The 144,179-nt window shown below is 36.0% G+C and overlaps 7 protein-coding genes and 2 long non-coding RNA genes across 24 annotated transcripts; 8 read left to right on the top strand and 1 right to left on the bottom strand.

Moving 5' to 3' along the window:
• The first annotated feature begins 2,025 nt into the window (after nucleotides 1-2,025).
• Nucleotides 2,026-5,027, top strand: LOC113289351. 13 transcript variants are annotated; one of them, XR_003330963.1, is made up of 5 exons: nucleotides 2,026-2,276; nucleotides 2,454-2,496; nucleotides 2,925-3,019; nucleotides 3,782-3,890; nucleotides 4,801-5,027. XR_003330963.1 is itself a non-coding variant. In XM_026538590.1 (4 exons), exons 1-4 carry the CDS (start codon nucleotides 2,177-2,179, stop codon nucleotides 4,838-4,840), a joined length of 306 nt encoding a protein of 101 aa, XP_026394375.1. In that variant the 5' UTR covers nucleotides 2,026-2,176; the 3' UTR covers nucleotides 4,841-5,027. The 13 variants fall into 13 exon arrangements, 1 of the variants encoding a protein (XP_026394375.1); XR_003330960.1 differs by having other exon boundaries at nucleotides 3,782-3,909; XR_003330961.1 differs by having other exon boundaries at nucleotides 3,768-3,909.
• Nucleotides 5,028-34,318: 29,291 nt separating this feature from the next.
• On the bottom strand, nucleotides 34,319-35,924 carry LOC113289348. Of its 3 annotated transcripts, XM_026538587.1 has the most exons (5): nucleotides 35,723-35,924; nucleotides 35,601-35,642; nucleotides 35,206-35,518; nucleotides 34,954-35,061; nucleotides 34,319-34,839 (listed from the first exon to the last, which is right to left on the bottom strand). In XM_026538587.1, exons 3-5 carry the CDS (start codon nucleotides 35,497-35,499, stop codon nucleotides 34,537-34,539), a joined length of 705 nt encoding a protein of 234 aa, XP_026394372.1. In that variant the 5' UTR covers nucleotides 35,500-35,518; nucleotides 35,601-35,642; nucleotides 35,723-35,924; the 3' UTR covers nucleotides 34,319-34,536. The 3 variants fall into 3 exon arrangements, with proteins under 3 accessions (XP_026394372.1, XP_026394370.1, XP_026394371.1); XM_026538585.1 differs by lacking the exon at nucleotides 35,601-35,642 and having other exon boundaries at nucleotides 35,206-35,581; XM_026538586.1 differs by lacking the exon at nucleotides 35,601-35,642.
• A 36,587-nt stretch (nucleotides 35,925-72,511) lies between these two features.
• LOC113289349 lies at nucleotides 72,512-73,535 on the top strand. Of its 2 annotated transcripts, XR_003330955.1 has the most exons (3): nucleotides 72,512-72,653; nucleotides 72,760-73,202; nucleotides 73,311-73,535. XR_003330955.1 is itself a non-coding variant. In XM_026538588.1 (2 exons), exons 1-2 carry the CDS (start codon nucleotides 72,984-72,986, stop codon nucleotides 73,431-73,433), a joined length of 342 nt encoding a protein of 113 aa, XP_026394373.1. In that variant the 5' UTR covers nucleotides 72,699-72,983; the 3' UTR covers nucleotides 73,434-73,535. The 2 variants fall into 2 exon arrangements, 1 of the variants encoding a protein (XP_026394373.1); XM_026538588.1 differs by lacking the exon at nucleotides 72,512-72,653 and having other exon boundaries at nucleotides 72,699-73,202.
• Nucleotides 73,536-80,890: 7,355 nt separating this feature from the next.
• Nucleotides 80,891-81,453, top strand: LOC113289350 (B3 domain-containing protein REM19-like). The gene is made up of 2 exons (XM_026538589.1): nucleotides 80,891-80,960; nucleotides 81,055-81,453. The coding sequence occupies exons 1-2, from the start codon at nucleotides 80,919-80,921 to the stop codon at nucleotides 81,304-81,306; spliced, it is 294 nt and encodes a 97-aa protein (XP_026394374.1). The 5' UTR covers nucleotides 80,891-80,918; the 3' UTR covers nucleotides 81,307-81,453.
• A 704-nt stretch (nucleotides 81,454-82,157) lies between these two features.
• Nucleotides 82,158-83,894, top strand: LOC113291506 (putative B3 domain-containing protein Os03g0621600). Its single transcript, XM_026541032.1, has 5 exons — nucleotides 82,158-82,253; nucleotides 82,633-82,933; nucleotides 83,033-83,169; nucleotides 83,320-83,744; nucleotides 83,864-83,894. The coding sequence occupies exons 1-5, from the start codon at nucleotides 82,158-82,160 to the stop codon at nucleotides 83,892-83,894; spliced, it is 990 nt and encodes a 329-aa protein (XP_026396817.1).
• Nucleotides 83,895-93,956: 10,062 nt separating this feature from the next.
• On the top strand, nucleotides 93,957-94,690 carry LOC113291505 (B3 domain-containing protein REM19-like). The gene is made up of 2 exons (XM_026541031.1): nucleotides 93,957-94,337; nucleotides 94,427-94,690. Exons 1-2 carry the CDS (start codon nucleotides 93,957-93,959, stop codon nucleotides 94,688-94,690), a joined length of 645 nt encoding a protein of 214 aa, XP_026396816.1.
• Nucleotides 94,691-95,174: 484 nt separating this feature from the next.
• Nucleotides 95,175-97,309, top strand: LOC113286199. The gene is made up of 3 exons (XR_003329160.1): nucleotides 95,175-95,517; nucleotides 96,183-96,711; nucleotides 96,813-97,309. It is a non-coding gene; the product is annotated as an uncharacterized LOC113286199 (long non-coding RNA).
• Nucleotides 97,310-102,703: 5,394 nt separating this feature from the next.
• On the top strand, nucleotides 102,704-103,105 carry LOC113286599. Its single transcript, XR_003329372.1, has 3 exons — nucleotides 102,704-102,772; nucleotides 102,872-102,974; nucleotides 103,064-103,105. It is a non-coding gene; the product is annotated as an uncharacterized LOC113286599 (long non-coding RNA).
• Nucleotides 103,106-118,808: 15,703 nt separating this feature from the next.
• On the top strand, nucleotides 118,809-119,963 carry LOC113291504. The gene is made up of 2 exons (XM_026541030.1): nucleotides 118,809-119,220; nucleotides 119,323-119,963. Exons 1-2 carry the CDS (start codon nucleotides 118,809-118,811, stop codon nucleotides 119,961-119,963), a joined length of 1,053 nt encoding a protein of 350 aa, XP_026396815.1.
• Nucleotides 119,964-144,179: the final 24,216 nt, after the last annotated feature.

The raw sequence follows: 144,179 nt of genomic DNA, 5'->3' as shown, positions 1-144,179 counted from the left end.
GTGGCCTTATTGCGCAACAAAAGAAAATCTATGTCATTTACTTTAGAGTGTTAGTGTTCATGAAGATGATATACTTTTCATCATAATGTATGGATGATCCCTGTAACTCAAGTACTTTTGAGTATATCTCAAGTTCTTTAGAGTATTTTAATCTCATGCAAATGATATACTATTCATTCCATAAGAGCATACAATGGATATAATTCTTCGCAAAAAAATCTTTATTTTATCTAATATGATATCGGTCAAATATCATGTAGACAATAGTTTAGGATCAAATCGTGCAAAATATATAATCTAACCATACGAATTCAATTGAATAAAGATAAACAATAAGAAAAGTTGGCAAAGTTCTTGTTGCCATTAATGTTGACATCTAGCTATGATATGACCTTCACCAAGAATACAGTGAGTTTGTTTTCCTTTAAACTCCCTATATCTCTTGTAGTTGACTACTAATATATGATACTTGCATTACAACGCTTGTACCATTCTCAGTAAAATGCTTATACCAAGATTTTCAACTCTCATTGATATGAGTCAGAATTACATCTTTGTCCCATTATAGATAGATACATTTACTTTGTATCATTAGTACTGGAGCCAGAATTACATCTCTGACTTATGAAAACTTTTGTGAGTTTCTTTCCACAAAAAGTGAGGTGTGCTTTTAATTTCAACATATCATTATCGAAGTTATTGTCTCATTATAGTCTAACAAGTGGATTACATCCCACTGAACACTCAAGTTTGGGAGAAAAATGAATGTTTCGAAAAACTTCCTTCAAATCATTATATCGTCTGAAGTCAATATGTTGCCTTGGAAATGTTGAAGGCATGGCTTCCTTTTTGAAGATTTTTATGACGAAAGTATTTTAATTGTGCACACATACTTCCACATCATAGACTCTTTAATGGTGCTCAAGTACTTCTGAGTTCAAAATGTCAAATTAGAGCAGAATTGATTTAGTCAAAGTCTGGTCAACTATTTGGTCAAGACCCGATCCATTGGGTTGACAAGGTCTTGGTTAATGAATATAAACATATATGGTCCATCATATATGAGATATTCAGACCCAATGATAATAAGTTTGAAACTATGAGCACATGAGCCCAAACCATATCGTTAACCCTAAAAATTGACACAATTCTTCTTTCAACTTTTCTGATCGAAAGACAAATGCATCATCGTCCGATCATGATGCAAATTTTAAAGTAGATTAATCACAATGTTTCGACAAACATATTAAAATTTCAAAGACATCCAACAGCTATATAAAAAGATATTTATGATGTTGTATAACTGTTCCAATTCACGTTTCTGTGGACACAGCAGGAAATATCACGTACTTTGGAATACTTTCCACGGTTGGATCTTTATAAAATTTTTACAGTATCTCCACAAAGATAACATATACCACATATACAAATTACAGAATAATCCAACGGTAAAAATTATACGAAACTTAGGGTTTTCGACGCTGTTATAATTATGATTTTCTAAATGAAGACAGTTCTACTAAAATCAGAATTTGGAGATTGCATCATATTCCGATTTGATTGAAATTTTAAAAAAGTAAACAACGGAAATTTAGGTTGAACATACTAAAGTTTCATGAAAATCTAACGGTGAAATCTGTACGTTTGGTAATCATGCTTTCATGGAACCCTAATATATACTATGAAACGAAATTTCTTTGTTAAAAAAAGACAACTGGTAACGCATCCATGCAAAATAATAAATAAAAATCAACCGATCCAATATAGCTCTACGGTATAGCTTCGTGCGTGATAACGTGCTATAGTAGAATAATAAGAGAAAAAGGAAGAGGCGGAGAAGAGAAGGATTTCTATTGATTAGCCTATCACATTTATCCATCTTACAAAAACGAATGTGTTTTTGATGATCTGACGGTTCTAGATGGGTCATTTTTTATCATCCACGGCCACCATTTGTTCTTAAAGTGCAAAACATAAATGGTGGCTGAGCATTCACCCATCCTCTACGCCCTAATCCGACGGCTAAATCACTTCTTTCGCTTATCCTCCTCTTCGGTTACATAACTTATTAACACCACCATGATTCATACGTTACAAAACCATGACTTGGGACATTTAATCAATTTATACCCGATAATCAATTTCATACGTTATAATAGAACAACAACCCCTTGAAATGTTCAATCTCGAGAGAGGTTATCATTATCTGCCCAGGTTTCTCCGTTTCTTTCTTCAGCAATTTCTTTTTCCTTCTTCTGCATATTCTCTCATACCAGGTAATTACTGTCTTAGTTTGAGTTAAATTTACTTTAACTTTGTATTTCATTGCTATATTTTGAAAACAACTCAGAGACCAACTATCTTCGATTGGTAGATTTGATTGGTATATTTAGATTTGGGTTTATTCACCATCTTCAATTGGAGTTTCTTAATGTTTAGATTTATTCTTGCAGATTTTTGTTGCTATATTAAGAAAAGACATATTATCTATCTCAGGTAAATAATATTGAATGATATTCTTGCTCAATTTTCATTGATATAGACTTGGGTGATGCATATACCATTTATCTGTTTCTATAGTCAATTGCTTGATTTATACCATTTGTAATTGATTCCTGCCTCTACTAGGGTTACTTTTGAAAGTTTCCCATGTTCTAAGAAAGTTTTCCATCCTGATCTGTATGACTTTGTACGCTTTTCCAATTGGTTCCCAGATCCTCACCAACCTTTCCAAACGTCCCGCAACAACCACCTTTAAAACGTTCTCCCATATGGCCGAGGCCGAAGTAGGCAGACCCCGGATAACGCGCGTTCAAAACACCACAAAATGGATTTTTTTTTTTTTTTTATCGGTAGAAAATGGATAGTTGTTATTTGGTTTTTGTAGCTATTTTTCCTGATTTTCGCTGTTGTTCCTGATGCAGTGATTCAACAATGGCACTCAAATCCATTATAGCTCTCCCCAGATTAACCCAGTTACCGCGTATCAGTGTCCTGTTTTTTGTTGCTTGACGAAAACGTAAGCAGCCTACACAATGACCCGTTTATTTTGCGCCCGAGTTAGTATTCTGTGCTGATCATTAAACTTTATGGTTTGCGTTCCTGCTAAAGATTATTAGCACCAAAGGCCGAAAAGTAGTTAGATGTTAGAGCTGTAGCCCACATCATTCATGGTGTGAAATTATTGATTTGGTTTGAAAATTATTTGTGAAAATATCTTTGCACTAACAGAGACTCACCTTGAAGTCATAAACATATGATACTTAGTTTTTGTAGAAGAAAGATGGATCCATAAAGCAACTTATACCATGTCCCGTTTAATTTGCCCACGAATAATTATTGGGTACTTCAACAAATAATAACTGATTGCGGATTGATGAGTTGCATGGGGTCATTCCTAAAAACCTTATTCAGGGGATTTGCACCCTTCGTCCTTGAGGGTTGTTCCATTTTCATTGATCATTTCAAATTGTTGGCCGAAAAACCACGTTTTCGTCCTGCAAAAAATCTGGACCGTGTGCTTTTCAAGTGGTACACCGTGTGAAAATTTGAGCAATAAACTGTGTAAGTATTATCTCCACCGTTTTGCTCTTTTATATTTAGTCTTCCTGCATGTTGCTAGAATTAACTTAGATTTGAGACTGAAAGGCTTAGCATGGGAAACATGTACTACTTGAGATGTCACTATAGTTTTTAAGTGTGTTGAGAATGGTGCTCATTGACTACTTAATATTTCTTTGCCTATCAATTTTTATAAGTTGGTTTAGTTACCTCTCCCCAGCGCGCGATGCTTATATTTTGAGAAATGAAGGAACAAAGATACGGGTATTCCTAAAGTTTCTGAAACCATGGACAAGTTATAATGGGCTGATGGTACTTGGAGATATCAGGTGCTTAATCTTGTAGAAGGTATCAGTCTATAGTTTTTCTCATTCAGTCTCTTTTGTGTGCATTTGCTCAAATACTGAACTCGCCGACATGGCTCATTTTCTTCAATGTGTGACATATTCGTAAAGTTTCTGAAACCATGGAAAAACTATAGAAGGTATCAATCTATAGTTTTTCTCTTCAGTCTTTTTTGTGTGCATTTGCTCAAATACTGAACTCGCCGACATGGCTCATTTTCTTCAACGTCTGACATATTTGCATATAATTTTCATGTGGCTAACTGTTAGGTGTCTTTACCAAGCTTAATGATGTGTAATTGTCTAAACTGTAGTAGGCATAAATTATCCACCTCCATCACAATCACATAACTGAAGTTAACTTCAAATATTTATGACTCTGTCAATATCATAAAAAACACCAAAGGAGGCGTTTGTACTATATATTCCTGTTGATTACATAAGTAGAGAAGTAATTAGAAGAAGAAAAAAAATGAGTGAAATGCAACACAAAGAATTGGGTATATGTGACAGGTTAATTGAAATGCCTATGAAGCCGGGGATTATGTGGGAGGTTACAAAATTCTGATTTCTGATTTGTATCAGATAAATAACCATGACCAGATGATACTGTTGTTTTCCTTTTTAAAGAGAACTAAGAAATGCACTTTCCTTGATTTATAATGTTTTCTACGTTAACCTTTATGTCCACCTAATTTTGGTGGTGACTCTATGCGCAAAAAAAAAAATCTATGTGGTCGGGTGGTCGCAAGTGTTTGAATACGATGGATAAATTTGTCACACTCTAAACATCTCTAACTTCGAACAAGGCCAGAAACATTATAGTTTGCTTAGTAGCGGGGTTTATGATTCTTAAGTTTGTTGGAGTTTTCATCTGATCATTTTGTTCATCCAGGTGTGACAAAAAGAGCCTACAGTTACATGCAGGAGCTTAATTTTGGATTCACCGACTTTAGCTCAGTTTGCAGGTGGGAATGAAAGGGAGACTACGTTGGCTGTTCTTAGTTATTATTTTTAATTTGTATGTGGAAAACCACTTTATTTTGCACATTTGACATTATACTGCCAGGATTCTTTCTTACTGCACTTCGAGGTTTATATTTTCACCCTTAGTATGCGATACCCAGTACTTTTATTAAGGTGTGAAGTTTCAGCTTCCTGACTATGTGCTATTAGTGATGCCACTTCATTTGGTCCTACTTAAGCTTGAATTGGTTGTTGTCACCACCAAATAGGCGATTGTGGGTTCACCAAATAATATTGCATAATTTTAATTGTCCGTCTCAGGTGCATTCTCCCTTTAGATTTAAAATGGTTGCGAGGAAAATTGATTTAAAATGGAGGAGTCCAACACGTCAAGGGAAGATTGATTAAACACGTGGGCTTGGATGGATTTTTAAAAATTAATTAGATTTAAAGAGATTATTATATTATTATTATTATTATTATTATTATTATTATTTCACAAGGACTGAATAGGCTAGCAACCACATAATAGGCCTGGGTAGGTTGTGATTTTAATTGGGTAACTTATGCAAGAACCTGATAAAGCGGCACAAGCATGCAAATTGGCCCTTGTGGAAACTTATCAAGGGTGAATTAGTGAATATATGTATGGTTTTTGTTTTATTAATAACCAGTCAAGTAGTCGGATTCCTGGGTAGAAAAACACTTCTAGACAGCACATGATAGAAGCTTAATCGGGAGTACCACAATCATTTCAAGGTAGCACCGAGAACACTAAATACTAACAAAAAAACAGAAACAAAAAAAATTCTACAAAATATTCTCATTTTTCTCATTATTATTATTATTATTATTTATTTTTTTCCTTCCGACAAAAAACTTAGATAAAGAACCAATACGACCAAACACTATGATCAAGTACTGTGGTGACCCTTTTCCCTTAGTTATAGTTATTAAAGCTTAGGGGTAAAGGGGGCAACCTCATCATGGTGTTGTGCTATCCTTTAGCTATATCAAGTCTTCGTTTTTTTTTCTCCAATTTTTTTTCTGCTGGAGTAACTGTATATGTTAAAAGATAATTAAGATGAAAGAAGGAAATACAATAGGCAAAAATAAAAAAACTTTAGTGAAGAAAAAGTGAAAAGGAGAGGTTTTAGAGTAAAACTGTGAAACCAACAACGAATACTTTTTTTTTGATGCAAACCAGAATCGAATACTCAATTTCCGTGTAAAATCCCATAGATACCCAGTAACCTTTTCAATTAACAAATAGATATTCAGTCTTCGTAAAAAAAATTTGCACCCTATGTCTAACTGGAAATGCTGAAGATGGTAAAGAAATCAACATAAAGTGAAAGAACACGGAACAACAAGTTAACAATCACATATATGTTAGCCCATTATGTAGATTTTGTTTGTTATTTTTCTTAAATTTGAATGTATCTCAATGAGACAAGTGTGGATAGCTGGATGCCAAAACTTTAGTGATATCTCCCTCTATCTATCACCATCACAAAATTATGAGTGAGAAAAGAGGGAACTATACCCAAACACTTATTTTTTACAGAACACAACGACACGTTTTGTTTGATGATTTTCTTTTTGTAGGGAAATATCTCAAAGGGGTAATTTTATTGATGTCCATGAAGGTTTGAAAATTGGAGGTGTATGTCAGTTGAGGTTTTTAGATTTTTGAAAAGATATTGCTTTAGTTTTTTTTGTTCTTTTTTCTTTGTCATATGTTGTTCTGATTTGGTTGAGACTTTCGTATGAAATACATTTTTTAACCACAAACCATGTTTGGTATAAGAGGATGCAAATTAGATGATGTCATTAATTGGGTTTAGTGGAAATGAATAATGCATACAATTGTTATTGTTGTATCCTCTTTCTATGCAAGTTGTTCGAGTTACAAATCTAACTTTCACAGTTCTCCCACGCCTAGATATGTATATTTTTTGTTATAGGATAAATGGAGCCTATATTAGTTGCAAGAGTTATTGATACTTTTTGTTTTCTGATAAGGTAGAACAACGATCTCCAGACTACATCCAAACTCTTTCAAAAAGTTGATTTGGCAATTACGGATTCAAATCCCTGGCTCCGTGGGGGAAGGAGCATGAGAACCATCACAGGTTGTATTTGTCATTAGAAAATTGTTAAATTTGTTATTGAAACAAAATATCTTGCAAAACGTTGTTAATTATCTTATATTATCTATTTCTAATGTAAACCATCTTAATGATGAGTTTTTAGAGAGCCTAGCCTCTCCTACATATTATCCGGAAAAGATCACTAAAATAATGTTAAATTTGTTAACAAAATATCTTGCAAAACGTTGTTAATTATCTTATGCTATCTGTTTCTAATGTAAACCATCTTAATGATGAGTTCTTAGAGAGCCTAGCCTCTCCTACATATCATGCGGAAAAGATCCCTAAAATAAGTAACTTGGTCTAGAAATTTAAAAGGTGACATTGTCTGATACCAACAACAGCACTTCCCGGGCCGTTACGACACGTGTCATATACTAGTCTATCTTACAAAAACAAATGTGTTTTTGCCAATCCGACAGTCTTGAATTGGACTTTTTAAGCGATCAACGGTTCATATTTCTTTCAAAACCTCTCAAAGTGCAAAAGATAAATCACCTCTCAAAGTGCAAAAGATAAATCTCGGCTGAAAATGCACCCATATTTCAAGCCCTCATCCAACATACCTAAATCTCCCGATTAAATTGTATTAATGTCACTGTTATTTCTCATTAATAGGTATTAACACCGGATAATTAATGCTTTACGTTTTCAGTCTTCTTTCTATTAATTTCCTATAATTGATTAGTAGATGCACGCATTCTTCTGGATATAAGGTGAACCAACCAGAAGACAAATCTGTCCTTATCACTATAAGGATGCAAAACGTAAGGTCATTTTTCTAAATCGCTTTCTCTCATTGTTTAATTTCATTTATCTTTTTCTTTGTTTTTGATTGAAGTTAGGTGGCTATGTAGCTTATGATGGTGTTATGGTGGTGGCGGGTGTTATTGGGGTGCTCACTGTTAGTATTTCAGTTTGATTGCTCCTAGGGTTCGTTATTCAGTTTGAAATTCTTAATTAGTCTCTGTGTAATGCTTAATTTATTCCACAATTTTTAAGTAGTCTTTATATCGTTAATCTGAGAATCAGCTTCATATATTAGCAAGGTATATATATATGTCACATCACACATTCACTTAATGATTTGATTGATGATCGTTTTTAGTATTTTTGTTTGATTTGAATGTTATTTTTGGTTTTTTGGTATCAGAAAAAGAAAGAATGGGAATGATGGAGATTTTTAGAGCAGGAATGATGGTGATACAAATGCGACCATGAAGATTGCACCATTATGGATTTTCCAGTTTTTTCGAGGTTTCTTTCTGATTATTTAGTCTTTTATTTGAATTATTTTGTTATTACTGTTGGTATACTTACAATTTTACAACTGAAATCTTACGTTTTTGTTAAAATTTGTAGAGTTTGATGGTTGATCTTTGGTTGCAGTTTGCAAAGCATGTAGATGAAATTCGTCCATAAGGTAATTGTAGTGATTTTTTCATCAACTGTGAATAATGTGACTACAACTACAGTTGAGGCGGTTGAAGCATATATAGGGTTTAAGATACAAGTTTAAAACTTCTTTTTTAATTAGTCTCTGTGTAATGCTTAATTTATTCCACAATTTTTAATTAGTCTTTATATCATTAATCCGGGAATAAGCTTCATGGATTTTTTTTTTCATAAAAAATAGAGGAAGAAACCCTCTAAACATTACATTTCATAGACTTATTAAAATTTTCAATTATCAATTCTTTGGTGATCCTATTCATTGGTCGATCCCCATCCCAAAATCAGCTTCATGGATTAGCAAGGTATATATGTAGCTTCACGAATTCACTTACTGATTTGATTGATGATCGCTTTAAGTATTTTTGTTTGATTTGAATGTTCTTTTTGGTTTTCTGTATGGTATCAGAAAAACATAGAATGGGAATGATGGAGATCTTTATAGCAGGAATGACGATGATACAAATGCAACCATAAAGATTGCAGTATTATGGCACTTCCAGTTTTTTTTTTTTGAGGTTTCTTTCTGATATTTAGTATTTCATTTGAATTATTTTGTTACTACTGTTAGTATACTCTCAATGCGTGGATTGGTTATATCTTTTATTTGATTTGTATATCTGTTCTATTCATCGTATAATAGACATAAGGGACGCAATACTGTTAGCATCCCTTAGTAGTGCGTTTATGAAAACAATAATTGGGTAATATGCATGTCTACAGATTATAAAGGTAGACGATCACTCATTGGTATAATGGGATTTTTGATGCAGCGTCATGTAACTTGTGGCTCAGATTTTGTAGAAGGCCTGTAAAATTTGCTTAACGAAGATGACTTAGTGGTCATGCTTGATGCACCACATAGACCTCGCTGCATCATCGAGTTCATCTATCAATGCCTTCAATTGTTATAATCGGAGGAGTCAAAGCAGACTGTCTTGGTAACTCCTCCTTTCATGTTGAAAAACAAGCATTGTTGTTTGTTTGTTTTTTGCATTTCAATCTATGTTTTTTTTGATGGATCATTTCAATCTATGTGTTTATAAGCTTTTTAATTATAGATTTTGGATCAAATAATCAACATAGAATTTTTTTTTTCCTTCTGAAGGAGATAAAAAGACAACGGTTTTGGTTTCTAAAGGTTTACGCTTAGTTTAACAACAAAAGAAATCGCCCTGAAACCTTTACTACCATCAATTTCTATATGTATTAGAAAGAAATCACTATTTTTTTTAGCATAGCATGTTGAGTTTGTGCTAGGAGATTATTTATTCCTTTACCATACTATACAAGCTTACTGCCCTGCACGCACGAGGGTAATAAGGAGTAAAAATATCGAACATGTTTCAATTTTTTGGATTCCATATTGCTATATTTCAATTTTTTGTAATAATGATTAAATTTTTTAGTTTCGTTTGTACTTCTTCAGTTGCTGCATTCTTTTACATTGTTGGGTTTAGGTTTTCTAAATATAGAGTCTGTCCATAAAATTTTATGGACTGTTTTTTCAGTACACTGTGTTGACAACAGGTGTTGCCATTAGAAATGATTGAGATCTGACTTTAACCAACACCTCAAATAAAATCAAGTAAGGTACCTAAGGAGATGTTTCTGTATCGAAGTGCACCCTTATGAAAATTGATCCATCTATTTCAGATCGTGTTCGAGATGGAGTATTGAAAAAGCTAGAGTTGAATGCAATTCAGTGGGTACCATAGTTGGTTTATTGCTTACTATCCATCCTTATTTTCTATCTTTGAAAATTAACATGTTAACATGGCTTTGTTGTTGTTAGTTATGCATATATAATTAGTGGATATATTTGTTGCTTGCTCACATGCAGGAATATACGACTAAGATATTGATACTAACATAAAGAGGCACCTGGGATTATCACCTCATTGAAGGTCCCTGAATCCTGATTATAGGTAAAATTTATGACAAACGCTATTACTATACATAAGAGCTTTCTTAATGCCTATCTTTCCACCCGTCTTAGATTTAAAGTGCACGACAAACTACAAATTAACCATACTTTGAAAGTTTTGTTAGATTACATATACGCCACTGGACGGAGGAGGCGACGAGAGCGAGAATACATGGAACTAATTGTGCATGCAACTATGGAAGTTGCAAATCCTATAAGTAATGTGACTATAGTAGAACAATTCCCATTATTGCATTGAACTAAAATGTTCACTGCAGATTAGATAAACCGCAGAAAATATTTAAACGTGAAAATTAAGTATCTTGAAGAAAAACAATGATAGAGACAATAATGAAAAAGGTTGAAAAACATGACCGTACAGGGCAACTCACGAACTACAAATGATTACAACTGAGGATCCGACAAGCCCATAATACGACGATGGGCATGACAAAATCAATTACAGAGGTTAGCAATTGGGGATAATATGGACATAATGGCCAAAAAGGGTTCAAATGGTGTTGCCAATACAGACTCCAGTGGTGAACACCTTTATGGTCAATCTCTAATTTTCTACATGTCGATTTAGTTGGGAGTTTTCATGGTTTTCTCGGCATCTCACTTTTAGATTTTTATCAATCACAGTATCTAACAAATTATATCTCGGCCATCCATAATTGTGAGGTGTGATCATGGATAATATCTCGGCTACTGATAGAGCTAATGGTATTTGAGTATGTTGCGTTGTTGGAAGTAACTTAGAAACAAAACAACTCAAATACATTGCCCGTAAATTCTGAATAGGCATTACCCGTAAAGGATGCCGAATAATTAATCTTTAAAGAAGTAATGTCTAAATAAATTAGCAACGATAGGTCTTATTTTGTGATTCTACAGACTTGGTACTTGACTAACTGTTACTTCATTCTCAGGTCCGGGCTATAGTTCTTAGCTTTGGGGGACATCAGATAGTGCCTAAGTTTACTGAAGATTATTCTTTCCGTAGAATAATGGAGGCATATTATGCTGGACTTCCTGATTTTCCTTGCTAGATTACGGGTATATCAAGTGATCGATTCTCTGAGTACTGTCTTTAAGTGATTACTTCATTAAGCTAAACTACAAATCACTTAAGAACCGAGTTACTGCAGTTCCAACCTTCATTCATTTGAAGGGATGAGGATACCGACATTTGAAGGTCTGATTGAGAAGTTAAATCATCAAAAGGAACAATTACCAATCCGGATGCAAAAGCCTGCTCTAGCAGCAGATTCTATCATTACTTAGTATCACTTCCGCAACCTTAAGTTAGTATCACTTCTGCAACCTTAATATCATTACTTAGTATCACTTCTGCAACCTTTACAGTAGTTGTTTGTTTGTTTAGAATAATATATACTTACCATACATGGATTTATTTGGCTTCATAAATTAGTTTTATCAATTTTTTTGTATCCACTTTTTCATCGGACATGTAATGGATATTATTAAAAAAGAAAAGAAAAAAAAAGAACTGATTTTACTGTGTTAGCCGTGCTTTGCCGAGAAACTCTCTTAGCTTCTGGAGTAGAAATAATGTCGTTTGACAATTCTTAGTTCAATAAGCAACGGATGCCTATAGCCTGGAAGATGCTACAGGTTAGGTAAGAGATGATCATGTCGTGGGTGAATGAAATCAAAATTTTTGTGGTGGTAGCCGATGTCTTACCGTAGTACTTTGAAGGTAGAGTCCTCAACTCAATTTCAAAATAAATTTTATTATAAAAATATTATTTAATGCGGAGAAGAACTTTTGATGGGTTGAAATAAGTCTTACCATAGTTTGATTATAAAAATATTAGTATAAGAATTTTCATGGATGTTCAATTACTAGGATAATGAACGGATTCCAATTTTTGATGCCCATCTAAGCAAGCACAATCTGCTACAACGAAAAAATTGTAGGTGTGTTATCTATGCAAACACAGGAAAAAATTCCAACCATCACTTATTACCAAAAACATTTAAAATCACGGGCCGTTACGGCACGTGTCATATGCTAGTATACATGTAAAGAGAAACCCTTAGGCTTCTAGTTGGGCCACATACCCATGGGTCGTAGGCCTTACAACAAGAAAAGAGTTCTACTTGGATTTTTGAAAGGGTCATGTTTTAGGGAATACGTGAATCTTTTAGGGCATACTGAATAAAGACAAAATAGGGATGTAAATATCAGATAAAATAACCCCTTAGCAAAATATTTTTTGTAATGACAAATCTGCCCTTTTAGGATTAGTGTTAATTAATGATTAGTTATAATAATCCTGATTAGTGATTAGTGATTAAGATAATTTAGTTATATATGTTTGAGTAGATGAAAACTTCTGAGGAAAAAAAAAGTTAGGTTTTTTGGAGGGAGAAGGGGAAAGTGAGAAAAAAACTTGTACTTTCAATAAATGGATGAGGAGGGTCAATCTTCACCAAAAAACCCTAGGAAAATACACATCAACTACAACAATGATTCCCAAATGGTTGATTTCTTAGATTATGAGAATGATTTTACACAAACTCAAATTCAAACACAAACTCAAACTCAAGATGATGATTATTATGAGCCAAATCTAGATGATGAATACTTATATGAGGAACCCAATGCTTCTAATACACAGATACACTTCTATCTTATGTTTAATCTCACTTTTGTAGGTTAAAATCATCAAAAGTTAGTGTGTTTTCAGTAAGGTTCGGTGAGTCTGGATGAACGGTTCAACTAGCTGAAAGTGTTATGCTTATGCGCCGAACCTACGTTCTAGACCAGAGTTTGGCTTGTTTTGAATTGTCCTAATAAGACGAACCCTACACTGAACTGGCTGGAAGAAAAACTGTTTAAGGTTCGGCTTATATTGAGAAATTTGTAAGCGCCAAACCTGTATGAAATACATTGTTCGGCTATTTGAATAAGTAGAATATAAGCCGAACCTGATCATGTATATTCCTGGGTAAATAATTTTGTATTGGTTCGGCACATAATGTGAATATCGTAATAGCCGAACCTCGTAAATGTGCTAGGTTCAGCCTGTATGTGGATTATCGTAATAGCCGAACCTCACCATTTATTTTTCATTGTAGTATCTTACCTTATGTTATTCTTTGTAGATCGTGCTCGATGGACCTGTACCGATGGAAAATCAACCTGATCCCGTAGACATAATTCACGAAGATACTAAGGATCACTTTCAAAATGATTTCGTATGTAAGAAATTATTGTTTACCTTAATGTTGTCGGAATATTTCGAAGTTTTTCGTACTAATGATATGTGTGTTTGAATGAACGTAGAGATGGAAAACTAAAGCCTAAGCACTGGCTTGGGCTGAGGAACACGCGATGAAGATAAATTGTGTACTAGTTAAAGGACGACAAAGCCGAAGGGATCAGTTTGAATTTATCTGTGAGCAAAGTGGAAACGACGATAACAAGACTAAAAAGGGTTCTGTATATGTTGGAAAGACCGGGAGAAAGAATAGGACAAAGACGAAGAAAAGAAACTGCCCTTTCAAGATCGTTTTCAACCTCAAGAACAAGAATAAGTCCTTGAACAAAGATGATGCATATTGGGTTATGAATAAAAACATGGATTGTCGTCATAAACACGAACGCCCACGTGACCTTCATGGACATGCGAAAGTAGCGCGACTCATACCCAACGAGATGCTAGAAGTGGATAAAATGACACGAGCACGTATGCCACCGTCTAGGATTCTTAGTAAATTGAAGGAGGACGACAAGAATAACAAGTTGACTATGCAAACTAACTACAACGCAAGAAATAATATTAGAAGACTCAATTTGCAAGGTAGGATGGTGATGCAACAAGTGATGTGGTTAGGGGTGAAGCATAACTACGCTTTCCAAAAGAACTTGGATGAATTTGGTCAAGTGACACACATTTTTCTTCCCCTTCGAATTTTGAAGATGATGGTCGCCTTTTGCTTCCCCTTCGAATTATCAACTATCTTCTGACTTTCCTTATTGATAATAAAAGGATGAGAAACTTGGTTGTACCAATCCATGTACCCCGGATCAGCTTCACGAGGATCATTAGACACGGGTGCTATGGAACTCATATCTAATATGTTGGCATCCAAATTATTCCAATGCTCAATGCTAGGCTCGGGATTATACTTTGGAGCCCATGTAGAGGTAGTGATTTTAGTTCCGGTAGAACTCTTTGGCATCAATGTGAATTTCTCGTCAAACAATGAGACCTTTTGGACAGCTCCTTCTTGACATAGTACTCGCCGAGGATCAAAAATTACACAACCACCGGGATAAAACAATGGTCCATAGTACATACCCATCGGGATGTATCCATCACGATCAACGTCATCACGTTTAATTTCCAACAGCTTGGCATATGGATCAAAATCGACGTCATTGAGCTCCAAAGAGTCTAAACTCTCTCTCAAGTTTGCCACCAACTGCTCTTTATTCCTTGCCATCTCCTCCTCAAACTTGTACCGTGCCGCTGTTGGAACTGTATCAACCCAATCGACATCCTTTTTAAGTGTTTTGCACAACTTTAAAGTCGAGAAATGGTCATATACCCACACCTACATCCAAAATTAAAATAAGAAAGTTCATAAGAAATGATATGCAAACATTTAATTCTGTAACATACAGTGTAAGGTTTGGCTTGTATTGTAATTTAAATATATTCCGAACCAAAATAACTTATAGTTTAGCTTGAAATTTATTTCCCAAACTAGCCGAACCTAATTTTTTTAGTAAGGTTCGAATTATAATGGCTATCCCATATGTGCCGAACCATACACTGAATAAAGAAACAATTGCATTGTTGAAATAAATAAATAATGGAATTTAGTCGAGAATTACCTGAAACAAAGTGAAGTTCCCCTCAATGTTTGTACTTGTCAACCTAGAGGCGGTGGCAATTTGATCGAGAAGGTAAGCTAGAGTGGAGGTACCCCAAGCGTATTTGTTAATGGTTTCAAGATCCTTTAACAATATAAGATAATTGGCATTCACCTTGTTTCCAGATAGGTCTGGGAAGAAATCTCTTCCAAGAGTATAAAGCAAATAGGCGGTTGCGGTTTGATTCACTTTGATCTCGTCCATTACCAACTGCCCATTCTTTACTTTCTCGGCTGTATTCTCAAATTCCTTTTTCAAATTAGTAAGTTTCACCTTCTTGAGCTTCTTATTTGAACCACCTTCAAAGTGAACAGAATTTACATCTTTAACGGAACGACAAAACTCGAGTTCGGTCTTATAATTATCCCAACCAAACATTCCCTGTACAAATTATATAGCTCCTCCCAACTCATATCATAGTAGTCAGCATCCACGCTTTTACCCCGCACTTTAAGCCATGTAATCTTGTTTGCGTCATCAAGAGTGATTGTCATCTCCCCAAAGGGTAGATGAAATGTATAAGTCTCTGGACAAAATCTCTCGGAGAAAGCGGAGGACGTCACACTATCATATTCTTTATGTCCATATTGAATGAAAGGCCATAAATCAGAGGATTGGACGTAAGCAATTACCTCGGTAACCTCTTTAGACAACTTCCATTCCGCCGCCTTCTGGTGTCTCAACACTCGGACTGCATCATTGTGATCGGGAGTCTCATATATTCTCTTTGCCCAAGATTCGGCATAACCAATCAATACCCTTCATACATCTTACGGAAGTCCATGGGGCAAACCATCATATCGAGCTTTGATTACGTTATTCTCATCAGGAATGTGCAAACCTTTAACCCGACGTTCATCAACATGATTCTCTTTCGGTTGATGTTGAGGTTCTTCATTAACATGACCATAATCAACTTCTTGATCTTCTCTTCGTATCTCTGGATGTGGTTCACGAATTACTAATGTTGCGGCTTTGTCAACTCCTCTACCTTCAGCTCCCAATTTTTTGTTACCTCCTCCTCGAGGAACGTGTGTTTTAGAAGTATAAGGTGTAACCTCCATCCTCCTCCTCTTTTTAGCTTCATTATTCCTAAAACAAGTTTAAAACTTTCTATTACAATTTAAGTCTAGGATTGTGTAAGAAACCCAATCAAACGTATTATCAAACAGGGAAATGTTCGGCTTGTTACGCAATAATCCAAACAAGCCGAACCCAGTAACTCTAGGGTTCGGCTAACCCGATAAATGTAATACAAGCCGAACCTATATATAATCTATGTTCAAAGCAAATTAGACGAACATGGTTCGGCTCAAATTTAAAACTATCGAATTAGCCGAACCTTGTGTGTACTCCTACGATATAATAGGTTCGGCGTATATTTCCTATTCTATTTCACGCCGAACTGTTCTTCTACACTTTCAGGCTGCAATTTTGAAGAACAATTCAGCACAAAAAATGACAAAAATATGCGCCGAACATGACACTGCTACCGACGAAAACCCTATTTTTTTTGAATTTGCCCCATTGAATCGATTAAAAATAGCAAATAAAAGACTGGGTTTGTAGAACTTACCTTCTAATCCTCATTTGAGTTGTTGGTGCTTCTATTGGTTCATTTGGTGGTTGAATTTCAGTTCTTTCAGTGGGCTCCTCTTCTTGTTCTTCAATGGCTTCTTCTTGCTCAATTGAGGGATTTGAAGACGATTTAGAACGCCTCCCAGTTGCCTTTTTCTTCGTTCGAACCATTATGTAGTCTAGTTTAATCGTCGATTAAATTTTGGCAAATCATCGATTAATCACGACGATGAAAAAAGAAATTCTCGCGAGGGAGATGAAGGTTCGGTTAGAGTAGAAGATGATGAAATATAAACTTATTTTTTTATTTTCTTAAAACTGATTTTAGGTTTTTATATTAGGGGTGAGGGAAGATTAGTAATTAAGACGGTTAGAGGGTATATAGGTAATTGACCTACCCAAGAGTTACCCCTTATAAGGGCACCCTATATGGTGTTATTGATTTGTATGCCCTAAAAGATTCATGTATGCCCTAAAACAGGGATCTTTTGAAATCAGACTTGATAAATGAAAAAAGAAAAACTCTATTTGATGAGCCCGGTGGATTGGAAAATGGGCTTCTCCACTATGGTAAAATGAACGAAACGGCAGAGAGTTTGTCGAATGGGAGAGACTATACCGGGAGGCAAAGAGTTTGCGACCTAACGACACAATCTCTACCACTAAGGGCTGCCCTTTTATACCCATTGTCCAATAACAATACAAATTCTATGTAACTCACTTCATCACACCCTTAACTAACTTACAAACTAATTTTACATGGTTTTTACCTCTTTTTAAAATAAAATTTCCAACTCTCTCAATTCAATTTCTGGTAGTTAAATGGATCACAATTTTGATTCTTCTGACGAGGATATGATAGCGAAAAGCAATTAAAGTGTTTGCAATTATTGCAGCATTTGGGTAATGAGTTAGATGGGGATAAACAAGAGAGAAACAACATGTTGCTATTGCAACATTCATGATAATACCTGCTCCTCCAAAGCTCAAACAAGTATTCTAATGAAAATGGATGTTTCAAGGGAAGAAAATTTACCACCGGAGCTGATGCACGATATTTTCATCCCAGATGCTTGTATTCCGATCAAGATTTTCAGCGCCTGTTCCATAATGCCCCAACACCTGGTTCGAAATATTATTGCAGAGACTCGAAGGTACACACATGACATATTCGAGAACATAGTCCTAAACAAAAAATGATTGCAATCCTCAAGTGTCCAATGGATGCCATTGATGAGTACATTCATATGGGTAAAGGAATATCGTATTCAAATCTCTTAATGTTTCTCAAAAAAATAATTATTTTGGTGCAAGTTATTTAGGAAAGCTACTAAAGAAAATGTTGAAAACATTCTAATGTAAAACATTGAAAGGAGATTGTAAAAAATGCTAGATAGTCTTGATTGCATGAATAGGGATTGTGGCCTGGATGTCTTACCGTTTCAGATAGTCAGTATAAGGGTCATTACCCAAAACTAACTTATTTGGAAGCTGTTGTTTATGATTGATAAACACATATTTGTGTCTTTATTAATCCCATTAATGTATATTTTTAGTGTTTAATTTTATACTCTCACCGTCTTTTTTATTAGTCTGGTTTGACAAAGTCAAAATATTAAGGAGACTGGAAGAATATCTAAAACTACTCTTATTAAATGCTAGATTATTACTAAAATAAAATATAAACATGTGAAGTATATAAAAAAACACGAGTATTTTCTTTAATTTTTGTAAATATTTAAAAGAAGATAAAATAATAAAAATATTCCCACTGATAATGTTTAAAAGAAGATAAAAAAAAAACATATTCCCGCTAATTTTGGTTATACTATCGATCTTCATTAGATTATAATATCAAATGATGTACTCCTTCTAACTTATGGTGGAAAAGAATTTCCCTCTAACATTTGTAGGGGATCTAACATTATAAAAAAACTTTATAAATAATCTAACATTTAGAACCATAAATATGTTTTTTTTCCAGAAGAAACGAAGATTAATAGGAAAGATATTAAATTAAATTGTATCTTTATATTCGGAGATAGTGTTTAAGATTTTGGATTCGTACGCCTCTTGAACTTCACACAAACTTCGATACAACCACATATGCAAAACCAATTAAGCTTAAAGGAAGATCATAACTAATACCAAAACCCTGGTTCCTACGTAAAACCAAATATTGTAACCCAAAAATGCACTTTGAAAACTTTAAAGTTATGCCACTTTCACAACATTTGAAATATTGTTTTTTTTTGTTTTTTTTCATTTGACATAACCTGTGAGGCATGATGTGTTCTGTATATGTATCTGAATGCTATAACTTGTTTGTTCACTGAAAATCTTGTTACTTTTGATTATTTGAATCATATAGCTACAACATATTCCTCGTAAAAACATAAGCTTCTTCCCACGACTTAAACATCATTCCCACACTAGGCTTGTTGTCGGTATTGTTAGTTGGAGTGGACGACTCTATACCAGCACCAAAATTCAAAACATGATAATTATATAGTAAAACTCTCCCCTTATTCCTAAGTTTTAATCTTACACCATCTTAACAACACTTGAACTGATGTTTCTGCCTTTTCTCAATCAACCTAATGATGAAATCCCCACGTGTTATATATGTGCATTTGAGTTCTAAACAACTGAATTTTTTACCTCCATTAATTCGAAGCCCATGGCTACAACATATGCCTTGCAACATCCTTGAGCTTCTTCCCATGAATTGAACAACATATCCACACTTGGCTTATTGCTGGGATAATTTATTGGGAGTGTTTATTCTACTTGGATCCTCTCATGCCTCCTACATGATCTCACTCTTATGTGTATGTTAAAGAAAAGGTTATCTTGTACATTCACAATATGTAACTAGGTTATGATATATATCATTCTTGATTAAAAAGTTATCATACAACCATAATTTATTTACATTGTACAAGGCAAGAGTGAGAAAAAGAGTATATTGCTTACTCTAGGAAAGTGAAGAGTAGTGATAGCTTCTTGAAGAAGTGAATTCAAAATACCAAATATTGAAACAACATTATCGAAACAATATCAGATAGTGAAAAAAATCACAAAACAATCTTTACAATTCTAAGTTTCGAACACCAAAAGTTCTAATGCATAGATTCTAAGCGTAGAACAAAACTCAAGTCATGATTTCATAATAAAAAAATACGAGGAATATAAGACAAATTATTGCAATTTCCTTTGATCTTTCATTGTTATTCCTATGTCATAATATAAGGGCTCTAGATCCAGGGTTGAGCTAAAATATTACCTCGAAATTCGAAAGTAATGAAGCCGGATCAGTTAGTTATAAAGAGCGCTAACAAGCTATTCCTTTTAAGATTAACAAAATATTATATCCCAGGTTAAGACCATGAGCACATATGTAGTTAAAATATATAGATCCTAATGGATAAGATGTGATTATGTAGTTTTGTAGTTGCACTACTCTTATAGGCAAACTCTTTGAATCAGTCACAAATCCAATTTTTCTTTCATTATTTACTTACAAAAAAAAAAAAAAAGATAAGAACAACAAATCAAGAAAATGATTTATAAAGAAACTTTATAAATCATCTAACACTTATAGCTGTAAATATATATATAATATTTTAAAGAAACGGAGATTAAAATGAAAGAATTAAATAGATTTGATTCTTTACATATGGTGACCTTTAATCTCAACGTCCGTACATGGATAGGGAAGATATAATTCTTATGTTGAGTCATATCACATAAATTGTCCTCTTTGTTCGTAACTGACCTAGAGAAGTATGGATTCTTAACCACCTCTCAAGAACAACTTGAATTAATCAATTAAGAATAGTTTTCATATTTCTATCTTGAGGAATCACAAAGTTTGAGACGAAGAGAACTTTGTGTTTTATATCTATATTTCCTGAAAAATATTACAAGAACCTCGATAACAAAAAAGAAAGATCAGGATACATGAACTATTAAGGTAAAGATAGTCGGATTTGGCTTCACGAATCCCCAAGTGAAGTTTTTCAGTCATAGACCTAAATATGCTTCTCAGAGGAAACCTAAGGCAATAGAGGACTACTCTAGCTATAAACTAGGATACATAAGTGTAAGTGATTGAATTTTCCAGTTGAAAGAGTCTTTACTTATAGATGTTCAAGACTGAGGGTCGCATAAAAATCAAGCAAATATAACTTGAGATTCAAGAAAATACTTTCCCTCTTTATATGGAACTCTAATTAGCATTTGAAGTAAGCATGTGGGAAGTATGTCTTTAAATCACATAAAACAATATACACAGTGGTCCGAGTACGTGAACCGTATATAATAATAATTCTTGAAAAATATGCCTTATGAACTAGTAAGCAATATGATGTTCATTTATACACTTAAGACTTCAATCATGATGCACATATGCAAGCGTTTTAGTGATCAATGATGTCTTAGAGGTGTTTATGAGAATCACAGCAATGCTAAGCATATTTTTTTAAAAAAATAAGTTTTTAAGCATCTGCCAATGTTTTACCAGGACCGACAGTTCGTGAACCATTAGGAAGTTCACGAGTCAGGGCGCTATGGTTCATGAACAAGGTTCGCCAACCGTCCAGCGGCTCGTGAACAGGGTTCAACAACCTTTAGCCTTTCACCAATTTCAGATCACCACGGTTCGTGAACTATCACATTTTGAACTTTAAGTTTGCGAACTGGTTCGCCAACCTTCCTACATTCCAGAAACTCAAATATTTATTATTTGCGAGATGGTTCGCCAACCTACCCTAAGTCGAAATTACAAAAGTTCTGAATTTCTCTCTTTGATGTTTGAAACCTTCCCAAATAATAAAATTGTTGCTTGGGCAATTTTTAAATGATATACAAAATTGATATTGAACAATAAATTGTTTCGAACTAATATATCTAAGCACCAATGGACATACAATGCTTGAATCATATTCGAGATGTTTAACAAGACAAGCTTGACTCGAAGTTTTTTTTTTTATTTTGCAATAATCCTACTATAAATCATACAACATAGTCTCGTAAAGATAGAATGGTAAAGATTGTGAATAAAATAGAATGTTTAAGTCTTCACATACCTTGTTGATGAAGTTCTCCAAATGTCTTCGCCGATCTTCAGTCTTCGAGGGTGATGTCTAATACTCAACTACCAACTTCTATACCTAGCCCAAGTAGTGTAGCACATAACATGATTGATAGAGGTGAAAGAAAACTAGTTGCTGGTGATGAGAAGAGACTTTAAGTTCCGTCAGAAACTTAACAAATCTGATTGAGAAATCAAGACTTGAGTTTTAATGATTGATAATAATAATTCAATGATAAGATGTCTTTTCTAAATAAGAAGGCATAGCCTTTCACAAGAACCGTAAAACAGAAAAAGAAAACGAAACCTGTCTAAATTAGGAAAGCGAAAGACTTGCAAAGCAAGTAAACTAAACAAAGTTGATTACAAAATGGAATCAACTTGTCAGAGTTGCTTCAATATCAAATGGAGCAACTTGTCATAGTTGCTACTGTCTTTAAGTAAAGGATGTCCTACATCACCAAGACTTGACTTAATAGACTAGAAATCAATATATAGATTTGTTCATATAACATTCCCAACAAGCTTGAGATAAAAAAAAACTTGTGAGTTCGACCGAGCACTGCTCTAATAAGTAGGACACTAGAGTTCTATGTAGTGGGAAATCCAATTACAAGATTCTTTGTATTTATTGATATTCAAGGCTCTAGGTAACTTTGAATTCAAGCTAAGATAATTTGATGTCCAAGCAAACACTTTCCTTGTTTATATAAACTTTTTATTAAAAATTCACATAAACATGTGAGAAGTCCGTCTTGAAATTACACAGAAGAATATGCAATATGGTCCAAGGTTCTAGAACCATGCACAATAATGGTTCATAGCGGCTAAGTAATAACCTTTAAACTTACAGGCACTAGCGGTGTGCAATAACACTCAAGACTACTGAATGATCCACAAGCACTAGTGATTTTGGGAACAAAGTTGTCTTAGAAGGGTCTATGAGAATTTTAGAAAAACTGAACATAAACATATAGAGTAGTTCATGAGGTTTTCTAATACTGGAACGAGACAGGTTTGCAAACCTTTGACAATTCATGAAGTCAGAACCCAAGGGTTTGTAAACCTTGGCAGTTCATGATAGTCAAGCCACAAGGTTTTGCAAACCTTGGCAGTTCGTGAAAGTCAGATGGTAGGGTTTGCAAACCTACCTAATTCCAGAACTTAGATGTAAAGGGTCCCCAAACCGGGTTTGCAAACCTATACAGTTTATGGAATTGAAACTGAGTTTGGTAAAACATACAAGTTTGTATACCTACCTCGAAGTAGTTTTTTTTTCTCGCATAATTTATTTGAAACATTCCCAATAGCCATAAAAAGTACGCACCGTTTCTTGGGAAATTTCGAAATGATCAACTTGAAACAAAAATATTTTGTGAACAGTAAATTGTTCTAACTAAGGTTGCTAGGGATCTAGGAATATCCATTGCTTGAATCATATTCTAAGAGTTTAACCAAGACAAGCTTGAACTCTAATTTTCTTTACTAAAATCACACGACATAGTCTCATAATATAGGATGGTAAATGCCGTGAGTAAATAGTTACGCCAGTCACGAATGTCTTCATTTGTTCTCCAATCTTCGAGAATCGAGGGTTATTTAGTGATGACCGATACTCAACTACCATACTATAATCCTAGTATAAGACTTGACTTTTGTAGACTAGATATCAAGATATAAGTTTGTACATCTAAAATGGACAACAAACTTGAGATAACAAAACTTTCGAGTTCAACCGAGCGACTATTATATTTGAAGCGCATGAAATAATTAAACAAGAAAGTCACTCTCTATAGAGAAACGATTGCCCTAACCTTTCAATCTTCTTACTCCCTGATAGCTGATGCTCTAACAGTTTCCTCTTCAACAAAATCTTGGTGTGTTTGATTTAATTTTATTTCCTCATTGTAATTTATTTTATAATTAAATCGAAAGCAAGTAAGTATGTTAATCAACCTTGTCGAATTCGTTTATTCAAAAACATAACAAACAAGGTTTTCTCTTGTTGGAATTCAGATCTTGAAAAATCTCAGTCTAAGTTTTTCTTGGATATTGAATTTTGAGATCGTCCAAGAAATTTGTCCACATAGGTTCATAACGAAAGTTGATGGTGTACTAGGTACCCTCTAATTTTTAGGCACCTTAGGGTTTATGCTCGTAAATCCCAATATTCATTCCGTAGAATGTGGAAAAGTTGGTTGTTGAGAAAAAATTGGATATTGTCAATTGTGTGATCTTCTAACTTATAGGTATACTTCCAAATGGAAAATTTTCAATGTACTTTTGTATATACCGACTTTAAGTCTTAGAATTAGAGGATGGTGCTTATGAAGTTCAAAGGATGGGTTAGATGAAGTTTTAGTAGATGATTCAAATTTTTTTAATTTTTTTTTTAAGAAAAAGATGGTTCATCAATTAGAAGATCACTTTTAAGTCGGAGATAAAAAAAGAAGTGCTTAGTTGAACAAGATCGATAATGACTAGAAAAGTTTTGATTATTGTTACATTAACCTCGTAGTAATAACAAAACATGTCTTCATGTTCCAGTATATTTGCACCAATGTATGTAATGTAAGTGCTAAACTCACTTTAAAAGCGACAATCGAGAAAGCAATATGAAAAGTCAAAAAAAGGTTCTAATTTCGTATTCCAATTTTCCTTCCTTATGGACCCGTATTAAGTACTCTCCTATTGCAAAGCTTTATGATATGTTGGGTTGCTAAAGTATGCATACCACAAGATGCACTTGTTTTTCTAAAATAAAATGTTATCGATATAAAAACAGCCTTGGTCAAACAACTTGTTTTGTCCTTCTTTTTTAAAAGCCTATACTCGTTAAGTTTGGAAGAAAACATCTTCCTACTAACGTGATAAATCCAAAGAGTTTCAATGAAGAAATGATGAACCTGCAAAAAAGTTTTACCACTGATAACATGCTGAATGTTGGTAACTATATATGATCTTTGAATTCCTTGGTAGACTTTAAGAAGGAAATCTTTTAGTGAAGTTCCATAACCGCCGAGTTCCAGTGTCAGATGATAAAGATTTAAATTCCTGAGTATCAAATACTTTTAGTTGAACTAGTTATCAGATGCTATGAACTTCCAGCAGATTGTTTTACTTGTAGCAATAATCTGCATTTAGCTTCACTCTTATTTTTCAGTTGATTATCACTTATGATAACTTGTAGGATGCTCGGTTTGAGATTGTTTATATATTTTTATGATGTTTGGATACATCTTTAGAAATAAGATTTTGACCTGTAAAAGTGGAAAACTGTAAGTTGGGAACACAATTTCAAAATCACACCTAGAAATAAAAAAAATACTCTCTTCGTCCCACTATTAATTGACCTAGTAGTACAATTTAGAAATGATTTATCTCTCAAACTTACCACAGATATTCGTAAATTTTATATCATTGAAAAGCATTTTAAAGCACCTACGTAATGAATATAAACATGAATATCAAATAATATAAAATCAAATATTAATGGGACAAAATTTAAAAATAATGTCATATCACTGGCACTGGAGAGGATGATACCCCATATCCTATATCAGTATGTCGTTAACCATAGCGTTAATTATAATTAATAGTAAGTAAATCTAGTTTAATTAGCGGTAATCATTTTAATTAGTAGTTGTGACTGGTGTGTCGGATGTGACCACCTGTGCTCTTCGTAGCAGTTAGATTATAAGGTTTGATTGCGTAAAGCTTTATAAGCCAAACAGCCCCGTAGAGAGAGGTAATCGAAAATATTATCAAAGAAATCGTTTGAATGATTTTAGACCGTGTTTTTCGTTGGACCAGATAATAGGCTTGATTCGTGAGAATTAAGAGAGGTTTAACCTCAAATCTATCCACCCTTTATTGTCATTGTATTCAGTTACATGACAAATAAATAGGTCAATTACTAGTGGGATGGAGGGAATATTTTTTTATATCTAGAAATAAAAAAAATAACATTTTTTTTTTTTTGAAGCGACTCCTGGTCCTGGCCCCTGGGTTGAATTCTGCTTCTTGTTTGGGTCCATGACTATTAACACATTGCATTATTTTCTCGCGCTTGTTTTACACATGTCATGAGGACCGGTCAGGTTAGTGCATTACTACAAATTTACAATATAGAGGTCTGGAGGACTCCAAGGAGTATCGAAAAGATATGTAAGCTTAGTTTTGATTTACTCACTACTCTCTACTTCTCTCTCTCTTGAAGTGATTTGGTGCGTGTTCTGTTCATTAATCAAGAAAAGAGCAATGGCGAGGAGTGCAAACAGTAGCCCATTTTGGAGTCCTCCTCAGTTCTTCAAGGTCGTGATCCCCAATGTTACCACACAGCATCTGGTTCTGATCTCTCACTCCCTCTTTTAGATGTATCCTTAATTTTGATTTAGAGAAATCTGAATCCTGATCCTGATTTCTATCTCAAATCGTCTAAAAAACTTGCTTTGCATGTTGCATTAACATGGTTTTTTAGGTTGATCTTAAGGTATGATTAGTTAATGTAGTATCTGTGCTATGGATTGAGCCTATACTGAAATGGTATTATTTCAAAATGCAGCATCATAGAGCATAAAGAGGATTTTTCATCATATGAGAACCATCTGCCTTGAACTTTATATAGCAGAAAAATGAAACAGATATACAGTCTTCCTATTTGAAATCTATTAGGAAGTTTGTATTTGATTCATTTTGAACTTTCTGGTTGTTCTATTTTAGTGCATGTGTGGTGTCACATTAGTCTTACAGACTTAAGGTCATAGGTTTGATGCCAGACATTAACATTTTTCCTTGGTCGAGCAAACAAGAAATCCAATCTTTATTTTAACACCTGTTTTTTCCTTTAAACTTTGTAGCGAATCCCATCCGACTTTATGAAGCATATTTCCAAAGAAGAATCCGACAGAGCGATCCTCGAGGGTCCTACTGGTAGTCAATGGCATGTTAAGTTATGCAAAACTGAAAAGGGCACATTTTTACAAGATGGTTGGCAGGACTTTGTAAGATATTATTCTCTAGGGAACAACGAGTTTCTAATTTTTCGATATGAGGGCAATCTGCATTTCAATGTGGTAATACTTCATAAGAGTGGATGCCAGAGAGAATATGCCTTTCCCATCGAAAGGGTGGGGAGATTGTCCAGAAAACATGATGGTTCCACCGAAATTTCAACAGCCAGAGCTTGCCAGAGGGACTCAGGTTTGAACAATTTGCTTTTATTGATAAGACATGGATTCTTTGCTTTTGCAGTTTAAGTTTTTATTGATATTCATAAAGGCTGTAATCATAGTGGTAAAAGAACACTCCGGGTAACGGAATGCGCGTTTCATTTTTATAAATCTGCACGTCGGTCTGTTCTTAAGACCGATGGAAGGCGAAAAATAGGCAATTTGATGCTATTGAATACTGTGAAAATTTTGTTCTTGTTCCATCAAAAGTATTCTTGGGGTTGTGTACAATGACAATTGAGGTGAATCTTTGGTAGAACTGTGAAACCAGTGTTTATATATGAGACAGGAATAGAGGCAGATGCTGAGAAAAGGATCAAAAGAGAAGACATTCCTATGCTTATTCCGAGTGGCAGTGAATCTCAAGAGAAAATGATAGCTGAAGAAAAAGATGCGGCGGAGTCCTTTTCATCCATTCATCCCTATTTTAAAATACAGATGGCACCTGTGCATGTGATCCGGAGTTTTGTCTTGGTGAGTTTCTTCAGCAACTTTCCTTTCCTTTTACTTTGATTATACGAAACAAATTGCATAAGCAAACATACTGATAAGATCTGGTCGACTTTTTATTTACTTAAGCGGCTATATTTTGAATTCTGCAGCATACCCCACGAGAATTTTCCAATAAATATCTTCCTTCAGCCGATGCAAAGATTACTCTCCGTAACCCAAGTGGCAACTATTTTACCGTGAATTTCATAAATAGGAAAGGGCGCCGTTACTTTGCTGGAGGATGGAGAGCCTTTGTACGCGAAGCCAAGCTTAAAAAAGGAGACATCTGCGTATTCGAAGTGGTTGGTAAACTTGAATTTTCTGTCCATATATTCCCAGTTGGTCACTGAAACAAGAGTTCAAATCTTCTGAATATTTGCAGTCACTAGTTAGAAGTTAGAACATAAAGTTGGAACCTTGTTCGACTTTTTTGTGGACTTGCCACCATTTTTTTTGCACAGGGTGGAAAAGATTTTCTGAATTCAGACTTGTATCTTGTATGTATGTTATAGGTTCTGGTGATAACAAATTCTTGATGTAAATTTCTACTTCGGTAACTGAACTTTGTTAATATATTTTTTGATTCTTGTTTTTCATCTCTGGAAGAGATAGCCAGCATCCTATCCATGTCTAGAAGATCATAAGCAAAACTAGGAAATTCAGACTTGAGGCACAGGTTGCATTTGCATAGCTGAAGGTTTTCATTTGCAAAATTGAAATTAAAAAACTATCTCTACTCCTCTCATAGAGATTCTGCTCGCCAGGTGATTCTTGTGTCCTTTCCAGTGTATAATCTGTGAGATTACTGCAGCTAGACTCAATTAAAGAACCTCATCGTTCTTGTCTGTGCCTGAGAAAGCCAACTGAATTCCATGGCTGCAATCGACAGAACCGGTACACTTGGATACACCAAGTGCAGAGTCTTGTATTGGTTAAGGCAAACAAAAAACTTCTTCCCTGAATATGACGCGCACCCACTTCTCTTCCAAAAAACTAAATTTTGCAGTGTGCCCGAATTCAAGTTCGTGTATTTGTTTGATACTTTGATATGTTTTTCATGGATGTCAGTAGGTGACATCTGAAAGCTTATAAAGAATGTCACAAGGACAGACGAACGAACATTGATGGGTTATCAAAACTGAGGGTGTACTTGCTGTGCATTTTCGTCCAGCAAATGCCACCATATAATCTCCATTTGTAGCTTAGGCATATCCAACAAATTACTCAGGTAATACTAGTTTTTATTAAGTTAGCCGTGTCTCAGTGGGTCCATTACCATGACACTTTGCATTGTATGCACTTGTCATGAGCTCAGGTTACTATACTATAAGATAAAATAAGAGTGTCCCCAAGCTTTGTTTTACCCAAGTCCCGATGATTCGGCTTCGTTTTGGTTTACTTCACTACTCTCTCTTTTTTGGCGTGTTCAGTTCATTCCATCAGAAAAGAGCAATGGTGAAGAGCGCAATTAGTAGCCCATTCCGGAGTCGTCCTCACTTCTTCAAGGTCGTGATCCCCAATGTTACCACACAGCATCTGGTTCTTTCTCACTCACTCTCTCTCAAATGTATCTTTAGTTTTGATTCGGAGCAATCTGATCTTATTGATTTCTGTATCATTAATGACAACTGTAAGATGAAACTTAGCTTATATAAAGACAACTCTTTTTTTTGATGTTTAGAAAATTTCTCAAAACTAAACACAAGCTCTAATCTTGCTCATATGATCAACCACAACTTTGGTGATCATATATATATAGAACTATGAATTCCTTTTCCTAGTCCTATTACCTTATTACATGTCTTTCCTTTTCTTAGAACTAGATGACTTCTAATTCCCTTAGGAAATAACTTTGTATTTCAGGCTCGAGGAGCTTGTCTTAGACCATATAGAGCTTTTGATAACTTATAAACCTTATGCTCTTGTCCTTTTACTTCAAAACCTTCTGGTTGTTCAACATACACATCTTCTCGCAATTCACCATGTAAGAATGTTGTCTTAACGTCTAAGTGGTGAATTTCCCATGAGTTTGATGCTGCTTCTTCTATTAAGAGAAGAATTGTCTCTAGTCTAGCAACTGGTGCGAAAACTTCATCAAAGTCTATGCCTGATTCTTGAACGTATCCCTTAGCTATAAGTCTTGCCTTATATTTGTTGACAGTACCATCAGCATTCCGTTTTATTTTGAAGATCCACTTAAGACCAATCACTTTTACCCCACCTGGCTTATCAACTAGAAACCAAGTCTTGTTTCTTTTGATTGAAATAATTTCTTCTCTACATGCTTGTGACCATTTAGTCGAGACCTTTGCTTCCTGAAAATTCCTTGGTTCATCATTAACAGAAAGTAGCATAATCTCACATTCTTCTGCAGCTTGAAGAACATAATCCTCCAGATACTGTGGCTTTTGTATCTGTCTTGTTGATTTTCGCAGTGAAATGGGTTGAGTTATTTCATCGATCTCCTCTTCTTCTTCTTCTTCTTCGTTATTCTCAGTGTTTTCATTATTAGTTTCTTTCCAGTTCCAGTTTGCTTGACCCCATCTCATGTGAAACATTCCTGGATCCCTACTTGGTCCATCATTAGTTTCTTTCCAGTTCCAGATTGCTTTTTCATCGAATACCACATCTCGACTCACTATTACTCTTTTCGTTGTTGGATTGAATAACCTGTAAGCTTTGGATCCAGGCTCAATTCCTAAATGCACAAGAGTCTGAGATCGATCATCCAGTTTCTTAATAGTTGCAGGATCAACTTTTGCGTATGCTTTGCAACCAAACACTCTTAAATGATCTATGTTTGGTTTTCTCTTTCGCAAACTTTCATATGGAGTCATGTTTTTCAGAGCTTTCGTAGGTATCCTGTTTATCAGGTATGTGGAGTGTCGTACATCTTCTCCCCATAGATAATTAGGTACCTGCATAGTCTTTAAAGAACTTCTTGTCATCTCCATTAGAGTCCTGTTTCTCCTCTCCACCACTCCGTTTTGTTGTGGTAGCCCTCGAACCATCTTGTTCTGAGACATAGTTTTTAAGGTTCTGAAACTTATGTGTCCTAACCTTGCGTGCCACTTCCATGTCTGATCTTCCAGTCTCATATTCAGATACAATGGCCTTCCAATCATGAGACTTATCTTGTAGAGTTTATTCTGTGAGCGTGAGACTCTAACTAAAAGTCTTCCACTTGGGTCATGAACTGTTAGATAATCTTGTCGCATTCTAACATCACATCCAACTTCTGTAGCTTGTCCTAAACTTAGAATGTAGCTTTGTAAGTTTGGGATGAAGTAGATGTTTGTGACAAGCTTCTGTTCTCCGGTCTTGCTCTGAAATAGAATTGATCCTTTCCCTTCAATTTCTACAGAAGATCCATCCCCAAACTTCACTTGTCCTTTGATTTTCTCATTGAGTTCAGAAAAGTAGTGTCTCTTACCAGTCATGTGATTGCTGGCTCCATTATCTAAATACCAGATTCCTTCTTCTCCATCCTTTGATTCGTAGTTCTTTGGTATTAGTTTCCCTTCGTTTAAGAATACAACTTCGTGCATGAAAAGAGTTGTATCTGCTTCCCTTGTTTCATTCTTGTTTGTTTCTTCCATCTTTTGTATTCTTTCAGGGCATACATAGGAGAAGTGTCCTGGTTTATCACATCTGTAACAAATAATGCTTGATCTATCCTTCTTTTCTTTCCCTTGGTTTTGATCATTCTGACTTGTTGTTCTATCTTGTGAGTTAAACCTTCCTCCCCTTCCTCGGCCTCTGTTTACTCTACCACCTCTTCCACGACCTCTTCGTCTTGTCGCAGAGTTTTGTTGGTAAGAGTTTGTGTACAAGAGTTTTCCTTGAGTTTCTCCATTGTTTTCTTCATCAAGGATTCTCTCTTCATATGCTTTCAATCTTCCAATTATATCTTCATAGCTAGTCTTCTTTAAATCTAAGACTTGTTCGAGAGAAGCTATAATATGAATATACTTGGATCTTGGTAAACTATTGAGAAACTTCTTGACTAGTTTATCTTCATCAATGGATTGTCCAAGTGACGCAGCTTTTGAGGCTATCTCTGATAGCTTTCCTGCAAAGCTATCAATAGTATCAGTGTCTTTCATCTTCATTCTTTCAAATTCAGACATTAAGGTTTGCAGACGGGGTTCTTTAACTCGATCAGCTCCGAGATTACGTGCCTTTATTGCATCCCAAATTTTCTTTGAAGTTTCCTGTTCACCAACTTGTAGAACAAGACATTCTCGTATTGCTTGAAAGAGTAATCCAATGGCAACATTGTTTTTGTCTGGGTCCAATGTACCAGGATCAATTGTTTCCCAAACTTTGTAGATTTTCATCAGTACCTTCATTCTCATGGCCCATACTGTGTAGTTTGTGGCGTTGAGGATTGTAACTTGTACTGATGGTGGCGTGAACTGTTTTGCACCCACAATGGTGGTTTCGTTTTCCATGGCTCAGAAAACAAGCTCTGATACCAATTAATGGCAACTGCAAGATGAAACTTAGCTTATATAAAGACAACTCTCTTTATTGATGTTTAGAAAATCTCTCAAAACTAAACACAAGCTCTAATCTTGCTCATATGATCAACCACAACTTTGGTGATCATATATATATAGAACTATGAATTCCTTTTCCTAGTCCTATTACCTTATTACATGTCTTTCCTTTTCTTAGAACTAGATGACTTCTGATTCCCTTAGGATTACATCAATTTCCTAATCTTGTCCTAACCAATTTGTTAGTGACTTCTATGTTGAAGTTAATCCAACAATCATTTCGTTTAAGAAACTTACTTTGCATGTTGCATTAACATGGGATTTTAGGTTGATCTTATGGTATGACTAGTTGATATAGTGTTTGGACAATGGATTCAGCATATAATTATGTATATTCTTTTTAATCTGATCGCTGATAGCCAAATGGTATTATTTTAAAATGTAGCATTACAAAGCATAAATGGGAATTGTTACCATATGAGAACTGTCAAGAACACAGTTTGGACTTCAAATTATCTTTTTTTTTTCCATTTTGAAATCTTGGATTCAGTTTGAACTTTCTGGTTGTTCTATTTTAGTGCATGTGTGGCGTCCCATTAGTCTTACATACTTAAGGTCGTTGGTTCGATGCTGGGCATCCGTTCTGTTTTCTGACACCTGCTTTTTCCTTTTTGACATTTGTAGCGAATCCCGACTGAGTTTATGAAGTACATTTCTAATGAAGAATCCGAAAGAGCGATCCTCAAGGGTCCTTCTGGTAGTCAATGGCATGTTGAGTTATGCAGAACTGAGAAGGGCACATATTTGCAAGATGGTTGGCAGGACTTTGTAAGATATTATTCTCTATGGAACAAGGAGTTTCTAGTTTTTCGGTATGATGGGAATATGCATTTCAATGTGGTAATACTTCATAAGAGTGGATGCGAGAGAGAATATGCCTTTCCCAGCGAAAAACGATGGGTGGGGAGATTGTCGAGAAAACGGGATGGTTCTGCTGAAATTTCAACAGCCAGAGCTTGCCAAAGGGACTCAGGTGAGAACCATTTTCCCTATGGATAGACATGGATTCTCTGCTTCTGTAGTTTAAGCTTTTATTGATACCCCCATAAGGCTGTAATCATAGTGGTGAAAGAGCAGCTTGGGGCATGGAATGCTTGTTTCATTTTTATAAAAGGGCACGCCCGGCTCTGCGTATTCCAGATTGATGGAAGGCGAAAATAGGCAATTTTATGCTATTGAAATATTGGATACTGTGAAACTTTGTTGTTGTTCCATCATATTTATTCTTTGGGTTGTATAAAATGACAATTCCGATGAATCTTTAGTAGATACATGAAACTAGTGTTTATATATGAGACAGGAATAGAGGCAGATGCTGAGAAAAGGATCAAAAGAGAAGATATTCCTATACTTATTCCAAGTGACGCTGAATCTCAAGAAAATATGATAGTTGAAGACAAAAATGCTAAGTTAAAGATGTCAGCTGAGTCTTTTACGTCCATTCATCCGTATTTTAAAACAGAGATAGCAAGAAACAAGATGACACGGATGAAAGTGTACAGGGGTTTTATGTTGGTGAGTTTCTTTAGCAAATTTCCTTTTACTTAGATTATATGAAAAGAATTGCATAAGCGAACTTACTGAAAGGATCAGGTCGACTTATATCATTATTTCTGCAGCATCTCCCACGAGAATTTTCCAAGAAATATCTTCCTTCGACCAATGCAGAGATTATTCTCCGTAACCCGAGCGGCAAGTGTTTTACCGTGAATTTCAGAAATAATAAAGGGAACCGGCATTACTTTTCTGGAGGATGGAGAGCCTTTGTACGCGAAAACAAGCTCAGCAAAGGAAGCATCTGCATATTCGAACTTGTTGGTAAATTTGAATTTTCTGTCCATATTTTCCCAATTGCTCACAGAAACTAGAGCTCAAATCTTACGAATGTTTGCAGTCACTAGTTAAAACAAAAAATTGGAACCTTGTTCTAATTTGTAGAGTTCCCGTTGTTTTTTGCACAGCAAGGAAACGATATTCTGATTTCAGACTAGTATCCTCCTGTACATATGTTGTAGGTTCTTGCGGTAAGAAATAACAGATGTAAATTTCCACTTCAAGGTACTAGCCTTGTCAATATATGATGATTTAGATTTTGACATTCAAAATCCGTCAATTTACAAGGAATCGTCAGGTGACTTATAGCATACAGCAAGCAAATCTATAAATATAGACTAGAATAAATCATGTAATTACAATGAGCAAAAAAGAGAAAGTAGACAGAGATAACTACTACGAGTCCCTTAAATGGATCACTTTTTGTTGCTTAGAAAAGACTGTCGAATTGGTTTAAAATCGAATCCTTGAGGTTAGAATAAAGTCCAAAGAGTGAATACTGGCGAAGATTTTTAACCTCATACCATGAGTTGAGAACCTCATTGTTCTTGTCTGTGCCTGAGAAAGCCAGCTGAATTCCAAGGCTGCAATCAACAGAGCCAGTGCACTTGGATACATCAATTGCACAGTCTTGTTGGTTGAGACAAACAAAAGACTTCTTCCCTGAACATGATCCACACCCACTTCTCTTCCAAAATAAATTTTGCAGTGTACCCTGCTGGAATTCAAGTATCTGTATTTGTTGTTCATGGATGTCAGTTCAGTGACATTTGACAGGATATAAAAAAATGTCAAAAGGACCGACAAACTAAAAGACAGAACAAACAAACATTCATGGGTTCATTACCAGAGTGAAACTTGTTATAACGTGGGATTTATCAGTAATCAAAGCCGGGGGTGATCTTGCTGCATATTTTCGTCCAGCGAATGCCACCATATGATCTCCATTTGTAGCCTAAACATATCCAGCAAAGTTTCGCCAACAATCAAAACAAGTCCAAATAGCAAACAACAACAGTTCATGAAACCATCCATGACCAGAATTTTCTTAAAATCTTTCTAATATGAGAACAAGAGAAGAGAAGGAAAAATTACTTACAGGGGAGTAAGAGCTACCGTTTATGGTAAGTAGAGAAATTTCATCGACCTTAGGCCTAAACACTGCAAGTTGAGCAGTGCTTGCAAGGCTAAGACGGGAATCACAAGGTGACAATTGTGTTTGGTTGAAAAAGAAAGACTCTTTTGAAGAAATTGCAATTCCGAAAGTAAATCCATCTAGTTTCGCAACTTTGGTGTCTGAGCAAGGATCGTAAACATCATTTGTGTCTGATGCATCTATAACCATCAGCTTCATAACCATGCTGATAACCATCATCTTTGTACTAACCATCATAGATTAATTCTTCACCCTTCTGAACAGCAAAAAGAGAAAAATTGCCCAAAATAATCCAATTTGCAGCAAAGTTTAACAGTTTCTGGAAAGGAAATATTCACCTTATAAATCTTGAGATCAAAGTCTCCTTGCCCAAATTTCAACTAATGGAAATAAAATTATAATTCAAAACTGAAAAGTTAAATAAACTTACGAATTTGTTGATTTTAAAAGTAACCCTTACCTTTAATTGCCAAGAAACAGTCAAAATCCACCAAGAGGATTGTAACCTTAATTACCTCTCTGCAGGATCAACGAATTAGGGTTTGGACAGAAAAGAGAAAGCGGATTCAGACTTAGAGATTAGGGTATTAATTAAGTTTCCGTGAAATACAACACAAAGGTTCTTTTGGTGGGAATGAAACAAACCGTAACGGCAAAGTCGGCAAGCCAGGTGGATCCTTAAAAAAACCGTTATGGAAGTTATGACTTTACTTACTAACAAAGTTCGGCTCTATTACCAAAATGCCCTGAGAAAACATTGAAGCTGAACCAACTCCAAATGTTGCATTTCAGTGTACATTTTTGAGCGTGTCTCTAGGCTCTAACTGATGCCACCGGAGAACGTATTGCTTTCGAGCTGATGGGTCTGAGATTTTGCTTAGCTCAGAGGCTATGCTGGAGCTTGCGTTTGCTAGAGAAAATAGTCCGTGTTACGAATTAAAGTAGAGCAAACCATCATTTTCATCTCACAAAATGTATACAAGCCATTTGTAGCAAACCCCGATTTAAAGTAGCGCAATAAATTAAGACAGACACCACCTGTTTGGCACTAAAGATGATGTAGGGAGTTAATATATTGTAGTGGTAGTACGTAAACCTTATTGTTTACAAATCTTAAATTCTTCACAAATTTCATTCATCTTCAGCTCAAGTTAGAGAAATGGCAACACCAAGATCACACAATCCTCATTTCTTCAAGGTGTTGATGCAAGGGTTCAAGCAAAATCTGGTAACTTTCTTTCTCCTTGGCTATAATTCTTCCTTTATGGCTACATCTAATGCATGTATTTTTCTGCTAAAGGTCGTACCACCAGCATTTGCTAATGAGCAAAAAGAGCTGATGATGAGCAAACATGAGAAGGAAATTGCTTTTCTGAGAACTAGGAAGATTAATGGAGATAATTTATGGAAAGTTGAAGTGAGTAGAAGAAGAGATGATGATGAATGGTGCTTTGCTGGAGATAATTGGAGTGAATTTGTTAAATATCATGACTTGAAACTTGGAGAATTTTTAGTATTTGAACACACTGGAGATCTGATTTTCAATGTTTTCATATACGACCATACTTTTTGCGAGAAAGGGCTTCCACGGACACATACTCATACTCGTCGTAAGTTGATGATTTCCTCACAGTTGAAATCTTCATGTCTTTTGTTCCTTTTTTACTGTCTCAAGAAGTTCTGATTGAATGTATTTAGGAAGCAGAGCTGTTTACGATGATCTCGAAAGCCGACCAAAACGTAACAAAAAGCCGTCGATGTCCACGTGTCTCCCCTGCTTCACCGCAACCATGACCGCGTCTAACCTAGTTTTTAGCATCCCTTATTTGGTTAGTAAAATTTGTTAGTAATTTTCATGTTAATATTAGATTAACATAAAATTGGTTAAAAATACTAAAATCAATAATTTCTGGGTGAAATGGACAGTTAGATTTTGATACTGTTTAAATGGACAAAAATGTAAAAATAGGCAGGATGTAACCAGTTTCATCGTGCCCATTTTCAAATATTTTTTCTTATTTTTAATTTACACAGGATGTATCCAGTTTCATTCTTGCTATTTTTTAAATTTAAGCTAGGATGAAACCAGTTTCATCCTTACTATTTTTTTTTGGCCATTTCATCCAAACTATCTTTTACTCGTCCATTTGAAACGTGATTTAAAAATATTTGGACAAATGACCCATTTTTCGTTAGATTAATTAGTGCTGTTAACGTGTTTACAATCTTTCTTTCTTTCTTTTTCTACTTGCATTTGTTTCTCGGCAGAATATCCCGACAGTATTTGCAAATAGTAACAATTTCAGAGAAACTGCTGGGAGTATAATTACTAAGGGTGCACACGGTACGGTTCGGTTCGGTTCTTGCCGAGACCGAGTACCTGTACCTCCCACCCTTCGGTTCCTAAAAATTGGACCGGTACCGGTACCGAGTACTTCGGTTCCGGTTCCATTCGGTACCGGTCGGTTCCGGTCGGTTACGGTACCGGTTCCGGTTCCATTTTCAGAAAAAAAAAAAAATCTACTACCTATAGCTACAAGACTGATATATCTAAACTAAGGATAAAATGTTCATTTATCTAACACAATACAGCTGCAGGACTAAGAGACAAATTCAATGTGAAGCAAAAATTTAACAAAAACAGGAACACATGTATAAATTATTAGATCAGTACCGGCAACTTGAATAGCAGTGGTATTTGAATTTGATAGCATTGTTGAAAAAACAAAAACTTCCACCAACAGAGAAACAACAAACTCATAAATGAATAACTCTTTGGTTATTTTACATATCAATTTCTATGATACAAAAAATCCTGCACTTAAACAATCCATTAAACCAAAAAATACTTAGGGTTTCACAGAAGAATTCTGTTCCATAAGAAAAAGGCATGTAAACTGCTATTTTGGTGTCAACTATAGACAATTGGGAAACACCCCTAACAGAAGGCATGTAAATCATATTTGTATGATATGATTTCATTGTTTTGAGAATAGGCATGCAAACTCACTTGATTTCACTTGAACAGAAGTGATATTTTTCTTGGAGAATTCTGTCATAAACTCACAATTGTACCAAATATTGGCGGAACCCTTGCAAGCCCTTGTATGAGGCCTTGGGTTCAAGAAGATTACTTTGGCACTGTTTATAGTGTAAGGCTGCAAAAACATAAACAGTATCATTAGTCAAACACGAGACGGTTCAAGTCATATTCACGGACTAATGAATTAAAGGACATCTCAAGATTCTCAAACCCTAAATAACCAGAAACACTGAATCGAACAGCTTTAGCAATAATAATCATTTTTGAGTAACACCCATATCTCAAAACAATAATTTTATATCAGACATAGTTAGAGATTTGAAAAAAACCCTAGAAATGAAAAATGAAACAAAAATGGTTTCAATCAAAAAAATAATAATTGAAAAGAAAAGAAAAAACACTTACCTAAATCTGGTTCCAGCAGGTTTGAGATCCACAAATTGAATAATGAGTTGCGGGATTTTAGAATCAGAACAAGAATCAATGGTAAATGTTTGGGGTTACTAATTTCTCCATTTCCATGGCTGGGTATATAATAGTTGGTAAGGAAATGAAATTGAACCTGTATGAGTGGATGAGAACGATGAGAAGAAACACAGTGAGGGAAAATACTACGAAGACAATCTCCAAGTTGTTTAGTCTTTTGAAGTGAAGGTTAACAGAGAAGATAGAAGAAGTTCTTCTCCTTCTCAGAACTCAGACACAGAAGAGGCGAAAAACAGAACTGAAACCCTAACCAAGTAACCAGTTAATGTTAGCTTATATACCCCCCTATAATCCAACGACTGACACGATCCCTTATCCCCTAAATCTAACGGTCATAATCATTCGGGAATTCGGTCCGGTACGGGACGGTTCTTGTATTGGACCGTGTACCTGTACCCCCAGAGCTCGGTTCCTATATTTTGGACCGATACCTGTACCCTGTACCTCGATTCGGTCCAAAATCAGGTACGGTTCCATCGGTTCCGGTTCGGTCCATCGGTCCGGCTCGGTTCCTGTGCACCCTTAATAATTACCCTCATAGTGAGAGATGTTAAGAAAGTAAAAGGGTGGCCAGTGAAACTTCAAACATTTTCTGGTGATCGAATGTGCCTTAGAGATGGTTGGAGTGAATTTGTAGTTTCAAATCAATTGAAGTTGGGAGATGTATGCTTAATGGAGTTGGATCAAACCGCAAGAATGGAGCAAGAACGTATTATCCTAAACGTTCGAATTTCACGAAATGCCACCAGCAGTTGGTGAAATTCTCATCTTCAGTATTCAAATGAATGATCATCATCAGCATGTCACTAGTTGAGTTTATATTAGCAGATCACATTCATATTACACATGTTATTTCTATTTCATTAAAATGTCTTAATTTCTATGTTATGATTTTATGTTTTTAATGATAGAAATATATAAATTTTCTATTAAATTAAACTCGCGTTTTTAGGGGCCACCCGAAAGGATTTAGGGGCCATCAATTTATACCCAGCCAAAGACTCTAGTTAAGGGATACCCTATATGATATTGAAGTTACATAAATGCCCTTCTGGTAAAACTGTATAAAAACCAAATTAAAAAAAATTCTACTCATTTCAACTCTTCTTCTTCCAGTTTCATATTATCTTCCGATTGTGGAAGAAAAAAAAACTTTCCCTCGTTCTTGTGTTCAACCGAAACATCGCCGCAAATCGTAAAATCAAAACATCGTCGATTCGTTTATAAAACAATGGATAAGGGAAATGAAACCCACAGACCTAGAACCAAAAACGTTGCTCGGGGTATCGATCCAAAGATTGGGATTTTAGCAAGAAATAAAGAAATTGTTGCTACAAATGAAGAAGAACGCGAAGAACGCGAAGAACGCGAAGAAGAAGTACCCGTCGATGTAGTCGGTGGTTGCGATTCTGATAGTCAAACACTTCGTCAACTTCAAATGGCCCCAATTAGGTAAGAATCTATCATTTTTGGGGTTTATTTCGCTTTAATTCGACGAATCGAGAAAAAAAATTTCTAGGGTTTTCGGTTATTTATCCAGATTCGGGAGATATTCATGCTTATTTACTTCCGAATGTAGTCGTGATCTTCATTTCTCAAGAACATCAACATTATTCGGGAGAAATATTTGATGGTTATAGGCCAAATATTGTTGGCCATATCTTCCTGGATACAAACTGGTAATAATCGGTAGTTTAATGAATTTTTTGGCTCCCGAATATATTTAAGTAGACACACAGTATTCGGAAGTACACTCACTACCGAATATATATATATATATATATATATATTGAAAAAATCTCAAAATTTTTGATATAGGAAAAATCCCATTTTGGGGCCAATATTTATTCGGAAGACAATATAATGTTTTATACCTCCGATTGTGTAGGATAAAATTTTAGAGTTTCTGAACTCCAGTTGATGAATATTCGGTTGTAAACATGTTTAGTTATATTCCGATTGTTTTTCATTCGGGAAAAATATGTGTCTTCTTACTTCCGAATTTGTTTATTCGGGTTATAGTTTTGTACTTTTTCTTCCGATTGTGTAGGATGAAAAATTTAGAGCTTCTGAACTCCAATTGATGCATATTCAGTTGTAAATATGTTTAGTTAGCTTTCGATTGTTTTGTATTCGGGACAATGATTTGTGTTGTACATTCGGAGGTTTGGGTAACTAAGTTTACTTCCGATTATTGCAAGTTCAAAATTTGAAAAGTATCAGTTTTTCCCAAATTCTGATTTTTGGGCCATTGTACATTCGGGACTTTACAAAAAAAAATTATCCTCCGAATATTACAAGTTCAAAACAAACCATGCAGGTTAGACAACCCATATTCGGAAGTTTGGGTAACTAAGTTTACTTCCGATTATTGCAAGTTCAAAATTTGAAAAGTATCAGTTTTTCCCAAATTCTGATTTTTGGGCCATCGTACATTCGGGACTTTACTAAAAAAAAATTATCCTCCGAAAAACAAACCATGCCATGGCTCTAGGTGGTTCCAAGGGCCAATATAGAAGGTTAGACAACCCATATTCGGAAGTTTGGGTAATTAAGTTTACTTCCAATTATTGCAAGTTCAAAATTTGAAAAGTATCAGTTTTTCCCAAATTCTGATTTTTGGGCCATCTTACATTCGGGACTTTACAAAAAAAAATTATCCTCCGAATATTAAAAGTTCAAAACAAACCATGCCATGGCTCTAGGTGGTTCCAAGGGCAAATATAGAAGGTTAGATAACCCATATTCGGAAGTTTGGGTAACTAAGTTTACTTCCGATTATTGCAAGTTCAAAATTTGAAAAGTATCAGTTTTTCCCAAATTCTGATTTTTGGGCCATCGTACATTCGGGACTTTACAAAAAAAAAATTATCCTCCGAATATTACAAGTTCAAAACAAACCATGCCATGGCTCTAGGTGGCTCCAAGGGCCAATATAGAAGGTTATACAACCCATATTCGGAAGTTTGGGTAACTAAGTTTACCATCCTTTTCTTCCCTTCTCAAGGTGTAGCCGTGTAACTCCGCTAACCACTCCGATTGTTGCATGACCGTTCTACCATCCCATTCAGTCCTTTTGATCGTATCTAGGGCCGACTTAATTGTAGACAAAGAAGACAAGTTATCGGGGTCGTCCGCCTTTATTTTACTTAAGATCGCACTCGCTTTTTGGATTCGCATAGACCCCACCGTCTGCATTTGATGTGGTTTTAACTTGGCAACCATTACATGTCCAATTAAATCCAACGGATCATCATGGTTGTGACAAACGTTATCAACTTTATACATTTTATACTCTTTACCTTTAATACCATCGGGCTTATAGAAGACAATCTTAAATGGGCATCCTATCTTCTTGGTATTGCTTCGGTATTTCCTATTCGTCTTCCGTACGTACTTACTATTCTTTCCCTCGTGACTCTTTCGCGTCCCACCTCGCTCACAAATCATTTCAAATCGAGTGTCACTAACATGATTATTTTGAACTACCACGCACATGTTATCTTTTGCCTTGTTCATAAGCCATTCCTTTGCCTCCTTCTTACTTCCAAATGTTTAAACGTGCATAAAACAAAACAAATCTAATAAGCATAACCATTTAACATATAAACTTTGAGAAAAAAGAAAAGTAGTAATGAGTATACCAAATCGTTTGCATAGTATAGGGAAGTGTCGGGCCTCAAATAGAAATCATCAACAAACTCTTCAACAGCCTGCATATGAAAGCAACAAATTATTATACAATAATCGGAGGTTATTAAATAAGTCAAACTGCCGAATATATTATATTCGGAATCCTATCGGTTACCCAAAACACCCGATTTATGCAAATAAATGTACACAGTTTACTGAGTGCAAAAAATGATATAATCGGAATCTAAAATATATAGTAAAACAGCCGAATATAAATAACCGGGAGATAACTTTAATCGATAAACATCTGATTTTCAATTTTTCGGAAATTTTATTTTGAGGCCACTGTTATATTCGGTAGTCAAATAATGTTAAACTATTACCGATTGTAAAGGATAAGAATACTGAGTTTTGAAATTTTTTGAGGAATTCGTTTTTGGGGCCATTCAGAGGTAAATAACTCTACATAACTACCGAATGTAGATTTTTTTGGAAAACCAGTTTGGGGTTTTTTCTCATATTCGGCAGTAAACTACTATCTTGGAACTACCGAATATACATATTTGGTACTGAGTGTGTTATATTCGTAAGTTTATTCGAGAAATTATCTGCCGAATCTGGGTAGTTCATGGCATTCAATGCATGCAATAATCGGTTTTTTTTGTTTACAAAAGCACACAAACGCATGCAAATCGAGTATTTGAGTTTCTTAACACAATACATGTGTTTTACATGCATCGTTAGCTTCAATATCAAGCGATTATCCATTTTCTTCCATGAAAGGGTCGTATAGGTTTTCCTCTCCACAAAAGTTTGGATCATTCAACATATACCCCAAATCGTCTTCGCCATGATTCTCACCTTCTTCTTCATATCCATCCATTTTTGTAGTGATAGAATGGGTTTTCCCTTTTTTCCTTCACCTTCTTCTCTATAACTCTAACAACTCAAAAATGAAAAAGAAATGGAAAAAATGAAACAGAAATCATTCTAATACTGCACCGACTACAATCGGAAGTCTGGGTAAATTTTTGTCTTCCGATTGAAATCGGAGGATAAAAAATGTTATCATATCCTCCGAATATGTAAGGGTAATTTTGCCATTACGAATTACGCGAGATAAGGGCTGGCTACATTTTCCCTTTGGGTGACCTTTTTTGTTTTATTGTTGGCCCCTAAATCCTTTTGAGTGGCCCCTAAAAACGCGAGGTAAATTAAAAAAGCTAATTATTTTATAATCCTATGATTTACATGTTGCCATGTTGGGTTGTTCTTGTTCATAATTAGTTCCTTCTATAATTCTTTCTCTCCTCAATTTTTTTAGGCCGGCCCTTTCAGTCTCCCATGCTCCTTCCTATACTGATTCTCACTCTCTGAACATTGGATTTAGCATCGAGGTCTGAATAATTAAGGTTTCATTGAATGAGAGAAGAGATTTCATTGAAGGAGAGAAGAGAGGAAAGATAAGGTTGAGAAAGCAGAAAAGCTTTTATTTTTCAACTTCCATTTCTAGTTATCTAGGATCTTCACATTTGTTAGGTAGTGATGTAATATCGGGAAGTCTTGCAGGAGTTAATTTGGCACTATATGAATTTCTTCAATGTTGATTTGAAAGTGATGGTCTTGAAGTGGCCTAAATTAGGTGGAGGTCCCTTGGAGATTCAGAAAGCAGAGGTGGATATTTTGTATTTGAGGATAAAACAAAGAAATAAATAATCAGAGTTAAGACCTGACATAACATCATACTCAGAAGTCAACCTTAAGAAATGCAAGTTGTACCTCTGAAACGAAGGTTGCCAAGCTCACCGACATTTTTTCCAGGCTTGATTTGGGTATACCAAGATTAATTGGGGTATACCCAATTTTAAAGGGATTTTTTTTAAGGATTTTAGGAGGAGTCCTAATGGGTAAGTTACAAAACTATCCTTACCTTTTAAAAACCTATTACCTTAAATCAGTTTTAATCTTTTCATTTCATCTTCTTCTCTTCTTCTTCTCCTCCACAACCATACCGGATCCATCACCCTCACCACAATCAAAACTCGTCGATTAATTCATTGAAATCGTCGACTCGAAAACTCCGATTAATCTTCATCAATGGATCCACCACGGCGGAAGGGAATTCGTATGAAAGACGCTAATTGAAAACCCAATGAGTATAACCCTGGAATTGCAAGTTTGGTTCAAAAGAAAGTGAATAAAAAACCGTCGAAGAAGGAGAATTCACAGCCGCTGAAACACGAGAAATGGTGCGCTTAAGAAAGTAAGGGCTTACTTAAACTCACTCTAGTACTTCTATTTGATGTTTGCATGTCAAATTAGGTCAGAAAAATCGATTCTTTGATTTTTCAATTATTATCGCCGGCACGGTATTATGTTATCGAACTTGCCGGCTTTTCATAGTTAGGGTTTGGCCGGCAGGCTCTTTGGTTGAAGATTTTGCCGGCTGTTGAATACCTGTAACTGGTACTTGCAGGGCCGGCAAGTTATTCAACCTCAGACCCTGCCGGCGATAGTTTTTTTTTTTAGCCGGGTTGGTTATAATTTTTTACCTTGTCGGCTGTATTTCAAGTTTTTTGTGTCTCCTGATGCCTTGAATTTTTAAAACCGGAATGGTATTTGGATAAAACCATGCCGGCTGTTTGTCAGCCGGCAATGTATGGGTAATGGACCTTGCCGACCTATAATGTGGAAAATCCTTGTATCTCCTGTGTTCATATTTGTTATGAGACGACAGGTTATTTGAATGATACCCTGCCGACTATAGTTTAGCCGGCATATATGTTTTATTCAACCCTTCCGGCCATTATTCTGCCGGATTGGTTATATTTGTGGACTCTGCCGACCTGTAATTTTTTTTCTCTTAATTGTTCTTTTTCAGGTTGGAAAAAGAAAAGAAGAAAGCTATGAAAGCTCTTAGTCTTCAAGACCTCCTCGTGTTGGTGATAAACTCTTGACTTTAACACATCGAGGGGCATACGTTGTGCTGGGAACGCTCAAGATCCGTGTACCGAATGATTCTCAACCACCATCGGAACCCAGTGATTCAGACGATACTCCAGATGAAGACCAATCAATTCCATCTGGTAGAAGAGGTGATGATGATGATGTTGATGAAGGAACTCCGTCTGATGGAGGAGGTAACAATGATGATGATGGTGATCAAGACATGCCTGATGTTGGAGGAGGTAATGATGATGATGATGATGATGATGATGGTAATGGAGATAAAGGTAAGAATATCCAAGATGAAATTGTTGAAGAGGAAGAGGAACAAGAAGAAGGAGAAGAAGAAGAAGAAGAATAAGGTGATGGAGAGCAAACTGAAGCTAATGTTGAACAAACCCAAGCTCCAACTGAAACCGGAAAGAAGAAGAGGGTGATCACTAAACCATCTAATTCCCATATGCCTTCCCTTCACTTGATGGTTACACTGAAAAAAGGTGAGCATCCAAGGGGGACCCTAAGAGATGGGGGAGAATTTCTTTTGGATACAAAGAATCTTGGGCATGTACGATCCATAATACTATCGTAAGTACTCTCAATCCGTCTTTCTTTTTTATTCAAGTGTGTATCTATCTTAAATTTGCTTCAAGTGTTTGTATTTCTTTTCATTTTGTTTTTTTTTGGTATTTAGGATCACAAGCATGTCGTCCGTCTCTTGAGGAGCCAAGCTTCGTGTTCAGTGACTAAGACTTGGGATCTTGATCTAGAATGTGAGAAGGTGAAAGTGATTGTTAAGAAATCCGGGTTGTGGCCTGCGGTGGAGATTTCTAATATTAAGCATGATAGAGTTACCGTATCTGCATTCTGTGAGAGGTTCTACGGAGAGACTGATACAATGTTATTCCCATTCGGTGAGATGGCGATAATTCTCGATGATGCTCATCAAATTCCAGGCCTCGAGTTGAGGGAAAAGCAGTGTGTGAGGGATTCAATTATGATTTTTCTTTCAAGGATATTTACAAATTGAGCCAGAAAATATTCGGTTGTGAGCATATTGAGACGAAGTCTATGCTTGAGAAGAAAGAAGGTCGTCTAACCAAGAAGTTTAATCTGAAGCTGTTGAAGGACACATTATCTAGGACCAAGAAAATCTTTGATGAGGAAGGAAGGGTGCACCCGGTGCGAATCAATGCTACCGCGTCAGCTTATTTTCTTTACGTCCTAGGCAAATGTATTTTCCACGATAGTTCTGGAAGCTTGGTCGACGCCAGTTATTTGCAACTAATGGATCCGTTAGATAAGGTGCATGAGTATTCTTGGGGTACTGTGGTGGTCGCCTTCTTGAACAATGAGTTGACAAAGATTTCTAGGGAACTCGCCAAGCAAGTTAACGGAAACATATGTCTCTTCCAGGTAATTGTATTGTCTAAATTATTTATATTTGCAAAATTCTTGTAAGATAAGATTCTTATCTTACTAATTTTTTTTTTGTTGCATAGGTTTGGATATATGAGCACTTCCCTTCTTTGTTCAAAACCAACTCCTACGTCAAAGCGGATGCAACTGTTGCGGTTGATAAGCCAAGAGGGCAAAGGTACAGTTTTAAGGGTACTCAGGATAAAGAAATGCGGCAACAACTTATCAAACTCCGAATGGCCATTGAAAAATTGACTGCGAATGATGTTATTTGATCCGTATCGAGATGCTAGACAACAAGGTTTAATCCAAAGGAGAGATGAAGTTTCATTATACTATGGACCCTTGATGTTATGCGATGGAGGATATTCAATGTACGATCCAATCGGGTAATGTGACAATTGGGTTACGTCCAAGAAGAACCTCAGATAAGCCGTTCTTTACTGTAAAAATGGCTGAATGCACCACGTCCCAAAAAACTATTCGTCTCTTACAATCCAGCATCATTTCAAGAACATTGGGACAATAGACGTGGTCGTAAAATCGATGTGAGTCTTTTGGACGAGGTGACCACTGATCGTGAAGCCAGTGAGAAATACATGGCGTGGTACTTGGGTTTGGCTCGTCCTACTGTGATTAGGGAAATGACTGCTGAAGAATTAACTCGTAATAGGAAGATGGCATCGAAAGACCCAGCAATAAATCTTAAGTTCTTTGTAAGTATTTTAGAGTTGCTCTTACTATTTTAAGATTACATTATCGAATAATTCTATTAATTGTTTGTTGTTTAATTGAAAATAGAAGGAGCAATTGATGACCTTTGTGAAGGTATTGTGTTGCGCGAAAGACATAGGAGAGCCTTTGTCGATTGAAGAGCAAAGCAAGCACATTGACTATGCTTGCAATATTTACAATGAGGAATCCCATGAATTGTTCAAGAAAGTTGATGCTGAAGTAAAGAGGGAAGAAAGAGCCAGGAGATAAGCACAAGCAAAGATGAATGCTGATAAAAAGAGGGCTCGTAGTGCTCGTGGTGGTGAAGATAATAGTAGTGGTCGTGGTGGTGAAGGTAGCAGTAGTGGTCATGTTCCTAAACGGGGCCGTGGTCGTGGTGGTGAATTAATGCTTTCTTAGTTTATTTCTTTATATTTTGTTGGACAAATGTTAAGGTTAAAGGTTGGACAAATGTTTTTTTAAGGTTTATGGGACATGTTTTCGTATTTTGGACAACAAGTGTTGGATTTCTAGTTGTTGAATGAATAGTTTTTTTAGCTATGTAAAGTTTAAATACTTATACCGGCATGCTGTTTTTAAGTTACGGTGACGATAACACCAGGGCCGGCAAGGTTTTGAACTGTCAGTCTGCCAGCCCTGACAGCAGAAAATGCTTGAATATCATGGTCGGCAAGGTCATCAGATCAATACCAAGCCGGCTTTTATACCGCATGCAGGATTTTATCTTATCGACCCTGCCGACTATTTGTTGCAGAAAAAACCTTCTCCTGATGCCTAAAATCATAATAAGGCCAGCATGGTTCTAAATTATGATCATTGCCGACCACATTACAGCCGACATGCTAGTGAACAAATACCGTTCTGACGGTTTAACAGAAAATTGCATGAACTCTTGATGCCTAAAAGTCATAAGGTCGACATGGTAACAAATTTTTACCTTTCCGGCCATAGCGCTGCCGGCATGCAAATCACCAAATACATTGTCGGCGGATACACAAAAGAAAATGTTCTCCTGATGCCTAAAAGTCATAAGGTCAGCATGGTAAGAAACTTTCCACCCTGCCGACCAGTTGTACTCGGCATATTAGGGAAAACAAACATCGCCGACGAATTCAAAATTCAAATTTTTGGCAAGTACAATTTCATTGATTGACTTGTACTTGGGCACTATAACGGCCAAATTTTGCCACCATCCTATAAATACACTACTTCTCTCTACAAACAGCATACAAATAGTTCCATATACTCTCCAAAGCTCATATCATCATCATACGCTTCATCTAACTCACCCAATAGCACTCTGATAGACGCATTTATGTGTCTAATATGACTCTATTGTATGTATTGTTAGTGCTCAATTTTGTATTTATTGTGTTATTTTGTGTTCTTGTAGGAAATTTTAGAGAAATAATCCCTTGCGGCGAAATGGGCTCAAAAAGCAGTGTTTTACACCCCGGAGAAATGTACCGTAGGCACCCCAGAAATGCACCGGAAGCGTCCAAGAAATGTCCCGGAGGAACCCAGAAAAATTACTATTTCCACCCAATTGATATTCGAACCCCAGCACTCTGGATAAGGGGCACCTTATTCAACAATTTGAATTTGTGTTTTTGGCGGGAAATGAAGTTTTCAACTGGCAGAATTTTGATTGTCAAAATGAATGGGTTAGAGTGCGATTCAATCGCTGAAAATTGGCAGAAAGATGTGATTTGGCATAAGGAACAAAGTTTGGGTGGTGGTTTCGATCAAATTTGGCTGGAATACGTGTTTTTATTCTCGAGTTCAAAACAAGGCAAGCATGCACTGGAGGATGATAATCACGCGTCATGGAGAGTTATAGACGTGTTCTGATGATTTGGAATGGCTCGAGCATCACTTTGGATCGTGAAGAATCGATTTGGAGCGTGGAGGGAGGAAGTTTACGCAATAAATTCCAAATTTGGTAAGAAAATATTCGGAAAATATTGTTATTCACTGCCCGCATAATGAAGAATTATATTGGAGTTATTGGCGAGATTTGGAGCTGTTGTTGGGTATAAACAACTCTTTGGGTCTACTAGAGAGGGTGTCGAGAGTTGGGAGGAGAAGAGAGGAAGCTGCAGAGGAAGAATCACGAATTCTCTCTGCTGCTGCTGCTGTTCGTGATGAAGATGAAGAACGGACCTGCACCAGCAGTCGTTTATCAACAGTGAAACAGACTCACAGGCGTGGGTCGTAGGTGTGGGTCTTAGAGCCACAGTAGCCACTGTAACAATATCACTTCTTCTGTGTCGTTCATTTTGGACGCTTTCTGTGGGTCGCACATTCACTGTTTTATTATTTCATCTCCATTTTCATCCTTGTAAACACCCTTTGAGCAATAAATAAATATTTTGAGCGTGTTTTTATCATGATGAGCTAAACCCAACACTGGGACGACGGAGGAGGTCGAATTTCATCCATGTGGTAATTTCATTAATTCTTTTATTTACTTTTTGCACTAATTTTAATTGAATTAAGATTTTAAATTAATTACTTGTGATTTCATTTGATGGAGTATGCTTAGTCCTAGGGATTTTTGATATGCCATGCTTAATAAATACAGGTAATATTTTATAAAATCTATCTTGGCAATAAACTAGAGTTAATATTTGTTTGTTTTGAACTATAATCGCCTAGAATTAAATTCTGAACCACTTGAAAATGAAAAATGGCCGAATCTTTAGTCCCAGTTTCTCGCACCAGTGTTAATATTTTTATTGTATATATTATCTTTTTTATTAAGTTTAAAAAATTATCCTTCACAAGTCCGAGAGTTTGAACCTTCACTACTACAACCACGAAAAAACACTAATCATTTTGGCGCCGCCGACGCGGAATTGTGTTTAGGTAGAATTTTTTTTTTTAGATTTATTTTTCTTTGTTCTTTTTTACGTTCTTTGGGTATTTGTCTATGTGATACAGGTTTTGAGGCTTGGATCGAAAAGAAAAAGAAGAAGAAGAAGTTGTCAAAGATTTTTGGCGATTTCATAAAGACTAGGAGCAAAGCTTAAAGCAAAAAGAACGGAAAGAAGACGAAGGACTTTTTTTATTATTATTTTTTAGATATTTTTTTTTATTAATTTTTTTTTTAGAAACTGTAATTAAAGTTTTTATTTTTGTAATCTTTTATTTTTGGACATTATTTTTTTTTCCGGACATTGAACATTGGACATTATTTTTAAAACCCTACGGAAGGGTTATAAATTAAAAAAAAAAAATTAAATACAAACTGTTTGCAGGGAAGGACGACGATTACTATATCGTCTCGGCCCCTCGGGTTCACACACTGACACCGGAGTCAGTGGCCCGAGTCGACTACAGCGGTTCTTCGCCCGTCTGGTACGAGAGGTAAACTTCTAAACACCCGCGAATCTCCTGCAAGCGGGTTTACTGTTTGCCTTAAGGTGAATATATGCTGAGGACTTGAATACGGCTATTTTAAATTCCTAGTAAAGGGCAAGGCCTGGCCAATACAAGATAAGGGTTCGGATTTCATCACCGTTCTCTTCTTGCCCGCCTTAGGAAAACGAAACCAAACGCGATCCTAAGCCTAAAATTTTGACTAGAACGAGACCTATAGGGTAACGAGCTTAATAGGAAACTCGTTCGAAAAATATTGGTTGCTCTTTAAGCACACTTCAAAGTTCGTGATGGTTTTTGTGAGTTGAATGCGTGACTGCGCCGCCTTCTAATGCGGTGAGGCCTTGGGTATCAAAGCTCTACTAAGCTTCCCTCGTCTCTATTCAACTTACTTTGACTCGGATTGATTCCAGAGGGGTTTTCTCAAATTGCAACGAATTCCCTTTCGAAAGATAGAAGCTGGTCTAGAAACAATCTAAGTGGAGCCATCATGCTTTTTGTTTGCTAGAATTTATAGGTTTGATTTGGTCGAGTCAGCCTTGTTTGTGATTGTGTAGAATTCCTCTGTAGTTTGTGTTTCCTCGGTGATGAATCCTTTTCAGGAGACGCCACCTGAGATGACGTTACGAGAATATATGTCTAGAAATTCTCGTTATCAAGAGACGTCTTCAGAAATGACTCTTGGTGAATATGTGCGTGGGAAGCGATATATGGATACTCCAACTTTTATTGAGGAATCACCTCTAACGATCTATCAGAAATATTATAAACATAGACCATGTAGTTGGGAACAAAGCTTGAGAAGTCGTGAATATCAAAAATTATATTGTGATGATGATGATGATGATGAGGATGGTGATGATGATTATAATGATATTTCTAGTTCAAATACAAATAATTTTAATAATTATTTACCTATTCAAAAGGACGAGGATTTGACTAGAAATACCCCCGTTTTAGACGATGATTACGAAACCGATGATGGTTTAGAGGAACCAGTTTATCTTGAGAGTACTATTTTCGAGTCAAACGATTTAGAAACAATAGTCTTAGATGAACTCGTAGAGATTAGCGGGGATGAACCTGACTTAGAAAAATCAATCGCCCGCTTTCAGGAATCTGATGACCTGGAAATTAGGGAGATTATGACCAGTCTACCTAGAGACGCCGAAAACTCTAAGTTTGGGGGTGATTATCATTCTCCATGTTCTTTAACTCTTACAAAAATCCCTCACGTGGGACTTGACATCAATGCCTCAACCATCTTACAAGACTATCTTCGTACTCGTTTTCCCAAACTTAATAATATTCAACACGAGTCTCAACTGTTAGAAACCCATCCTCTGGTTGATGAGGTTATCCCAGGCAATAATACCAAGATTGACTTTGTTTTCCCACCAAAAACTTTTCTACCAATTGTGGGAACATATAAATTTCACATGTGTCAATTATTAAGTTTTGAGACTAAACCTAATTACTTTAGGAGATTAGGGTCGACACATCTGTTTAAGGAAGACCACCACTCTCTTTGTGGTCAGCTGTGTAAGTCAAATCTGATTGACTTTAAGGATCCCCAGTTATTCAGGTTGTTATTATTTTTAATTGAGTTTTTCCAGACTTTTAAACCTGAACTGTTGGATCTTAGCTATGAGGAAGTGCATCCAATGAAAATATTTTATCAAGATCCTTTCATAGAACCTGAACCACAATGAGACATAGGTATCTTAATCAGGAAACTATATAAGGGTATGCAGTACATGTTCATTTTCTTGGCTTGTTGCAGATTCCTTTTACTTGTGATAGCGCTATTTGGTTTCGATAACCCGCAATTATTTCGGATATTGCTATATGATTCGAGGTGATTAAACCTTTCTTAGTCTGGATGAAGACTATAAACTTAGCACTTCTTGGGAGGTAACCCAATCTCATGCAACCCGGTAATATCCTTCCTTCACTCTTTTGCTTCAAATAGTAACTGTCTATCCTTGTTCATGCTTTTAATTTCATCTTTAGAACATTGAGGACAATGTTAATTTTAAGTTTGGGGGTATGGGAGAAACTTTTTAGTTGCAATAAATAAACTCCAGAGCCTAGAAATTTACGCCTATTAAGGATAGCATTAACCAATCTAAGTGGATGGAAACATTTTTGTTTTAGGAGTTGAGGAACCAATCTGACTAGATGGAAACATTTATAGAGTCTATTCATAAAAGCACAGAGCTCAGGTGTTAGAATTAACATGATAGTTTCGCCATATCTCGTTGAGTCCTTTTCACTTTCTATTTTTAGTTTTCTTTTATTTCAAGTGATTTGGTGGGGCACACGATTCAAGTTGTTATCTTTTCTAGGGTGAAATAGAGTGACTGAGTTACCTTTCCAAAAAAAAAATAAAATAAAATTGACCAGACCAGTAGACCAATCGGAATAAATACTAACACTTGAATAGCAATATGTGTGTGTTCTCCCTGTCTCCATCGCCTAAACAAGCGTGCAATGCAGGATCCACGGGAATCACCATGTAATCTGCTGACAAGTAACATGCGCTTCGGTCCACAAGGTCCAATCATGTTGTTAGTTCTTAATAAATATGTGTTTAATAAAGTCGACCACTGGTACCCTTGTATATGCCAGTTGTGTTGACCTAGAGTTAGGATTATTAACCATTGGTTCCCTTGTATATGCCAGTGTGTTAATATTAGTCAGACCGGTATCTCAGTCATTTAGGTTAGGTTCATCTTGGCAGAGGCCTCCAGACAGATATGGGAAACACCGTTCGCTTTTCAACCATCTACATTTTTCTTTTTCCATCTTCTTAATCTTTTCATGTGATTAGTCTGACTCCGAGTATGATGTCCATCTTGAAACTATCTTAGTAGAGCTCTGTCACTTATATGAATTTTAGTATGCTTGAGTGCAAACTCGTGTACAACAATTGGAATTTCGCATCAGGGTTCTTCCTCTTAGAGTCAATAATTGTATGCCAACCAAGGAGGTTCTTTAGTGCTTTCCAAGGTTTTGCGTAGATAGCTAGGGTATGGAGTAAAGGTTTTGTGGGTACACCTCTGGTAAACCCTCCGGAGACAACACTCCGCCACTAGGGCCACCTAGGGGTTCAAATGATTTTCCTTTCTAGAATAAATTTGCTCGAGGACTAGCAAATAATAAGTTTAGGGGTGTTTATAGACGCATTTATGTGTCTAATATGTCTCTATTGTATGTATTGTTAGTGCTCAATTTTGTATTTATTGTGTTATTTTGTGTTCTTGTAGGAAATTTTAGAGAAATAAGCCCTTGCGGCGAAATGGGCTCAAAAAGCAGTGTTTTACACCCCGGAGAAATGTACCGTAGGCACCCCAGAAATGCACCGGAAGCGTCCAAGAAATGTCCCGGAGGAACCCAGAAAAATTACTATTTCCACCCAATTGATATTCGCACCCCAGCACTCTGGATAAGGGGCACCTTCTTCAACAATTTGGATTTGTGTTTTTGGCGGGAAATGAAGTTTTCAACTGGCAGAATTTTGATTGTCAAAATGAATGGGTTAGAGTGCGATTCAATCGCTGAAAATTGGCAGAAAGATGTGATTTGGCATAAGGAACAAAGTTTGGGTAGTGGTTTCGATCAAATTTGGCTGGAATACGTTTTTTGATTCTCGAGTTCAAAACAGGGCAAGCATGCACTGGAGGATGATAATCACGCGTCATGGAGAGTTATGGACGTGTTCTGATGATGTGGAATGGCTCGAGCATCACTTTGGGTCGTGAAGAATCGATTTGGAGCGTGGAGGGAGGAAGTTTACGCAATAAATTCCAAGTTTGGTAAGAAAATATTCGGAAAATATTGTTATTCACTGCCCGCAAAATGAAGAATTATATTGGAGTTATTGGCGAGATTTGAAGCTGTTGTTGGGTATAAATAGGCTCTTTGGGTCTAATAGAGAGGGTGTCGAGAGTTGGGAGGAGAAGAGAGGAAGATGCAGAGGAAGAATCACGAATTCTCTCTGCTGCTGCTATTCGTGATGAAGATGAAGAACATGAAGAACGGACCTGCACCAGCAGTCGTTTATCAACAGTGAAACAGACTCACAAGCGTGGGTCGTAGGTGTGGGTCTTAGAGCCACAGTAACAATAGCACTTCTTCTGTGTCGTTCATTTTGGACGCTTTCTGTGGGTCGCACATTCACTGTTTTATTATTTCATCTCCATTTTCATCCTTGTAAACACCCTTTGATCAATAAATAAATATTTTGAGCGTGTTTTTATCATGATGAGCTAAACCCAACACTGGGACGACGGAGGAGGTCGAATTTCATCCATGTGGTAATTTCATTAATTCTTGTATTTACTTTTTGCACTAATTTTAATTGAATTAAGATTTTAAATTAATTACTTGTGATTTCATTTGATGGAGTATGCTTAGTCCTAGGGATTTTTGATATGCCATGCTTAAGAAATACAAGTAATATTTTATAAAATCTATCTTGGCAATAAACTAGAGTTAATATTTGTTTTGTTTTGAACTATAATCGCCTAGAATTAAATTCTGAACCACTTGAAAATGAAAAATGGCCGAATCTTTAGTCCCATTTTCTCGCACCAGTGTTAATATTTTTATTGTATATATTTATCTTTTTTATTAAGTTTAAAAAATTATCCTTCACAAGTCCGAGAGTTTGAACCTTCACTACTACAACCACGAAAAAACACTAATCACTCTCCACATATAACAATGTCTTCATTTGATTATAATGAAGATTTGGCAATCACCAAAGCTTGGTATGCGGAAAAACGACTTAGAAGTCAATCATACGAAATGGTGGATTCCACAACCTTTTGGTCTAAGATACACAACAAATTTAGCCAAGAGTTTGGGAATCCAAATGCAAGAAGTGTTCAACAAGTGCACGATAGGCACCTTGTCATCGAAAACGCGATACTTGCTTTTTTAGCTCTCCAACCTCGAATTTTTAACACTCGCCCCTTCACCTTGTCCATTGCACAATTTGTGAGTATTTTTGTGGTTTGTTTTACGTAACCCATGTTGTTTTATCTTCCAATGAAACACCACTAACAAATGTAAGTTTGTTTCTGTAGCACGAAGTCGTGAAAGCGCGCTACTTGGAGGAAAAGGGAGAAGCATTCTCTTTCGATGCAAGCTATCACTTCTTGGCAGAAAGAATCCCATAGGATAACCCGGATTACTTGGATGATGTATCGTCTTCGTAGGAGGAAGATTGATGGCTTTAGAAATTTTCGTATAGGTTTTGTGGGTAGACCTCTATGTAAACCCTCACGAGACTATAACTCGTCCACTAGGGTCGCCTAGGGGTTCAAAGGCTTGATGCACATGCTAATTGCATTCGTTTTTATGTTTCAATCAATGTAGTAACCAAAATTAAATGAATAAAGTTAATTACATCTTCCCATATCTTGTTTTCTGTTTGGTATAAGTACATGACGACAAGGTTATAAATCCTTAACATGCCGGCTACAGGTCAGCCGGTAGTGTTATAAATTATGTGCATGTGGAGTATATGATAGTCGGCATTGTAGAAAATATTTACATGCCGGCCGTAAGATTGCTGCCCCAAGAAAGTAGGAATAATCTACATTCAAAAACCCTTCCGGCAAACAAAGGGTCGGCCTGTTCTTCATCCAAGGACCATGCCGGATAATCTTGTTCGGCATCTTATACAAACGTCGACCATGCCGGCGAGACATAGCCGACACATTGTTCAAACGTCGACCTTGCCGGCCTTTCACATTTTCAAAACCAAATTTTTTGATCGAAATCGAACTCATAAGACGGATTAAAGGTTTAATCTACTTAATTCATAATTTGAAAATTTTAATCTAAACTCAATTAATTAACCTAATCAGAATTTTTAGTGTTAGTTAAACAAGGGCATATTAACCATTTAGAAAATAAAAGGTTAAGGGGTGGCTTCTTTTACTTCAAAATGATATAGCTTTTGTCTCATTAGGTATATCCCAATTAATCTGGGTATACCCCAATCAAGCCAGGTATTTTTCCTCAATATAATTCCAATATAATCGTGAGAGAAAATCATGAGGAAGTTTTGTAATATTCGAAATGGTAAATGTTCAAACTAGCGTATCATATAGTATTTAATTCAACATAAATTTCGGAATATCCCCTCGATGAACATAGTGTTTGTAATTTTAATGTAAAAGAACTCAGTAAGCAAAATTAAATTTTTACTCCTAAGAGTAAAAATTAAATTTTTCGTGAAGAGAAACTAATCATCATTGGTGATAACGATTATCAAATTAGTTCTTGCTAATATGAAGCAACTATATTTCCGGAACAATAGAGCTAAAGATGATGATAAAAATACATATTATTTTCATACTAAGCTAATTACAGGAAGAAGAGAACCTAAATTGAAGGGATATAAGATTCTATAAGTATTTGGCTAACTAACAGGCTAATAACATCTTAAATCATTTTGTAGGTATATACAAGTCTTTTAATCCTTCTATTATACCCGATTTTTTTTAAGCACGCTCCTACATGCTTTAGTGACATAGATAGTGAGCACCTAATAAGAACTGCCGATGAAAATGAAATGTAAAAAGCTACCTTTATGATGTAATAATGGACCACATCATGTCCAGATGGTTTTCCTCGTGGTTTCTACCAAAAACTTTGGGATACCGATGGTTTTGACACTATAAAAATGTTCTTCTTTCACTCTAAAAATATACTAAAAGAAGCCAATCACAATTTCATTTCTCTGATACCCAAAATCATTTATCCTAAGCTGCAACTGACTTCAGACCAATAAGTCTTTGCAATACCTCTTTTATAATCATTTCAAATATCATGGCATCTAGGTTAAAACATATTCTCAGTAAACTTATATCTCTTTATCAAGCAACTTTTCTTCAATTTTTTTTGACCGACGAAATAGTGATCATTGCTCTTGAAGTGGCTGATACAATGAAGAAAATAAAATCCATGAACGGCTTCTTAGATCTTAAACTAGACATGTCAAAATAATTTGATAGAATATAATGGTCTTTTATTATTTGATGCCTAAACAACTAGGTTTTTTATTTATATTTTTATCATATGGTGGATAAATGCATATCTACTGTGTCCGTTTCTATAATGCTAAATGGATCTTCAGGTAAAGTGTTTTTGTCCCTCTAGAGGTTTGAGATAGGGATAAAAAGGCACAACAACAATATTAATATATGAAGAGCAAGCATCGTAGTGGGCTATTGATAAAAGGATACAAAAGATTCATTTGGAAACCGATAGTACGAATATTGTCCCAGTCATTCCTGGCTCCTCAAATAGTGTTAAATGGACCACTAATAATGTAATACAGGATTGCCTTATGAGACTAAGACTAGTTAATAATGAGGTATGTACATATGTCAAGAGAAATACAAAATCTTGTGCAGATACTATAGTTGTACAAAACCAAATTTCTGTTGAGCCAGGTGGATGGTCAAATGGGTTTTTGCACTACGGGAAAGAAATGGGCGGTTGACCGTCAAGCGCTAGGATGAAGTGCTTCCGCTGGCATTTAAAGTACAAATGCTGGAGCGCGAGGTACAATCGCCGGCGTGCATACGAGAGCCACTAGCGTTTGAACCAAGATCGCCAACGACTACTTTTAAACGGTCACCAGAACGGCTAGTTTCTACCTCCATAATACGGCTAGAGTTTGATCTCACAAATTCACAACATTCTTTCATCCGATCAATCTTTTCTTAGTTTCAATTTCTTTCTATTTTCAACCATGAATCATGATTTTGATTCTTGTGAGGAAGATATGGATATTGATGAAATGTTGCATGAAGAAGAGGAAGAAATGTGTATGGAGTTTTTGCGTCAAATGGATGAAGATGCAATTCAAGATAGAAGAAGGAGAAATTTTATGTTGCAATTCCAAACCGGGATCATACCAAAGCCTTTAGAGCCATATGAAGTTACGACTAGAAGATGGACGTGGTGAGATCGACATTTTTATAACGAAAAGATGATGTATGATTATTTTAATCATCATTGTGTCTATTCCGATGAGGAATTTCAACGACGCTTCCGCATGGGCCGCAACTTGACGCAAATGATTATTGTCGATCTTTGTCAGGTACAACCTTTATTTAATTATCAGTATGATACACGACATGTATGAGGCTTTAGTCCCGAACAATAGGTCACTACGGCCCTCCGTATACAATGTTATTGGGTACCAGCGGATTCCACGGATGCCTACATTCGTTTGGGAAACAACCGCCTTTAGGTATCTCAAATTGTTTTGCGAAACAATAGTCGAGCATTTCGGTCCAACATTTTTAATAAAGCCTACTCGGGAAGATGTTCAATCAATAACTGCAGAAAACACCGCGAGGGGTTTTCCAGGAATGCTAGGTAGTCTTGACTGTATGAACTGGACGTGGCATGCGTGTCCGGTTGAATGTGCAGGCCAATATAAGGGTCATTATCCTAACTGTAATTTTGGAAGCTTCAACTACTTATGATTGTTGGTTTTGGCATGCTTTTTTTGGACTCCCGGGTTCAAATAACAATCTCAACGTTTTATATAAGTCACCATTGTTTGAAGATCTTAAGAATGGGATCGTGCCGCACTGTAATTTCACCATCAACGGTCATCACTACAGTCAAGGTTATTATCTAGCAGACGCAATCTATCTAGAATGGTCAACTATGGTTCAAGCTTATAGTCAGGTAGGTGTTGGACTGGCGACTTCGAAGGATACGGAGTACTTTAACATCCAACAAATGAAATGCATAAAGAATGTTGAACGTGCTTTTGGCATACTGAAAAGGAATTTTTCCATCATAGCTGGGCCGACATGCTTTTTCGATCTTCAAGAAATGAACAAAATTATGCTGACTTGTATAATTATGCATAACATGGTCATTGAAGAAACCAGACGTGACCCAACCTGGACTAGTTTTCCAGATGAAGATTTGAAGCTTAATCTCGTGGTAGAGCATGAGCGTCCCGCAAGAGAATATGGACTTGGCACTGACAGACTTCAAAACTGGGAAATCTATGGGAAACTAAAACAAGATCTAACTAAGCGCCTTTGGGTTTTAAAAGGAGCAAGAGACGATGCGCGGGGAGAGGAATATGGAGAGGGAGATGGATGTTATTTTCAGTTTAGTGTTATTTATTTTAATTCATATGTTTTAATTTAAAGTTGTTTGTTTAAACTACTACACTTAAAATTAAAATTAAGGCAATTATATTAAAAGTAACTTTAAATAAATGAGTACAGTTAAATTAAGCTTAACTACTAAACAAAAATTAAAATCAGTTATCAAGACTGTATTCATCTTCGTTTTCTTTCGAGACATCATCTTCATCTTCTTCCATATTCTCATACAGGCCAGTTTATTGAGGGATTTGTTGTTGTTCGGACGCATCCATTTCCTTAGTCCATACAACAAGTTGTCGTTCATTCATTCTTGAAGTGTTCAAGGAGAGTAACTTGTTTAGCTTACAATCCTTATAGTATTGTTCTCGCGAAAGACGATTTTTTCGTTGTTGATTTATAGCAGTGCCACAGTCCCTGACTCTATCTGCTTCTATCTTCAACTCGAATTCCTTGTGCTCAACATAGTTGAACTCGTTTGAACCTCCTTATAATGCTCGTTGGGTTGCGTTTCTCGCCGCTTTTGCAGTTTTCTGACCCCCTCCTCTTCTTCTCTTGACGTTGGTGTTAACGTCTATATTAGAGTTATGTTTTTCCTAACTACTTGGAGACCCGAGATATGGAGATCCAGTTCCTTCAGGTGAGGAAGCAGGCCCACCATTCTGAAAATCCAGCGAGATTGAATCATATAGTGATCTTGGAGGCACTTGATTACATTCCAGCAAGTATGGATTAAACTTGTTAAGCACCCTCAAAATGGTGAAACAAGTTTCATGTTGGAAGCCTTTTTTTTGCTGAATCACCAATTTTTTTATTATTCAAAAAAGCAGAAATGTTTTTACAACCAAAAGAAACTGAAACAAAAAACTAAAAAGAGAAACAGAGCTTTAACAGAATCTGTAGTATCTTCTATCTGGCATTTCAACTTGGATCAGATGAGAAGGCCTTCCAGTATGATGTACAATCTCTCCTAGCTGCAATGTTGCTCCTTTTTTAGCTAAGCCATCAGCTGAGAAATTTACCTCTCTATAGCAATGTTCATAATGGATTTGAGATAAGAATTGTTTAGCTTTTAGCCATCTTGCTTCGAAAAACCAAGGCACTGCTTCCTTTTTGAAATTTTCAATCACTGATTTTGAATCTGATCTAATAATGATCTTATCACATTGAAGTCTCACTGCCCATTCTAATGCCCATATAACAGCCAGAGCCTCAGCTATATAATTCGTAGCAACCCCTAGACCACCTGATACAGTAACAAGGACTCTCCATTCATGGTCTCTTGCAATAACACCAAGACCATCCAAACCAGGATTTCCTACTGAAGCACCATCACAATAAAACAATACAAAACCCCTTGCAGGATTGAGCCATAAACATTCTTTAATAATTGTAAATTTAGTGCTTCTAGGATCTAAATGGAAGAATTTGAGGATAATTGTGTCATAGTCTTGATTCCATCTGGTCCCCTTCATTCTAAAACCTCCATAATAAACTAAGTTTAAAATTTTGCTCTTAAATGAAACTCATTTGGCTTTGCATTATAAAAAATTATTCTATTTTTCATAAACCACGGTTCCCTTATTGTGGCAAGAGCTGCTGTGATCCAGATTTCATTGACAATGGAATTTTGATGTTTTGCCAATTGAAAAATGTTATCAAAAGATGAAGGAATGGAGAAGTGAAAGATGTTACCTAGCCATTTCCAGATTTTAAGGCTAAAGCTGCAGAACCATAAAAAATGTGCCATACTATCTTGCTCTTGTTTGCAGACACAACACATGGAAACCATAGAATAACCTTGAGTCACTCTTTTTTGATCATCCACAAAAAACCCCTGCTGAATTTTCCAGATATTAATTGCTAGAAATTCCAGGGTGAAGAAAATGCTTCCAAATTTGAACAGACCAATGGAGTTTTGGTTGTTTGAATCTGATGACATTTACTGCTGATGCTGTGGAGAAGTTACCTTTTGTATCACCACACCAGGTAACTGAATATTGAGCACCACTTACAGTAGGTAATGGAGAATTGATATAGCTTTGTAATTCAATAGAAATCTGCCATCTACCATTATGTAACAAATCCTTCACTTTCATTTGAATATTGTTTCTGACATAATCAGTGAAACCAAAAGATTCAATTATAGGACTATCACCAACCCAAGTGTCAAACCAAACTGAGATATGATGACCGTTAACAATAATCCATGTGATATTTGTTTTAAGTGATTGCCAATCCCATTTTAAACCAGGCCACACTGAAGAAATTTTCCATTGAGATATCCATTGCCCATTCTTATCTTTGAATTTAGCTGCAAAAAACATTGCCCAATCTTCCTTAGAAGTTAAGAGTTTCCACATCATCTTCATTAATAATTCCTTGTTGAGATCAGAAAGTCTTCTAATACCCAAACATCCTTCATCAAAAGGAGTACAAACCCTTTTCCAAGAAATGATTGTAAACTTTCTAGTTTCCCCATCACCAGACCAAAGAAAATTCCTCATTATTTTTTCACATTCCTTAATTATAGAGCACGGCCATTTGTATACAGCCATGGTGTATATTTGAATACTACTCAGAACAAACTTGATTAGTACCAGTCTATCATGGAAAGAAAGGAGTTTACCTTTCCAAACTGCCAAATAGTCTTGCATCATTTCAACCATGGGTCATACAGTAGCTGTTTTAATTCTTCCTGAATGAATAATCACCCCCAAGTATTTATCTGGAAATGAAGTTAAATCCATCTACAAAGTATTTGAAATTTGATTTTTTTGCACTATGAGCAGACATCAACAAAACATTTGCTTTTAAGTCTGTTAAATACTTGACCAAAGCATCTTTGATAATCTTCAAGAAAAAATAACAGATTTTTTGCAAAAAAAAATTTGAACCATTACAAAAAATGAAAACATCATCAGCAAATAAGAGGTGAGTAGGAGCAATACCATTCCTTATTACCATTGGTTTTAATTTATTCTTATCCACCATATTTTGCAATCCTTTACTCAAAACTTCCTCCATCAAAAAAAAAAGAATGGGAGACAATGGGTCACCCTGCTTCAAACCCATGTGCATTGAGAAAAATCCATTTGGTCCTCCATTAACCATAATAGAGATTTTTGCAGAAGGTAACAGTTCTTTTAACCAGTCACACCAAGCTAAAGAAAATCCATATTGTTGAAGCACTTTGAATAAGAAAACCCAGCTTACTGAATCATAAGCTTGAGTGATATCAAGTTTTAGGATGTCATTTCCTCCCCTTTTTTTCTTTTTCATTTCATTCACTAATTCAGATGCTAAGAGTACCTGCTCATGAATGCTTCTGCCTTTGATATATGCCACTTGTTGTGGAGATACTAATTTGTTCATCAGGCTGGCCATTCTCATGGACATAATTTTGGTGAAAGCTTTAAAACTAAAGTTACTCAAACCAATTGGTCTAAACTGATTAGGATGTTTAGCACCTTGACGTTTAGGTAATAAGACCAGAAAATTGGAATCGAGACCCTTTAGAATATATTTTCTTCTCCAAAAATATTGTACAACATTGACAAAATCATCTTGAATAATGCGCCAGCATGCTTGATAAAACATACCTGAAAAACTATCAGGACCAGGAGCACTATCACCATCCATTTCAAATACTGCAGCTTTAATCTCATCTGCTTCTGGAATGACTTCTAGCATAAATTGATCATTTTCAGTTATTAATTTTGGAATTGACTCAAGAATAGAATCATTAACTTCAACTTCCTAATATTGATATCTTTTTTCAAAGAAGTCAACTAGAGTATCAACTATCTTCTTTTGATCTGAAATCAAGTTGCCATTATCATCTTCCAACTCCAAAATATAATTTCTTGTTTGCCTAATTTTGATATTAGTATGGAAGAAATTTGTATTAATTGAACCCTCTTTTACCCATTTAATTTTGGATTTTTTCTTGAGCATTGTATTATATTGTACTTCCCTTGAATTATATTCATTTTGAGCTGCAACTAAGTCTTCCAAAACTTGTTCATTATGAGGATGAGCATCAGAATGTATCATTTTTGCTTTAACATTGTCTTATACTTCTTGGCTTTTTAACTTCACATCACCAAAAACTTTCCAATTCCAGTCTTTAAGAATATGCTTGAGATGTTTTAACTTTGTCATGAAAATATAAGGAGAATCACCATGAATTTTCTCTGTCCAACTGTTTTCCACCACTTTCATAAAAGTAGGATGTTCTAGCCACATTTTCTGAAATCTTAAAGGAGAATTTTTTTGGCTTTGGCACACTTGCACAACCTCCCAGCAATGGTGCATGATCTGATGCAACTCTGAGTCCTACTTTATAACCCAGTCTCCAAACATTTGTAACCATTGCATATTAAACACATCTCTATCTAGATTACATAGTATTCTTTAACTGCCTTGCTGATAATTGGACCAAGAGAAATCTAGGCCAACCTTAGGAGCTTGAAGAAGTTCACATGAATTGATGCAGTCATTAAAATCAGTCATAGATATCCTTGAAGGTGATCTACCACCAACTTTTTCCTCAATTGATAAAACAGAATTGAAATCACCTAATATAGCCCAAGGTTTTTTAAGTTCACTGATAAGTTGCATTTCAGACCATAAATATCTTCTTTAAAAAACATTAACATCTGCATGAACCCCAGACACCAGCACATATCCTACAACCACAGTTATCATCTGACTAGAGATAGAAACAACAGAAGGAGTAACAATGGATCTACTCCAAAAAGGCCAAATATTACCCTTATGATTATTATGAATTATCATGGATTGCATACCTGGTAGATTCAGTTTACTACCAAAAGAAGGAGAGCACTTAATTTTTGGTTCTGCAACCCAAACTAGAGCTGGATTGAATTTATTAACTAAAGAATATAGCTTCTGCTGAGCCCTTAGTCTTCTAAGGCCTCTTAAATTCCCAAAAATAATCTTCATGTTTTGATTTGGAGGTTTTTTGGACCTCCCTTACCATCATTTCTTCTACAATTGTACTTCTTTGTTGCAGGATTAATGATTTTCTCACTAGAAGCATTTCCTTGAACCACATTTTTAACTACTTCATTGATACTTTTTTTCCCTGAAATTGTTAACTACTTCATTAAATACTCCATTAATACTTCATGTTGGAAGCCGGATTTGTGTGATCTTTGCCACTCTTCCTGATATCTTCGTTCCACTTCCGGTTCTCCTTCACCACTTTTTTTGTTGCACTACGTTTGAATGATCAAAGGTATATACTTAGTAACGGATGCTGAAATTGTGTGAAAATGATGAGACAACCCTTCAGCATCACATGTACTGATGTTACCGGTTTCTTCACAAAAAATTTGTAAAATATTTTTATAATAAGTTTTTTTCTCTTGATAAATACCATTGATTTCATCTAATGTATATAATACATAATTTCTACAAATTGACCCGTCTTCATCCATCGTATACTTGACATCAAGAATTCTTGTGTTTCTTGGTTGTGATTGTGGTGTATTTTGTTGTGTTTATTATTGTGATTGTTGTTGTGATTGTTGTGGTGATCGTTGTTGCGACTAGGGTCGATTCTCCTTTAACCTAGGTTTTTCCTAAAACCATTATGGGTTAATAACTTAAAGACTTCACTGGGATTCTGAAGCTATACCCAACTATTTTCTTTGTAGTTGCGTGTTCTGATTTTGTTGTTTTCTATCGTGATTGAGTACTATCTTCTCTAAGATTTGGTCGATATTTAATCTCCGATAGGAAAGATAAAAAGTAGTCACAAACATCTTCGTCTTATTCTTTTGTGATTCCACAATATCTTGTTTCGCTACCATACGATTAAGATTATTATGAGGTGATTGATATTTCTAGGATGTTCTTCGGGAATATAAGTCTGGTATATCAATTGGTTCCTGTTCACCTTGATTTATCAAAAGACGGAACAAAAACTCATAGGTTTATCTGTGAGAGACAAATTTATCTATTCAATAGACTTTTCTGTATGAGACAGATTGGTTTATCAAGTCTTCGACTTTGGATCGTAGCAACTCTTAGTTGTGGGTGAGGTCAGCTAAGGGAATCAAGTGCGTAGAGTCCTGCGGGGATTCAGAGACGTAAGGAGTGAAACTGTACCTTGATTAGTGTGAGATTTGTTAGGTCTCAACTGCATTCCAGTCCGAAACTAACTTGGAGTAGGCTAGTGTCTGTAACGGCTTAATACAGTGTGGTGTTCAAATATGGACTAAGTCCCGTTTTTTTTTTTGCATTGGCGGTTTCCTTGTTAACAAAACTTCTGGTGTCTGTGTTATTTCTTTTCCACATTATATTTGTTTATATAATTGAAATATCACAGGTTGTGCATAAGTTCAATCAATTGTGAATCCAATATTTGGTTGTTGATTAAATTGATTGACACTTGGATATTGGTTTCTGATACCTTCCAAGTTATTTCTTAAAATTCATTCGGGCTCGCAAATTCCTATTTGTTTGATTGCAGATTGAATTGAGAAATTGAGATATAACTCTTTGATATACTTTTCTTAAGATTGAATCTAACTATCTAGTTGATTCTCTTGAAAGTATATTGGAGTTAGTCCATACAGATTGCTAAGAGAAATATTGGGTGTGGTTGATAAACCCCCGCTTTTTCAGGTATGCATACTGTGACTGAACCAACTTACGAATGACAATGGTATTTGTACCTTGTACACCTACTAACCATGTCGATTATATTTTCAAGTGTGTTTAAATTATTTCTACGAGATAATTAGCATTTGATTAATTCTCTAAAAATACCAAACTTATTTGATCACATGTTTGTGACTTGGAGTTAATGTCTCATGTTTTCATGAAAATGAAGATTAAGCTTTTAAGTTCATATCGGCTGGTTTCGGCTAACCATGTTGAACATAGTTTTTGTACACGGTTTGGTTATGATTTCACCTAACCAGAGTGTATATATTGCTTATGTAAATTAGATTCAAAGATTCATCTAAACGTGGATATTGTTTGCTTGGTTCCAAATTATCTTAGCTTAAACCTATGCTTTAAATGTTTATAAAAAGGGAACTTCAAGAAATTGGGATCTTTCAATCCCGGTACTACCTTTTTGTGTGTCCTAGTTGTATCTAGAGTCGTCCTCTTCCTAACTCTTTTGGGATTTAGCGACTATAAAGTCTTCATAGGGAATCTTGAAGCTAGGTCCAGTTATCTTTCCTTGATAACTTGAGTATCCTGATCTTGATTGTTTATAGAGCTTGATCCATCGATCAAGATATATAGAAATCATCAAAGTTCTCTTCATCTCAAACTTTGTTGATTCCACAAGTTTTATACTTGTGAGGTGAATAATAAGCTAGACTGCACTTCAGGTTGCATAAGTCCGGATTTTGAGGTTAGCTAGACTTTGTTTATTGCTATCAATTTCCACACCTTTGATCAAGTTATTTGATTGTAAAAGGAAATCAACATATAAGCTTAATTTGTGGGAGGCATATTTGGTTTAAAGTCTTCAATTGAGTTGAAGCAACTCTTAGTTGGTGTGACGTCATATAAAGGAATCAATTGCACAGAGTCCTCTAGGGTGGGACACATTTTAGGGATCAACTACATTCCAGTCCGAAATTAATACGTAGTAGGATAGTGTCTGTAGCGGCTTAATACAGTTTGGTGTTCAATCTGGACTAGGTCCCGGGGTTTTTCTGCATTTGCGGTTTCCTCGTTAACAAAACTTCTGGTGTTGTGTTATTTCTTTTTTTGCATTATATTGTTTATCTTTATAATTGAAATATCATAGGTTGTACATTGATCTATCTTAATAGATACATCCGACCTAGTTTGTTGGATACGACTAGATTGATCCTTGGACAATTGGTCTTTGGTACCGTCCAAGTAATCTCTTTGTGATTAGGTTCACATACTTGTTTCTGTAAACGTTCTAATCGTAAGAGAGAGATATAAATCTATATAATTTTCATTGATTGAGTTTAACTCTCGGAGTTGTATTGAGATTGTCCACACAGATTGCCTAAGAAATAAGTGGTGGTGTATTTTGGTACCCCTCATTTTCAAAAAGAATCAATTCCTAAATTGCTTTCGCTGACACAACCTTGACTCATATGAGCAAAATATGACACAAAGGTCTAACCGAAAGTCTAATAAAACTTTCTCCAACACCTTCAGTTGCATATTTAATCAAGTTCCTTACTTGTCCGATTTGATTAAGGTAATTGAAATGGTTGTTGATAATTCAAGGTTGAGATTTTTGTATTTTTTATATATCAAAATATTTATATATGAATACCTAATTTGGTTCTCATCCTTCACTTCCACCTAAAATGCTAATAAGCTTGGGGATTCCATTTAATGATACGTAGTAGAAATAAATTAATTTTTAAACTAAATATTAAAAAATTAATTTTTAAACTTCTAAAGGTATTTTTTTTCTCCCTATAGATTAGGTGTTGCTATTCAGAAGAGTGTCGGTGCTCAGCTTGTTGCTAGGCTACCAACTAAAGTTATGTACAAGTCTTTTGATTAATAATGAGACAAGAGAAAAATTTAAGAGTAGGCTGGAAAAAAATAAGAATAAATAAATAAATCTTGTTATTATGATTTTGTTTTATGGTGTAACATTTCTATTTGGTTTAATTTTGGTTTTGTTGGATTTGTTAAAATACGTTGAAATTTTTTTTTATCACTTTAGGTTAATTTTTTATCATCTGATTTTGTTTCACCTTCTCGAATCCGTATCAACGATGCTGATTTTTGTTAGCAATACAAATACAAATCTTTATGCCTTGAAACAAGGTGTTTTTTGATCGTATTTTGTTTTGGCGACAAAATAGCTTTATATAGAAACTAGCTTCATGGTTGTGATGGTGGTTACAGAGGTGGCGGCGATGCTGATTGAGGAGGTGGTGGTGGTGTAAGTGGTGGTAGTGTAGGCGTTTTTTATAAGGTTGAGTGTATTTTGTTATATAAATTAGGTTGATTAGAGGATAAAAGCATTTTATTGGGTGTATTTTCACACTATCTCACAATTAAGACACTAGTTGTTATTTTTGGTTTTTACAAAAGCCAAATGGTTGCCTATTTGAAGCTAAGATTTTGGAGATATGCTTGTCATAAAAATATATCTACATACCTATAACAAATGAGCAGATTTTGAAACATATAACACCATCTACCACTTTAAAATCAACCGTCGAAAATTTAACAAATTTCAACCGTTAAAATCGAGTTTGGTGGATGGTGATGTTTGGTATTTTGGAATGTATTTATTTCTGTGGGTGTGTATGTAGATATCTGCATTACAAGCATATCTCCAAAATATTAGCTTCAAATACGCTACCATTTAGGTTTTGTTAATAAAAATATCTCTCAAAATGTGAAATAATGTGTTTTTAAAAGTGTGAGGGGATCCTCAAGAGGAATCCGATCAGATACGATGGAAATGACCTCAGCTGATTAAACTTTGAGAGTGTCAAAGAATTAAAGAAAAAAGAGAAATATTTTCCAGGATAATTAAATAGAAAATAATTAAAAATCGGTTTATATTTGAAAGGGTGCAGAATAGTCAATATTAGACTCCTTTATTCAAGGACAGGGGAGCTTATAAGAAAGAAAATGCCAACAAAAATTACTCATGAAAAGTGCCCCATAATCACACAAGTCTCGATCCCAACCCGAACTATTTTTATTTGAAGGCTGTTTTTGGGCATACATGAATCTTATTAGGCATACCTAATAAACACAAAAAGGAATGTGAAATAACAAAATCAGAAGCCCCCTTAACCAAATTTTTTCTAATGGCAAATCTGCCCTTTTAGGATTAGTGTTAATACTAATGATTAGTTAGAATAATTCTGATTAGTGATTAATGATTAATGATTAGTGATTAGTTTTAAGATTATTTAGTTATAAATTTGTGTAGATGAAAATTTCTGAGTAAGAAAAAAAAAGTTAGATTTTTTTGGAGAAGGAGAAGGGGAAAATGAGAAAAAAAAACTTGTATTTGATTCAATGGATGAGGAGGGTACACTTCTATCTTATGTTTAATCTCACTTTTGTAGCTTAAAATCATAAAAAATTTGTGTTTTTTCACTAAGGTTCGGCGAGTCTGGAATATGTTCGGCTTAATATATCAGCCGAACCCACCTGGATATTGACAACTAATGAACAGTTCGGCAAGCTAAAAGTGTTATTATTATGAGCCGAATCCACTTTGTAGCCCCTAATTCGGCTTGTTTAAAAATGTCATAATGAGCCGAACCTAACCCTGTGTGATCTGGAAGAAAAATTATGTGAGGTTCGGATTATATTGACAAAATCGTAAGCGTCGAACCTTTTGGTAGTACATGGTTCGGCTATTTACATAAGTATTATATAAGCCGAACCTGATCATTTATATTCCTGATAATTGTTGGGATAAGAATTTTGTATTGGTATCGGCACATAATGTGAATATCGTAATAGCCGAACCTCATAAATGTGCTAGGTTCGGCACATATTATGACTATCGAATACGCCGAACCCCTATGCATCTCTATCTGTGACTAGGTTCGGCTTGAAATTTCATGTCGAACTGTTCATATACACTTCCAGGAAGCTTTTATGAAGAACAGTTCGGCTAAAAACGCAACTCAATTTTGAGCTGAACCCAATAACGTAATCGTCATTTAATCGATGAAAAACAGCAAATAGGAGATTGGGTTTGTAAAACTTACTTTCTTATCCTCATTTCCGGAGTTGGAGATGCAGTTGGTTCAATTTCTGGTTCAATTGGTGGTTGATTTTCAGTTTCTACACCTTCATCTTCAATTGCTCTTCTTCTTCAATTGATGGATTAGAAAACAATTTGGTTTGCCTAGTCCCTGCTTTTCTTTGTACAAGTCATTATGTGGTTGAGTTTAATCGACGATCAAATTTTTACGAATCGACAATTAATCACGATGATGATTTTTCTTTTCGTGGGAGGGGAAGAGTTCGGCTAGATGAGAAGGAAGAAGAAGAGATGTTAAGGGAAACTGATTTTAATTTTTTAGAAAACTGATTTTAGATTTTTGTATTAAGGGTATATAGGTAATTGAACTATCCATAGGATACCCCTTATAAGATCACCCAAAATAGGACTATTGTTTTGTATGTCTAGAAAGATTTTAGGTATGCCTAAATCAGCCTTCTTCTATTTCTCAGGAAACATAATCCATTCGAGCCCACTTAACAAGCAAGACCATACAATCAAAATCACTTTACTCTGGCACATCCTGGTTGGATTTCAATTTACAAGTTTACAACTACTAAATGATTTGCTTGTTTGTTTGCTCTTTTCTTGGTTCACCCGTTTACTTTTGCGTCTCTTTTGTAAATTAATTTTTGGGTCCCTAGTCTATGCTTGTTGCACACAAATGTATATTTTTTAGAATAGGTTAGTCAGGATACAACTTCAGTGATTGCTTCATCCTATAGTTTGTAGATTTTGATTTACTAGGGTTTGTTTGGGTCACCAAAAAGATGAATTGACCAAAAGAAGTGAATGCAGCCTTTAATTACCATCACCAAACGGTTCAGGGTGTTGATTGAATTTGAACGTCTCACCCCCAATTTAATACCCTGCTTCGAAAAGAACAAAATGCATGCATTTACCATAATTATCATTTGGGATCTCTAATGACAAGTTTTTACTTCACCCACTGGACAAAGAAATGAAGAGTTGGCAACAGTTGTGGTTGTTGTGCATTCTATAAATCGCATTAAACAGAGAGATACTGCTAGACCATCAAACATTACTAGTTTACCCATTTGGAAACCAAAAATAGAACAAAATGAGGAGAAGACTGAGATCCATTACTACAACTAGTAGTAGTAGTAACACAGCATCATTCGTCACGGTCTTAAGTGGTGATTTTGATGAGAAACTGGTACAGGTTTTCTTTTAATTTCTATGCATGTTTGAAGGCATCAACTACTTACTTAAAAAACTGCAGTTGTTTCAATTATTTGTGCTAATTGAAGTACTTTTTTTTCTTCTTTTTGGCAGCAAGTACCAACCGATTTTCTGAAGCATTTCAATGGAAAATTACCGGGAAAGTCACTGTTCGGGGTCCTACTTGGAGAACTAGTACCATAAAAATGAAAATAGATGGCGATGATTTGTTCTTCTTTAATGGGTGGCCAGAGTTTGTAGATGAACATTCTTTGGAATTCGGGGATTTTTTAATTTTCCAATAGAAAGGTAGTTCAAAATTTAAAGTGAAGGTTTATGGCCAAACTGGCATCGAAAAGGATCTGCGTGCTTACAGTGTTGAACCAAGTCTGGAAGTGAAGGAAGAACATGGTAAATGACTGCCATAATTTTTTATTTTCTATTACTCTTAGCTATTAATTTCATTAATGTTGCTGGTTTGTGATTTCCTCTTGGACTTAGGTACTGATGAAGAAGCTGCATATGAAGGTGGTTACCATGTACAAAGAAAATTTGCTCTGGAAGTTGAAAGAATAGGCAGAGTTGGTAAACCAGCTTTACCTATCAACTCCAATCATCCATATTTCATTTCTACTTGCCAAAATCCACAACATGTTATCCGGTAACTACCTTGTTTTCGTCGCTATAGATCCTTTGAAATGCAACTCATCTTATTGGTTTTGGTTAATTTTTCAAATCTGATTTTAGAGTTTCGTTTTGAATTCTAGAGGATTCCGAAGGAGTTTGTGAGAAAGTATGGACTGAATACGGAGACAGGTATAAGTGCTCCGAGATCCCGATGGAAGGTCATGGCCAGTAAAATTTGCACACAATAAAGACGGTCGTATCAGTATGACCAAAGGGATGGACACAAACTTCAGCAGGAAATAAGTTAGCAAGAAGTGCTAAATGTTTGTTCGAACTTATTAGCCAAACAAAAGGTAATCAAATCATGAATGTTCGCATCTTGGGAGAGGCTGAAGTTGACAAACGGGATTGGGAGCTTAAGAGTAATAGGAAACGCGTACATCACTTGGGTTCTAAGTTGGAAGTTGGAAGTTTCAAGAGAGGGATTACGACGGTTATAAAAGAAGCTAACGGTTTTCAGTCTAAGTATCCTGTATGCAAAATTATCATGCATCCAACCTATGTGGGTAAATGGGGCGCCGTGGTATGGTTTCAATTCAAACTGAGCTGTGCTTTTTTTTTTTTAAGTTGAAGTAAATTTTGTCTATCTATAATGATGAATACTTTTAACATTTTTCCTGTGTGCATGCAGAATATACCTGCTGAATTTGCCAAGACATATTTGAGAGATCGAAATCAGATGGCTATTCTTAGGATTTCAGATGGAAGAGTGTGGCATGTCGGATATAGAACTAGTGGCTCTTCGTCAAGTTGAAGGAAGGTGATGTTTGCCTGTTTGAGCTAGTCGATAGGGACAATCTGGAGATGCATGTCACTATTTGTCGAGTCACTCCAAATGTTAACTAGCTAAAATACACAAATACCTCTTTCGTTTTGTCGGATTTACTTATTAGTGTAAGTGGATTTTATTGCAAATGTGATGGGTAAAGTTAAATTAAATATTCCATAATTTTCATTTGTACACTTGCGCACAAAATCAAATTTCTCTGCATTTTCTCTCTTTCCCTTACTCTGTCCAGCTGTTGTTATAAACGTTGTCAATTTCAATTTTCAAGATCTTGCATAAATATGGATCATATTATAATTTTCGACATGACTGGAAGGTTAGCTTGTGATGGTTAGTGTTGCGTACTATTGGCATACCTCAACCTTGGGCCATCATATCAAACTATTTGGCCCCTAAGTTAGAGAAAAGACTAGGAGCATCTTCGATAGCCGGTGTAAAAAATTTTATGTGTGAAAGTGTTATTAAGACTTTTATTTAGGAGAATTTACTCGTGCAGAAGTATAAGAGCACATACTTACTAAATTATCTTCAATGATATATGATTTAATCTTAGGAATATCTGAGTTAGAGTTCCTCTTGCGTCAGCATATCTCATTGATCTTTCAGGTATCTATGGTAACTTAAATCATGCTCCAATATAATATTTCTTTGATCTATATTGCTTGGATATTCTAGGGAAATTGAAGATATATTCTCTTTGCTCCTGCCCACTTCTTTTACCCTCATGTTTTTGCAATATTAGATTTATAGCCAATATTTTGTCTTCATATCTCCTGTTCATCCTCATCGTTAACTTTCAAAGATTTTTTTTTTAAAGGAAAAAGGCAATGCCTCATAATTTTATTAATACGAAATTTTGATTACATCATGATCAATTACATCCGAAAACAGAAAATAAGAATTAGTACTAAATTTACAAATTTCGAAACTTAAAGAAACGAAAAACGAAAATTGTACTAGGATTTTACATTCTGCTGAAGAAATTGACATCCTTATAATGGTTTCAAACCATTTTGTTTCTTGATCTTTTGAATCTTGATCATTGACATCATATATGTCAGATGCTTCCATAAAAAAGAAGTAATATGCCCAAATTGATATCAAAGCGATCAAAATCGGTCTTATTTTCCGAATTAGATCGTCTTCTTCCAAAACATACTTGATTATAATGCACCACCACCACCAGAGAACGTCGTTAAGGCTATAACAAATTTTGATAGCATAGATATGCCATCAGACCCATCAGAAAGATAAAAACCCAAAACCTAAAATCACAAAAATTGTGATTTTTTTTATTGAAAGCAATAAATACTATTTAGACAAACCCAAATCTACCCGGAAAATCTGACATCCCAGATTATATTCGAGCAAATCTAGGTTTGGAGATGAAGAAAGTTGAAGAACAGAAGTTTTAGATAATTATCTGGGAAAAACGGTTATGCAGAGAGAGAAGAGGGATTAGTTAACCTTCAAAGTTATTCTGTTAAGTTTAACCTTCTTGTTGCTTTGCAATCGGAAACCAAACATACAAAATTTATAACACTTCGGATGTTCACCTATGTTTTAGATTTCCTCATCTCCATTTAGTTATCTCTAATCCGAGCTTTCCCTCTCCGAAAAATCCTAATAAATGTTTTGGAATGTTAATATCCCAGAGTTATCATTTTTCTCATACGTTTTTAAACCCGAACTTTCTAAGGTAGTCCTTTATGTTTTCCATTTACCACCAGACACATTGATCAGCTCAACACATCTGAATTTTATTCTTGCTAGTGGTCTTAGTAATTCCTTTTGTGATGTTAAATGCCTTATTTTGATAAAGTTTGTTGAGATTTTCTTAGTGTTAATGGTAGAGTTCCCTGTAGTTGATTCTTTCTGTGTTAGGTCGTGATTGATTTAGGTTTAGAGGCAAGGAGCTATTTTTAGTTGGATATTTGTTTCCGATTATGCTTTAATTGAGATCCTCTTAAGTACTCATGGATTTTTCTTAGACTCTGAAGATTTTAGAGATATATCATTCAACATTCATATATTCATCTCTCATCCTTAACTGTCTGACATTGTGAATATCACTCATATGCTCCAAATATTCAAGGTCCGATAGTATTCAACAACCTATTCAACGATCTAATAGTTTACTATCAGCAAGGGAAGAATTATGAGAATTATGACTATTGTAAAGCAATCTCTCAAGATTACAATACTTAATGCTATTTAATTTTGAACATGAACAAGATTAAAGAGCCATATTGAAGATTTTTCTTCTTTTTTAAAACCACATTCTAACACCTTTAACTTAAAGTCTTAAGTAACTCCCTTGCGCTGGTGGATCTTCCACCCTATTTTAACTTATGGTCCTTCAGTTTATTTTAGCTATTACTACTTTGTAGTTTTATTTAATTATTATCCACTCATAATTGCAATTTAATGAAACTGTAATAATTAGCTTAATCAGTTTTATATCGCTTAATTTTGTAAGTGCTCCCTTATAAAGCATATTGTTTCATTTTCAGTTCAACCTTTCTTTTCAGTTACCAGTCCTTGTTTGTCTCCTCTTATTTTAAATGTAATATTGGTATTAAACCTGTTGTAACTACAACCTCAGTTATGTATCGGATGTTCGACCCTCGGTATACATGCGTGAAGAAGGATCCAAGGGATGACTTCCTAACATTTTCGCCATTACTAGCACACGTTGACGAAAAGTTATGGATCAAGCAGAAACAAAAAGAGGATAACCAAGTATTGTTCGAGCAATACACCACAACAGCTGGCTATGTTCCGCAATACACCAAAATAATTGGATACATTCGCGCGACTAAAACTTCAGATCAACTGCATCGAAAGTCTCTACCACAAGTTCCCTTGAGTAGTTCCACAATTTCTCTTGAGTAGTTCTTCGTCTTCATTCGATGAACATCGTGGAGTTCAGATCAACTGCATCGAAGTTCCACAAGTTCCCTTGAGTAGTTCTTCGTCTTTTTTCAATGAACGCAGTGGAGTTTAAAGCTAAACTACACTTACTATCCTAATCCCTTGACTACAACTTCAGATCAACTGCGTCGAAAGTCTCTACCACCATCAAAATTCTTATGGACACTACTGTGTCCATTAAAAATACATCTTTTTATGTGGAAAGCATTGACCTAGGGCCTTTTTACCATCGACACCAACTACAACATCACCCCCGGTGCAACTCTAATCCGAAGACCGATGTTCACTTTATGATTCAGTGTCTCTTTGTTATAGATTCATGGCATACCGATCCGAATATAATTGATGAATCTTTGGGTAACATATACCCTCGTGTAATAGCCCGTTAGTAGCTTAATTTATTTCATGCTTCAGAAAAAAAAATCAAAAGATTTATGAAAAAACCCTTAAATGACAGCTTACTAATATTTAGGGTAAAACCTAAAATATAATTTATTATTTATTTATTTATTATTTATTTATTTATTTTATAATTTTGAACGCCATTGTGTAATATGGGCTTTGGTTGTCCCTTCAAGCTTGATGCCCCCAAGTGGGTCGAACCCTGATTACTCTCCATGACCTACCCTGAGTTCTGATTTGGGGTTTGTCTTAAATTTAGTTTAATTCAATTGATGTGAATTATTATTAAACAATATTTTTTCAAGATAATTAATTAGAGGGAAGCATAAAAAGTGCACGGAAAAGAACTACCATTGGTAGTCAATTTTTTTTGTTGACTCTTTATTTTACACACTCTCTACAAGAGGGAATTCAAATATTTCACTGTGTCGGCATGTAAAAGTTGGGTTTTCACTATACTAAGTTGGAGATAAATCTAGTTTTCACCAGCCATATCACCACTGACAAAAAATTAAAAATGTGCAAATCCTTATTTCACAAATAATATATATCAATAACCAGAACAAAAACTGAACTTTAAGAAAAAAAATGATTAGAATAGAGAATGCTGAAAAAAATAACAAACTAAAAGGGAAAAAACAAATTAGAAACCAAAATCAAAACCAACTCCTAAATACATCTTGTTATTATTTGAATTAGTCATGCCTACGATGTGCCGTCTGTGTAAGAAGAGTTGCGAGACTATTAGTCATGTTACTTGGCATTGCAGAGTTGCTAAGAGAATTTGGGCTTGGGCGGAAAATATTTTTAATCTGCAACCTAATGAAGATTTGGTGACATTGTACAAGGCTGCAAAAGGACGTAGCAGGATGATAAAAGATCTGTGGCTGGTTGCTAATCTTGCAGTTGTCACAGAATTATGGAAGCTACGAAATAAAGCTTATTTTGAAGATATGGCGGTGCAATGTCTTGGTTTTAAAGGCAGAGTTTATCAGGTAATACATGATAACTCAACCAGAATGAAGGGACATATGTATAACAATATGGAGGAGTTACACATTTTGAACTATTTTAAGGTGCAACATAAATCGTGCAAAATTTCTACTCCAATAGAGGTTAGTTGGTCTCCTACTAACCAAGATGAAATCATGATTTGATGTGATGGCGCCTCACTTGGAAATCCAGGCCAGGTCGGTGCTGGTGTTAGTTTTCGTGATGCCAATGCAGTAATGCTTGGAGTTCTTTGTGTAGGCCTTAGTTGGCAAACCAATTATTATGCGGAAGTGTGTGTTGTAATTTATGGTGTGATGCCAGCCAAGAGGTGGAACGTGGAGAATATTTGTGTTCCGATTCGAAGAGTTTCATTCAATCTTTTCAAAAGGGTGAGCTGCCATGGCATCTAATGCAGAAGTGGAGACTTGCGAAGAATTTTTAAAATAATGTTCGTTATGTTCATAGCTATAGAGAAGCTAATTTTTCAGCTAATGCTTTGCCTAAGCAAGATTATTTGATGGCCGAAGATATTTTCGAGTTTTATGAGGGGAGGTCAGGTTTTATTCTATCTGTAGAATGGTCTGGCGAGGTTTGTTATCGTTTCAAATAGGATAGATTGGTGGGTGGCCTCACAGATAGCTTCTAGTCTGGCCTAGCCCATGTACATCTTTTGCTTTTTTGATAATTTTATCGAGTACAGATTCACCGCGGCATGCTGATCCGCGATTACTAGCGATTCCAACTTCATGTTCCCGAGTTGCAGAGAACAATCGGAACTGAGGCAATCTTTCTGGATTCGTCTTTGATTTTGTAACTCCTCTCTCGTTGAATGCTATTAATGAATTCCACGAGACTTATTCTACGATATTAGTTGTGTGTGATATTATTATACTTGGAGTCATTAGGTCCCGCTCTCGACCAACCAATCATCTTGCTCTCTGAACCATGTCTTGACCCTGCGTCGGATGCCATCACTGGCTTCGGCTTCGCTTAGAGATTTAGGATGGTGATGGCCCTTTATCGACCAAGTAAAAAAAATATTATTTGAATTGATTAAAAGATTAATTGTATTAAGTTTTGGTTGGTAACCTAGGAACAAGTTGGGAACCAACACCCTCCTGAATAGCAACTCCTAATATTTAAATTTTGGAATTACTTGAGAAATAATCACTAGATTTCTGAGTTTATTCATATATCATAAAGATTAATTGAGATGCATGAAAGGGTTCTAAAGTTCAAAAAAAAGCTTATATAACCTTTTCATAATTAAGATCATAACCCACATGTTATTGCTTACTTGACAATGTCGTAATTTTTCTATATGACTCAGGTCAAGAACAAGTTAAGAAAATATCTAAAGCTTCTTATCTATGACTATCAGGCCACTTCCGATTAATACTTTTATATAAGCTCAAGTAGAACGAAATTTTAATAGCATGTTTGGATACTAGAAGTAGAAATCAATCTCACAAACCAGAACAATTTGTTTCACAAAAAACTAGTATTTTTAGCTTTTAAAAATCATTCTGAAATTATATTCTTAAACTAACTTCTAATGTATTTGCTTCCAAAAGTCAAGAAATAATTTCTAATGTGTTTCCCAAAAATGTATACCCACATGCATCGCTTGTTAATTTTTATTTCTAAACATTTTAAACAATTTTTCCGTGTTGCCTCTAAGCACTAGTCTTCCTAATCTGACGAGGGTGCCTTCAATAAAAAAGGGGGGGTGCTATAAAATTAAAGGGCTATTTAATCTCTGGGTACAAATTTCTTCCACATGGTTAGGTCCGTCTAATTGATGACGAGACAAGATAGAAAGTCAGACATTTGGTGCATGCAAGTAAGAAAGCTATAATTAGGATGCAACTTGCAAGTAATTAAATTGATAGTTGATTTAACTTCTCGGGAATCAGAGAGGTGGAACTGGAAACCGAAAAGAAAAGAAAAGAAACCATTAATTAGAATGATAATTACAGAGAGAAAAGCTGAATTAATTGGGGTGTTGGTCACCGTTGCAAGCTTCATCTGTTTATCTACATTATATAAATCCTTAGTTATTTACCAAGATAAAACCTCGAGTAATTTTTGTACTAGAAGAAGATGAGTTCATATTTCTTCCAAGTAATCCACAATTACATGATTGAAGGCGAACGATTAGTAAGATTTCTCTGGTTACTTTTTCTCCTTTTACTTCTCATTGCGAAATTAGACATAATTAATTTGGGTTTGCATATTATCTTTCTTAATTTTCTTAGTACGATGTACTAAATATCATGCATCATCTGACAGGAGCTTCCAAAAAAGTTTGTTAGGAAGTACGGGGAAGAACTTTCTGAGGATGCAGTTATCAAAGACCCAAGTGGTAAAATCTGGCAGGTAAAAATGAGGAGAACACATGAAGGTGAGATCTTTCTTGAGAATGGTTGGCAAGGATTTATGGAGTATTTCTCGCTTCGTTCTGGACATTTTTTAATATTCAGATATGATGGAAGTTCACGTTTTCATGTTTATATATGTGACATGAGTGCTTGTGAGATAGAATATCCATGGCAAAGTAACAATGCAAGGGAATCCCATTATGTAGAAGTATCAACAGAAGAAGAAGAAGAAGAAGACGATCGCGCAGAAGATTTGGATGTTTCATATCAATGGCGCCAAACTCGTGAAATACCTGCTGCAGCTAAGAGAGCTAAACTTACTTGTGATACTTTTTCAGGATCTAGCGAAAGCAGAAGTTGTGACAAGTCAAAGAGTCCGTTATCTAGTCCCTCTGGTTTTGTACCGGGTCCCCCTGGTTTTGCTAGCCCTTCTGTTTTTTCTTGTCCCCCTGGTTTTGCTGTGAACAACCGTAATCGAAATGCTGGAGGTTTACTACATAAACCAAAAAATATACATAACCAAGGAAAACCATGGGGTTTTAATTTCAGGCGTGATTCGCGTGAAACTGAAGTGATTTCAATCTCCTCTGGTAGTGATTCTAGTGAAAGCAATGATGAGTATCCTGTGTCAACCAAACGTAAACATGCAAGCACAGTTCAAGCACATCTGCAAGAAGATAGTAGGTCAGGGTTTCCAGCTCGTCAAATGTACGCACCCGACAATACTAAATTCAGAATCGAAATGCACCCATCTTATGTCGATAACAGAAATTGCCCCCTGGTGGTACGATATTTACCTCAAAGTTTCTTAAACCTTGAACCATTACAAACTGTACCGAAAATTGCTTTTGCTAACATTTATTTATGTGTATATGCAGCATGTACCTAGTAAATTTGCCAAGCAATTTTTGAAAAGACAAAGTCAGACTGCGACCCTTAGAACTCCAGATAGGAAATTCTGGGATGTCAAGTGTGTTGTTTATAATGGTTCTGCTAAATATGCAGCTACTTTCCGAAAGGGATGGAAAGAATTCAGGCTGCACAATGATTTGAAGGAAGGTGACATTTGCGACTTTGAACTAGTTGACAAGGATAATCTTGGCATGGATGTTACCTTTTCCCAAGTATAGATCCGCATTAGCTAATTAGACCTATCCACTAGATGTGGTTTAATTTCATTTCTTTTGGGTACTATATATTGTACTTTTTATTATCGGAATTTCTGATGTTACTGGACTGTCAATAGATATATCAATGGATTTTGTAGTCTCTTAACTCTTTATGTACTAGAACGACTGTCTAAGAACTAAACTGGTGTCGGATACGCAAAATCAAAGTTCAAAAATCTGTTTTTCTTTATAATAAAACTCAACATTGGTGTTTTTTGTGCACACACAAGAACTTTATAATAAGACTTGCAACATCAAAAAGATAAAGATTTGTTCTAACTAAATGGTGCAATGTGCAGACCTTCATACATGTGTTTCAACTTTTGGCTATGCCTTGCTCTCCTCTCAGTTTTCTTGTCTAATTTATTCATTTATAATCCAATGATGTTTTCAGCGTCTGCTAATTTCTATAGTGCCTTTATAATTTTGGTTCACCAAAAAGCCTAGTTGACCAAAAGATGTGAATGAATTAAAGCTTTAACTTCTTCGTATTACCAAACGCTTCAGACTACTTCCATAGGGTTAGGGTGTTAATTGGACGTCTCATCACTTACTTACTCCCCAGCATTGAAAAGAAAAAAAAATGCATGCAATTGCATGCATTCATCATTACTATCGACTTTTGGGATCTTTAATGACAAGATTTATTTCACCCATTAGAAGAAGGAAATAAGGTCGGTAAGTGTGGTTGTTGTTTATCTAGAAATTGCATTAAAGAGCTAACAAACCATCAGAAGTTACTAGTTTTCCTTCTTATTCATAAGTTGCTAGTGCTACTGCTTCTGAAGGCAACACAAAGTAGCTAGAGCAGGATGAGGAGAAAATTGAGGTCTAATGCTTCTACAAATATCAGTAACAAAACATCGTTTTTCAAAGTACTGCAGATTGGTCGTTTTGAAGAAAAACTGGTAATTTCTCATAAACCACCCCATCTCTCTTCTTTTTATCTATCTTTAAATTGGTTAAGGTTTGGGCAAACGAATTTAGTAATGCGTTGCATGTACCATACCCTTTTTGGCTGAGCATATTTATCTGGAATGGTAGTAAATCGGATTATAAATTTGATGTTTCATGTCATCCTACTAGCTATTTCAATGCATAGTCTAGTACCATAATCATACACCAACATTTTAGTCTTTCTATCTGACATGTATCTCGTTTACTCCTTTTTCTCTGCTCAGTTTCATAATTTTCTTCATTATCCAAGAGTAGGATACAGTTTTTGAAAATCTACTTTAGGTTGTTTCCATGATATGTGATGATTGATGTACTATTCATTTTTTGTAGCTGGTTCCACCGGCCTTTATCAGGCATTTCAATGGCAAGACACCCGATAAGTTGATCCTACAAAGTCCTACTGGGAGATCTTGGACCATAAAAATGAAGAAATATGGCAATAAGGAGTTGTTCTTCTATAATGGTTGGCCAGAGTTTGTACATGCACATTCTTTACAACATGAGGATTTCGTAGTTTTCAAATACAAAGGTCATTCCAAGTTTCATGTGAAAATACATGCAAAAACTGGGTGCGAAAAGGAGTTCCCTTTAGAGTTCACTGAGCCAATTTTGGAAGTTAAGCAAGAAGAAGGTAAAAGAGTCTACCACTGTCTTATTTGTTGTCTATATTGTGTGCGTAGTTGGTAACTTGAATTAATTTAAAATCTTGTCAACTGGTTGGCAATACTAGATGAAGAAACTGACGAAGAAACAACATACGGAAATGGGTACAATGAACAAAGAAGAGTTGTTAAATCAGCAATGCCCAGGATGAGCGAGCATCCACATTTTGTTGCTGTCTGGAGGGACACCAGAAAAAGCCATTTGGTAACCGGAAATCTTTTGTTTTGTTTTGTTGTTTTTTTTTTTCATTTTGGTTTTGAGGTTTCGATTCCAAAAAATATTTTTTCAGAACAACGCAAAGTCGAACGAGGAACCGAGTTTCTTTGTTGCTTTTAATTTTTGTTTGAATTGCAGACAATTCCAAGGAATTTTGCCAAAGAATTTGGACTCGATGAGGAAAATAGTATAGTGCTTCAAGATCCTAAGGAGAGGTCATGGCCTGTGGACCTCATTCAAGTAGCAGACGGCCGCATTAATATGGCTGATGGATGGGCTCAATTTTCAGAAGGAAATAAGTTATCAGCAGGTGATGTCTGTCTATTCCAAGTTATCAACCGAACAAAAGTTGATGAGTTGAATGTTATCATTTTTCCAAAGGCTGAAGTAGAGAAACAAGGTTGGGAGGTTCCGAATCTTCCGATTACCAGGAGACCAATTTATTACTTGGATCCTGAGTTCAAAACGCGAAATTTAGGAAAAAGGCCCATGACAGCTTGTATGACAATACCTGCAAAAGGAAGAGTTGCAGCTGACTCACCTGAGTCATCTGGATCTGAGTCGTCTGGATCTGAGTGAAATTACCTGACTCATCTGGATCTGACTCACTAAGGTCTGAGTCAGAAAATATGTTTGTTTTGTGAGTCAGACCTGACTCAGCTGACTGGATTTTTTTGGACAGAAAATGCCCTTATACACATTTCAAACCATAACATTTATCACTACTGAAACATCACAAATTGTTCCATTCCAGTCTAAGCAACTTCCCTTTTTGATGGAATTAAACATATTAAACATCATAAAACAATAAAATCTAAAGATTAAAGTCCTACAAACATAAAAGAAGCAACAAAATCTAAAGGAGACTAGCTATCTCATCACGTAAGTTGTTCATATATATCTGCTCTTGTCGTCCAAACAGACGAGGTGCATTTTCTTCCGTTTCCGCTTCCACTTCGACTTCCACCTGTGTCTCATTCATATCAAATGTCTCATTCTCATATTCTTTAAATAGCCAATCATCCAATGCATTACGACGTAGAAAGTTATGTATTGACATACAAGCAATAACGATATCTCTTTGAGTCTCAAATGAGTAAGAAGGCATTTTACTTAAGACGGGAAATCTTACTTTCAATACCCCGAATGCTCTCTCAATCACATTCCTCAATCGAGCATGGGCTTGATTAAACTTCTCCTCTTTTGCCGTTGGAGGAACTCTTCGGTAATCACCTATCCAATACCTTATGTTGCGATACAGACACATAAACCCTTGTGTATGAGAGTACGCAGCATCACATAGATAGTATTTGTCTGCAAATTTTCAACAAAAACATTATGAAGTCATGCTGATGAAACTGCAGCAAGAGGTAACATATATGCTAGTCCAAACTCTAATCACATCCTCATCTGCCAAAGAAACCGGGCGCCTCTCTGCTATTAAGGAGGGTAGGCACAGAGCTAATCACTACTATGACTACTGTCTCACGCTTTCATATGTTCCCTTAATAAAATAATTAGGTGTAAACTAAGAACCTTCTGATGACCATAAGTTACTACAGTGATTAACATGAGGGACCGTCAAAAACTTTAAAAAAAAAGAAAAGAGAAAAATAGAAGAAGATGAAGAAGCAAATGCTGGATTCATACGGGAGATCTCACATACAGTATATATAGCTTTTGGCGCAAGTGGGGCTAACTGAGGACAAGTCATAAGGCATGAGACGCGAGGACGCCAGCATGACAGAAAGTTTAGGCGAGCAAAAACAGAGTAGAGCATATATATCCTAATTCCTAAGTAGAGTTCGGTATATAAGAACGCAGTGCACAAGAATCTAAATAAAATTGAGTAAAGAAAACAAACCCAATGCAGAAAAATGGGACTTAAAATAGAGATATTACCTGGTGGAGGTAAAGGAAACTTGAAATATGGATCACGCACTTCCTCGGTCAACACTCTCGAGTCATGAGCAGTGCCTTCCCATCCAACCACTACATACAAAAAGTACATATCCCAATCACATATCGCAAGCACGTTTTGGGTACATTCTCCTCTTCCCCTTCCTCTATACGGTATTTGCTTCTCGACTGGAATGCTCGCACTAATTAGAGTGCCATCCAATGCACCAACAGCACCTTTAAAAGCACCTTCTCTGAGACGTTTATGCCTTTTAGTTATAGCTGGCTTGTCAAATACATTAGACGGAGGAACTAAAACTTCAGCAGACCAAATCTTCATAGCAGCCAACACTTCATGAAAATACTTACTAACCGTTTCACCCGAATGTTGAAAGTGATACAAAATTACACGAGTCCTACAGTTGTGCCCAATTGTATATAAGAACATTGCCATCTTCTCCTCTACTTCTATATATTTACTATCCTCTAAAAGTCCTTTGGCTCGGAACTCATTGCATAATAGGGTAAAAGGAACCTTACTCATTCTCAATAGGTTGTACATATTCCTCGGATTTCCATCTAACAGGTCTTGGGTGAAAGCCTTTCCCGTTAAAATTGACTTCTTGTACTTCGGACGTACACGCCGTTTAGCCTTCTTAAGTTTCTTCACTAACAAGCATAAAACTACTGGTTGAGATAATAGCGTTTTCATTTTCCTGAAAAGACCAAGTAGATGAAAGAAAATCAATTTCAATACAATATTTAGTAGAGATGACTACGACTAATTTCTTCTGAGTAATTGCACTGCTAGATTCACTCATAGTAAGTTATCAGCTCAGAAGATCGTTATATTCTCAATGTCAACCGATTCTCCTCTTCAAGATTATTAGTATTACTTTGAGTCAGTCAAGTACCCAAACTCAAAGAAAGTCATAATCTCATATGTTAATGCAAAATCATCCACATCTAAACACTTAGGGTCACAAGATGAAATTCTAGGATCCCGCCAGAGTTGATTGAGGCTATTCCTTCTGCTCAGGTGGAACTTGGGGTCAGGTTTAGCTCTCAGGATGAGGTCATAACCCACACGTCTTATCACGCTGAACAATGATGTGAATGTGATCATGAAACAAATTCAAACCAGCTCAAGCAACCAACTCCCAGTTTACAGGGGGCTGTTTTTCATGTAACAATACTTTGATGGTTTAGGTATCCGATATTTCAACTCAAAAATAATTATTCATTCATTCACAAACCTATATAAGAAAATGAGTACTTGCCTGTATTTAAGTTCTCCCCTTCTCTAAACCCTCTTCCTTGTAGCCTTTCAATCTGCAATGAAATGAAAGAAAAAGGTTAAAAGCATAAATAAGAAAATAACCAGCAAGCAATTCAATATAACCAATAAGAAAATACGTATTCATTCATTCAACATTCACTCATTAAGCACAAATAAGCACAAATAATACTGATTCATCCATTAACTTCAATAAATACTCATTCAACATTCAACATAAAATAAAACTCGAGTACGTAAGTAACAAACACGAATGTTTTACAACCCTAACATCTCTAACTATTTCCTAATTTCTCAACATCTCAGTGGATGAGTATTCAAGATTTCTCAACGTTCTTTTAAAAGTTTGTGTACAAAGGCAACACGACGCTCATCGCTTTTCAAACTGACAAACAATTTCTGCCAACCAGGCATCTCTGAAGCTTTTAGAGTTATGCTCAAATACTCATCCATTGTGATGCAATCAGTCTCAAGTAAATTATCCAAAGCTTTCATGAATTCGGCTGCGCTATCCTTTTCTAGAGCAAGTTTCTTATGTTGAAGATGAGTCTCCATCGATGTTACAATAGAACAAACTTTCTCAGTTAATAGATCACTTGATTCTTCCTCCATTTCCTTCTTCCTTTTCCTGCCACTCCCCTTTGCATTGAGACTAGAATCAACCTCGTTGTCATCCTCATGATTTTTTTCTTTTCCATGACTTGTACGAGATTCAGATCCATTATTTGAAACCCCTGCAGTTATAGAAGTTCCAGCTAAACAAGGCGGTTCCACTCTTCCAGGCGTATCTCTATTAGCTCCAGTGGAGAATTTCCCATCAAATAAATTCTGCAACTTCTCTGCATCTTCCAGCCCCTTGTTCTTGAATTAACTAGCGTTTTTGATTGTCTGCATCAATTAGAAAGTAAAAATTAATAAATATGTTCAGCTGTTTATACAATCAAAGTTATAATTAGATGCACCAAACAGAACATTACGGTTCATTAAGGTTATGGAAACATTTAACACATTGCCTTAACTGGCTTAACCTGATGAACTATATAGAAACTTGTTTCATAAAATATATACTTGTTTCATAAAGTATATATACAGTGTGGATTATAACGGAAGTTTAATTGCTTGTCCTCAATCAACTATATAGAAACTTGTTTCATAAAATGGTGAACATATAATAGAAAATCTAAAGAAACTAAGAGCAAATAGTGAAGAAAGACATTGTTGACCCAAGTCCTAAAATACCTCTCAAGCGGGTATAATTGCTTTCCACGACCAAACTGTAGCAAAATCATAAATTAACAGATCACGTAGGTTGACCAAAAGTTGTCTTAACTGGCTTAACCTGGACAGCTAGATGTCATTACATTCACATGCTTATATATCTGATATAAATATCACACCTGTTCAAAGATCTTACATTATAGCGCAGTCTGTGTTTCTCAGCTCATTGTACAAATAAAAGAACAAATGACCATATTATACTGTCACAACATAAGAAAATCACCATATTACCAATGTCGCCATTTAACACCACGGGCCTGCACTATAGGATCCTTGAGAAGATGTACGTAGTTAAGAGGTATGTGATATGCCCTTGACATGAGATATATTTCTTATGCAGCTTTTACAGCTAGATCTCCCGGGGAACCATTTATTGACCATTAAACACAAAAATTCACAAGAGGTTCTTCATATACATACTTTTGAGCATGATAATCCCCTGGAATAGTATGGTATTTTCATGAGACCTTTTGGCATTGACTTACTGCAGTAATACAGTAGTACCAAAGTCATCTGAATCGACCAACAATGACCATACTATATAGATCACCTCATATTTCATTGGAAGCTGTCTATGATTCTAGTTAGGAAGTGTTTCCGGTCAGTTTAAACCTTAATTATCAGCTGAAATGACTATGGAATTAGAAAAACATGGTCAAACATGGGTACACGAATCAAGAACTCATAAAATTTGCATGGGGTACACAATTAAGCCCTGGTATTTATCAATAAAAATGGGATATGGTTCATGGTAAGAAGCATGATCAAATTTTAAGCATAATTCAAACTTAATTCCTAAAGCCAAAACACATTGCCTTAACTGGCTTAACCTGATGGCAGAGCGTCGTTTAAAGAAAAACAACGATAGAAGTAAGCCAGACCAGGTCTTACAAGCATAAATTTAATTCAATCATAAAGTCCAAACAAAACTGAAATAGTCTCTTACCTTGTCTAATTCAATCCATTGCTCTTCGCTCCAATCAAATGTGTTCGTCTCCGCGTTATACCCATGTCCGGTTCTAGCTAAGAGACGGGACCAAGTGTCATATTGGGTTCGTAAGTAATCCCAGTGGTTTCTCAACTTTTTTTGTGTGATGGTGCAGTCATACTTCTCAGAAAAGAACTTGCACAAATTTCCCCACGAAGTTTGCTTCAAAGAAGTTCCAGAAAATCCATACTCAGTAGCTTGTGCCAAACACTGGTCAATAAATAGCCCTCTAAATTCTGGGACGCTCCTAAAAGTTATCTTATTTGCTTTCTCATCTTCCTTTTTCTCCATAGAGAACTAGCATAAAGTAAAACAAATACAAGACGTGGGTAATTTGAAACAAAAAGAGTGTGCTAACTTTTGAGAATTACCATACAAAGTAATTTACCACTAGGCATGATCTTTATGCATTCAGGATATACGGGTTTAAAATGAAGATAGAATATTTGACAGCGAAAAGTAAAAGCAATGGTTGGCACCAGATCCTCATTACTGTCCTAATATCAAAAGAGAGATTCGCCAAAAGTAATGATCACTAATCCATAACAAACCATTTAACAAGCCAGGACAACATGCATAATATTTTATTGTGTGTATTCCTCTCTGCAACATGTTCTCATTCAAAAAGTTATGCTTATAAACAAATGACAGGGTTTTCTAGAGACAGTAGGGGAATTTTTTTTATCATTGCTGGTTACCAAGAGACATGGATCCACCTTAGTATCTAGATTATCATTGCTTTTACTTTTAAACAACATTTCCTCTCTCTCTAAACAACATCATTCCCTTTGCATACAGTAACAAGGTTCTGCCGGCTAGTATCAAGAATTTATGATACATTAATTCATTAATGAAGACAACTTTTCTATTGCTTTCCTGTCCAAAGCACTGTTTTCCTTCAACTTAACAAACTCAGCAACTCAAAATCACACACTAAATATCGAAATGACAACACTTATATAGTAATAAGGATATTGGCTCAGCATTAAGAATCAAATAGATTTCCTATAAGGCTAGGAGCCTAGGACTAATTGTACTCTATTTCCCAAAAATTTCCCTGCCCATACTACATTATTTTTTTAAATTAATACAGGAATACAAGTTTATTAAAGGTAGAATTACATTCTCCATTAAGATTAGCTAAAGTAAGTCACAAAATGCACAATAAACATAGCAATGAAAGATTCAGAAAGATTCAGAAAGTACTTATAATTTCAATAAGGGTTGTTATCATTACACTTACCTAGAGATTTCTTAACTGTAAAAAAGAAAAACAAAATGAAATCCCTAGTTGTATGGTCTAGTATCCTAGCTATAAACAGGAAAGACCCATGTTCTATCATAATTAGCAAGCACAGTTATATTTCTCCCCTAGGCATTTTCACAAACACCATCAGATATTCAACCAGAAAATCTAAATAAAAACCCATCTTCTAAATCAAATAAAACCCATATGAAAATGAAAGAACATGTTCGACCATAAAATATTAATAAAAACCCATGTTCCGAATCACATAAAACCCATATGAAAATGAGTATGGATGAAGAATTATACCTGAAGATGATGAATGATTCTAAAAGAAGCTTTTAAATGATTTGAAAGAGATGGAAAGATGAGACGAGAGTGATGATTGAGATAAAAATTACTCGATTTGTTGAGAGAGGTGAAGAAGATATCAGTTGAGAATAGATCTAGGGTTTGGCTCCTCATTACCCATCTCTGCTTCCGACGGAATGAACGAAGAAAATGAGAAAGGAAATGATTTTTTTTTATATAAAACGTGAGGGCATTTTTGTCGATTTCAGTGAGTCAGGGGTTTGAGCCACCTACTCAGCAGCATTTCAATGCCTGACTCCCTAGGGACCGAGTCAGGGGTTAGGTTCGACTCAGATGTCGAGTCAGGGGTTGCTAAATTTACAAAACAAACAGTCTGACTGCTGACTCGGCGCGAGTCAGGGGTTGACTCAGACCCAGACGCCGAGTCAGCTGCAAACAAACAAGCTCTTAGTATAAAAGAAGCCAATACCGTCAATTCAGCACTAATGAAGATCATGAAGGGAGATATCGGAGTTAATTCAGCTTTCCCCGCCAAAAGCGATCATCCGCCTTTCATTTTTACTTGGAGGAATTCCAGAAAACATTTTATGGTGTGTAGAAATTCATTTTCCATTCTTTCATTTTATTCGTCTTTATTTATTATTCGGGAATTTAGCAACGTGATTTTTTATTTTGATTTGGAAATGCTTTTTCTCTGCAGACTATTCCAAGGGTTTTCGTGAGAAGGCACCAACTCAACACCGAGAACAGTTTAGTTCTTCAAGATCCCGAGGGGAAGTTATTGTTGGTTAAAATTCAACATAGAAGTCACTAACAAGTTGGTTAGGACAAGATTAGGAAATTGATGTAATCCTAAGGGAATTAGAAGTCATCTAGTTCTAAGAAAAGGAAAGACATGTAATAAGGTAATAGGAGTAGGAATTCATAGTTCTATATATATATGATCACCAAAGTTGTGGTTGATCATATGAGCAAGATTAGAGCTTGTGTTTAGTTTTGAGAGATTTTCTAAACATCAATAAAGAGAGTTGTCTTTATATAAGCTAAGTTTCATCTTGCAGTTGCCATTAATTGGTATCAGAGCTTGTTTCTGAGCCATGGAAAACGAAATCACCATTGTGGGTGTAAAACAGTTCACGCCACCATCAATACAAGTTCCAATCCTCAACGCCACAAACAACACAGTATGGGCCATGAGAATGAAGGTACTGATGAAAATCTACAAAGTTTGGGAAACAATTGATCCTGGTACATTGGACCCAGACAAAAACAATGTTGCCATTGGATTACTCTTTCAAGCAATACCAGAATGTCTTGTTCTACAAGTTGGTGAACAGGAAACTTCAAAGAAAATTTGGGATGCAATAAAGGCACGTAATCTCGGAGCTGATCGAGTTAAAGAAGCCCGTCTACAAACCTTAATGTCTGAATTTGAAAGAGTGAAGATGAAAGACACTGATACTATTGATAGCTTTGCAGGAAAGCTATCAGAGATAGCCTCAAAAGCTGCGTCACTTGGACAATCCATTGATGAAGATAAACTGGTAAAGAAGTTTCTCAATAGTTTACCAAGATCCAAGTATATTCATATCATAGCCTCTCTCGAACAAGTCTTAGATTTAAAGAAGACTAGCTATGAAGATATAATTGGAAGATTGAAAGCATATGAAGAGAGAATCCTTGATGAAGAAAACAATGGAGAAACTCAAGGAAAACTCTTGTACACAAACTCTTACCAACAAAACTCTGCAACAAGAGGAAGAGGTCGTGGAAGAGGTGGTAGAGTAAACAGAGGCCGAGGAAGGGGAGGAAGGTTTAACTCACAAGATAGAACAACAAGTCAGAATGATCAAAACCAAGGGAAAGAAAAGAAGGATAGATCAAACATTATTTGTTACAGATGTGATAAACCAGGACACTTCTTCTCTGTATGCCCTGAAAGAATACAAAAGATGGAAGAAGCAAACAAGAATGAAACAAGGGAAGCAGATACAACTCTTTTCATGCACGAAGTTGTATTCTTAAACGAAGGGAAACTAATACCAAAGAACCATGAATCAAAGGATGGTGAAGAAGGAATCTGGTATTTAGATAATGGAGTCAGCAATCACATGACTGGTAAGAGACACTACTTTTCTGAACTCAATGAGAAAATAAAAGGACAAGTGAAGTTTGGGGATGGATCTTCTGTAGAAATTGAAGGGAGAGGAGAAGGAGAAAGAGTTAGAGAAAGTTAAAGAAGGTTTACGTTTTTGGTAGAGAAGTGCGCAAAGTTCTGATGGTTGAAAAGTTGGAGAAGAAAGAAGCCGCAGTTAGGGTTTGAGTTAGAAGTTTGTTGCGGCGTTGGTGTCTTCACAAGGGTTCGATAGTTTTTTTTTTTAAAAGTTAGCCTTGAAGCTGTTTTTGCTGCCTGCTGAGACGAAGGAGTGGGAGCAAGTTATTGTTCGTGACTTGTTTCTTACCAAAAGCTGTTTAGGGTTTGTTCATGAAGGTCGTTAACGAGGAATCAAGGTTGTTGCTGCTATTATTAGCAGTAGGTGTTGGAAGTTGATGATGAGTTATGCTGAAAAAAAGATGAAGATCGTGTTCGCTGGAGGAAACATAGTTATGCAAGGAGAATTCTGAAAGAAGCAGGACTTGAAACTTGTAATCCAACTAAGATACCAATGGAGTTTGGACATAAAGTTTCAAAGGCACAAGAAGAAGCAGAGATTGATTCAACGAGTTATAGAAGAAGTGTTGGATGCCTTAGATACTTATTACACACAAGACCAGATTTGGCTTTCTTTGTGGGAGTAGCAAGACGTTATATGAAGAGTCCACGCAAGTCTCATGGTGATGTAATAAAGCAGATATTGAGATATCTAAGAGGAACAATCAGCTATGAATTGAAGTATGGTCGAGGAGGATCAAAAGGAATTGTTGGGTATAGTGACAGCAGTCATAATATTGACCAAGATGATGGAAAAAGTACAACTGGTCATATATTTTATCTAGGAGAAGCACCTATTACATGGTGTTCACAGAAGCAAGACACTGTAGCCCTCTCATCCTGTGAAGCTGAGTTTATGGCTGCAACAGAAGCAGCTAAACAATCAATATGGCTTCAAGAACTGTTGGGTGAAATCAAAGGAAGAGAACTTGAAAAAGTTCTCATCAAGATTGATAATAAGTCTGCAATTGCACTCACTAAAAATCCAGTGTTTCATGGGAAGACGAAACACATTCACAAAAGGTATCATTTCATACGAGAATGCATCGAGAAGGAGGTCATTAATGTAGAACACATACCTGGAACTGAGCAGAAGGCAGATATATTAACAAAGGCATTGGCTCGGATCAAGTTTGAAGAGATGAGGAAATTGATTGGAGTACAAGATATGTCACGGGTAAGGTTGAAGCTTAACGGGGAGAATGTTGGTTAAACTTCAACATAGAAGTCACTAATAAGTTGGTTAGGACAAGATTAGGAAATTGATGTAATCCTAAGGGAATTAGAAGTCATCTAGTTCTAAGAAAAGGAAAGACATGTAATAAGGTAATAGGACTAGAAAAAGGAATTCATAGTTCTATATATATATGATCACTAAAGTTGTGGTTGATCATATGAGCAAGATTAGAGCTTGTGTTTAGTTTTGAGAGATTTTCTAAACATCAATAAAGAGAGTTGTGTTTATATAAGCTAAGTTTCATCTTGCAGTTGCCATTAGTTATGGCCTGTAAAACTCTCTTTGAGGAAAGATGGTCGTATTGATATGGGGAAGGGATGGAACAATTTTTCGATTGGAAATAGGCTATCTGAAGGAGATGCATGTGTATTTGAGTTTCATAACTACACAAAAGGAAATACATTGAATGTTCGCATCACTAAAAAGTCTGACTTCGAGAAACACGGTTACTCGTTGATCAAAACTAAGAGACGGATTAAATACTTGGGTCCTGAAGTTAAACTGCTGCCAGGCTCTAAGATTGATTGCCTGACAGCTCCTGCAGAAAATAGAGCCATACAATCAACTGATGCTTTCAAGTCCAAGTATCCTACATGCAATTTAACTAAAGCCATACAAGCAGCTAATGCTTATCCTTCATGCGAAGTTATCATGAGACCATCTTATTTGCGTAAAGGGTGTGTTGGGGTATGATTTTTAACTCCTTACTTGCCTTGATTATTTTTTAATATGAAGTGAATTTTGTCTATATTGAATATTTTCTTGTGTCTATGCAGCCTCCTCTGCCTGCTCAATTTGCAAAGCCTTTTCTAACAAAGCAAAGTCAGATTGTCACTCTGAGGGTTTCAGATGGGAGAATGTGGGATGTTAAATGTACTACATCATCTTTTCCACACTATCAAGCTCACTTACTGAAGGGATGGTATGATTTCGTGTTGGGCAATCATCTGAAGGAAGGTGGCGTGTGCGTGTTTGAGCTAGTTGATATGGATAATCTTGAGATGAATGTTACCATTTTCCGAGTCAATTCTACAAGTTAAGCAAGATCCAACGTCCAAGCACCACCGTTTTGGTTTGCGGTTAAGCTCCTTTTTGGAAAGTATTCAGAAGATAATGGCACTTTGTTGTACGCCAAGCATGTCTTTGGTATACCATGTCAGATATCTAAGACCGATGGTTTTTGGTGAATCCGTGATTGTGCATGTTCTTCGGATTTGTACTTCTTTCTTATCTCTCGGAAATGACTTACTAGTAACTTAACTTTATATAAAAAAAAAAAAAAAACTTCCATTTCCGATTTACTGTATCTTCCACCATTTTGGTTGAGCTTATAGAAGCCATGAGTTTATAATTCAAAGAGTTTATAATTCAAAGGATACCCAGGTTTGAAGTGCGGCACTCCACCTAGTGGGGACTAGGGAGGGATTGAAGGGAAAGAAGAGGGCCATCTTTGAAAATTTTGTTCGGTATGCCTTAAATTCTTCTACGCATTTCTCGATGCAAGGTCTTTGAATCAATGTTCATAACAAATATCAGAAATCAGACTACCATTTCAAGCTAACAAAAATTTAAAAGCATCAAAACATCCTGGTGATGACGATCATAGCCTGTTGTACTAGAAAGAAGCTAGTGAAACAATTAATCAGACTGATGAAGAGAAATAAAGAGCTATCATTATTAAGCCCTAGATGAAGAAGCACAGAGACACAGAGAAATCTGGGGTATTTCATTTCATTTCCTTTGTAACTTTCATAAAGAAAACCTAGAATTTTGCAGAGAAAAAACACTCCAAGTTTTCATTTGGAAGAAAATGGCATATCGTTTCTTCAGTATTATCCATGCTGCAATCACTGAAAAGGGGGAACTAGTAAGATTTCTGCTTCCTTCTTTGATTATTTTACATTCTATTGTCAACGAAAACAAGAAAAAGTTTTTTTTTACCTGTTCTTGTTTTTTAATGTTGTATGGTGTGTAGTTTTCTCATATTAGATTTCAGTTCTTTAGATTTCTTTAATATGGTTCAGGTTGATGATATTACAGCATAGATTAATGCTTTAACCACAACCCAAAGCTAATTGTATGAGATTAGATGCATATTTTAGAGGTTTTATTGTGGATTCTTGTCGATTGAACTAGGAATAGTATAAATAAGTACTAGATTAGTGCAGGACACAAGAAAACATCTGCTATACCTAATAGAAGATGGGAACTAAGTTGACTAGAATAACACATTTAGTGGTGAATCTAGAGAGGAGTGTCTGAAACCCAAAGTCTCATAGTCTACTACAGACAGTTGAGGGTCTATGTATGAAGAGATGAAAATAAACTTGGATCTTCAATTACTGCGACATAGATCGTGGATGATACAGCCTCAGATTCTTAGTCGTTTAACACTCGTCTGCTATACGATAAGCAAACAAAAATTGAAGTTCTCTGAAGTGTTTTGTTTAATTGAAATTTCATTGTTTTGATCTCTTACAGCTTTGTCTACTTTAAAAAAAAAAAACTAAACATTTTGGTACATTAATGCAGGCTCTTCCAAAGAGATTTGTTGGGAAGTGTAGGACGGAATTGTCTGATGTTGCAGTTATCACTATTCCAAATGGTCAGGTCTGGCGTGTACAGTTAAGGGAGGCTAAAGGTGAAATTCTCTTCGGGAGGGGATGGAAAGACTTCATGGATTATTTTCCTCTTGGTGTTGGCCATTTTCTGCTTCTTAGATACGATGGAATTCACGTTTTCATGTTGTTGTTTGTAATATGACTGCAACGGAGATAAAATACCCTCTTCATTCAAGCAATGTCGAGATATCCAGTCATACAAGTGTTTTTTCAGCATCCACAACGGAAGAAACCGACTATGTAGAGAACTTGGAGATTCTTTGTCCATGCCCAATTAGCAGAATACCCTTACCAGCTAGCCGTTGTATACCTTACCTGCAAAAAAAGAAAGAAAAAGCAGAGCTGAAAGAGAAACCAATGTTTTCAAGTCTCAGTCTGGGAATCTTACATTCAAGATCGTCATGCAACCAGCCTATGTGCGTGAAGGGAGAACTGTGGTGGTATTAGTTTTAACCCAAGATTTTCTTAAGCTTTATTGCAGTCATTTCCAAAATCTACATTTATATAATTTTGTGATGCACATTTCCTTATTTGTGTGCAGCATGTACCTGTTGGGTTTAAGGTTTTTAGAGAAGTTGATCGTGATATCGCCACTCTTAGAGATTCCGAAGGGAGAACATGGGATGTTGGAATTTCAACTTATCGCGAAAAGCATACCAAACTGGTGACCGGCTACCGTTTGGAAGTTGGCGATGTTTGCATTTTTGAGCTGATTGACAGGGATAATCTCCAGATAGATGTTACTATAATGCGAGCTCAGGATGTGGTTTGATGATGACCAGGGCCGGCCTTGGGCCAAAGTGGCCGCAGTTTAACCTTGGGGCTTGGGCAGCAATCCCAAGGGGCCAACAAAATAGATACTTAAGTTCCTAGTTAAGGATAGAATTTGAAATTAGAGGAAAGAAGGGTCTTTGTTTCTCTTCCTAAAACATTTCTATACACGTATTTATCTGTAGTTCATTACCTTGGAGACTTTGGATAAACCGTCAAAGCAAAGATCAAATGTTTTCATAATGGTGCTACAAAAACCAATATAAACAATGTCTTCATATTGGTGCTATTTTATTTTCTTTGATAAACAAAGCCGCTTTTAGTAACTAGAAACTGGAATTACAAGGTTTAAGATAGGAAAAGATTTCCTTCTTAATTTGTCCAACATCTGCATCTTAACAGAATTATCTAAGAAATCTGATGAAAAGTTCTTGATGCTTAGTATCCTAGCTTCTTTTGCTGACTTATCTATTGAAAACGATAAATTTCTACTTCTAAATTTAAAACACACATTACTGAAAGCATTAAAAAGATCTTTGCATTTCTTGATATTGTTTAGCTCTCTCCAATGAGGTTGATAGGTGTATTATCTCTATTGATAGTTGACATAAGGTTTTTGCAGTTGTTTATGAACTCGCGGGGTTAATTTTCTCTTCTGTTATCCACTTGAGAGCTTGAAGAAATGCCTTCGCTCCAGCATCTAAGGCGTTGGCTGCCCAGCCGGAGCCTGCTCTGATTGCTCTGTAATCGCCTTTAACATCAGAAAATGATATAGCATATCCCATGGTGTTATTATTTTCTTTAAAGGAAGCATCAAAGCGAACAGTCCAATCATAATGTCTTGAATCTTCAGAACCTAAGCAATCATCTTGGTTTATGATCCTAACAACTGGCTTGTTTTTAGGAATGCTCATATATTCCTTTTGAATTTTATTAATTAAGACTAAAGGATCAGGCTTAGCATAATTGAAAAACAACATCATTTCTAAAATTCCAAATAAACGACGGTATGTAAATTATTTTATTAATATTTTTTTTTAATGTCATTATCATTCATGCATATATAAAACCAATGTTTGATATCATTGTTATGTCTGATTTTTGTGATGTCAGGAAAAGAAGTGCAAACCAAATGCATTTTGGAAAACTACAATTCAGAAATAAATAACATTCATCTTCTAATTGGCAATCATTACATAGACAACAACATGGATATGCATTCTTGTTATACTTATATGTTCTTTCTCATAGAGGTAAGACATTAGAAACCATTTTCCAGCAAAATAATTTAATTCTGGGAATACAATCCATCTTCCGTAGAGATTTCAAGAAAACAATTTCAAGTATAACATATGAAGTTACTAGATCTTAACTCGTGATGTAACGGCACAAGCATATTTCAATAACGTACCGATTGTCCTGTGATGTAGGAATGCCCTATTCTTGTGGTCTTATTTGTAATTTTATTATGGTAATTAAAACTCTTATTTTTGGAGGCACTGCTTTTTATTAAAAATGAGTAGTGTCAATGGTAATTAAAACTCTTATATTTTGGAGGTACTGTTTTTTATTAAAAATAGGTCTCAACCCGTGCCATAACGGTACGGGTAAGAATATGTGTTTCAAATGTACCATCGATTCATACATGTCGTAATTGTTCGAGAAGAATCGAACCGATCGATCCAGGTTTAAATGTTTTGAGGAGTTGGTTAATAAACATGTCCTTATCTTTGAATCTTTTAATTTTGTGTATGTAAGTCATACAACTCTTTGGGAAACACATAGTTAATCGTTAGAGCAAATCCTATGGGCAGTAGAACATTACTTCGTTCACTACTTCAAAAAAATATCATGAAAGGTCATTCATCAAACTTGTAACAAAACTAAAAATACCCAAAATTACTTTAAAATCAATTAGATTAATCTTGCAAAATCTGTTAGCATTAGATTTTAATTTTTCTCTTTGATATAAATTGTTGGATTCCCAATTTACATAGATTTTTGTTTATTCATTTTCCTAAAATTTATAATAATATTTAATTCTTGATCCATTTCTTTTCTTGTCCCTTTACCTACTATCATGAACTATTTCTCAAGCATGCATAATTACACGAAGTTGGGGATAAATGACAAAAACAGAAATCATGACAAAAAAGGAGAATAACGAGAGATGTGAGAAACTGAATCGATTACAATTAATTCACGCGTAGCCTTTCATAATCCCATGAAGTAGGGGAGAAATAATGACAGAAACAGAAACCATGACCAAAAAGGAGAATAAAGAGAGATGTGAGAAACTAAACCGATTACAATCAATTCGCGTGTAGCTTTGTGTTTGGTCAATTTTTTATAGGTTTCATTTTTCTTCTTGTCCCCTATCAGACAAATCTTAAAATCACAACATCTTTTTTTGGAAAAATCTGGCCTTTAAAAATTGTTTTTATTCTAAAAAATAATAAAAAAAGTAATTTGAAAACTAAAATCAAATTAAAACAAAACAAAGAAAAATTAACCAAGGGTGACTAAATAATTTGTCTATCTTAGGAAACCTTTTCTCACCCTACTACCACTACTTCTTCCACCACCACATTATCGTCACCACTCCACCTGTCTCACCAATACCCACCACCATTATCCCCACCGTCGGTCCACCACCACCACCCACCATCAAAATCACCATTAGTGCTTAATTTACATGTCTTAGGACCCATTTTCTCACCCTACTACCACTACTTCTTCCACCACCACATTATCGTCACCAGTCCACCAGTCTCAGCAATACCCACCACCATTATCCCCACCACTGCTCACCATCACAATCACCATTAATGCTTACTGATATGGTTAATATCAAATAAATTTATTATGTAATCAACAAAAATATATTACTTTGATTAATTAAAGAAACATTTGTTATGAAATATCAATTGAACATATATTATTAAATTTTAATTAAACACGATCATTTATAACAGTAGATTTATGTTATGCAAGTACAAATTTGATCGTTCTTTATCTAGCCTAATTTGTCCAAACTTTGTTTTGTAATATGAAAATGTAATCAATTTTATTTTAATACTAAAAACCGAGATTTATTCATATTGTCTTATATGATTCAGTATCCTCCTTAAAATATTTATGTTTTGTCCTTACCGATTGTGCTAAAAACAGCCAACTAAATCTGTCACAATATAATGTTGCTCATTTTGTAAAGACACAAAACTACTATTGTCCACTACTATTCACTAACATCCACCACCGTACGTAAAAACCAGCCACGTTCACTATTTTTTCCACCATCAGTAATATTACCACCTCAACCACTCACAAATACCCGCCACTGTTTCCACCACCCACTGCCAACCACCATTAAAAAATATCAATATAATTTTTAACCGAAGTCACTGTAGTAGAGTGGTAAAATCACTGATTGATGATACCAGTTACTTGAGTTCGAAACTCGCCAGCACCAAATTCTTTACCGATTAATATATATATATATATAGTTTTTAATAAATTTATTTATTAATAAAAATATGTATTTATTAGATTCATTAAATGAACATTTATCATTAAAAATTAATTAATCATTCATCATGAGCAATTAATAGGACACTAATTAATAAAGTATTTATAATGGTTAGTTAAAAAAGCCACGGTCGTATATTTATCCCTCCTAGACAAATCTCGACCGCTCTTTGCATTTACGGATGTAATATCCAACCATAACGTAAAGCGAATGCATTCGCCTTATGGTAACGTTTTCTATAAGATTCTAAAGTAGCGCTCCCAGAATTTCCGTGCCATTCATTTATTCAAACACTTCCAAAGTATTTTCACCCCACGGGTTTATTCAAATCAAAACTCACTCTTAGTTTTGAGATGAATGTTGACAGATTTGACAAATCAGTGAAACTTCCAATAAATTTATTAAAGAACAAAAAATGTTTATTAAGGACGAACAACAGTGCTCGTCATTTCAGTCTCCTCCCAAGTCCCAATTGAAAATAAATTGCGAAACAGAGTATTTCCTAAATGAGTTTTCATTAGAGTCCCGGAGAATGCGAGATTGTTTTACCGACAATATTAGATAATCTTTGTGCTTTCTTCGCATACAATCTAGCACTTCCTTCTTCCATACCTCCCAAACGACTGCACACAGAACCTTCGCACCAATAGTTTTACATCTTCCTTGTAACTTATTGTAGCTCCAACTTCAGACTGAGTTTGAACAACCCTTGACAGCACCCAGCTCAATCCCAAAGACAAAATGAAGAAATTCCATAAAGTTAAAGCAAGCTCACAGTGCATCAGCATGCCACTTGTATCTTCTACTTCCATTGAACACAACAATCATAGATAAAATAGTACTTGGACTCCCTGGTACGCTGAAGCGTCACTCTTGGAGGAAAAAAATTATGACAAATTGACCATGCTATACGGGAAGCTTCAATAGGTAACCACTTACTCCAAACTAAATTGTTAAAGTAGGAATTACCAATAGGTACTATTATAGTGTTCTTAGTTAGTGGCAGGTCCACCCATTAAAGCCCAATAATCGGAGGTCCATAATTAAAAAAAAACATAAAAATGGACCAAATTTTTTAAGCCCAGGTCCTACACACGTGTGTAACCTATTACGTGCATTTTAATAATTCCCAAAATGGCCTTCACTATAAATATAACAGAAATAAAAGCCACATTTTCTCAATTTTCTTCTCAGATCCGTTTTCTCTGTCTCGCTCGCTCTCCTCTTCTCTGCTGCAGCCGCTTATGAAGTTTAGACCTAGGGTTTGTGAAAATGTTTCGTAGTTTTACAGGTATGTTATGTAATCTTTTCTCCAGTTCTTCTTTGTTTTTGATTAATTCTCAACTGAATCATGAAGATCTGATTGATTTCATGATGTTTTCACTTTCTTTTTCCAGTTTTGGTAGTTCGATTTCATGATGTTCTCTAGTTTTTCACGTGCTGCTGATTTTTAGACTATGAATCAACAGTACATATTTGTTGTACTGAAATATGATGCTCTAATTTTTTTATTTTTTTTATAGTTTTGGAGATTTTTCTTGTTGGATCCAGAAGTACATATACAGAATACTCAAATTAAAGTGTTTCGATTCTATTTTTTCATAGATTCGCTACTTGTTTTTCACATGCATCTAAATTTTAGATTATGAATCAGCAGTACATATATGGTGTACTGAAAAATTATGCTTTAATTTTGTTATTTTTGTAGTTTTGGATATTCTTCTTCTTCGATCTAGAAGTATATATATGGAATACTGGGAAAAAAAGTGTTTCGATTCAGTTTTTTATAGATTCATTACTTGGTTTTCACATGCTGCTGATTTTAGTTCCATTTTGTTTTTTTTTTATATGCTTTTGAGTTGCTTTTGTGTATTAATCATCGGTACATATATGATATATTGGTGGATTTTAATGAAACAAGTTCAGATCTAAATAAAAAATCATGTTTTATGTTTATTTCATTAGTAGATCTGATATTTTTATGGTTTTTGGTTTGATTTTCAGTTTTCTTTTGTGTATTAACCATCAATACATATCTGACGTACTGTTTTCTTTTTTTGTTTACTATGAATCTATAGGTTTTCTCTTATTTTTTTGGTTTAATCCAGGAGTACATATATGTTGTACTGGTTGAAACTTCTTCTGATTCTGTTTTTTGGACGCTAAAGGAGGAGTATTTACCGCCTGGTTGGCTCTGTCTGGTACTTTTGTTTGCAGAACTATCCCCTTTATCTGTTTTAGGCAGGAAAATATTTTTCCGGACTTGAATTATAGCAGAATAATAATCTATTCTAAATCAGGTATGTGGTGCATCTGACAATCAAGAACTTCCTCCAAATTTTATAAAGCTCAAAAGAGATGTATACACACCAGATGTGATGGCAGCATGTGACTATATGATCGGTATTGGATTAAATTTCGTTGAAAATTTAAGTTTTTTGTTTCTGTTAGTCTGATAATAAAATCATATACTTAGTTATATTCTGTTTCAGGAAAGATTGGGTATGGAACAGTAAGTGAGGCTCTGTCATACAAGTTTCATTTCGTATTTGTACGGAGAGACTTCTTTAACGAAGAACCGTTCGTTATAAATATGCTTGAGGTATACAAGTCACTAGCTGATACTTTAGCTATTTACCCATTTATCACTATAATAGTTGGGATATGTGAGTTTGTGTGGTTGACCTGATCTTTTTTTTTTTCTTTTTTCTTTTTCAAAATAGTATCACCAAAACGGCGTTGAAATGATTAGGAGGATTTGCTCACAGGACGCTGGGCACCTTACCTTCAGCGTGCAATTAGTTTGAAACCCTGCTATGAAGGAGGGGTTGATGGTGGCAAGGTAATCCTTGCTATTCTGGATAAACTATTTAAGAAATACACGACATCTTTGTGCATTTGCAGTTCTTCACTTATGGAACTTGTTAAGAGTCAATTTGTCTTTGTTCATACAGCCTTTTGATAAAATCCGTGTTTAGAAATTAACTTGCAATTTGCTCGATCATCGTTTTCCAGTTGATGTATCTCGGACTCCAAGTTGTCACCAATGTATTCTCATCTGAATGATATTTAGTATTTACCTAAATTTTTTAGTTGTTATAGCTGATAGTGGCCTTGTTGATAATTCAGGTGACTGCCCGCATACTAAAAGATATGGCTTTTGAAAAGAATAATACTCCGCAAAAGGTAAATCTAGTTTGTCTGTCTTAATTTAAATTTGTAATTTGTAACAGAATCATGCATTTACAGTTTTGAATATTTGTAATCTCGTCTATTTCTGGAAAAAGACTTGTTCGAGATCAGTTACACCCACCAATGTGATCAATCATTAAATTACATCTGGACCATCTTTCCTTACCTAAGAAGATGTGATCTTAATATCCTTTTTTCGTTTGTGCAAAATGTAGTTTAGCGGGGCCAGCAGATTGAGTGATGCCATAGTCCTCGGGTAACATATACGTACTGTTTTCTTTTTTTGTTTACTATGAATCTATAGGTTTTCTCTTATTTTTTTGGTTTGATCCAGGAGTACATATATGTTGTACTGGTTGAAACTTCTTCTGATTCTGTTTTATTCAGAGTTTTGCCACTTTTTTTGGTTTGATCCATGAGTTCGTATGTGAAATACTGAAGTATGTGCTTTGATTCGGTTATATTCATGGATTCATCACTTCTTGACATGTAATTGAGTTTTTAGTTTATGAATCCGCGGTACGTATATGTTGTACTGATAAAAACTTCTTTTAATTCTGTTTTATTCATAGTTTTGCCACTTTATTTTGGTTTGATCCATGAGTACGTATGCGAAATACTGAAATAGATGCTAGTTTTATTGCTGTGTTTTAATATTGTTATATTCTGGTCACATTTACAGGTTCAATATGTCCAACGGATACATACTCTATATGTAAGTAGTGAGGCAGATACATACTTAGATTTGTACGTAGTGTAGCAGATATGTACTCAGATTTGTAAGCAGTGTACCAGATATGTACTCAAATTTGTAAGCAGTGTATCAGATATGTACTCAAATTTGTAAGCAGTGTAGCAAATATGTACTCGAATTTTTAAGCAGTGTACCAGATATGTACTCAAATTTGTAAGCAGTGTAGACACACACGTTTGGTAGTAATGGGCATTATGGACATTTCCATGTTTTAATTAATTTTGGACTTCCGGATAAAAAAAAAATCCGGTTGGACCCTACTATAAACAACTATATGGGCCTAGGACCAAACAAGAAATTTTCCATTGTTAAACGACACCACTGCCATTTCTTTAACTTGATCCAACACCATCCCTTTATACAATACGTCAGGACTAAAGTTTCATTCTAGATGGTCCACCCTATTAGGATTTAAAGTAATGTCGTAGTTCAAATTCCAACTCCAGCACATCAATGCACTTTTTCGGATCCATAAGTTGCAAAAAACATAATATCCATTAATAGCCCATTCACATATCACGAACTACTGCCTCCTCTTGTATGATAATTTTGAACAATCTAGGTAAGAGAGACATTCACGGTTCTATTTCAAGGACCGTGCCACGATGAATTGACCATGCCATATACAATTCTAGAGGAGCTACGTTTATTTATGCTAAAACGGGTTGTCGTCGGATCCAACAACCAATCCTAATTTTGAGGAAGCGCACATATCTACCATCAGGCAGCAAGACACAAATCTGGAAAGGAATATAGCTAGGATCAGCAAACAAACACAAAAGAAATGTAAACTCACATGTCTTAGTCCTAGCAATATAAACAGAACAGTGAAAGCCGGTAGAGTAGCTAATTCGTTAACAACATAACTAACTGCAATAGAAGAATGACACAGTAATGGACGTCAACAAGGATACTTTCATGAAAAATTTGGCAGCTTTTCCATTTCCGGCACCTAGCTCTCGTGCCACTCGATATAAATGAGTAAATCGGATTGGATTGGACACTGTGCCATATGAATCCTTTGTCTAGATATTCCAAACTTCCCCAATATAAGTAACTGATGAATTGGATTCATGGGCAATCCACCATGAACCTTTACTATGTTTATATAAATTTTGCTAAGAAACTGATGATTAAATTGCATTTATGATTATACGGTTGAAGTCAAAAAGAATAGAAAGGATGTTTATGTTTTACCAAGTTCCTGTCACACACACTCATAGGTCTGACATTAGTTAAAATAAAAGAAAATTAGAGCAAGAAATTGAAATTAATATCAATTATTATAGACATTGGGATTTAAGGGATAAGGAGAATCACACTGAAAAGTTCTTTTCTCCTTTTGAAGTCCATATCCATTGTTGTGGTCTCCATGTATGCTGTCATCTAGTGTCTTCTCAAATGTGGCATCAAATTCAATTCAACTCATCTTGGGATACCTTCATGGTATGCTCTGAGCTCCTTTTTAGAAGATACTTGAAGACAAACAATATTATGCCAAGTCAAAAATACAATACTATAAAAAGTAGTAGTAGTAGTAAGAAACTAAGCACTTAATAGTAATCAAATGGTTGAATTTTATTAAAATTCTCTTCTAGTATATAATCATGGAACATATGAAAGATGAACATGGCGTATTCCTTCCATCATAATCAGAACCATATAACTGAGTACCAAAGCAATTGTTTTTCACTATACATAAATAGTGTCCTTTAAATTGAAGAAACCACACAGTGTAACACCTTTATGTGAATGGTTGCAGTGCGTTTCTTATTCATATTGAAAAACATTTAAAAAATGAGGAAAAAATCATACCTCTATCATCATTGTCTTTATTAGTTAATTGGTACAGTCAATGATTTGATGTTCTTCCTTAACAGTTATTTCTTGCAAGGAATTCTTATAGTATGTAACAAATATAAACAGACATACTAAGGAGTTCATGATAAAAAAAAATGGGACTCTTTCTATGAAATAAGATAAATTTCTAAAATTAATATGAGCATCCTTCCCTGGTAAATTTTATCCGCTCTTTTATCTCTGAAACATAGGAAGTAATAAAGACAGAGGATTTGATACTTGAACGGAGAAACACGTTGTATTCTGGTTCTTACAGTCTCACTATGGGTGATTTGGCAAAAATTTTCCCTTCAGGACACTCATCCGTACTAACTAATAATTAGAATTGAGAACACAATGACGCTAAACTGAACAGATGTGCTTCAGATACTACAAAGGTGTTTCACAAACAATGAAAGATTGATCACTGTAGATCTTTCCTTCTCCTTTATTATCTGTTGTATGTCGATATAAAAAGTGTTAACCCAATACTAATCGATTTTAGCATGTTAACTTCCACATGACAGTGTTTATTCTAATTTCTAAAGAAACTAATCTCATATTTTTTGGTTTCACATCCCCTTTCTTTTACCCCTATTAGTATCCTTTCAGCATATCCCACCACTTGTTGCCATGCATAGAATATATACTCGGATTGCTACTTAAAAAAAACCATGCAAATCTCCCAAGTTGCAATCAATCTTTTGAAAACCCAAGGTTCAATTCAATCAAACTACAAACAATAATTATTTCTAACACAACCCATAATCATATTCCCATATAATAACAAACTTAAAAATAGTAGGATTATGAGACTTAAATGAAGAGAAAAAGGAAAGAGAAAACATGTTAGCATATTAGAGAGAATTTGAAATATATATAACATTTTTAATCACCCTAAATATTTCAACAAAACTATTAGGTAGGTATTCGATTGAAAATTGAAAATGTGTACTTGAATGAACTTGATAAGGGACTTTCAGAAAAATCAAAGAAAAAGAAGAGGGTAACTCTACTATGGAGATTAAAAAAATGGAAACTCGAATCGTCGCTGCTTCAATCACCAAAAAGTCAATAACACTTAATATGAGTATGACCTTATAGGTAAAAAGGTATGAAACCCATTAAAAAAAAAACCAATACAACCACCAGAAAAATCAATAAATTGACGATTTCAACGGGAGTAAAAATAAAACAGAAAACAAATTACACAAAGAATAAAAGAGAAGTACCATACTGAAGAGAATCAGAGTTTTGTTTGTCCATCTGCAGTAAAACAGGTTAATTTCTTCACCTCAAACCTCAAATTTAAGAGAAATGACTTGTCAGAGAAAAATACTTGTATGGAAATCCCTTGAACAAACAACGATTATTGTGAAGATAAGACCATAATCGATAAGAATGGGATTTGAATTGAAGCATAAGAAATTTTGACCATCAAAGTGAAAATCAAGAAAATGATTTTAAAAAAAAAACATTGTGAATACAGGTTAAGATTCCTAAACTAAACCCACAATCGTACTCCACGACTTAATAGAAAATTTGATTAGTGTAAACCCCATCGCACCTTCGCGACTGCTTTACTTAGAGGGGGAAGGAGAGAGAGAGAGAGAAAAATTGCGTAGAAGAACTGAATAGCTTTCTCCAGAGGAGGAATATAAAATACCCCGGACCTGACTTTTGGTGCCCCTAACAGTTTCAGCGGGTATAAATATAAAATTAATCATACAGATCAATCACAACCATAGATTATCTTTGTTATGGGTAAACCTAGAGCGCCACTTACATAGGCAGACTTAGCCAAACTGTGTTTTATATTCTTGATATATAAAATAAAGCACAAAAAAACTTTGTAATTAGTATGTAATACGAACCAGAGAAAATACTACAGACCCGTTATTGAGATGAAAGTAGATTGTTATTACAAAAGTTTTATTAGGAGGTTACATTCCTTTCTATGTAAACATGTGAAAACTTTCCAAAATTGACAAAATCATGGACCATTATGATGCTTAATAAGTTTGAGACATGGTTCCTAGATATTTATCTTGAATTCTTTTAAAAAGCAAATATCACTTGTGATAACCTTTTAGAAGTCTACACGAATGTTATCTTTGATAACTAACAATCACGTCAAATTAAAAAGGAAAATAGTAGTTTTCATTAAAATCCTTCCACCAATAGGGTACACAATACTTACCAAAGTATTTTATATTTTCTAGTCATTTAAGACTAATACGTTTTAATAAATCCCAAGCTATATAGAAACTACATGCCTTGAGTGTCACTACAGGATAAGGGACATTATTTCTCTCATCACACTTCCATGTAAACTAAACATCAAAAATGTAACCTTCCGAGTTCACCATATATAAGTATTTGATGTCATAAAGTGTACATTAGTGAGAGAACAACTAAATATGGATGGCTTTCACCCATATTACCCAATCATAAACATTGTCGATACTTCACTACTTTTTCCGTGAAAATTAATATCATCCATAATCATTTTTAAAGTTTTTATTAGCTACTCTGAATACATATTTGACAATAACTACGATTATGTACGCGTATGAATGACACATTTAACACCCATTCTCTTGTGATCCTATAAATAAGTGTTCTTATCATTGTAATAGACACAACTCATATATGTGAATAAAAATGGTTTCTTATCTTTTCTTTCTAGTTGTTTATGCTTATCATCTATTATTTCTTTAGGTTACAAACGAAAAGTGCATTGTTGGAACTGGGTTAGAACGCCAAATAGCTCTAGATTCAGGAGTGTCCACTATAGCGGAACACGGGGGGACAATAGTTGGAGTCGGAGGCTCTCCAAGGGTTCCATCCTCTGGGATACCTGGGGAAGGATCAAGCTGGCCCTATGAAATTCTGACGAAGTGTGAAAATGCAGTAGTAATGTAATTCATTATTCAGTTCAGGCATCTTCTCTTTTTAAATGAAGCAGTAAATGAAAGACAAGTAAATAAGTAAGAATTTGATATTATGTGATCCAATGACATTACCAGTAAGTTAAACAGTGTCCTAATATACTCAGAAATTGTGACAGCCGTCTTGATAATAACCTTGGCAACTAGCTCAAAGACGGTCATCATCAGGGCCGACCCTGACTATTTGGTGCCCCAATGTCAAATTCCAAAATTATGCCCTACACTATTATTATATTTTTATTTTTTATTACTTTTTTTTGAAGCAAATCCTTTTTAGTACCGTTATTATTATTGTTTTGTTTTAGTAAAATACAAACTAACTTGTGCATGTACTTATGTACTTATTTCTCTCTTAAATGCTATATTTAACACTCATTCTCTTGTAATCCTATAAATAGGTGTTTTTGTTCTTGTAATAGACACAACTCATATATGTGAATATAAATTGTCTCTTATCTTTTCTCTCTAACTATTTATGTTTATCATCTTCTATTCTTTAGTTTACAACACCTTATCAACACATATATTCTACTATAGTGAGCTATGAAGATTAGAAGTTAGATGTGATTTTTGTTTTATATAAAAGAAAAAATTTAAACTAAATGCATCTCCTAATATGACCAATTGGAAAGAAAATGGCAATATTCATGATGATCGATTTTTTTAGTAAGTATTATTACTACCTAATTTCTATGAAGTTATTTTATTATTTTATTTTATGAATTCTTTTATCTATTTGAATACAAAATTCGTTTTGTTTGTATTTGAATAAAATATTTTTAAAACCATTTGGTAATGATATGAAACTCACATAAATTGTGATTTATGTGTATTTTGTGATGTCAATTATGATCAAATTGACATTTAATGGTCATAAACGATAAAATCATTTGATCGGGAATAAAAGGTACAAGTTATTAGTAACAAAGACTTGTTATCCCTGTTACGATCGCATAAAGGTTTGTTTTCCGATAATTTGGATTTCCTAGAGTTTTTCATGACCAACTTTATGAAGTTCTCGAAAAAAAAATGCATATTGGTGAATCATCCATTTATTTTTGGATTAATAAAATTCACATAAAATCGGAAGTATGTACTTTACATTAATTTGGTCATACGATCTTATTAATTAATGACCAAAATTTCATTTTCCAAATGCAATGTTGAGGATAGATTTCTTTTGAATCACTAAATCTCCTCTGATATTCGATCTCCACCATTCCTTATGAGGTGTAGACTAAATTTTCCCTGGTCGGTCCTTAAAGTGACTGTAAAAAGCGTTAATCGGTCTCTATCAACGGTTCTCGAAGTAACCTAGTACTGATATTGCGTAAACTCTTATCATAAGAATGTGTCCATGAGCACGCAATATTAATAATTCGTCAACCCTGAAGATGACGAAATGGGAAATTTGTTATAATTTGTTATTAATATTAAATGTGTATATGTTTCTTTTATTTATTTTTTATTTTTTTAATAACTAGTTCTGTAATTAATGGATTCCAAAAGCAATCCATGTGATGTTATTGACTCCAGAAATAGTCTAACATGCAAATTATATTTTTTTTGTAGCAATCCAAATTATTGTGGGTTCCATCAGTAATCCATAAATATAGACTCCAGAAGTGGTCTATCGAATTTATGGATTTCAGAGATATCCATGAATTCTGGGTTCCCGAAGTAGCCAGTAGTTACTTAATGATTTCTAAAAAGGGGGGGGGGGGGGGGGGGGGGGTCTAACAACCACACCCAATAATTCGTTCAAAAATCTATATGGACTAAACTCCACTATAATTCTGAGACCACCAACTTAAAAGTGAGACTCAATCAAGAAATGTATCAAAGAGCTTTATCTTTCTTTCTCAGTACAATCAGCAAACTGAACGGATAGAAATCCGTGAGCCTGATTGATATGAGAAATAACATGGACGGTACCAAAGACCAATGCCCAAGTGTCAATCAAGTTATAGAAGGTAGGATTTATCAACTGATTGAACTAGCACAACCTGTGATATTTTAATTATATAAACAAATATAATACGGAAAGAAATAACACAGACACCAGAAATTTTGTTAACGAGGAAACCACAAATTCAGAAAAACCATGGGACCTAGTCCATCTTTGAACACCACAATGTATTAAGACGCTATAGACACCAGCCTACTAAAAGTTAGTTTCGGACTGGAATGTAGTTGAGTGCTAACCAAGTATCACACCCATTAAGGTACAGTCGCGTTCCTTATGCCTCTAGAACCACGCCGGATTCTGCTCACTTGATTCTCTTAGCTGATCTCACCCACAACCAAGATTTGTTACGACCCAAAGTCGAAAACTTATAAACAAATCTGTTTCTCGCATATATGTCTATCTTTTATTCTTTTTGTTCCGTATTTTGATACAAAGATCAAGGTGAACAGGAACCAACTAATATCCTAGACTTATACTCTCGAAGAGCAGCCTAGAAATATCAGTCACCTCACAATAACCTAACTGATTAATAGAAAAAGTTATTACGGAATCACAAGATTCCGAGACGAATAACCGTTGTGATTACTTTTTATATCTTACCTATCAGAAATAAATCTCGAGTAAATCTTAGAGAATATAAAACTCAATAAGGTAGAACAAGTAAGATCAGAATACGCAACTACTAGAAAATAGTTGGATTTGGCTTCACGAATCCCAAATGAAATCTTCAAGTCGTTAACCTAATATGGTTTTGAAAAAACCTAGGTTAAAGGAAAATCGACTCTAGTTTGCAACTAGGGCACAGGAAAGTGTCGGGATTAGGTTTTCTAGTTGCTAGAGTTCTCCCTTATATAGCCTTTCAAATCATTGTTACTTACAATCAAAGCTAAGATAGCTTAGTAACAAAGCATTCAATATTCACCGTTAGATGAACTCCTGATTTAAGATTCAAGCTAAGTCTTCTTAGAAATTAAGCTATCAATCTTCAATGTTATATGGTCTTAGCTTGTTACACACAAATGAAATATATTTATATTTATATATGGGTAACCGTACCTAAACGTGTATATTCGGTTGGATCAACAATAGTTAACCGAGGTTAGCCATATGAACACTTTTGATTTAACCATGTTCATCTAACACTTCTAGATCTAATATGAAGATCAATAAATCATGAAATATAATCAAATGAATCTAATTGTGTTTCAGATTGAGTTTTTCAAATGTTCACTATCTCATAGAAATATCCATGAAAAAATTAAAACGAATCGGTTTGATTCGTAATCGTACAAAGTACTTATACAAGAATAAATTCATGAACATTAAGACACGGTTTGCAAAGTTAATTTGCATTCCTTAAATCATAAATATTGTAGTTTATGAATATGAGAATCATACATAACCGATTCTAGAATTTAACCACTGTGTTCTCAAACTGGGTGCACGAACAATAGCTCCGGACCTTGGCCTAGTCAAGCCGTTCGCAAACCCGGTTCGCAAACAACTGTCCCGGACCCAACTCAGGTAAACCCATCCGCATACTAGGTACGCAAACAAGAGTTCCGGTCTTTTCAGGTAAATCCGTTTGCATACTAAGTAAGCAAACAAGAGTTCCGGACCTGAATTATCACAATACAGCTCGCATACTGGATATGCATACCGTGTTGTATCTAGACATTGGTAATAAATCTAAAATCTCATTTCAATCATTGAAACATCCTTAGTAGACGCCAATGGTAATCTCATACATACCATAAGCTTTAAGTAATTTTCAAATGATCGAATGATCAATACGAAACTTCCCAAGCTAACATGACTGTCTCACACAAATCATATAAGATGTTGAAGGTAATTTTCACATGATCATCTTTTGATTTAATATTTAGTTTCCAACAAATAAATTTCCTCCAACTAAACTCGTCAAGAATATGATGAATATAGCTAAAACAAAAAGCTTCCAACACATATTTCGAGAAAAAGATAAGCGAGATAAACTCGGCTCGAAATATGAAATGTGTATAATGTAAAAGTCTATATAGCCATACAACTTATTATCATTATAAGATAGAATACAATAGATTTCTGAATGATAGATAAGTTTTAGTCTCCACATACCTTTTGTTTATGAAGTTTCTCCAAGATCCTCAGTAGATTTTCTTCTTCAATTGGTGAACGCCGTGAAGTCTAAAGCTCAAATACACTTCTATCCTAATCCGAGACATAGCTAAAAGTAGACTAGAAATCAAGTACATATTTTTGATCAACTAAACTTGACAAACAATCGTGAGATAGCAACGCTTGCGAGTTCGACCGAGCGGTGCTCAAACAATCTCCCTCTTTGTCAATACATATGGATTACAAGATAAATAAAATTTGTAGCTTCTCATCTATCATGCTTGATTTACTTGGCTCTTCAATTTTCCTTGAATTCTTCGCTAATCCAAGTACTTCAACGATTCTGAACGTGTTCAACTCAGCATCATTGTTGTTGATGATCCCTAGCCATAACAATAAGAAAATAGATGTTCTCAATCATTGTTATACAGTGTCATAGTATTATTATACAGTATCAAAGTCCAATTGCATTACAACTTTGAAATAATACTGCGGTGATATGTATCACTCCCACTTAGTCAATACTTACATATTACAATGAAAGCCACTCCCCTTTACATAATGATCCGTAAACCATATGTATGTACTGTGAACTTCAAAATAATTCTCCCCCTTTTTGTCAATATAAATCGGCAAAGGTACGAAAACTACGGGATCATAATGAAATTCTCAAAGAGATAATTCATGACTAAAAGAGAACATATCAACTTTTTTTCGAAGATTTCACATAGCCGAAACTTAGTGTATTCATCAAGGAGTTTATAAAGATACAAGATAACTCCTACAATATTCCACAGCCGCACTCCCCATAAAGATATGGAAATTAAGCACAAGTTCATTGAAGAACTCTCCCCCATTTGATATCATTCCCAAGAGAACAACATGAGAGACCTTACTTTTCCAAGAAAAGAAGGATTTCTTTGGACATTGACAAATCACATGTATTTGTATCCAGTAAACTCGAATAAATTAACCACAAGAAGACCTTATAGATTAATTTAATCGGAAACACTCAAAGTAAGAAAACTTGTTAGAGCACTGCTCGGTCGAACTCGCAAGCGTTGGTATCTCAAGCTTGTTTGTCAAGTTTAGTTGCCAAAACTATAAGTCTTGATTTCTAGTCTACTTATATCTAAGTCTCGGACTAGGATAGTAAGTGTAGTTGAGCTCTAGGCTCCACGGCGTTCATCATGCAAATGCGAAGAACTACTCAAGGAACTGGTGAAACTTCATATACAAAAAGGTATGTGGAGACTTGAACTTATCTATTGATCGGTGCCTAATAATGCATATTTCTAGATCTTTTTTCCGTCTTTTATCATATCTTTAATGCCTTCATGTTCTATTTTGCGAAAAATCTTGTATCATGAGCACATCTTCTTTAATGGGTAATTTTGTCGAAATAATCTCTTTTTGTGTTGTGTTTTAGGTGGTTAAGTAAATGGTGAACAAGAGGTGAACGAGACTGTAAAGGGAGCGTAAGAGAAAGTGGCAATATCGCACCGCTACACAAGGGAGTTGTTAGCTGAGCATGTGCAGAACTGAACTTACCAAGTCAATGGAACAAATATTTGGGGTCAAGAATTACAAAATAATATCAAATTTGATCAATGGTCAGAAGTGCTCAATCCATGTTTGAAGAAAAGATGGTCAACAGATTCACCCCTGAACATCTAAGCAAGGTACACTGGTCTAACACCCAAGTATTCCCCTTTCATTCCCAAAATCAGAAAAGAACCCATCTTCTCAAACCATCGATACCACCTCCCTCGTTATTGTCAAACCCATATCACCACCATCTCTCTATCATGCCCATACTTCTTGTTCAGTAGCAATCTTCCCCTCAACGTACTTCCGTTGCAACACCCATCCCACCTAGCTTCCCTATCTCTGATGCCAAATCACCCAATTCAAGGTACCATATATTGAGTTACAAGAAAGAGAAATCTGAAATTGCGATTGAAGAGAAGATTGTTGTACGAAGTTTGTTTGAAGACTCCCTCAATTGCATTATGTATGTGATGTTAATGGAGTAGTTGAAGGTTGTGGAGTACATCTCAGTTGTATCTTTTGATGAGTGATGACATATCAAATCCCTATTTCAATCCCTAATTTCAGTTGTACTGATGGAGATATTAAAAACCCAATTTAGGGTGAAGCTGATGTATAAATAGGGGTTATCTTTGTGTATTGATAGATCCAAGTGAGGGGGGTCATAGGAGAAATCAGTTGTAACCTATGTTCTCGAAAATTGTCCTTGGTAGAAATCAGTTGAATATTAAGAAGTTTGCATGAATGAATATCTCAATTTGTGAATGTCATATGTCATCTGTTTTCATCATGTTCTAAATCTCTAAGCTAGGGTTTAGATGAAGCCCTTAATTTAACTCTAGGATATTTGTGCTGATGCTACTGTTCTTGTTGTGCTTCAATGTTTAAGGATAGATTTAGTCTTGTGTTACAACATATTACTTTCACCTTGTTTGTTATGCAACCTAGGTAGTCAGAATAATTTTATGTTGTACTTCAACTTGTGCTTAATTGATTTTTGTTAATCTATAATTAGTTGTGCTGTAACAAGACAGATAATGCTAGGGTTTTTAATACCTTAGTTGATATTAAATCATCCATATGAAGATATCCTTGGATATGCGGCAGACTCGAATCTTCCCCGCTGTCTACTATAAGGAACACGAATAGTTTCATTAGCCGAATAATCTGGTGTAGGTTAAGTGGTGAATTCAATTACCCTAGTTCCCTCTTATCAAGTCTTTAACCCTTCATTTCAATTACATTTCTGTTCTTCAGTTCAATTCTCATAACAAAACATCTCGTCGTATCGACAAAAACCCTTGTTTAAATCAGTATTAGTAGACTTTGATTTCATCTTCACATCGCCCTAGTCTCTGTGGGTTCAACCTGTATTTTCCCTGTTCTACATACTAGACGTTTTGCACTTGCAGTTTAATATTGTAGGCATCTTCTAATCCTACCAAGTTTTTGGCGCCGCTGCCGGGAACTCGGTAACGGTGTAGTTGATTTTTAGTGTATATTTACTGATTTTTAGTTTACTGTTTGTATATGTGTGTGTAGATTATTTAGTTCCTGCTGCTGTAGTGTAACTTAGTTGAGAAATCCATCTGTAGTGTAACTTTGTAGCTCGTGTGACGCACTCTAGCATAATTTAGTTATTGTTGTAATATTTTTCATATCCTGTAACTTACTGTGTTAATCTCTGAGTAGTATTAGTTGTTCTCCGTACTGCATTAGCATAACTTAGATTTTAGGTTAAAAAAATTTGTAGTTGTAGTTTTTCTCTGTAGTAGTAGCTGTAATCCCTAAATTTCAACCATTCTATAGTCTGTTACATATTTGCATTTGTTTAGTCTTTCATTCGCATAGTCCTGTATTAGTATAAGTTAGCTGTAGATTTTAATTTTCTTTCAATTAGGTTAACTACTTCATTGTACTGTATCATGCCAGTTCTGTAGCATCTTAGTCCCAGTGTTAACTGTAGTTTCCATCAATCCATTGGCATTCACATAACTGCATTTTTAGGCTGTATATATACTTGTTTAGACATCACTTTTTATATTTCAGTGTAACTTAGTGTTAATCCATATGTTCATATACTTCTAGCTATAGATGTAATTTGAAATTTCAATGACTCGCATAAACTTCATCATTGTTTTATACCATCTCCGGCTTGTGTTGTTTGCACCTGTAGTTAGTTGCGTGTTGTAAATTTTGGTTTCTCTCCTTACTTCATTTACATAAGTGTATCTTAGCATATTAGTCAGCAACATTACATTTTATTCTGAAGTAATCATAGATTGTTCTCTTATAAGAAGCATCATTTAGCTATATCTTGCATTACGTTTGCATAATCCTGTAGTCTAAATAGTGACTCTGTTAAAATTCTCTTTCAATTGTACTTTGTAGAATATTCTATCAACTGCATTTTATCCTGTAAATACTAATTATTTGCATCTCATAATAATCTGCATATGTAGACTGTACATATACTTGTTTAGATTTACTTTTTCTATTGTAGTGTAACTTAGCATTAATCCATCAATTCATATATCCTGTCTCTGTCATAGTTAAGATCTTTGTCATCACCTGCTATCCCTTAGACTACAAAATTTCATCAGTAAATTAGACATATAGGAGTCTGTAAGTACTTTGAAGTGTTTTAGCTGTGTGTTGTCACCATCTGCAAGCCTGACTTGAGTTGAAGTATCATGAGATCGCTGAAATCTCCTGAAGGTGTTGCTCAGCTGTTATATTGTATTAGCATAACATAGATTTAGTTTAGAATAATCTGCAATTCCTGTCCAGCATAATCCATTTGTCTATATAAAACTGCATCTTAGCCTTGTATTGTTAACTGTAGCTTTTTATCTTCAATTATTCCATTGATTAGGCTAGCTGAATCTTTTTTATTTTTGCATCTTGTTTTAGTTTAAAGCTTTCACCAATTAGCATAATCTGTAGCTTCCCTTTTTCTGTTCCAGTAGTTGTAAGTATTTTTTTTGTTGTGTCTGGTTTTGCTAGGTCACTACCAGTTACAGTATTCATCATCTGTAATATATCCAGTATTCTTGCATTTCACACTTTCTTTTTCTCTTTTTACATTTGTACTTTGTCCATAGCTACATACTGTGTCAACCCCTTGTCAGTACAAATAAACATAAGAGCTATTCACTTTCCCCTGTAAAATATCAAATTCATGCACTTTGTAACTTTTCAATTTGCTTCTTGCATTCGGACTTCCCTGAACAACCAAGTGGAATAACTCATTGTCATGTAGTAAATTACTCTCAGTTTCTTATACTGATATCGATATTGTTTGAAACTGCACATTTCTGGGAACTGAAATTCTCTTCTAAGTAACCAGGTACCTGTGGTGCTGCTGTTCAATCCAAAGAGAACGAGAAAGGGGGGCATGACAATTTGTTGTAGAGCCTAAACCCGGTTTTATACCGGCGGTATTGTATCTCCACCCTTGTTTTTACCTGAAGATTGTGTGAGTGATATATCATGTTTGAATGATAAAACTAGTTGATTTACATAGCCCTGTCAAAACCCCTGCAACATATAACAACTTTGCACGATCCTGTGACATTTGAGTAACTTATTTGCTGCTGAATTGTTACTTCACTGTGCATATCATCTCTGCAAAATTTCTGTGTCTGTGTACCTGAGTCCGCGAATCTGTTTATCGTAAGCTTCATCTTTGACATGACTTTTGTACTTGTTGATATTTCTGGGTGTTATAACATGTTGAATGGTGTGTCTACTGGGATATGATTGTTTCTTTTCGTGACCAAACTAACCGTCTAGTTAGAATTCAGCGAGAGGACGTAGTTGAAATCCCAATTTCTGTAGTAGACAACCCTGACCAACCTGAGATAATGGGTGAAGAAATGCCCCGCAGTCTCAAGGATTACGTGTACCCGACAAGGGCAAGCCATCCCTCTTGCATTGTTTTACCAGAAACCGCTAGTCAGTTTGAGTTAAAGGCGAGCAAAATATATATGCTCCCTGTGTTTCGAGGGGTTCATGTTGAAAACCCCTACCACCACGTGAGAGAGTTTGAAGAGATTTGTGGGACTCTGCGTTTCACTCAAATGCCGGAAGAGTCCCTGAAATTGAGACTGTTTCCTTTATCTTTGAAGGAAAAGGCCAAGTCATGGTTATATGCCCTGCAGCCACAGTCAATTAGGACACGGGATGATCTTATGAAAGAATTTTTCAGAAAGTTCTTCCCAAATCACAAGACTGCGACCATTTGTCAAAGTCTGAATGGATTTGTGCAATTAGAGGGTGAGACTTTAGCCAAGTATTTGGAAAGGTTTAATGAATTACTGCTTCAGTGTCCTCACCATGGTTTCGAAAAATGGAGACTTGTGCAAATTTTGTGTGAAGGTTTAGATGTTCCCACCCGAACAACAGTTGAGTCAATGTGCAATGGTTTATTTATTGACAAAAGTGTTGATGAGTCTTGGACTTTCCTAATTGAAATTGCTGAAAAGACTCAGCAGTGGGAGTCCATTCGTGAACCTAGGAAGACTTCCCCTGTAGCTGATGTTTATAGGATTGAGTCTGACTTTGAGGGAAATGCGAAAATCACATCGTTGGCAAGGAGAGTAGAAGCGCTAGAGATGCAGAAGAATGTGAAACCTTCTGCCACTACTCTCCGTGACCATGTCGAAATTTCTATTTGTGCTGCATGTAATAGTTCTGACCATCTAGTGGACATTTGTCCAGAAATACTTGCATTTCAGGAATCTAGACTTGAACAGGCCAATGCGTTGTATCATAAGCAAGAGAATAATCCATATTCTCATACTTACAACCCAGGGTGGAGAAACCACCGTAACTTTTCATGGTCCAAGGGACATGTACAAGGGGGTACACCAGGAAACACACAAGGATATTCATACCATATAAACCCCCAGATGCAGTCGTACACACAGCACCCTTCTGAGAAAAAATTGTCTAGCATTGAAAAAAGTGTCGGTCTATTGACCCAAAATCTTTTGCAAAATCAGAAGACCACTAACTAACGTTTTACTAGTCTAGAACTTAAGATGGGTCAGATCTGTGATGCGCTTAATGAAAGGGAAAAGGGTAAGTTCCCAAGTCAGCCTCAACAAAACCCGAAAGGCACATTTCAGGAAAGTACATCTACTTGTAATGAGACTGCACATGCTGTCACCACTCTTCGTAGTGGTAAAGTTGTTGATAAAAACGTAGACGTACCACAGACCAGTGAGTCTGAGTCAGTCTCATCATTGCATGCAACGCCACAGAAAACATCCATTGTAGAAAATGAATTTGAGCATGTTTGTAAATCTAAAATTTTTACTGATGTTAATGTTTCTTTACCAACTAATGTTCTTGTTGCTCCATTTCCTCAAAGGTTGGTGCAGCAAAAGAAAAACACCCATTTCAATGAGATGTTAGAGATGTTCAAATGAGTTAACATCAACATCCTGTTTCTCGAGGCAATTAAGAAAATCCCTGCATATGCTAAATTCCTTAAGGATTTGTGTACACAAAAGCGCAAGCTTAATGTGCACAAACGTGCTTTTCTAGATGAGCAGGTGAGTTCCATCATTCAAAATAAGACTCCATCTAAGTTTAGAGACCCAGGTTGTCCAACAATCACTTGCACTATAGGCGACCATACGGTCGATAAGGCTTTACTAGACTTAGGAGCAAGTGTTAACCTACTGCCATATTCAGTATATGTGCAATTAGGTCTTGGAGAGTTAAAACCAACACATATAACTCTGCAATTGGCGGAAAGATCTGTCAAAGTTCCTCGTGGTGTGGTTGAGGAAGTTTTAATCAAGGTTGATAGGTTTTATTTTCCCATGGACTTCATTGTTTTAGATATTCAACCTGTGCAAAACCCTGACTGTCACATTCCTGTCATTTTAGGACGTCCCTTCTTGGCGACGTCCAATGCAATTATAAACTGTCATAATGGAGTGTTGAAACTGTCGTTCGGTAACATGACTGTGGAATTGAATATGTTTAATGTTAGTCAACAACCTATAAATCTTGATGATAATGATGTGTATGGAATTAATATGATTGAAAGCTTGATTCAAGATTCACTGTCTAACACTTTATCAGTTGATCCTTTGCAAGCATGTATGGAAAATTTTAATTTGGATCTGTATGATGCTGAGTACATTAGTGAAGTCCACTCTTTTCTCGAATCTGTGCCTCATATGGACGTCACTAAATGGCATACTAAAGTGGAACCACTCCCACCTTCTGATTCCAAGTCTGTTCCATATCTTGTTGAGCCACCAAAGCTTGATCTGAAACCATTGCCTGATACTCTTAAATATGCATTTTTGGGATCTCCAATACTTTGCCTGTAATCATTTCATCTGCGTTAGATATAGAACAGGAAAGTAAGCTTTTAGAAGTACTTAAGGAGCATAAAGAATCCCTAGGATGGACCATCTCATACCTTAAAGGCATAAGTCCCATTGTTTGCATGCATCATATAAATCTTGAAGAAAATGCTAAACCATATAGGGAAATGCAAAGGAAACTTAATCCTAACATGAGAGATGTTGTTAAGGGTGAGATATTGAAACTACTTGATGCGGGTATCATATACCCGATTTCAGATAGCAAATGGGTTAGTCACATTCAAGTTGTGCCCAAAAAGTCGGGCATTAGTGTTGTTCAGAATGAAAAGAATGAGCTAGTCCCTACTCGCGTAACCACAGGGTGGAGAGTTTGCATCGATTATAGGAAGTTGAACACAGTAACAAGGAAATACCACTTCCTTATTCCATTCATAGACCAAATGCTAAAACGGTTGTCTAGGCACAATTATTATTGTTTCTTAGATGGCTTTTCTGGTTACAACCAGATTCATATTGCACCTGAAGATCAGGAAAAGACTACATTCACATGTCCATTTGGAACATTTGCTTATCGTCGTATGCACTTTGGGTTGTGTAATGCACCAGCCACATTTCAACGTTGTATGATGAGCATTTTTTTCTGACATGATAGATAATTTCCTTGAGATCTTTATGGATGATTTCTCTGTGTTTGGATCTTCTTTTGATGAATGTTTGAACCATCTCATTCTTGTGCTGATTAGATGTAAAGAAAAAAAAATGGTTTTGAATTGGGAAAAATGTCATTTCATGGTGAATTCAGGCATAGTTCTAGGACATATCATCTCTAAAAAAGGCATAGAAGTAGATAAAGCTAAAGTTGACCTCATTCAACACTTGCCACAACCTCGCTCTGTGAGGGAGGTTAGATCATTTTTAGGCCATGATGGTTTCTACCGTAGATTCATTAAAGATTTCAGTAAGATCTCAAGGTCTCTGTGTAATCTACTTGGTAAAGATGTTGCTTTTGTATTTGATGATGCTTGCATGCGTGCTTGGGAGGAACTCAAAACTCTTCTAACTTCATCCCCTATAGTCAGACCACTTGACTGGAAATTTACATTTGAACTTATGTGTGATGCTTCTGATTTAGGACAGCGCGTCGATAGACTTCCATATGTCATATACTATTCTAGAAAAAACCTTAATGATGCTAAAATTAACTATACAACTACTGAGAAAGAGTTGCTTGCTGTTCTTTTTTCATTGGACAAGTTCAGGTCATACTTGATAAGGTCTAAGGTTATCATTTACACTGATCATGCTGCTTTGAAATTCCTTCTTTCTAAGAAGGATGCTAAATCCCGTCTTATCCGATGGATTCTCCTATTGCAGGAATTCGATCTCGAAATTCGAGATAAGAAAGGTTCTGAAAATGTGGTTCACTTGTATAGGTTAAATGTTGAGTCTATTGATGAGTCTGTGCTGATTAAAGAGTCATTTCCTGATGAATAATTGATGCTTGTATCTGAGTTTCCTTGGTTTGCCGACATTGTTAACTACTTTTCTACGGGTAGAATGTCGTTGCATTGGTCTAGACAAGACCGTTCTAAGTTCTTGGCTGAAGTTAATCACTTTTTTTGGGATGACCCATACCTGTTTAAGTACTGCCCCGACCAAATCATTAGGAGATGTGTCCCCAACATTGAACAGAAAGATGTGATATCTTTCTGTCATGACCAAGCATGTGGAGGCCATTTCAGTGCCAAGAAAATTGTTGCAAAAGTCTTGCAGTGGGGGTTTTATTGGCCATCTTTGTTTAAAGACTGTCATGATTATTGTGTTGCTTGTGAACGCTGTCAGAAACTAGGAAGTATTACAAAGAGAAACATGATGCCATTACACCCTATCTTGATTGTTGAACTGTTTGATGTGTGGGGAATTGACTTCATGGGACCATTTCCTAATTCTGAAGGTAAGTTGTACATCCTTGTCACTGTTGATTATGTTTCTAAGTGGGTAGAAGCGATTGCAACCAAAACAAATGACCACAAGGTGGTACTTTCGTTCCTAAAAGAATACATCTTTTCTCGTTTTGGCACACCTAGAGCTATAATCAGTGACTGTGGTTCACATTTCTGCAATAAGTCTTTTGAGTCTTTATTACGCAAGTACGACATAACTCATAAGGTTGCAACCCCATACCATCCACAAACCAGCGGCCAAGTAGAGGTTTCTAATAGGGAGATTAAACATATTCTTGAAAAGACGGTTAACCCGTCTAGAAAAGATTGGTCATTACGTTTGAATGATTCTTTATGGGCCTATAGAACAGCTTATAAAACCCATATTGGCATGTACCCTTACCGTCTTGTGTATGGAAAACCTTGTTATTTACCTGTGGGGTTAGAACATCGAGCTTATTGGGCTATCAAGAAACTTAACTTTTCTCTTGATAAAGCAGGTACTCAACGGAAACTTCAACATATTAAGTTGGAAGAGATGAGAAATGATGCTTATGACAGTGCTAAGCTGTACAAGAAAAAAATGAAAGTGTTCCATGACAAGCGCATTTTTCGCAAGTCATTCAGACCTGGCCAAAAAGTCTTGCTGTACAATTCCCGTTTGCATCTTTTTCCAGGTAAATTGTGTCCGAGATGGACATGCACGTTCTTGGTGCGCACAGTGTTCCCTCATGGAGCTGTAGAACTCGAAGATGTAGCAAATAAGAACGTTTTCAAAGTCAACGGGCAGAGACTAAAACCGTTCCTTGAACCAATCCCACCTGAAATCGAAACAACTAATTTGGAAGATCCCATTTATGTGGACTGAACTAGTTCACCCTTGTACATAAATCATGTGAAGGGTTCCATTTTCTTTCTCTCTATCAAGTTTCAGTTGTAGTATCTTGTTCTCTGCAGTGTACAGTTCTGTTGCATGCTAACTGGATGTCTATCCTTATCATTCTACCTTGATGCTTGCTTTCTAAGCACTCATCCAGATCTTTTTGGGCAACACACTTCATATATGGTAAACTCTGTCCTTGTCTCTACTCTATGCATGATCTTCCTGGTATGATTGCAACTTTTTGGCTCCTTTTGAACATTGAGGACACTGTTTAGTTTAGGTTGGGGGGTGTAGGTAGACCACATGAACTTTGGTAGTAATCAGATATGTTAGAAATCATGAACTTTGTAGTGAACATGTTAGAACTTGTAAATATCTATTAAAAAAATAAAAACATAATAAATAATTGAGCTCATCTGCCTTGATATGTGATGTCTGCGCGTATTTAGGGTTCTCGATCTAGATGACGAGGTAAAAGTTTGATATCTTTCTGATTCTAGCACTACAACTTGTGAGTTCGATTTACAATTTTTTTTTGAAACTTTTTGAACATGTGATATGAAACTTGCACTTGCACTATCTGTCAAGCATGTATAGCGCCTGATTTGCATAATCCGGTAGACTACCAATCATCTAGAATACCGATGCTTCCTCTTGTTATACTGTAATGTATCTTTTTGTTTTATGTAAAGTCGTTGTATCATCTTGTATTCGTGAATTCATCAAAAAAAATCATAAAATTCCAAAAAAAAAAAAAAAAAAAAAAAAAAAAAAAAAAAAAAAAAAAAAAAAAGTTTGTTATCTTTCGTTACATAATGTCAATAGTTCTTTTTTCAAAGTTGTCGAAGTAAATAGTTAGTCAATGAGTATGTTGTAATTAATCTTTGTGTCTGTGTTGTGAATAGTCTTGTATGAGCAAAAGAGGATGTAACTAGCTTTCCTTTGAATCGGTTCAACTATCTCTTAGTATTGGCAGTTGATAGACGCATTTATGTGTCTATTTTGATCTCTTTTATGTATTTTATTAGTACCCATTTGTTCTCATTATGGTGTTTTTTTGTTTGTTTAGGTGTTTTTGGAGAAAATACCCTTGTATGGAAAGAGTTGCTCAAAAAGTGATGATTTACACCCCGGAGAAAAGTACTAAAGGCACCCCAGAAATGTCCTGGAGGCGCCCCAGAAATGTACCGGAAACGTCCCAGAAATGTCCCGGAGGAAACCAGAAAAATTACTATTTCAACCCAAGAATTACTATTTCAGCCCAAATTGCTAAGGGGACACCAAGACAGGATAGGGGGACACCCCTCTTCTTCATTTGAATATCGATTTTGGCGGGAAAAATGTTCACAGCACAGGAGAATTTTCGATCGAAGAAATGAAGTAGTGGTAGGTCGATTCAATGGCTGAATTTTGGTATAGAGATGTGATATAGGTTGAGGAACACATTATGGGTGACGGAATCGGTCAATTTTGGCTAAAATTCCTGGTTCGATTCACCAAACCAAAACAGAGCAACACGCACTGTAAGCGAGCTCAAGTGTGTTTCTGCTGTGCATGGAGTGATGTGGAGGTGCGGGAAAGCTTCTGAGGCATGAAGAAACTAATTTGGAGCGTTTTGGGAGCGAGTTAACATGTGGAAATTCTATAAATGGTAAGTATTCTCATTTTTGGGCAGCAAAGAATAATCGAATTAAAGAGAAATTATACGCAATCAATGGTCGGATTTCTTGCTCCAAAACACTATAAATACAAGTATCGGTCATTGGGAAGAGGCTGTCGAGAGTTGGGAGAGAGTTAGAGACGTAAAAATCAAAGAACCAGACGATGTGAAGAAGTTCCTGCTGCTGCTGGAACTGAAGAACACGAAGAACTTGGACGAGGCAGGAAAGTCGTTAAAAACTGTCGCTTTATTGCGACACTTTTCCACTCCTTTCCGCGACTGAGTCGTTGTACCAACAGCACTATATCTGTGTCGTTGATTCTGGACGCCTTCTGTCGGTCGCAGAATCCTGTTTTATACTATTTACTTATCTTTCTCTTCATTGTAAAACACTTTTGAGCATCAATGAAATTCTTTGAGAGGTTTTCCAATATGATGAGCGACTAATTCCCTCGTAACCAAGGCAATGGAGGAAGCTATTCACGCAACATAAATGGGTAACTATTTCATTTAATTATATAATTCACCTAATCGCTGCTTTTGCAGAGTTTTAAATTATTTGAATGATTGTCTTAACTATTTGTTATTCAATTTGATAGGTTATACTTGGTTAAATCTCTTGATAATCCATGCTTAAAGTTTACAAATAAAATTTGAGAATTTGTATGATTGATAGTGAATTAAAGATAAAAGAGGACTTAAGAATAGAATAGAGTTTTGAAATATTTATCAATCAATTTTGCGTAATAGTGGAATCTAGTGTCTTGGTTACCTCTCGCACCCATTGCTAATATTTTTGTATATATATTTTTAAATCTAAAAATCCATTATCTTTACAAGTCCGAGCAACGAACTTTTACTACCACTTTCAAAACTATAACAAAAATGGCGTCGCCGACGCGGACTTGTATATAGATTGGTTTATTTTTTTTAGGTTTATTATTTTTTTTTAGAATTGTTTGTTCCTTTTTACGTTTCTTTTTGTCTTTATTTTGCAGGTTCAAAGTGAAAACTAAGGACTTGGAGAGGAAAAATCTTAAAGCGAAAAGCGAAAAGAGAAGAAAAAAATGACAATTTTAGGATTTAATTTTTAATTTGTAATTTTTTTAGAGTGTGTGAGGAAAACTGTAATTTTTTTTTTATTTTGGACTTTGGACTTTAAACGATTGGACTTTGTTTTTTTTTTAACCCTACGGAAGGGTATTATTATTAAAAAAAAAATTATTATATAAACTGTGTGCAGGGAAGGACGACGATTACTATATCGTCTCGGCCCCTCGGGTTCGCACACGGCATAGGAATCGTGGCCCGAGTCGACGACAACGGTTCATCGCCCGTATGGTACGGGAGGTAAGTCCAATCGAAACACCCGCGAATATCCTGCAAGCGGGTTACTGTCTGCCTTAAGGTGATAATTGCTTGAGGACGAACCAGACTGTCTTTATTTTCCTAGTAAAGGGCAAGGCCTGGCCTAAACAAGATAAGGGTTCGGATTTCATCACCGCTCCCTTCTTGCCCGCCTTAGGAAAACGAAACCTAACGCGAACCCAAGCTTTAAAATTTGGAATAGAACGAGACCGATAGGGTAACGAGCTTAATAGGAAAATCGTTCGAAAAATATTGGTTTCTGTTTAAGCACACTTCAAAGTTCATGATGGTTTCTGTGAGTTGAATGCGTGACTGCGCCGCCTTGTGATAGCGGTGAGGCCTTGGGTATCAAAGCTCCACTGAGCTTCCCTCGCCTCAATTCAACTTACTTTGACTCAGATTGATTCCAGAGGGGTTTGCTCAAATTGGAACGAATTCCCTTTCGAAAGATAGAAGCTGGTCTAGAAACAATCTAAGTGGAGCCATCATGCTTTTTGTTTGCTAGAAATCTTTAGGTTTGTTTTGGTGGAGTCGAGTCGGCCTTGTTTGTGGTTGTGTAGAATTCCCTTGCAATTAAGAATGTCGAACTGGTATGATAGAAGCCAATACAATGAGTATCGACCTGAATTTGAATATGGACATCATCAGTTTTATGACCATGGTGGGAATAGTAGTTGGGAACGCCAACCTTTTCAAGGTTATGGTTCATACCATAGTGAGCCCAATTACTATCCACACACAAATTGGTCTTACGAGCAAGAAAATCAGGAATATTATAGTACTAGTCATGCGTTTTTGGAAAATTACTTAAAAACTAGTCCTGATTATGACATTTCTAAACCTGTTCAATCTCTAGAAGAAACCTACCAACAAATTCGAAGGGAGTATGAACGTGCAGTTAGTTCAAGAGAAGAGAGTACACAACGGTCTAAGATATTCAATGAGACTTGTGAATGTATAAGTGTTACGCTCAGTGAAATTCAAGCACGTTCAGAAAATGAACAGTTAGCTAATGCTGCTCGAAATAATCTAAATTTCCAAAATAGTGTTTCCAATTCTACCCTTGATATAATAATGAATATTTTCCCAATCTAGAGGACGAGGTTAGAATAAAAGACACTACTTATTTAGATAAGATTCAATCATCTTTGTACTATTATGATGATGAGGATAGTAGTAATGAAGAATCTGAAATATGTAGGCATAGTGATCAGGAATCTATTAATCCAATTGAGCTTTATAATGATTATATTATTTCTAGTTCAAATCCAAATAATTTTTATGATTATTCACCTATTCAAAAGGACGAGGATTTGATTAGGGATACCACCGTTTTAGACGATGTAGTTTTTCCTTTTGATTACGGAGCCGATAGTGGTTTAGAGGAACGGGTTCATTTCGAAAATACTGTTTTAGAGTCTAGCGACTTAGAAACAATAGTCTTGGAAGAAGAAGAAGATAGACCCGTAGAGATGAGTAAAGATTCACTACCTGATAATAAATTAGAAGAATCAATTGACCATTTTCAAGAATCTAATGATCCAGAAATTAGGGAGATTGTTACTAGTCTATCTAGAGACACTAAAAACTCTAAGTTTGGGGGTGATTATCACCTTCATAGTGCCTTACCTTTAACTCTCAGAAAGTCCCTTCACTTAGGACTTGATATCTCTGCCTCAACAATTTTACAAGATTACCTTCATACTCGTTTTCCCGAACCTAATGATATCCAGGAAGAAGTTCAGTCGTTAGAAACCCATCCTCTGGTTGATGTGGTTTTCCCAGGATATGATCCCCAGATTGACTTCGTCTTCCCACCAAATAGTTTTCTTCCAACTGTGGGAACGTTTATATTCCAAATGTGTCGAATATTAAGTTGTGAAACTAAACCTAAATGCCTTAGGAAATTAGAATCGATACATTTGCTTAAGAATGACCACTATTCTCATTGTGGTCAATTTTGTAAGTCATATCTGATTGACTTAGAGGATCCGCAATTATTTAGGTTATTACTTTGTGATTCCAAGTTCTTATTTGAGTTTTTCCAGACTCTAGGACCTAATAATTTGGATCCAACCTATGAAGAAACGCAGCCAATGAAAATATTCTATTTAGACCCTTTCATAGAACCTGAACCTGAACCGCAATTAGCGATAGTTTTCAGGAAACTAGGTAAGGGCATGCTTTTCTTGTCCATTTTCTTGGTTCACTGCAGTTTCCTATGGTCAACTCTTTTTGGTTTTGAAGACCCACAGTTATTTCGACTGTTACTTTATGGTTCGAGTTGACCAATCCTTTTCTAAGTCTGGCTGAAGACTTTAAACTTAGCACTTCTTGGGAGGCAACCCAATCTCATGCAACATGGTAATATCTTTCCTTAAATCTTTTTCTTCAAGTGGTAACAGTTTCTCCTTGTTCATGCTTTTAATTTTATCTTTAGAACATTGAGGACAATGTTAGATTTAAGTTTGGGGGTGGGGAAGAAAATTTTTGTTAGTTTTAAGTAGCAATAAATAAACTTCAGAGCCTAGAAATTTACGCCTATTAAGGATAGCACTAACCAATCTAAGTGGATGGAAACATTTTTGTTTTAGGAGTTGAGGAACCAATCTGACTAGATGGAAACATCTATAGAGTCTATTCATAAAAGCACAGAGCTCAGGTGTTAGAAATAACATGATAGTTTCGCCATATCTCGTCGACTCCTTTTCACTTTCTATTTTTAGTTTTTTTTTTATTTCAAGTGATTTGGTGGGGCACACGATTCAAGTTGTTACCTTTGCTAGGGTGAAATAGAGTGACTGAGTTATCAAAAAAAAAAAAGACCGGACCAGTTAGACCAATCGGAATAAGTATTAACACTTGGATAGCAATATGCGTGTGTTCTCCATGTTTCCGTCGCCTAAGCAAGCGTGGAATGCAGGACCCGTGGGAACTATCGTGTAATCTGCTGACAAGAAGCATGCGCTTGGATCACAAAGATCTATTCATGCCGTTAAGTCACCAAGACAGGATAGGGGGACACCTGGTGTGCTTGAACGACACACAAAAGACTTGCAAGTATACAAGGTCAAGTTTTAGTATAGAAAGTAAGAATGGGATCAGTCCACAGGGAGTGGGAGCATACAAGAAATTATCCTAAGCTATCAAGGGTGCAAAGCACTATGGCAGTGAGCAAGGCAAGGTAATATGGCAGATGCAAAGAACCAAAACAGTTAACAAACCAAAGCAGTTAACACAAGATGGCAAAACAGCAAAGATTAAATGGCAGAGGATATAAAATAAAAATAGCAGGGAACCAAGGCTGTAAGCCAAGGGCAGGGGAGTTTGTGCACTGATTTCAGTGCACAACAGCTACAATTGCAAGAAATTAAACAAGCAAAACAGGTAAGGAGATAAACTGAACAGGAAGCAAAACAGAACTGAATTTAAGTGACTGTAAAAGGGATTGTGGCTAAGCTAAGGGCTTAGAATCCACCTTTGTGTCCTAGCCAAGCAATGTGATCCTAGGTTGAGTTGAAAATCCTATGCATACATCTAGAATGGAGGAAAACTAATTTGCTCACTAGTTTGCCCCTAGCATTGACTGTCTTTTGACAGAACAATCAATCACAGGCACTATGAGCATCAATCTCTTCCCATTGCTCAATCAAAACAGACATCAGGATAACTATCCTAGCAATTCACCATTTGACAATGCACTAGGCTTCATCTGAGCCTCAGCCTAATGCAGTTTAGCTCATGCTAAACATGTAACTAGCAATAACATTCATTGAGTATGATAATTCAAGCAACATTCAATTCGAGATAATTGAAAACAACATGCACACATTCACTGTTAACTGCATAAGAAGAACTGAAATTGGAATTGCATCAAAATAAATTTGTTTCAATTCTCTACTGGCTAGTCCAGAGATGCCCAATTTTACAACCCCTAACACCCTTTTATAGTTACAAAAAAAAATTAAAATCCCCAAATCAGTGAAATTAGGGTTTTACAAAAAATCCTTACCTAATCTCTGAAAACGATTGATAGCTCTCACCCATGCTTCCTTGTCGTCTGCTGATGCTACCCATGCCTTCGATTTATCCTCTAACCTCACCTATTTCATCAACTCCTAACCTAGGGTTCCTGTGAGATGAAACGATTAGGAGGTGATGTAATAAGTGGCTAGAAAAGTATGTCTAGAAGTGATGATGGCTCGAGTGGTGTGGTTGAGTGATTTGGGGGGAGAAGATGGTGGTGATTTGGGGGAGAAGATGGTGGTGATGGAGACAGCGTCGCTGTTGCAGAAGAGGGGAAGAAGGAGATGGCTCGATGGGTTTTGGGCTAGGGTGGTTTTGTGGGTATAGGGTTAGGTTGTTCGGTGTGAGGCGGGTACAACAAATCTTGATGTCTTGCGAAGCTGAGCCGTGGGATAATATCTTCTGGGACGGATCTAACGGCGAGATGGAGACAGATGAGCGACCGTTGGATGCCTGATACAACGAAACACGGCTCAAGATGGAGTTAGGTGCTGTAGTGTTAGACAGGATCTTCAGACTTTGATGTAATGGCGATGCTGCGACCGTAGGATGCTGAGATGATCCAATCTGACGGCTAGAAAGGGAAACGGGTATGGATATAGGAAATGGACTTGGGTGAGGGTTTTGGGCATTGGGTATGCCAAGCCCATATCTTCTTTAAGAACAATTCTTCCTCTTCAAGCCCACTTCTAGCCTTTTGGTCTTGTGCACAACATTCTTCGCGGCTTCCTTGTGTAATTCCTCCCGGCTTTTCACTACTTTTCTGCTCTTTTCGCTCCGCTATTCATCCAAACTTTATTTATTACCTAAAAATGCAAAATTAATTAATAAAATATTTATTCTTGAAAACAATGAAAATACAGAATATGGGATAAAATGTAGAATTAATGCACAAAAGATGAGTTAAATGCCAAGAAAAATATATAGAAATATGCACTTTTTAGCACTCATCAAATACCCCCAAACCTGAATTTTACTTGTCCTCAAGTAAAACAAAACTAAGGAAATCCTACCTATACCACTGTCGCTGGTCTCTCGAATGCATTTAGCGTATGCACTAAGCCTTTTAAACCACTAAGTGTCCCTAGTGGACGAGTGAAGTCTCGTGAAGGTTTGCTTAGAACGTACCTACAAAGTTCTAGGTCAAAATATAAGCTCAGATTCCATCAAATGTGATATGTGCAAGTCAGTTTAAGCTCACAGCAAAATGGAGATGTCAATCTAGCTATCTAAGGCACAATCCTAGCACTGATAAAACTAAAGACACGTGATAAGAGTGTAAAGTGTATCTACACATGTTCTAGAATGACCTGAAGTTATGACTACTAATCACCAAGAGATAGTTTTTAGGCTAAGAACCGAATTCTAAGCCAAGCTAGCTGTCCGGCTTTACGAGAATTGTGAATGTTCACCCAATGAGTTGGTGATATTTCAGTTTACCCGCGTTATACATCGATGGCTGCACCCTCCTTGCTTATTACAAGACTATTTACAACAAAAAGATAACTCTTTACATGACTCTTATTTACATTTTACTCTCTTTTATTTTTGGAACAAGAGAGAACTATTGTCTTTAACATGACAAAACATAGAATAAATAAATACTTGATTTTTTTTTTTTTTTGAAGAAAAACTTTGATCTTTACAACATCATGACACTTTTGATACATGAACAAAAAGAAAAACATAATTACATGACTCTTAGCAAGAGGTGGCCCTTATCGAATGCATCCGGTCAAATTCTATGGTTGCTTTTCTTAACGTATCCTCCAACTTCTATCCCAGCCAACCAAAGAACAAGCTAGTCAAGTCTCATTCAGTATTCTAAAGTGATTGGCAATCTAACTTCCTATCAAACACCTTGAAGATCGAGGCTATACATGTATTGGTAGATCGTGCGCGTGCAAATTTCTTATCACTATGTGAATTGTGCTAGAATCAGGGTGCCTAAATATCTAGACTAAGACTCCTAATAATTACATATTTGCACAAGAGTCAACATTTCAAGGTAAATGAGCTCCATTTTTATGTTTTTTTTTTTTTTTTTTTTTTTGAATTTTTAAATTTTTCAAAAAGAAGGAGTTCTTGTTTTCAATTATGGCATATTATCGTGGTATCTACTCTATACCCCCAAACCTAAACTAAACATTGTCCTCAATGTTTAAAAATATGGAAAGAATTAAAATGCAACATATGGAAAGGGACATGCTGAGTAGAGTAAAAGGAGAGAGAATACCCGATTTCGGCGAAAGCAGAATTAAAACTCCGTTATCCAAGGCAAAACTCCAACATATTCGGAGTCACAATGGATGAGCACAAAATATATACAAAAGGAAATTTAACTAACACATTATCTACAAGAAAATTTGGTTTTTAATGGGATTGGACTTTTTGGGAAAAATTTGGTTTTGTCGGGAGTGAAAACTTTTTGGTTTTTTAGGGAAAAAGGCTTTTTGGTTTTCAATGGGGAAGAAAACGCATACTTATGTACAAGGGTGGACCAGCTTAGTCCACATAGACTGGGTCCTCCAGGTTGGTTGTTTCATGTCGGGTGGGAATGGTTCAAGGAATGGTTTTAATCTCTGCCCGTTGACTTTGAAAATGTTCTTGTTGGAGACATCTTCAAGCTCTACAGCTCCATGAGGGAAAACTGTGCGTACTAGGTACGGTCCCTTCCATCTGGAACGCAGTTTTCCTGGAAAAAGATGTAACCGGGAGTCATACAGCAAGACTTTCTGACCAGGAGTGAAGGATTTGCGTAGAATACGCTTGTCATGAAATATCTTCATCTTCTGCTTATATAACCTGGCACTGTCATAAGCCTCATTTCTCAATTCTTCCAACTCGTTGAGTTGAAGTTTCCGTTGAATTCCAGCTTCGTCAGAGAAAAGTTCAGTTGCTTGATTGCCCAATAAGCTCGATGTTCTAACTCCACAGGAAGATGGCACGGCTTTCCATACACTAGACGATAGGGGGACATGCCAATTGGTGTCTTATACGCTGTTCTATAGGCCCACAAAGCATCATTCAATCTTATTGACCAATCTTTCCTAGACGGGTTAACCGTCTTTTCTAGAATGTGCTTGATTTCCCTATTAGACACTTCCACTTGTCCACTGGTCTGAGGGTGGTACGGAGTAGCAACCTTGTGAGTTATTCCATACTTGCGTACTAAAACTCGAAGTGCCTATTGCAGAAATGTGAACCACCGTCACTGATGATAGCTCTCGGGGTACCAAAACGTGAAAATATGTTTTCCTTTAAAAGGAAAGTACCACCTTGTGGTCATTTGTTCTGGTTGCGATGGCTTCTACCCACTTGGAGACGTAGTCAACGGCGACTAAGATGTACAACTTGCTGTCAGACATGGGAAATGGACCCATGAAGTCGATCCCCCAAACATCAAAAATCTCAACAATCAGAATAGGATTCAATGGCATCATGTTTCTCCTTGAAATGCTTCCCAGCTTCTGACAACGTTCACAGGCAACACAGTAATCATGGCAGTCCTTGAACAACGATGGCCAATAGAACCCACACTGCAAGATCTTTGCAGCGGTTTTCTTGGCACTGAAATGGCCTCCACAGGCTTGGTCATGACAGAAAGATATCACATCTTTCTGTTCGGTGTTGGGGACACATTTCCTAATGATTTGGTCTGGGCAGTACTTAAACAAATATGGGTCATCCCAAAGGAAATGTTTAACTTCAGCCAGGAATTTAGAGCGGTCTTGTCTCGACCAACGTGAGGGCATCCTACCTGTAGCGAGGTAGTTAACAATATCAGCAAACCAAGGAAGGTCTGAGATAGACATCAGCTGTTCATCTGGGAATGATTCTCTAATCAGCTCAAATTCATCAATAGACTCTAAAGTCAATCTAGACAAATGATCAGCAACCACATTCTCACAACCTTTCTTATCACGGATTTCGAGATCGAATTCCTGTAATAATAGTATCCATCGAATAAGGCGAGCTTTAGCATCCTTCTTGGAAAGAAGATACTTCAAAGCCGCATGGTCTGTGTATATGATGATCTTAGACCCTATCAGATAAGATCTAAACTTGTCTAATGCGAAAACGACGGCAAGCAATTCCTTCTCGGTAGTTGAATAATTGAGTTGGGCATCATTAAGGGTTTTGCTAGCATAGTATATCACATATGGTAGTCTATCAACTCGCTGTCCTAAAACAGCACCAACAGCATAATCAGAGGCATCACACATAAGTTCGAACGGAAGCTTCCAATCGGGTGGTCGGACTATAGGAGCGGTGGTGAGAAGGGTTTTTAATTCCTCCCATGCCTTCACACAAGCAGCATCGAAATTGAAGGCAACATCTTTGGAGAGAAGACTGCACAGAGGTCTGGAGATTTTGCTGAAATCTTTGATGAATCGCCGGTAAAAACCAGCATGACCTAGAAATGATCTGATCTCCTTCACAGAGCGAGGTTGTGGTAGATGTTGAATGAGGTCAACTTTAGCTTTATCCACTTCAATTCCTTTTTCTGAGATGATGTGTCCTAGAACTATTCCTGAATTCACCATAAAATGGCATTTTTCCCAATTTAGAACAAGGTTCTTTTCTTTACATCTGGATATCACTAGGGCAAGATGCTTCAAACATTCGTCAAACGAGGAACCAAAACAGAGAAATCATCCATAAAGATCTCGAGAAAACTATCTATCATGTCAGAAAAAATGCTCATCATGCAACGCTGAAAAGTAGCAGGTGCATTACACAACCCGAAGGGCATACGTCTATAAGCAAACGTCCCAAATGGACACGTGAATGTAGTTTTTTCCTGATCTTCCGGAGCAATGTGAATTTGGTTATAACCGGAAAAGCCATCTAGAAAACAGTAGTGACTGTGTCCAGACACACGTTCTAGCATTTGGTCAATGAAAGGGAGCGGGAAGTGATCCTTCCTTGTTACTGTGTTCAACTTCCTGTAGTCGATGCATACTCGCCATCCTGTGGTTGTACGAGTAGGGACTAATTCATTCTTGTCGTTCTGAACTACAGTAATGCCTGACTTCTTAGGCACAACTTGAATGGGACTAACCCATTTGCTATCGGGAATTGGGTATATGATACCCGCATCAAGTAGTTTCAGGATTCTCCTTTGACTACATCTCTCATGTTAGGATTAAGTCTCCTTTGCATTTCCCTAGATGGTTTGGCATTCTCTTCAAGTTAATGTGGTGCATGCAAATGGTGGGACTAATTCCTTTGAGTCTGAGATGGTCCATCCTAAGGCCTCTTGTGTTCCTTAAGTACTTCTAAAAGCTTACTTTCCTGTTCCGTGTCTAAACATGATGAAATAATGACAGGTAAAGTATCAGAAGAACCTAGGAATGCGTACTTCAACGTACTAGGCAATGTTTTCAATTCAAGCTTGGGTGGCTCAACAATGGATGGAATGAGCTTGGAATCAGAGAGTAAGGGTGGTTCCACTTCATATTTCCTTTCAGTGACGTCCATTTGAGGTACAGATTCGAGCAGAGATAGGACGTCACTACAGTATGCATCATCATAGGAATCTGAGTTAAAGTTCTCCATACATGCTTGAAAGGGTCGACGGATAGAATGTTAGTCAACGAATCTTGTATTAATCCTTCAATCATATTAACTTCATGCACATCATCATCATCAAGATTCACAGGTTGTTGACTAATATCGAACACATTCAATTCTACCGTCATGTTGCCAAAAGACAGTTTCAACACTCCATTACGACAATTAATGATCGCGTTGGACGTAGCCAAGAAAGGACGTCCTAAGATGACAGGAATGTGACAGTCTGGGTTTTGTACAGGTTGAGTGTCTAAGACAATGAAGTCTACGGGAAAATAGAATTTGTCAACCTTGATCAAAACGTCTTCGACCATCCACGAGGAATCTTGACAGATCGGTCTGCCAGTTGTAGAGTGATAGATGTTGGCTTCAACTCCCCAAGACCTAACTGCTCATAAACAGAATATGGCAGTAGGTTAACACTTGCACCTAGGTCTAATAACGCTTTATTGACCGTGTGTTCTCCTATAGTGCAAGAAATTGTTGGACATCCTGGATCCCTAAACTTGGGTGGAGTTTTGTACAGAATGATGGAACTCACCTGCTCAGCTAAGAAAGCACGTTTGTGCACATTGAGCTTGCGCTTTTGAGTACACAGTCTTTGAGGAATTTTGGCATAAGCAGGGATTGCTTGATTGCTTCAAGAAAAAGAATGTTGATGTTGACTCTCTTGAACAGATCTAACATCTCATTGTAATGGGTACTTTTCTGTTGATAGATCAATCTCTGAGGAAATGGGGCAACATGAGAATGAGTTGGAAAAGGGACATTCATAGCGGTAGAATTGTCAGGCTTTTCAACTTGCTCAGATTCTTTGGTTTTCTGGGGTTGTGGAGACATCGTGGAATTTGTATCAGATTCATTAGGTTCGCCCACTTTGTTCTCGATGACTTTACCACTTCGGAGGGTGGTAATGGCATGTACTTGATCGGGAGAGGTTTCCTTGCAGGATGATGAGCCTGTTTGAAATATACTCTTTGGATTTTGTTGGGGTTGGCTCGGAAGTTTACCCTTTTCTCTCTCACTTATGGAATCACAGATTTGACCCGTCTTTTGATCAAGACTTTTCTGACTTTGCACCAGACTCTGGACAATCTCCTCGATGTTGGATAGTCTCTTGTCGGTATTGTGTTGAGGATATGATTGTTGTTGAGAGTTTGATTGTTGTTGAGAGTTTGATTGTTGTTGAGGGTTTCTCGGGTGTTGATAACCTTGATTGTTCTGATATCCCTGATTGTTTTGATAGATCTGATTGGGTTGAGATGGTCCTCCCTGAGTGGGTCCTTTGGACCATGAAAAGTTAGGGTGGTTTCTCCATCCTGGATTGTAGGTCTGTGAATAGGGGTTATGCTCTTGTTTTTGAAACATGGCATGTGCCTGTTCAAGCCTAGATTCCTGGACTGCAAGAAATTCGGGACAATTTTGGAATTGATGGTTGGGATCGTTACAAGCGGCACATACAGACGAAGCGACATGTTCTCGGAGAGTAGTGGTGGAAGGTTTTGAATTTTTATGTAGTTCTAACTCTTCTAATCTCCTAACTATTGATGCCATGTTTGCTCTTCCCTCGAAATCTGCTTCAATCCTAAAAGCCTTCGCTTCGGATGTAGTCTTTCTGGGTTCACGGATGGATTCCCACTGTTGCGTCTTTTCAGCTACTTCAATCAAGAAGTCCCAAGACGCATCAGCAGTTTTGTCTACGAATAGACCATTACACATCGACTCAACCGTTGTTCGGGTGGACACATCTAGACCTTCATACAAAATTTGCACAAGCCTCCATTTTTCAAAACCATGATGGGGACATTGGAGCAATAATTCATTGAATCTCTCCAAGTATCTAGCTAAGGTCTCACCCTCTAATTGCACAAAGCTATTCAGACTTTGACGAATTGTCGCAGTCTTGTGATTCGGGAAAAACTTTTTGAAAAACTCCTTTATGAGGTCATCCCATGTCATGATGGATTGAGGCTGTAAAGCATAAAGCCAGGCCTTTGCCTTATCTTTCAGGGAGAAAGGAAAGAGCCTTAACTTTAGGGTTTCGTCGGACATTTGAGTGAAACGCAGAGTTCCACAAATTTCCTCGAATTCTCTCACGTGGTGGTACGGGTTTTCATTCTCAACACCTCTAAAAATAGGAAGCATCTGTATTGTGCTCGATTTCAGCTCATAATGGCCATTATCCTCGGGTAGCACAATACAAGAAGGTTGACTGGCTCTAGTTGGGTACATATAATCCTTGAGGGTACGGGGTTCTCCCATTGTTTCGGTTTGATCTGGGTCTACCTCAGAACTCAGAATTTCGATAGGTTCTTGATTAATTCTAACAAGTCTGTTTGTTTGGTCTCTATAGGTCACAATCATGTCCTTGTAGGTACCTCAACTAACATGTTGGTCAGACAGAGCAATCGGAAACAATTTGGCCCACAAAGGTTACGAAATTTGGTTTTGAATGGGTTTTTTGGTTTTAATAAGGGATTTTGTTTTTGGTTTAAAATTGGGCTTTGGAATTTTTTTTTTTTTTTTTTTGAACTAAACCTAGCATAAATTAGCACAACCCATAAAAGAAAATAAAAACAATAATAATAATTAAGACAAGCCCATAAAAGAAAAGAAAAGAAAAGAAAAATAAAAGAAAAATAAAGACAAAAAAAATTACAGTCCCAAATAAAAAAAAAAAAAAAAAATAAAGGAAAATAAAAATTATTACAATCCCAAATAAATAATTAAATTAATTATTACAAGCCCGAATTTGAATTTAAATGAGGCCCAAGTGGGTTAACTCATGGGTTAGGCTTACTTGATTTTTGGAGGGAAGCCCAAAAATAGGCTTTTGGTCCCCTTTTAGTTGCACAGCCCAGTTGGGCTTTAGGATCGTCCTAAGTAGCTCACGCCCAAGCCCAGCAACAGTTGGAGTTGGTTCAGCAACACGAGCCCAGGAGGATCAGCTGCGAAGCCCAGGAGAAGAAGATCACGAGCCCAGCAGTGAAACGCAGCTTCAGTTGGCAGCCCAGTTGCTTTGGCTTGGAAGCAGCAGGCTTGGTTCACCAGCTCCAGCAACAGCAACAACAGCAGCCAAGGTTCCAGCAGCAGCAGCAGCTCAGGTGGCCAGCAACACAGCTCTGCAGCAACTCAGTGCAATGATTGCAGGTCAGGACAGCAAAGGAAATCAGCAGCAGCAAGCACCACTCCCCGGCAGCGGCGCCAAAAACTTGGTGTGCTTGGGAACGACACACAAAAGACTTGCAAGTATACAAGGTCAAGTTTTAGTATTGAAAGTAAGAATGGGATCAGTCCACAGGGAGTGGGAGCATACAAGAAATTATCCTAAGCTATCAATGGGTGCAAAGCACTATGGCAGTGAGCAAGGCAAGGTAGTATGGCAGATGCAAAGAACCAAAACAGTTAACAAACCAAAGCAGTTAACACAAGATGGCAAAACAGCAAAGATTAAATGACAGAGGATATAAAATAAAAATAGCAGGGAACCAAGGCTGTAAGCCAAGGGCAGGGGGAGTTTGTGCACTGATTTCAGTGCACAACAGCTACAAATTGCAAGAAATTAAACAAGCAAAACAGGTAAGGAGATAAACTAAACAGGAAGCAAAACAGAACTGAATTTAAGTGACTGTAAAAGGGATTGTGGCTAAGCTAAGGGCTTAGAATCCACCTTTGTGTCCTAGCCAAGCAATGTGATCCTAGGTTGAGTTGAAAATCCTATGCATACATCTAGAATGGGAGGAAAACTAATTTGCTCACTAGTTTGCCCCTAGCATTGACTGTCTTTTGACAGAACAATCAATCACAGGCACTATGAGCATCAATCTCTTCCTATTGCTCAATCAAAACAGACATCAGGATAACTATCCTAGCAATTCACCATTTGACAATGCACTAGGCTTCATCTGAGCCTCAGCCTAATGCAGTTTAGCTCATGCTAAACATGTAACTAGCAATAACATTCATTGAGTATGATAATTCAAGCAACATTCAACATTCGAGATAATTGAAAACAACATGCACACATTCACTGTTAACTGCATAAGAAGAACTGAAATTGGAATTGCATCAAAATAAATTTGTTTCAATTCTCTACTGGCTAGTCCAGAGATGCCCAATTTTACAACCCCTAACACCCTTTTATAGTTACAGCCCAAAAAAAACTAAAATCCCCAAATCAGTGAAATTAGGGTTTTACAAAAAATCCTTACCTAATCTCTGAAAACGATTGATAGCTCTCACCCATGCTTCCTTGTCGTCTGCTGATACTACCCATGCCTTCGATTTATTCTCTAACCTCACCTATTTCATCAACTCCTAACCTAGGGTTCCTGTGAGATGAAACGATTAGGAGGTGATGTAATAAGTGGCTAGAAAAGTATGTCTAAGTGATGATGGCTCGAGTGGTGATGGTTGAATGATTTGGGGGGAGAAGATGGTGGAGTGATTTGGGGGAGAAGATGGTGGTGATGGAGACAGCGTCGCTGTTTCAGAAGAGGGGAAGAAGGAGATGGCTCGATGGGTTTTGGCAGAAGGGTGCGTTTGGTGCGGGTAATAGGGTTAGGTTTCTTAGGTGTTAAACGGGATCATCAAATTTGATGTTTTGTGAAGGGAATCCGTGGGATGATAACTTCTGAAACGGATCTAACGGCGAGATGGAGACAGATTATGAGCGACCGTTGGATGCAAAAATACAACGAAACTAACGGCTCAAGATGGAGTTAGGTGCTGTAGTGTTAGACAGGATCTTCAGACTTTGATGTAATGGCGATGCTGCGACCGTAGGATGCTGAGATGATCCAATCTGACGGCTAGAAAGGTAAACGGGTATGGATATAGGGAATGGACTTGGGTGAGGGTTTTGGGCATTGGGTATGCCAAGCCCATATCTTCTTTAAGAACAATTCTTCCTCTTCAAGCCCACTTCTAGCCTTTTGGTCTTGTGCACAACATTCTTCGCGGCTTCCTTGTGTAATTCCTCCCGGCTTTTCACTACTTTTCTGCTCTTTTCGCTCCGCTATTCATCCAAACTTTATTTATTACCTAAAAATGCAAAATTAATTAATAAAAATATTTATTCTTGAAAACAATGAAAATACAGAATATGGGATAAAATGTAGAATTAATGCACAAAAGATGAGTTAAATGCCAAGAAAAATATATAGAAATATGCACTTTTTAGCACTCATCAACACCCCTCTTCTTCATTTGAATATCGATTTTGGCGGGAAAAATGTTCACAGCACAGGAGAATTTTCGATCGAAGAAATGAAGTAGTGGTAGGTCGATTCAATGGCTGAATTTTGGTATAGAGATGTGATATAGGTTGAGGAACACAGTATGGGTGACGGAATCGGTCAATTTTGGCTAAAATTCCTGGTTCGATTCACCAAACCAAAACAGAGAAACACGCACTGTAAGCGAGCTCAAGTGTGTTTATGCTGTGCATGGAGTGATGTGGAGGTGCGGGAAAGCTTCTGAGGCATGAAGAAACTAATTTGGAGCGTTTTGGGAGCGAGTTAACGTGTGGAAATTCTATAAATGGTAAGTTTTCTCATTTTTTGGAAGCAAAGAATAATCGAATTAAAGAGAAAATATACGCAATCAATGGTCGGATTTTTTGCTCCAAAACACTATAAATACAAGTATCGGTCATTGGGAAGAGGATGTCGAGAGTTGGGAGAGAGTTAGAGACGTAAAAATCAAAGAACCAGACGCTGTGAAGAAGTTCCTGCTGCTGCTGGAACTGAAGAACACGAAGAACATTGGACGAGGCAGGAAAGTCGTTAAAAACTGTCGCTTTATTGCGACACTTTTCCACTCCTTTCCGCGACTGAGTCGTTGTACCAACATCACTATATCTGTGTCGTTGATTCTGGACGCCTTCTGTGGGTCGCAGAATCCTGTTTTATACTATTTACTTATCTTTCTCTTCATTGTAAAACACTTTTGAGCATCAATGAAATTCTTTGAGAGGTTTTCCAATATGATGAGCGACTAATTCCCTCGTAACCAAGGCAATGGAGGAAGCTATTCACGCAACATAAATGGGTAACTGTTTCATTTAATTATATAATTCACCTAATCGCTGCTTTTGCAGAGTTTTAAATTATTTGAATGATTGTCTTAATTATTTGTTATTCAATTTGATAGGTTATACTTGGTTAAATCTCTTTATAATCTATGCTTAAAGTTTACAAATAAAATTTGAAAATTTGTATGATTGATAGTGAATTAAAGATAAAAGAGGACTTAAGAATAGAATAGAGTTTTGAAATATTTATCAATCAATTTTGCGTAATAGTGGAATCTAGTGTCTTGGTTACCTCTCGCACCCATTGTTAATATTTTTGTATATATATTTTTAAATCTAAAAATCCATTATCTTTACAAGTCCGAGCAACGAACTTTTACTACCACTTTCAAAACTATAACAACAGTCATGACTTAGGTTGATAAATCAGTTGCTATGCATGTTCACGATAGAATTACACCTTACACTCTTATCACATGTTAACCATTCGAACTCTTGAATTTCAAAATATTTTTTGTGCTGGAATCAGTGTGTGTCGCTTGTACCTTTGAAAGCTAGATTGACATATCCATTTTGTTGTGAGATTAATCTGAAATGCAGGTGTTACACATCATACAAGGTGAGCTCTCTTTTGATCTAGAAAGTGGTACAAATATGATTTTTTTAGTTTTTGGTTTACTCGAAGTCGAGCAAAATTCAGGTTTGGGGGTCGACCAATCATCTAATAATGCATATTTCTAGATCTTTTTGCCGTCTTTTACATCTTTAATGCCTTCATGTTCTATTTTGCGACAAATCTTGTATCATGAGAACATCTTCTTTAATGGGTAATTTTGTCGAAATAATCTCTTTTTGTGTTGTGTTTTAGGTGGTTAAGTAAATGGTGAACAAGAGGTGAACGAGACTGTAAAAGGAGCATAAGAGAAAGTGGCAATGTCGCACCGCTACACAAGGGAGATGTTAGCTGAGTATGTGCAGAACTAAACTTACCAAGTCAATGGAACAAATATTTGGGGTCAAGAATTACAAAATAATATCAAATTTGATCAATGGTCAGAAGTGCTCAATCCATGTTTGAAGACAATATGGTCGACAGATTCACCCCTGAATATCTAAGCAAGGTGCACTGGTCTAACACCCAAGTATTCCCCTCTCATTCCCAAAATCATAAAAGAACCTATCTTCTCAAACCATCGACACCACCTTCCTCGTTACTGTCAAACCCATACCACCACCATCTCTCTATCACACACATACTTCTTGTTCGGTAGAAATCTTCCCCTCAACGTACTTCCATTGCAAAACCCATACCACCTAGCTTCCCTATATCTGATGCCAAATCACCCAATTCAAGGAACCGTATATTGAGTTACAAGAAAGAGAAATCTGAAATTGC

This window comes from Papaver somniferum, chromosome 6 (assembly GCF_003573695.1).
Source record: "Papaver somniferum cultivar HN1 chromosome 6, ASM357369v1, whole genome shotgun sequence".
Lineage (NCBI taxonomy): Eukaryota > Viridiplantae > Streptophyta > Magnoliopsida > Ranunculales > Papaveraceae > Papaver > Papaver somniferum.
The sequence above is the reverse complement of the archived record's forward strand: the minus strand, read 5'-3'. Positions and strand labels throughout refer to the sequence as shown.

Coding starts and splice junctions, on each gene's coding strand:
- LOC113289351 (XM_026538590.1), top strand. CDS start 2,177: ATGTTCAATCTCGAGAGAGGTTATCATTATCTGCCCAGGTTTCTCCGT. Junction 2,497..3,767: donor AGACATATTATCTATCTCAG/GTAAATAATATT, acceptor AAGTTGGTTTAG/TTACCTCTCCCCAGCGCGCG. Junction 3,891..4,800: donor ATGGTACTTGGAGATATCAG/GTGCTTAATCTT, acceptor TTGTTCATCCAG/GTGTGACAAAAAGAGCCTAC.
- LOC113289348 (XM_026538587.1), bottom strand. CDS start 35,499: ATGATGGTTAGTACAAAGATGATGGTTATCAGCATGGTTATGAAGCTG. Junction 35,062..35,205: donor ACGGTAGCTCTTACTCCCCT/GTAAGTAATTTT, acceptor GGATATGTTTAG/GCTACAAATGGAGATCATAT. Junction 34,840..34,953: donor TTATAACAAGTTTCACTCTG/GTAATGAACCCA, acceptor CAACAAATACAG/ATACTTGAATTCCAGCAGGG.
- LOC113289349 (XM_026538588.1), top strand. CDS start 72,984: ATGAATGTTCGCATCTTGGGAGAGGCTGAAGTTGACAAACGGGATTGG. Junction 73,203..73,310: donor TGGGTAAATGGGGCGCCGTG/GTATGGTTTCAA, acceptor GTGTGCATGCAG/AATATACCTGCTGAATTTGC.
- LOC113289350 (XM_026538589.1), top strand. CDS start 80,919: ATGCACCCATCTTATGTCGATAACAGAAATTGCCCCCTGGTG. Junction 80,961..81,054: donor ACAGAAATTGCCCCCTGGTG/GTACGATATTTA, acceptor GTGTATATGCAG/CATGTACCTAGTAAATTTGC.
- LOC113291506 (XM_026541032.1), top strand. CDS start 82,158: ATGAGGAGAAAATTGAGGTCTAATGCTTCTACAAATATCAGTAACAAA. Junction 82,934..83,032: donor GGAAGTTAAGCAAGAAGAAG/GTAAAAGAGTCT, acceptor TGGCAATACTAG/ATGAAGAAACTGACGAAGAA. Junction 83,745..83,863: donor GAGTCATCTGGATCTGAGTC/GTCTGGATCTGA, acceptor TTTTTTGGACAG/AAAATGCCCTTATACACATT.
- LOC113291505 (XM_026541031.1), top strand. CDS start 93,957: ATGGGGAAGGGATGGAACAATTTTTCGATTGGAAATAGGCTATCTGAA. Junction 94,338..94,426: donor TGCGTAAAGGGTGTGTTGGG/GTATGATTTTTA, acceptor GTGTCTATGCAG/CCTCCTCTGCCTGCTCAATT.
- LOC113291504 (XM_026541030.1), top strand. CDS start 118,809: ATGGGTGAAGAAATGCCCCGCAGTCTCAAGGATTACGTGTACCCGACA. Junction 119,221..119,322: donor TGGATTTGTGCAATTAGAGG/GTGAGACTTTAG, acceptor TTTTGTGTGAAG/GTTTAGATGTTCCCACCCGA.